This window comes from Pituophis catenifer, unplaced genomic scaffold, assembly GCF_029215685.1.
Source record: "Pituophis catenifer annectens isolate HBS135680 unplaced genomic scaffold, rPitCat1.0.hap2 SCAF_8, whole genome shotgun sequence".
Classification (NCBI taxonomy): domain Eukaryota; kingdom Metazoa; phylum Chordata; class Lepidosauria; order Squamata; family Colubridae; genus Pituophis; species Pituophis catenifer.
In genome coordinates, this window is record NW_027256888.1 from 16,461,306 (window position 1) to 16,593,851 (window position 132,546).

Here is a 132,546-nt window from a genome sequence, read left to right on the forward strand (position 1 = left end):
TGGGAGAGACCTTGTAAATGCAGTTTTATCTTATTCCTGTGCTCAGTTTTGCCATGGTGTGTGAGATGAAACTACCTTCCATAACTTCACCTTATTAGCAGAGTTTGCCTGTTCCTCACCCAGTTTTAAGCCTCCTACACAGCTGTTTCTGTTTCAGTTAATGACTGTGATTCAACCTACATATGAAATAGATGATCATCAGCACCTGCTTATATAATTGGTCAGTCATACACCTGACTCTAATCCTACAAAATCCCTGACTTTGTGCATGTGTAAGAATTGATGCCGTTTTGAAGGCAAAGCGTGCTCACAAAAAATATTGCTTTGATTTGGATTTCTCTTCTGTTCATTTACTTTTCATTTGGTCAACTGAAAAAAATAAACTGTTAACACTTTTATTTCTGAAAGCACTCTTAATTTACAGCATTTTTGCACAACATGAAGAATTTCCCAACTTCATTTATTCAATGAATAAATATTCAATAAATAGATATTCAATGCTCATATGACTATAGGTGTCTCACATAGTTAAAACATAAAAAGTATTACAAAAAATAACCAAAATAATAAAAAAAACAGTAAAACAGTAAAAGCTATTTAAAACGATAAGAACATCTTACTGCTATTTATAAGTAGTTAATACCACTTTATAATGCCTTGGTAAGGCCACACTTGGAATATTGCATTCAGTTTTGGTCGCCACGATGTAAAAAAGATGTTGAGACTCTAGAAAGAGTGCAGAGAAGAGCAACAAAGATGATTAGGGGACTGGAGGCTAAAACATATGAAGAACGGTTGCAGGAACTGGGTATCTCTAGTTTAATGACGAGAAGGACAAAGGGAGACATGATAGTAGTGTTCCAATATCTCAGGAGCTGCCAGAAAGAAGAGGGAGTGAAGCTATTCTTCAAAGCACCTGAGGGTAGAACAAGAAGCAATGGGTAGAAACTAATCAAGGAGAGAAGCAATTTAGAACTAAGGAGAAATTTCGTGACAGTTAGAACAATTAACAGTGGAACAACTTGCCTGCAGAAGTTGTGAATGCTCCAACACTGGAAATTTTTAAGAAGATGTTGGATAACCATTTGTCTGAAGTGGTGTAGGGTTTCCTGCCTGGGCAGGGGGTTGGACTAGAAGACCTCCAAGGTTCCTTCCAACTCTTCTATTCTATTCTATTCTATTCTATTCTATTCTATTCTATTCTATTCTATTCTATTCTATTCTATTCTATTCTATTCTATGTCACCTTGTTCTTCTTTTTAAAGTATCAAGAAGTGTACATTAACATACTTTTTAAAATAACTCAACATGCAATATGGCCTCAAAGCCTGTATGTAAGAAGAAGACCATAGACAACTGCTACTGTATATTATTATCAGATTCACTCCAAGATATCTTGAAGGAGGGTGATATAGCAGCTTCTGGAGGATTTATTTAACATCTCCAGATCGTTCCGTCTGCTGAATTTAGTGGCAAAAATACAGATTTTTAGTGGTACAAGTTTTTTTCTCTCTCCCCTCCAGTCTCTCTCTCTCTCTCTCTCCCTCACACCCACATGCATACAAGCGCACAATTTAAAGTAATGTGTCCAAAGGGTGCAGTAAATTGTGCTTCTGTCAGACTCAATACACCCATTTTTCTCTTAACTTCTCTCTACTGCACTGTACAGATCAAGGATTTTTGTCCCATTCATTCTAGGAATATAAACTGGCCAAGCTCCCTGTAGCCCTTCATAGCAAAAAAAAAATAAAATGAAATGAAAACATGGATCCACCCACAAAAACATTGCCTACTGCAGGACTCCAGCTCAGAACTAAAATAGACAAAACATATATTACTTGTTTCCCTATTCGGTTTTTTTATTGTACTTACTTAAATCTAAACACCTGATACTGCATTTGGAGCTAGAAATCTAATCCATTCGGTTAGCTGTTGCTTTTAGAAATGTTCACCTTTTTCATGAAGATGCCACATTTAAAACCTTTTGGCTTTTGATCAAATTGAAATTTTGCAAAGCCAATCATACGTCTTTTTCAGAATAACCATATCAGGATATATATTAGAAAAAGACATTTCATCAGTTCTTCTTTGTTGTTCATACTTTAAACACATTGATAAATATAAATAAACTCATAAACATCTTGTTTGCATCAACCAGAGAGGAGGTTTCACCATTTCGTGAAAGAAATTCTGAATTTCCGAACCTGCATGCTTACAAAATAGAGCTCCTTCAAACTTTTTAAAATAAGATAAAAGTTTCTAGAAGAAGAAATTCTGAATTAGCAGTTCTTTGGTTTGATTATATCCTAAAGAAATACTATATTTCTATGTTGAAAGCACCTAAGTGCTTCTGCGGTGAAAGGATTTGCCAGTGACATCAGCATTGCCCAGGGAACACCCAGTTGGAGACTCCTTTCATGTCCCCATGAAGTTGCCCAGCAAAGTGGTACCCATTTATCTACTTGCACTTGTCTGCTTTTTCCCCCAAGTATTTTAATTTTAATTTAATTTAATTTTACATGTGTACATTATTGCATGCGCAATGTGGCACCTGGGTATCATAGATTTTGGTGCAAATAAGAATAATAACATTAATCATATTTGTTACATTCATCAAACTTACATAATTCTAATGTTAATACACATATTTGTGTTAAGTTATAGTCTTTCCTTATTTAATTATTCAATGTCTCAATATATTATTCTAATGTCAATCACCATATTGTTTACACATACATGATAATTCCATTATTCAATTTTTAATCTTCCCTCTGATAAATGCTTTAATCTCATTATATAAAAATGTGTATATTAATAATCCCCCTTCTCTCTTATTTCTACCTCCATTCTAATTTTAATCATATCATCATGATATTTTAAACAAGACATTTCCTTTTTACCCATCATCTCTTATCCAAATTTACCCTTTGATTCTTATTTGCTTTCATTTTAATAAAAAACAATAATAATATTAATCATATTCATTACATTCATCAAGCTAATATAGCTCTAATGGTAATTCACATATTTATGTTAAATTTTATTTTTCCATTATTTAATTATTTGATATTTCAATATATTATTCCAATTCCAATCACAATATTATTTAAACATACATACTAATAACACCATTCAATCTCTAATTTTCCCACCTTATTATTGCTTTTATTTTATTATATAAAAGTATATATAATATTTCTCCCTTTTCTTATTTCTATCTCTATTCTAACTTTTAATCATGCCACCCTTATATTTAAAAAAAACATATCCTTTCTAACCATCATCTCTTGCCCACATTAATATTTTAATTCTTATTCACTTTTTGGCTTGTCTCTCATATTCCTCTCTTAGATTTCTGTCTGCATCCACATCCTGGCTATTCAATCTAAATATTTCTCCCATCTCTACCCTCTTCAACTGTCTAGCTTTCAGAGTATCTACCCATGCCTATATCTCCTTTTCAAAAATATCTTCCTGATTCTCCAAATCTCTTTTTAAAACTCTTAAAAGTATTTTCCCCTTGTTGTGTTTCATCAATTGTTGTTATTTTTATTGTTGTCTCCTTTTTATGTTCTTTTATTTGCTAGTTTGTCTGTTCTATTTTTTCCTCCATTCTTTCTGTTGGTTCCTCCCTTTCCTGGGCATCTTGATTTTTACTCATTGTCCCTTGTATTAAATTGTCCAACTTTTCCTCTATGCCATACATTATTTCCTTCATCTCTTTGTGGTTTCTTATTATAAGGTCCTTTATACTTTGATAAATTGACTCCATATCTTCCAAAGTTCCACTCATTTCCCCCTGATGGCACATCTCATCTTATTTTAATAGATCCCGGTCTTATCCAGTAGTCCAGGAACCATATATTCAAGTCTAAAATTGCTCTTCACAAAATACATTAATCCTTATGTCTCATAGTTAATCCTTCAGTTCTCTTTAAGTAGTCCAGGGAGTTATTCAAGATCTCTTTAAATCCTCTTTGTAAATTCAATCATGTATCATAACATTCAGGGGTCACTTTAATTTTTCCTTGTTCTCACATTTAAATCTCCAATAATCATAGAGTAGATGAATATAACTCAGTAAATATCCTCCAGATAGATAATGTTTATTCCATGTCCAAAATCTTGCCAGGCTTGTAAATATATGTTGCATCAGCAGGTGGTGCTCTCAGGTTAAATTTCAATGTTATTACGATCCAATTTAATTGTAATTCAATTTATAAAAGTAGGGTTAACTTTTTAAGTAAATAGTTCCAGCATTTTTAAAATGCCTTCCTGAACCAATGCCTTTCCAATTTAAAAATCCAATTTCCTGTATTTTTAAAGTTTTTTTGTTTTTCTTCCCTTGATCTTTTCTTTCCAATCTAGTATTTTTCTAAAAATATTTACTTGCTGCTTAAACAAGTAATTCTGAGCAAATAGTTCTCCTGGATTTTTCCTTTTGGAGTTAGGTTTTGAGTAAAAAGGAATCCTCTCACCCAGTTCCAGCCACTATTCACTAACTCTGCTCCGGCACTGGTCATAGTTGTTTCTCAGCTGTCCCTGCTTCATGGCAGCCATATTTAGGCTGCCTCTTCTCTTCATTGTGACTGAGAGGGAAAAGAAATCCCTGGGCCAGGCAGAAGAGATGCGGCTCTCCACAACCTCACAGGGCACCCCTCTATGCTTCACCACCCCTACAGGGCAGCTTTGGCTCCTTTCAGAGCTCACCAACAGGGAGAACTTGACACAGGAGTGATATGATCCACTCTCCATGACCGATCCCACGGCGATGTCAGCCAAAAGTCACACTTGTCTGTTTTTGAATGGCTGGGTCGGCAGGACCTAGAACATGTGACCAGAGCTTACCCCACCCTGTGGCAGCAATGGGTCTTGAAATGTGGCTGATGATCATCAGCCCAGCATCTTAACTTTGTGAGCCACCATGCTCCTGTTTCTAAAGGAATTAGGAATGGTAAGAAAGTATATAATACCAATTTATGCTCTATGTCCTGTTTTCAGGAGGAAGGAAAATTGTCTATTAAAACAGAAGAGGTCAATCTCACTGGAGTCCCTTATGACAGAAAAAGGACAGAAACCCCAAGTCAGGATCATTTCCTGATGGCATCATGAACAGGTATACAAAAATTTCAGTGCAGCAGCACAGGACTGAGTAGTTAATTCCTTGTTCTGGAAAGTTTTTCCAAATTTCCAGGCTAGCTCGCTGGAGGAATCCCATCAAAGTACTGGACTAGCAAATCTCAGATGGAAAAATCCATACAGCCAGTAAACAGCATTTGTACATTTCTTTCTTGATATTTAGTCATCGCTGAGATCTGATAGCCCTATCCAGGTAGACCTAATCCTGTTAGCTTTGACATCTAGGCATGGTTAGCCACTGTCTAAGGTCCCATGACAGTAAGCAAATTTAAAGAAAAGGCCACATGAAACAGTTGCAAAATATGACCTGGCTGACTTAATATTTGGGTGAAAAGAACATGTATTGCGCACAACAATTTTTGATAAGAGTCACAAGGGACAAGGGAGTGATGGGTGAGGCTTCTTTAGCATCTGGTAACTGAAATAAATTGGCCTGAGTTCGATTCTAAAGCAAAGATATGTTTTTATAATTCAACCTCCCAAAACACATTTATATTCAAAGGATTACAAATCTGCAGGAGAAAAAGAAATATTTTTGCTTTTATTCTGGTTCATAATTTTACATTAGTGGTTTTCTTGAATATATTGCTAACAGCACTCTTGGTTCTTTTTTCTCTTGTTTGCCCCAAAAACTTTTTGAAACAGAAGAAATATTTCTTAAACTGAAGTAGTCCAAGATAAGGAGCACGTAAATGAAGGAGCTGAATTCCAACATTTATCTTAGGTAAAATGAAATACCATGCATTTCTTCTTAAGAAGCTTTTATTGCCGATTGCCTGAACTAGTCTCTATAGTTTTCTTCTTCTTTTTTGGAAGTAGCTGAGAAAGAGTGATTGCCTTAAGGTCACCAAACTGGCTTCATGCTTAAGGCAGGACTAAAATTCATGACCTCTTGATTTCTAGCCTGATGCCTTAATCATCACAACCGAACTAACTCTCAACAAGCTACCAAAATTTGTAAAACTTATATTTATCAAAAGGACATAAAACTTGAATTTAAGATTATCCCAATCCTAGATTAACAATGTTCTCCACTTTTGGTATGGACCCAAAATAATCTTGGGTCCAAGTGATATTTTGAGTTGTCCTTTGATTCAAATTTCTGGGTAAGGCTTTTGATTCCGGACTTAAATATGTGACTCCCAGTTGACAATTTCACACAACTGCTGCCTTTAAGAGTTTGCCTAAAAATCAATCCTGACAGGTCTATAACTGCACATTTTCTATGAGAAGTGTGTGGTGGGGGGGAATTAACAAAGGAAAACTGAACTTTTCATCAAGTTTATGATAGTTTTCAGTCACAACTCTTCATCTAGTTCACAGTGGGAGGCACAGAGAAAAAATACAGTAGAGAAGGGATCAAAACAACTATATCTGATGAATGTGCTATAATTCAGTTTCATAATTAATTCAAAACCATAACAACTAATTCAAATCCATAACTATAAAAAGAGAGAAAAGATAAAGTTGGATCTTATTTGCAGTTTATCATTCCAGACATTTATAAATAAAAAATGTGTTCTATAAATTTATCATTGCTTGAGTTATGTAAGCAGAATTGTAAGGATTCTAGCTTAATCAGAAACAAGTGAGGTGCACTTCTCAATCATTCCAGCTTTACTTTTTTTTTTGCAAACAGAATTATATAAACATATCTTTCCTTCCGTGGCTTGTTTACCATGATATCTGAACCCAGATCCAACTGTCCACAGTTTTTGACAAAAGATCCAACTAGAATCTCTCATCCCTACTCTTTGTATATATTGTATTGTATAGATGGACCCAAGGCTGGAAGTTAATGTATACTAATATTGGGCCACATGGAAATAACTGCTTGCCAACTTTGGATAGAAGAATACTGTGAGAACTTAAAGTAAAGGTAAAGGTTCCCCTTGCATATATGTGCTAGTTATTCCTGACTCTAGGGGGCGGTGCTCATCTCCGTTTCAAAGCTGAAGAGCCAACGCTGTCTGAAGACATCTCCGTGGTCATGTGGCCAGCATGACTAAACACCAAAAGCACACGAAACGCTGTTACCTTCCCACCAAAGGTGGTCCTTATTTTCCTACTTGCATTTTTTATGTGCTTTCGAACTGCTAGGTTGGCAAAAGCTGGGAAAAAGTAATGGGAGCTCACCCCATTACGCGGCACTAGGGATTCGAACCGCTGAACTGCCAACCTTTCGATTGACAAGCTCGGTGTCTTAGCCACTGAGCCACCGCATCCCTGTCACGGTGAGAACTTAAACAACATTAAATGAGTTCAGAATAGTGTCTTATCCCAAAATGCCAAAGATTACTGATCTGTTGAGCAAATATCTTAAGTCCAGCTATAATTGACTCGATGAAGCTTCTCAGCTATCCTAAACAACCTCATGTTTAATTCATTCAAACATTCAAATTAATATTAAAAGGTAATTTCAAATCAAGGACCAAGCTTTGCTAAGGAAACCACAAGTGTCACAAGCAGACTTCAAGGAAGGAAACGGACTTTTCCTCTAGTGTTTTCCAAGCTAGAACAAATCCATAAAAAAGAAATGAATTAAATGCACTTGCCTACATTCTTATACTGTACAAACAAAGCTGAAATGTAAACCGATGACCTTGGAGATTTCCACGCAGAAGCCAGAGAAGAGGAAGGAATGAGAAGCTAAAATAAGCAGATGGGCTGATGAGGTGGAAATAATAACCATTGAAACAAATATGATAAAGATACTGAAACATTCAGTTGGAGACAAAATGTATTAGAACAACAATATCCAAACTATTAAGATAAACCAAACAACCATTAGGTATTCAAAATGAGATCACATGATACATTAAACCATAAAATACAAATTAACAAAACATATCTGCTGTATTTACCTAGCATGTTATTCCTAAATAAATATACTTTGTTATTCCAAAGGTGCTTTTTCAAAAGGCAACTGGGGTTTTGTTTTTCCTTGAAGATGTTTCGCTTCTCATCCAATAAGCTTCTTCAGTACTTTACTATATTTTAATGTAATGAAATGACCTGTTCCATACAATATGCTTATGCTTGAGTTCCACAACAGCCTGAAGTACAAATACCACATTAAAGTACTATATTTTAGCCCAATTGTGTGTTCAATGACCCCAGTTCCAGTGTGTTGATGGCAATGATAAACATTTATTTAACTTCAAATTAAATTAAATTTAAAGTTTTAAATCCATCTGTTCCAAACTAACACCTGCATAAGAAAAATAAATTTATTGAATTTCTGTGTATATTTGTCACTTCAGAAGAGTATATAACTATAGGAAACTCCACCAGTGTAAGGTGGAGTTTGAATGTGATTACTGCAACCATAAAAGGGATAATCTGTTCTTTGTCTGGATTCACTTAAAGATAACGATGCCCAGCCTGACCTTCCCCACATGCTCTGAGAGAGAGAAACAGATGCAGTGGGAAGGAAGGAAGTAATACATACATACATACATACATACATACATACATACATACATACATACAAGCAAACAACAAAGCTGAGTGGTGTTACAGTGACGAATGCAGCAAAGAGAACGCAAGTATTTTGTGTGGTATCTTTTGTGTGAGCAGAATGTTCCCCAATACAGTACAAGCCAATCAAGATAATTGTTAGTGTTGGCTCCAAAGTTGTAATCAGGATTGTAAGACAAGACACTACAAAGACTTTCACTAAACCAAGCACCAAGGTGGTGCTTCTTCTAGCCATGAATCTTGACCTAGCTCTACTTGCTTCAACTTACCGAGCACTGAATTACTTCACCACCATGAATTTTGCAGTAGGGTGACCATATTTCATGCTGGATATTACATATACTGAGTCATACAATATATATTACTCTTTGGTAAATATATGGTAAAAGCATATATCTGATGGAATCATTCAAATTCCAGATGAAGGATGTTCTGTTCCAAATCCATGGCGTTATTCTTTATGTCACTTCATCCCTTTAATCAATCTTCCCATGCCTAGCACTTAGAAACGCTATTCATGTTAATAGCTGGAACAGTGATCTTCCCAGCTGCTTAAATCCTAAAATCCCCTGGCAACTAGCCAAGCTTGCATTCAAAGAACTCCCAGAATTCTCTGCAGGGACTATCCAATCTGCAGTACCAGAGATATTATAACTAAACAGCTGGAACAAGTGCGAGGGAAGAAGCCTTGCAAGACTTGGAACATTCAACCCAGATGGTGACATCAAGTGACATTGGAACAATCCCAACCACATTGCTGACAGTACAGGGCTGCCCTCATGAGAAGTGAACAGAAAATAAATTAATGGAAGAAACAGGTCAATAGTATAAAACTTCGCAATAGAAATAGATTATAATGCAGGAAAGAATTGGAGCAGTTAATAAGAATGTAGAAAATAATAAAGGAATGTAGTAAGTGGCTACAACAAACAACTGACAGAAGATAAAGTCCTGAGAAAATCTTGGGATAAAAGGTAGAGACTTGGAGATAAGAACTCATATTCACTTTTATTTGTTTAGAATACCACTGTATATTTCCATACAATACCATTATTTTAATTTAAAAAAACCTATAAGGAAATAAATGGATGTCTTCTTTGAGTTTTTCACCATCCCTGAATTTATGATTATCCTGGACATTAAGAAAATGTTGGAAGACTATGAGCGGGATTTTTGTCTGAAAATGAGATCTCAGATCCCTGTTTCTTGAGAATAGAATACCATTTGTCTCTCATCTCTTAACTAATTTCACCTAGGCAAATACTAGATTCTGTTGTGGCAGGCTGTACAGATGTTTAATCTGCAAGTAATCCCAATTTCCAAGCATGCCAATATTAATGGCTCTATATGGATATTGCACAGTACTGGATTGTAAACTATCCTCATCTGGTTTATCTTCTCATTGCTGTCACCATGTTTTATGTGAAAATATGGCTAGGAATCAGTATGGCAGAAGGTAGGTTTTTTGCATTCAAAACGTCGAGGATAAAAACACTAGGAATAACTTTATATTACTCCCAAAGTGAGGCACAGGATGGAGATTTATCTCCTTCCTAAAGATTTCTGAGTAGCCAGAGTATTTGGCTGCTTGTGATGGGCTATCAGCAGGTCATCATGGAAACAGAGAAGGCATGTCTTGCCTTAGACATGCAGCTTTCTCTATGTGCAATCAGTACAACTATACTTGTTTTTGTTGTTTATAGGCACAAGTTGCTGACAATAAAATATTAGGCTGGGTCACAGAACAGGCAGTGCACTTAAGGCTTCCTTCAGTTTAAGAGGCAGTGTGCGTGTGTGTGTGTGTGTGTGTGTGTGTGCGTGTGTGTGTGTGTGCCATTTGTCTGTTTGTTTTGGAAAACTGGTGCTAGTTGCAATAGTTTACTAAAAGGTTCCATTGGCTGAAAAGCATTGCAGGGTAGGGTGCAAAAGTGCTGGAAGAAATATTAAGCATTCATCGTCCTGTTTGGTGCTTCTTTTTATGTTAATATTAAAAAAAAAATAAGAAGGATACCTTGTTGCCACCATGCAAGTATGGAGGAATGGGGGTCCATGAGCTGACTCTGTCCTAAGCATTCTCATTGCCTTTCACCCAATTCTTCCAATTCATCAGTCTTGAATGGGCAGATCTTCAAAATTCTTTTTTGTATGTATTCAAACAAAAGTAGAACCTGCATGCAACCACCAACCTTGTTGTATCAGAATAATCCCCATGATTTCAAGGAAATGTCTATTGAAATCTATTGCAGATGTCTCACTGAACATTGATAATCTAGAGATGTATAGAACTAGCTTCAGTAGTGAAATCCAAATTTTTTTACTACTAGTTCTGTGGGCGGGGCTTGGTGGGCATGGCAGGGGAAGGATCCTGCAAAATCTCCATTCCCACCCCACTCCAGGGGAAGGATATTGCAAAATCCCCATTCCCTCCCCACTCCTGGGGGAAGGATATTGCAAAATCTCCATTCCCACCCCACTCTGGGGCCAGCCAGAGGTGGTATTTGCTGGTTCTCCAAACTGCTCAAAATTTCCGCTACCGGTTCTCCAGAACCTGTCAGAACCTGCTGGATTTCACCCCGGCTAGCTTGCGTAGGTGCAGAACCAGAAGATGTGCCTGAAAACCTGATGAAGGCTACAATGACTAAGACTACAATCCATTGTAGTTATTAAGCATATTTCTTAATCGAAATTCTTCAGTTAAGTCTTCAGAAATGTGCGCATCTACATGGCAAAGTAAAATGCTGCAAAGTACACGTATTATAGCATAGTCATATTTTTTTTCTATTTTTTTGTAGAGGGGAAAAAAGGTTATGTGTGCAGCTGCCTCAAGTGTTGAAAGGGGCATTTCCTCTAACCAGTCTTGTAACACCGCCAAGGGACACTAACTCAGGAAGGAAGCCAGAACATTGTAGATAGAAGCTGAAACTGACTCGTTTATCATCCTGAAGATTGCAGTTTACACTCTTTTTCTGCTCTACTTTTAAGGGATCAACAGAGAAATACTTAGGAACCAAAAGTTGGACTATAACTCCACTATAAAATGCATGCTAGCAAAGAACATGGAAGGTTAGAATTCCTCAATTGTTGTGAGGGAGAAAAATAACCATTAGCCTCCTTACACTAGAATGATTTGTATGTAAATTGTTGGATTTTTCTTTCACAATATTAGTCACTGCGGAAGTTCTATATAAATTATCTTTGCAGGTGGATTATTATTTTAATATTCAGAATTGAGGATGTACAGGATGACTTTTCCCTCTGAGGTAAAAATAACGGGTTTTGGTTTTGTATGAAAACATAGGAACCAGTTTTCACTTCTCAGGATATTTGAACCATATTACCATATCAACTACATGTAATTTAGGTCAACCTTGTCCCTGCTGTGGTCACAATTTTGGAAAACAGACATTTCTAAGTTGATTAAAAGGAGTTTAATAGATTTCTCACTCTGATTCTGGAATAGTTATTGCCCTATTTGGCCAGGGTGAACAAGGATTTCTCCAGTTCTTAAAATTAATCAAATATCTGTGAAAGCTTCATACGTTTTAGTATACCATAATATAGTCCAGTTTTCCTAATCTGTAATCTCATTGTGGTGGATTTTCAATTTCCATTATTCTTAGCAAGCTTGTGCATTCTGGTAATTAGGCTTGTAGTAAAAGTGAAGAAAAAGATGAACTGGTTGATAGAGATTAGATAAAGTAAGAGGATATTTTCTCCTTTTATTAAATAGAGCCTTCCTCACCCAACGTCTTATATGATACGGACTCTATGTGTTTTTCACCCATTCCCCTCCCACTATTAACAACCAATGATGTAAAATAAAAGAAGAAAACCACTGAAAATGATAAAGTTATCCACTAGAATTGGAAGGAGCTCTGAGTAGTTTGCCCTTGAATAGAACCCTGCATTAACTCATAGAATCCAAGCTTTTTACCCTAACCCTAACCCTTCCCAAGGAGGAGGTCTAAAACAGAATAAACAAACAACCACAAGAGAATAGAGCAAAACAGAATTCACCTGATTTTTTTTTTTTAAAAAATAAAAGATACATGTAAAGTTAGGAACTATAATGCCCTGAAGCTGCAGCTTGAGGTTCAACTTTCCAGCACTATTCATGCTGCATCACACAGATCCCATCATACTGCAGGATGAAAAAATAAAGATACGCAGTAGCAACAATTCCAGTTTGATGACAAGTCAATAGGGAAATAGCTAAATCTGTATAAGTAAATAGAACATAGAATAAACAATAAAACAAGTAAATAGATGCAAAATCCATATACTACTGAAACTCTGTCTGTTTACACCCTCCAGTTAGCCCAAATACTTCATTATGCCTGAAGAACCTCAAATCCACTAAATTAAAAAATGTGAAATGTAAAACTCTGGGAATCATTATTCCTGTGGAATTAAAATTTCCATTCTGTTCAGACCAGGTTTTTCACAAAAGTTATGATGACTGCAGCATCCCTGCAGTCTTGCAATCATAGTTTCTGATGCTCCTTGCCAGCTTCTCACAAGTAAAATCAATGGGGAAGTTTCTCCTGCTCCCAGTTTATTATACCACAACAATTTTTGAATCCAGGTACTGTAGGACCGGACCAGGCTGAGCCTGAAGGTGGGGTCAAATGCATCAGCAGTCTCTACGCCACCAAAAGAGACTTAGGTCCAGGCCCCCTTGAAGTCCATTGACTTCTGCCACCAATTTGCTTTGACCATGGTCAGATTTAGGTTGTATAGGCTGCATGGAATAAAACAGTATTCTATCCTAGTTCTGGGTTCTTGACAGATATCTGACAGATATCTCAAATCTGCTAACTTAAATGATGTGTAAAAAAATCCATTACCCATTACACCTTGGAATTAATATTTCCACAATATTCAGAGCCATTTTATCCCCAAATCTCTGGTATTTGCAACATCCCCATGGTCATGGTCTGCCTAATAATGCCATCTGGAAACAGAGGGAGGATGTCATAGTCAAACATCAAATATCATCAGAAAGTGGAGGTGAGAACAAGAATTGGATGGGGAAATTTAATGTTAATTCTGGTTACATCAGATTCTACTACCTTGTCTCAAAGGATGAGCCAACAGGTCATAAATTGTCTGGAAATCTTTAAAAATACAGAGCTGTTGTGTGTATTATTTTGTGGAAGAAGAATTTGTTCCTCTATATCCATGATGGCAAACCTATGGCATGTGTGCCACAGGTGGCACCCGGAGCCATATCGGTGGGCACACGTGTTGCCCTAGTTCAGATCTTTGCCAGCAGATTTTCGGGCCTTCCAGGCCCACCAAAAGTCAGGAAACAGGCCATTTCCGGCCTCCAGAGGGCCTCCAGGAGTGTGGGGAAGGCCCATTTTTCGCTCTCCCCAGGCTCCAGAGCCTTCTCCACCTCCCCAGAGGCCCTCCAGAGGCTGGAAACACCCCATTTGCTGACTTCCAGTGGGACCAGAAAGCCTCTGGAGCCTGGGGAGAGTGAAAAAACCGGCCTTCCGGTCCCACTGGAAGTCAGCATATGGGCTGTTTCCAGCCTCTAGAGAGCCTCCAGGGGGTGGTGAAGGCCATTTTGATGGTGAAGGCCTGGCTCTCCCCAGGTTCCAAAGAAGACTCTGGAGCCTGGGGAGAGCAAAAAACGGGCCCACCGTGCAATTGTGTGCCAAAACTGGGGGGAGCACAGGGGGGTCACACACGCATGCATGGGTAGGCGGAGCACATTGAATTATGGGTGTGGGCACATGTGCACACAACACACACACACACCCATGCGCTCCCCCCGCTTTTGGCATGCGACGGCAAAAAGGTTTGCCATCACTGCTCTATATTAAGTTCTTAAGTTACAAAAAGCAAGCAGCACTCATCTGAAAATGTAAAGAAAAGAAACAAAAGTTCTTTTTAAATGAAACTGGGGATATTTGTAAGCAATTCTACTTTGGCTGAAGGCAATTTAAGCAGAAGATTGCTGGGTCTGATCCTGAAGCAGTTATTATTTTACAAAAGCTTGATCAATAAACACTTCTTCATATGTTGAAAAACTTTCATGCAGTTTCAGAATAATGTACTGTAGTTCAGCTGTCTCCAACCTGGCATCTCTAGATATGTTGTTGATTAGACAGCAATATGGTGTTAATATGTGAAATTGCTTGGATATGATGGTGATTTATAACACAGTTCCCTTATAATAAGTATTTCGCAGATATTGACTTGTTCTACTTCAAGTGAACACACAAATTCCTATTGTACTATGTAAACTAGTTTTGTGAACCAGGAGACAACCATACTCTTCCATATCATCTATCTTTATCTAATTGTTTATTTTAAATATTTCTGTCATCGTTGTTTCAATGTCCATGAAAGTTACAGTTAAGATTACAATATCATAGCCAGTTTTTAGATACAGGAGTACGTAATAAAGCTGTATAAACTCGTTCTTCCAGTTTAGCAAGACCTTCTTATAAATGAACATGTAATGTGAAAGTATTGATGTCTTCAATTTTGTAAAATAGGATATCCTATTTAGATTACTGATTTAGTAGTACTCAAGGAAGAGGTACTTCCATTTGCAATAACTCAGTTGAGTGTCCACTGGGAGTTTTAATATTTGTACATACAGCATTCATTGAAAGATGGACAGCTATTCACAATAGAATACCTTATGCCACCAGGCTTGAAATTTTGGGGTTAGACAACCTTGAACTACGCCGCCTATGGTCTGACCTAAGCATAGTACACAAAGTTGTCTGCTACAACGTCCTGCCTGTCAACAACTACTTCAACCGCAATAATACACGGGCAAACAATTGGTACAAACTCAAGGTAAACTGCTCCAAACTCGATTGCAGAAAATACGACTTCAGCAATAGAGTGATCAACGCCTGGAATGCTCTACCTGACTCCGTTGTTACTTCCTCAAACCCCCATAGCTTCAACCTTAAACTGTCAACCGTGGACCTCATCCCATTCCTAAGCAGTCTATAAAGGGGTGCATGTCTACCGTTCCTGTCCTACTGTCCCCATTTATTTGTATTCATTTCATGTGCTCATGTCCATGTTTATACTTACACCTGTTATCTCGTACATGTTTAACAAACTAAATGAAATAAAATAAAAACAGTAACTCTGCTTCCTAAACATGCGAAAGACCAACCACACACTAAAATAATTAAATGAACTTCAGTTTTCAAGACTGCATGTTTGATCTAAGAAGAGAAAAATTCAGAAATGAGCAATGGTTTCTAAAAGTTTTGTAACTGAATGGGCTAACTTAAAATTGGTCAATAAACTTTAGTGAAGTAGTATTAAAGATAACTTCATAACAGCTGGCAGGAGAGTCATTTAGGATTTAACAGGGCAAATTAAACCTCATACATATCTAATCCCTCAAGGACAATGGACAAATTCATGAATACTCCTTTCCATAGGCTTTAGAGAAAGACTGCAATTTCATTATGCTAGACCCTGAGATGTTCTAACTCAGGGCTGTCAAACTCCTGGCCCACGGGCCAGATGCGTCATGTGCTGGCCATGTCCACACCCAGTTTAGCAAAGGAGAAAAAAGTTCCGATATGTCATGTGACAGCACCATGACAACTTGAGTTTGACACCCCTGCTCTAACCATATGGCTATCAGGTGATTTTTGGGAATGAAGGCTGACTTGGATTTGTAATCATGTGCTATTGATAGATAGTTGGCTGTGTCATATTGTTTGTTCACAGTCCTCTGGCAGAAATGGATGGGTTTCATCTGGCTAGAATGTGGACTACGAATGTGATCATTTGGAATGGCAATATAGTAATGGAAATTAGTATGAGTCATGGTTGAGGCTTTAAAACTTGGTTCATTCTTATCATTCAGACCCAGATGACAAAATAGGAAAGCTATAGGGAAATGGAATAATGCTGAGAAATATCCTGGAAGGTTGTATTTGTTTACTTATTGTTTTAGGTGCTTGCATGGTATCCTGATATGATGGACTGACAATCAAATTGTCCGTTTTCCAAACACTTGCTGTCAAAGTTGCACATTTGTAGATTGCAGGGACAGAATATATGCAGATGGGTTTATTGTACACATAGTCGTGTACAAACCACAATCTATACTCAAGGAGAGATTCCCATGAGCCTAAGATATATATTTTTTGCATTATCTTCAGACTCATCTTCAACCTATCCCAGGTGTCTTGTAGACTGTCTTGTTGTGTCTATATACTTACATTGCTACTGCAATTTCATTAATGCTTTCTTGGCTGGAGGCTGGGGATAGTTTTGTTGGATTCATCAGAGAAGTATGGTTGAGGTACCAGGTTTTTGTTTTACTGTCCCTATTTTAGTTCCTTTGTTTTTACTGTTGTTGTGAGCCATCCAAAGTTGGGTTTCTTAATATAAGCAGCCATATAAATCTAATAAATAAATACCCTTTCTGCTTTCTGCTAATGTCTAGCACAGCACAGGCATCATTGGTTACCAGGTGGCACATATTCTGCCATGTCTAACAATTGGTTGTGGAAACTCACACCCTGATCACTATGCAGTTGGACCACAGTGATGAACTGCATGCCTTTGGAGATTATCTGAAAGGTGCAACTGGCCCAGAAAGTGGCAGCTAAACTGCTGGCAAGTCAAACCTGCCCTTGCAGTTTCCACCAGTGGTGAAATTCAGCTGGCTCTAACCGGATTGTGCGATTCAGTAGCGCCAGCAGCGGGAGGCTCTACCCACACGCCCGGACGTCATCAAGTCCCATTTTTGACCCTCTGCGCATGCACAGAAGGCAAGTCCTAGTCATTACCCATAAGAATGAAACTTCCCAACACTGATTATAGCTGGCACTTCATTGCCAGAATCAAATTTACCTATCTGGCAAGAACATTTTGTGGGAACCTACTGAAAGTCCCTCCTCCCATGAAATTCACATGGACTAGAGAAGATGAAAGGTTTTTTTCATCATAGATGTTCTGTCCCCATCCCACACGCGCACACACCAACAGACGTCCAAGAGTTAAAAACCAAACCAGCCGACAAAATCCTTTTCCTTATGATAACGGAACTTGGCAGCAACCTAGTGGCTGCCTGCCAAGAGTTTATTATTCACAAAGAGATAACTTCTCCCCGCTTCTGGTACATCGAAGTAAAATGTTCAATAATTACAGAGTAACTTAAGTCCAAATATAATCCAGCAAAGTCTATAGCAAAAGTCCGGCAATGCAGAATGGCGTGGAAGCTTTCAGCTTTGTTCATCACAAGGTTTGACTGGCCACCACGCTCCCTTTTATACCATGTGGGGTGTGGTCCAGTGACTCAGCCTAATCTCTGGCACGCCTTTTCTTCTGTTGTGCGTGCTTATCTCTGCGACGCTGTCGAGGATCCAGCCAAGACTCATTACTCTCATCACTGTCCACCTGTGGCTGCGTGGACGTGCTTGGCCCCGGCCCTATCTCTTGCCCTTCGGCGGACACTGAAGGCATTGCCAAAGAGGAGGGTCCTGGAGAGGGAGGCCTTGCCAACTCCTCTCCTTCACTCTCGGAGTCCTCTCCTGCCAATGACACAGGCTCAGGTAACGGAGCCACAACAATAGACCTCATGTTGTGGAATACCCACACAGCACCAACCCACTGGCATTTCATAAAGCATGCTAGTTAACCCCATCTTTTATCTCAAATCTTTTATCAATACAGAACCTATATAGTCCACTTAAGGCTACACTTGAACCTGGATAATAATTTCATTTCATTTCTTTAAAAATCAGGATGGGTGTTAATAACCATGTACTAATATCTTGCCCTAATAACTAATAACTGTAGATGGAAATTTGCACAGTATCTAACTAAGGCCCCCATTTATGAATTTGTGTGCTATTCATAAGTTCCTAAGGCTGGAGAATTGGCTTGTCCTCACTTACTGCAACTTAATAGAACCTGGCTCATTTTTTTCTTCAAGTAAGCATCATCTGCCAATGGCAAAATAGCCACAAATCACTCTCGGTAATTAGGTAAAATTCTGTTGACCTGAGTGCTGAGCTGCTTGTCAACTAATAGGTGCCTGACTAATATAGGACAAGAAGTAAAGTGGGAAGCATACAATGAAGTGATATTGTTTCTGGTGTTCTTTGCCATCCCTTACCTATCAGTTGGCTATCTCTGGGCACAGGCCTTTTTGAAAGAGTTTAAAGCCAGGTTCAGAAATAGCCCAACTGACAGATATGGAGAGGGGTGCACTGAGTGAAGCAGGAGAAATGATTGATAATGAGCAAACAGCATTTCCAACTAGTGCTCCAAGGGGAAGACAATTCTGACACAAGTAACCTAGTATTCCCGTTCTGAGATTATGGCTGTTAGAATGTGGACATCAATGGAGGACAGGCAGGTTAGTGCAAACTTGTACAGTTATGATTTTGACAATTATCACCCTGCCACTTAGTGCTTCCCAAACAGCAACAGAAGAGTAAACATAATACTGCCCTCTCCACAAAGACAATGTACTGTAAGTAATGATGGAGATTATTTTTATAAAGCTTTGGGAACTGCAATTGAATGAGCCTGATCCTGAGACCACTATCTGGTCACAAGGTCCATTGCATCATCTTGGGCAACCTACAGAAATAATTAAAGTAGTAAAAGGTAAAAGGTACTAAATAGATGATCATTGGGCATCTGCTTAGGACATGAGAAACCATCATGAAAGACATTAGTCGGGCGCCATGTAAAAAGAAACCTCTGCAGCATCTAGGTGTCCAGAGTACTCTGCAATCCAAGTTGAAATGGCCATGGAGGACTGTGCCAGTGACCAGAGAGGAGGGCCATGCTTGTGACAACTTGACGTCGTACAAACTACCGTATTTTTCAGAGTATAAGAAGTACCTTAGTTTTTAGGGAGGAAAATAAGAAAAATAAATTCTGCCTACCAGGTATTCATGTGGCTAGTCCTTAGCCTGGTCAGCTTCAGCACATTAGTTCACTCACTGGTTTTGAGTTGGGGGTGGTTGGGGCTGAAAAACAGCTTCAAAAGCACAGCTGATCGTCGGAGGGAGCTCCAGTGACTAAAGCAGGCAAAGTGCAGAAGGGGTAAGAGAAGGCAGCAGCTGTTCAGGGTAGCCATTTTGGGCACCACGAGTCACGTTTTCGGGTGGTGATTGGCATCAATGTGCTTTGGCGATCCCCACAGCCTTGAAGGGCTCTCAAACAGAGCGTTTGGAGCAGGAGTGAAATGCTATCAGTTCGGACCGATTCACCCGAACTGGTAATGATGGTGGCAGATGGTTTGGAGAACCGGTAGCGATGGCAGCGCGAGGCTCCACCCACCCACCCGGTCGTCATTACTTCCTGGTTTTAACCTATTTTTTACCCTCTGCACATGCACAGAAGGGTTTGCGCATGTGCAGAGGGACCGCGCGCACAGGTGCACTTCTGAACCGGTAGGGAAGGTAAGTAAGTAAATAGATTTCACCCCTGGTTTGGAGGCTGAAAACGTGGCGCACGGAGCCCAAAAACACAAGCCATTGTCGGTGGCAATCTCTGCAGCCAGGAAGAGGACATGCAGAGGCTGAAGGGAGGGGGCCAGCAGGTGGGAAGGGTTACATTTGGCATATAAGACGTGCCCAAATTTTCAGCCTCTTTTAGGGGACAAAAAAGTGTGTCTTATACTCCGAAAAATACGGTGATTTTTATTCTCCCACTGGCAACAGTTTCCTGTAACTCCCTCTACAGCCTAGCTGTAGCCTAGCGCAATACATTGTATTGTAATGCAATGACAACTTGCAGAATTCCTTGTCAGCAAAAGTCACCTGCACAGGTATCAAGCCTAAAACACATAAAAATTGCAGGTTCAGATAGGGAGGAATGCACATGCAAGATTGAAGGTCAATTATATCAAAAGTGCTGGCTGTCCTGTCCTAATAGGAAAGCTCCAAAGTTTATTACACATTTAATCCTTGGTGTACATAAAAACTAAAGAAAGTGTATTCTATTAACCTCTTCACATACAGTACTTATTGAGAATGCTGTGAATTCATACAGGTGAATGTATATTAAAAATGGTTTAAAACCATACTAGAAACCAATTGCCATACTATATACATGGAAGGATATTGCCCCTTAGTGGTCAGTGAGCAGAACAGAAAATCTACAGGAGGAGAAATGTTCTGTTACGTTAGTCTTTAAAAAGTCTTTAAAAAGTGCTGCCACATTCTTTCTGATTTATAAGTCAACCTAACACTCTGGTGAGAAAATCTAGGCATCTGAGATAAATGCCTGAGTACCTGAATATGTAAATAATACTTTTGCTTTGGGATAAGCCTGAAGCTTCCTTCCTGCAAATAACAGCTGAAGTAGTAAAACATCCCCAGATAATTTCCGTTATACAGAAAGTTAAGATAGTCCTTTTCTCTCTGACATCTCATTTTAGACCAGGGGTCTCCCACCTTAGCAACTTTAAGACTTGTGGACTTCAACTTCCAGAGTTCCTCAGCCAGCAAAGCTTTGCTGGCTGAGGAACTCTGGAAGTTGAAGTCCACAAGTCTTAAAAGTTGCCAAGGTGGGAGACCCCTGTTTTAGACAACTGTTTTTAAACATGGTTGGTCAAAGGGGTTGGTCAAAGGGTCGTGTTATGCTTAGATTATTTTCAATTATGGACTTAATGATTATTGCTAAGGGACTATCCTGCATGGGGATAGGTATTTCATTGTTTTCAGACTGTAAACCTGCCCTTGGAACCCGTTCACTTTCTCGCTAGTAGGATCTCTGCCCCAAAATTTCTGAAGATAATCCTGTCCAGAGAAGAAACCTACTTATTTAGGTGGGGAAAGAGCAATAAGAGACAAAAATCTTATGCCCAAAGCACTAAAAAGCATGAGGGAAGCTGAAGGGACTAAGTCACCATAGGACTGCCTCAATGTTTTCTTTCATCCTGTCTTTTCAATGATTCATTACGAATTAAATACACATTATAAACATTAGTTGAGTATAAATTAATTATTTATACTCAACTCCCCAAAGCCTGAAATTGAAATTGAACAGGAGGGTAAATGTTATGATTTTTTTTATATATATTGAAGAATGGTTACTAGACAATGGAGAATATCTTATAAACATACTGTGACCTGCTTTAAGATTATATATAAACAGTACATATAGAATAATCCTGTAGCCTAAATATTGGCACTTTCTACAAATGAAATGAAAGGTCACAAGCAGATTGATCTGAAATGTGTTGTCTTTTGTTGGCTGAAAGGGCAAAATTATCATTTTTCATTTCCAGGGGTAATACCACAGATATATATATATTTTTCTGTTAGTTTAAATAGGAAAAAAATAGGCCTATATCAGGTCCAGGCTTTTTTGACTGATTCTGAGGCAATTATATTTTTTTAAAAAAATATCTTTTTATTCCTTAGTTTTTTTGTATTGGTACAATTATATAAATAACATTATATAAGCTATAACATTATTCTAGCTTTGTTTAAAAAATAGATATGCCAACATTTCTTATATGGGGAAGAAAACTTGTTTTTCTTTTTTAAAATTTGTTCAAGGAGTTGACCTCATTATCTGTCCCAGTGATGGCCAACCTTTTTGCCATGGCATTCCAAAAGCGGGGGGAATGCGGGGGGGGGGGGTTGTGCGCGTGCGTGCCCACACCCATAATTTAATGCTCCCCTCCCCCAGACACATGCGCGCATGACCCCGCCCCCCCGCTCCTCACGCTTTTTGGCACGTGATGGCATGGTGGGCCCGGTAGGCCTGTTCTTCACCCTCCCCAGGCTCCAGAGGCTTTCTTGGAGCCTGGGGAAGGTGAAAATGGCCTCCCTCCCCCCCCCCAGAGGCCGGAAACAGCCTGTCTCCTGACTTCTGGTCGGCCCAGAAGGCCCAAAAATCAGCTGGCTGGAGCAGATGCGCACTGGAGCTGAGCTAGGGCAACGCTCGCGTGCCCATAGATATGGCTCCGCGTGCCACTTGTGGCACACATGACATAGGTTCACCATCATGGATCTATGCCATATTTGCCTTCATCTCAACTAGAGCTTTCAAGAATTGTTATTGTTATACTGCTTTAGCATGACTACCATATCCAAATTAAATGGATACTCTCCAGATAATCTCCAGATGACCTCATGCTATTAATTATATACTAGGGCTTGCAAAGCCTTTAAAAAAGAGATTTCACAATCCCAGGAGGAACACATATAAAACATATTGTTTTGAATAGTTAAAGCAACTGCATCATTCACAAAATTCATAAGACTATAATGGAATCTTCTCCTGGTTGGGCCTACCTTATCAAATCATCTGTATCAATATTCCTCATCATGTGCTAGCCCAAACAAGAATGGTTTCCCTTCAATTTCCCCCCTTTTCCTTCACTTTTCTCTAGACTTGGTTTTTAGGTCTACAACTACAGCATCTCACTACCAGCAATTTGTTTTCCTCATCTATTATGATAGGTTAGAGCACGGGTGTCCAATTTTTTTATCTTTCTTGGGCCACACTGAGTGAAGAGGAATTTTCTTGGGCTGCATATAAAATATATAATATAGTTAAAGGAGCCACAGTGGCACAATGGTTAGAATGCAGCACTGCAGGCAAATTGCCCACAACCTGGAGTTCGATCATGACAAGGATCGATTCACCTTTCCGTCTTTCCAAGGTTGGTAAAATGAGGACCCAGATTGTTGGGGGCAATAATCTGACATTTTAAAACATCCGGAGAGTGTTGTAAAAGCACTATGGGGTGATATATATGTTGAAGTACTATTGCTATTACTAATGTATGTAAATCACATAATGTTAAAAGTTTACAACCTTGTGGGGCTGCATTGCTGACTATCCAGGGCTGCACACAGCCTGTGGGCCATAGATTGGACACACTTGGGTAAGAGCAACTTCACATTTCAAGTCAAATAGAAATTAATGTAAACTAATGTATTAATGTAATTCATCTTCTCTATCTTTCATCTTTCCTTGTTATCTATTGGCCTACAGAGGATCCACAATAGCAATAACACTTATATACCGCTCCATAGTGCTTTACAGCACTCTCTGAGCAGTTTACAGAGTCAGCATATTGCCCCCAATAATCTGGGCGCTCACATTACTGACTTCAGAAGGATGGAAATGGGAGTCAACTTTGAGCCCATCAGGATCGAAATCCAGGTTGTGGGCAGAATTTGCCTGCAATGCTGCATTCTAACCATTGCACCAAAGGGCTGATTTTCAGCCTTGACAGTTCAAATAATACAGGATTCTACAGACCAGAGATAAAGGTTCTTTCCCCTTACACACGGATCTGTTCTTGTCCCCTTCTAAAACTAAATTAAAATGGAATAAACAGAGGTAATAGTTTAACACTGAGCAAACTGTCCTCAAAGGCTACAGTCCCAAAGCTTAGTAATGATAGGATCATTCAATTTTTTTATAATCATGCCCTAGATCCAGGTTATCATCTCAGTTCTCCAGGATAACTCTAGAATCTCAGGCCTGTCAAACCGGCTGGATGCATCACATGCCAAGCCCACCCTGGCTCCACAAAGGCAAAAAACGTTGTGATATGTCAAGATACATCACATGATGCGATCGAGTTTGACACCTGTGCTCTACATCAAGCTCACTAGGTGCTTTTCCATCTTTAAGGGAAGTTTTCTATCCTCAAATTGGAGTTCCCCAGACTCTTCTAAGAATGTTTATGTGTTTTTGTATGCTTCTATCTTGACTCTAAGGGACACTCAGTAGCTCAGTGGCTAAGACGCTGAGCTTGTCGATCGAAAGGTTGGCAGTTCAGTGGTTCAAATCCCTAGTGCCACGTAACAGGTCCCAGCTTCTGCCAACCTAGCAGTTCGAAAGCACGTAAAAAATGCAAGTAGAAAAATAGGGACCACCTTTGGTGGGAAGGTAACAGCGTTCCGTGTGCCTTTGGCGTTTAGTCATGCCGGCCACATGACCACGGAGACATCTTTGGACAGCGCTGGCTCTTCGACTTTGAAACAGAGATGAGCACTGCCCCCTAGAGTCAGGAACGACTGGCACATATGTGCGAGGGGAACCTTTACCTTTTTATCTTGACTCTGGGTTGTTTGTTTGTTTGTTTGTTGACAAATATACTGCCTATATCAGAAAACAAACCTCTTCTTTCCACATCCTTTCCCCTGCTTTAGCATAATTCTCAAACCTTCTCTTCCTCCTTTGCCTAAAGATCCCTTTCCTCCAGCCAGCCCTGCTCCCATTCTTGATGACTACAGCCAAATACTCAAAAGCCTGAGGCATTCAACCCCATTTAAAACTGCCAAGTCTTTCACTTCAACCAAGCAAGCCTGGTTTTCTTTTCTGTACACCTGAGAGGTGGAACTACCAGAGGCAGCTGCAGCTCCTCTGAGAGCCAGAGTGGAGCAGAATGCTGTTGAGAGAACAAAACAAAAAAACCCATCACATCAGGCAAATAAATTCTTCCACTTAGTATCATCATTGCCACAAAGTTAATTTGTAAAAAGTATTCTACCCGGCAGTCTAAGAGAGAGAGATCCAAAGGCATAAGAGAGAAGGCAAAACCATTGCATTTTGAAATTTCATTTGTGGTTAGATCTGAAGATTGCAGACAATGGATTTTCAAAACTATTGAGATTGATTGGAGCCTGGAAATGCACTGCTACAGCTTGTCAAACATCTGACCTTAATGGGGCCTCCCTTTCCCACAATGGCAACTATGAAGAACGAGGAGGCTTCAAATGTGGAAGTTCATGGATGTTGTGTTTTCTTGGGAGGAATTATATCTGAGTGTTTTTAAGAAGGTTCAATTATCCATTTCTATGATGTTCGTAGAAAAGTAGCTTATGTGTTATTTGTGTTGGAATTATCACAACAGCTTTATTAGGAAATTAAATACTATAGATTATAGATTAAAATCTTGGTAATTACTATTAAATATTGTTTTTAAATTGCTTTGTTAAAGCTATAACTTTATCCCAGCAATCATCAAATTCCTATTAAAATGAATGTGAATACTCCCACTCTACATTTGGCAAACTGAAGCAGAAAGATAACTTGTTGAAATCAGGGAGTGATCTCTTCATCCACTTAGTTGTATTAATTGGAAGAGTACAGATAATGTGTACTGCTATTGTGATTAATTCCAGAACTCTGAATTGCAAAACATTTGAGCCACAATCATATAACGGAAAGGCAAGAATCATGATCTTTTTCTTGGCAGTAGCTTGCTGAGTTGATATTCAATATGAAGGATACAGGTAAAAAGAATTCTAATATTCCTTTCTTGAGGACTGGTAACCTGAAATGACTTCCCTGTTTTGGCAAGAAAAGATCTTTTGAAAGGTTTTATTTGTAATAACCTTTAATTTCTGGTATTTAATTGCTTTATTCTTTGATAAATTATTTATAACCATGTTATAAATGTTATAACATGGTTATAAATGGGATGTTTGTAGAAATGGTTTCCTTTGGTTACATATTTCATTCAAATTACTCAGTTTTCGGTTATTGTTTAGAGTTTAGCTTATCCAGTCCCAGAGGCCTAAATGTTCTACACAGATATGACTAATGTATGCATTCCTGTAGCTTCAAGATATTTAATACTTCATTGTTTAAGAATGCCAAATGATGCGTAGGCCTCAAAGAGAAAATGATTCCTTCTGAGCATTTGACAAACCCCTGTTATTTTCATTCATGTAAAATGGATGTCATGTGAGGATGGCAAGAAAATATTGAGTACTGACCTTAAGCACTGTCCCAAGAGGGAAAAAAAAGAAGGGACACAAGACTTTTCGATAAAATATCTCAAGCCATCTGATAAATTGAAAGCAAAGGGTCTCAGGCATTCTTTTAATCTTTTGTTTTTCAGATTAAATAGACTTTTTAATCGTAAGATAATTTGTGCCTTTTAAAACCAAACACCGAATTCCTTATATCATAAAACTGTTTTACAGCCTTGCATATTTTAGCAATTCAATAAACCTTTTACAAATAATCCAGAAAGTCCAGCTGATGTCACACTTTGGTCATTTGCACTCTCCAGGGAACCTTTTACTACTAAGTTACATAAAATCCTAGAGACACTAAGAATCCACAGTATGCAAAGAAATAACTTTTCACTCTTTTCACCTTTCTCCTAGGGATGTTTCAGGTATGAAGCATAAACGGTAAAAGTGTATCTTCAAATTCAGCTGCTGCTCATTGGTATTATGTACGTAATTTAAAACAAGGACAGGAGTCATCTACCAATAGTATAAGTGTAGGAGGAGCCAGTTACAAGCAACACTGAAAAGCTACTAAAATATGTGATATTGAAACTAGGGCTGGGATTGGTTCAGAGCAGAGGAGAACACAAAACCACACTCTCTCTGGAGCATCTTAAAGCAGCTATGCCACAAAATCCCCAGATAAGACATAGCTACTTAAAATGATGCAGTAAATTTGAGCTTCCACACATCCTGAAACACTGTTGAGGAACCAAATCTAAAGTACTGCACAGGCCTTAAAAAAAACCCACCAGGGATTCATTTCTTTTGACAAAATGAGTTTTGCCATTTAGGCTGATCCTGCTATCCTCTGTGAGCTAGTTTACACTGAAAAGGAGGTTGTTCCCCTAAGTGCTTAGTGCCAATTTAAACTACCATGTTTCATCTGGAAATTTCTCTATTTCAGAGGAAGTACCCTTACAATCCAAACGATTGTTTTTTACCAGTGGCTGAAATCAAGATGTGTGACCAGGAAATAAATTCCACTGAACCTAGAGAAATTGTTTCTCATAGAAAACATGTTTACATTTTTGACTTTTAAGAGTATATCTTGAATTTCCAATCCATATTAAAGGAAGCAGCTGATGGATCAGTTATGAGGGGAATTTTCTGCTCTTCATACAAAGAATATGGAAACCATGTATACTTGATGCATACAGTTATTGAAAAACAGAATAACACAAATAATATATTGCAAGCACAAAAAACAAGTAATATACACTTACTATATGTTAACTGTTTATCCATCCAGAATTTTTAATCTGATTACCACATTACTTAGGAACATTAATAAACACAAGAGAAAAAAATGTGCTATTTTTTCTTAAGAACGATGGAAGCCATTTCCATGTGAGTAGTATATGTAATCCCCAAGTACTTGGATTCTTATTTTATATGGCTCTTCCACACAAAAAAAAACTTTGTTATGTACAACACTAAATTCTTATCATATATATTTTCAGTGCCATTATGAGTTATTTTTTTTTAAAAAAAAATCTAAATAGGTATACCTGAATGGACAAATATTTGTGGCAGTTGTTGCAAGTGACTACTAATTATTATAGCTTTTTAATGTACTTAACCTGCATATTTAGGATAGTAAAATGCTCAAATTCACAGTCACTTTAGAGAAAGGACATATTTTTGTGGGCATTTGTCCTTCAAGTTGAATATGTAGGACAGTGAAAATGACATAAAAGGTTCCAGCAATATACTTTTTATGGAGAATATGTTATTGGTATTAAAAAAAATTACACAGCCCACCCCACCCCAAAGTTACATATTATGAGCTACACAAAATCTAAAATATAGGGACTTTTCACAGTACATTGCACTAAATGAACACATAGTAGATTAAAAGATGTGAATTCAGAACTTCTGCTTAAAAATTTAAAGTTTCTGACATCATCTTCCACCATTCCATTAGCTCTTCCTTTTCCTCTTCTTTTCTTTCAGACAATGATTCCAAGTCAAAATCAACCTAGAAAGTGGAAGCAAACATGAATGCTAATATTCTTAATTTATAAGTGAAAAAAATGGATTTATTAACTAAAATTGTATATATACTAGATTTAAATCCATTTCCCCAGTAGAGACTTACAGCATTGTCTCAAATCACCCAGCCATCACTGAGAAGATGGATGGATAGATGGACAGACAAATACATTGATGATGATTCTAGAAAATCTGCCTTAGAATACATCAACTGAAATCAATGAGAATCATAACATAATTCTGACTTATTTCAATAACTCTGCATTAAGTCTACATCTCCCTGAATCCTGTTAATTGGAATCTTTACTTAGCTTGGTGTTTTTAATTATAGAAGGTTTTTAGTTCATTCCTATCTTAAAAGGTTGTTAGCTAAAAGCATTGGAAACCATTCTCTAAATTTTCTATTGTGCTAAAATAAATTCTAGATACAAAAAGAAAAGCTAAATTTATTTTAGCACAATAGAAAACTTAGAGAATGGTTTCCAATGCTTTTAGCTAACAACCTTTTAAGATAGGAATGAACTAAAAACCTTCTATAATTAAAAACACCAAGCTAAGTAAAGACCAAGTTCTTCTAGGTTTTAATTCAAACCATGTATATGGTGCTTAAAAGTTAGTGAACTCTTGATTTTTGGATATTTCTACATAAACATGACTTAAAAAATGAACTGTTCTCCCACCAAGTCCTAAAGCTATATAAAGTGAACACATTTAAACAAATGAGCATTGTTCATTTATTCATTAAGGCAAAACTACATATAAGTGCATGACAAAACTTTGTGAACCTTTGCTTAGATCCCGTGAAGTGACAGTACTGCCTTATACTGCACTGTTGGAATACTTGGAATACTGCATCCAGTTTTGGCCACCAAAATACAAAAAAGATGTTGAGATTGTAGAAAGAGTGCAGGAAAGAGGAAAGATGACAAGGAGCCTGGAGGCTAAACCACATAATGAACAATTGAAGGAATTAAGTATGTCTAGTCTAATGAAGAGAAGGTCTACGGGTAATATGATAGCAGTCTTCCACTACTTAAGAGGCTGTCATGGAGAAGGAGGAGTCAAGCATATAAAAGGATCAAGCACATGAGGCCAGGAGAAGAAATAATGGGTGGGAGATAATTAAAAGGAGATCAATCTAAGAACTGAGGAGAAATTTCCTGATGGGGGAATAATTAATCAGTGGAACAGCTTGCCTCCAGAAGTTGTGGTTGCTCCATTACTGGAGGTTTTCGAGAAGAGATTGGACAGCCATTTGTCTGGAATGACATAGGGTCTTCTGCTTGAACAGGGCATTGGACTAGAAGATCTCCAACCCTATTATTCTATGTATTAGTAATTAGTTGGCTCCCTCCCCTCTCAATAGAGAAATAATAGCCGCAACTCAACGTTTATGAAAATTGTTGATCAGTCCTGTGTGCTCACTTGGAGAAATTTCAGCCCATTTCTCCTTACAGACTCAGGGATGTTGATGGCTTCCTTGCATGAGATTTGGGTTCTTGAATAACATTTCTACAGTATTAAAGTCAATGTTATATCTAGTTTTAGGAATTGTGTGGAGAACAAATCATGTTTTAGGTCATGCCTATGCAGAAATATTTAAAATTCAAATGGGTTCACAAATTTATAAGTACCACTCTATCTGGCCTAGATTTGAAGGACTGAATTAGTTTTATATTGCTGTCTGTGGATATTATACGGATCTTTCTTTGTCTCTCTTTTGATTAGAATTTTTCTTCTTTTGTCATCTGCCTTACCGTAATCATTGTAATATAAAATCAAATTTTCTTTTATTCCCTGTAAAATGACTAGCCATTTTTTTCCTATGTTGTATTATATTTTGTTTGCTTGCCTTTCTCTCTATTCCTTTCTGACAGTTTTTTTTTATCTTTCAGATAAAGAAATACTGAAAATATTTCATAGAGTTCCAATGAGACTTGATGTACAAAACATTAAAAACATTGATAGGAATGGGCACTATAAGTTAAATGCAGAAATGGTACCACTTACCCTAATAGCAGGACTGAAGGGAACAGCCACTTTTTTAGTGATTGCTAGATAGCCAGGTGCTGAAGCTGTCACTTTATAATTTCCAGGTACCAACAGCCTCCAGTAATCACCATCCTTTGCTAAGGAAACAGAAAGATGCCACTATTTTTTGAAAACTTTTAGGAACATGCTTAAGTGGCACTGAAATATGTTTGATCTGGTTTGTTTTATAATTAGAATCTCAGGAGGCCTCTGGAGTCAGGTGCAAAATACAAGAGTGATTTTGGAAAGGGGAAGAAAAGGCCTTTTTACTGGAACCCCATATATTTTTGTTCTTCCTATCTTAAAGCATGAAAATATAAAAAACTTGCATTATTTTAAGACAGGGCTGTCAAACTTGCAGCCCGCGGGCCGGATGCATCATGCGCTAGCCACACCCACACCCAGTTTAGCGAAGGGGTAGAAAGTCACAATACATCACGTGATGCCGCCATGACGACGCAAGTTTGACACCCCTGTTTTAAGACATTCATGAGCATTAGTCATTTTGCTCATGAATGTCTTAATATAATGCAAGGATTTGTTTCTTTTTTCTGTAAATAGGACAACTGGATTAAGAATCAGGTGATAAGAGAAAGGACTGCAGTTTTGTCAATTTTAATATAGCAGATCTGATTGACTGAGAGGAAGCAACTTCATCTGAATTTATCCAGTTCTGAAATAAAATGTAAAAACTTCAGTTTCTTTTATATAGGAATTCAGCAGAGTTTTCTCCACCCATTGGCCAACATTTGATAGATATCATCTATTTTCATAAGAGGCCACTAATCCTGAACATTTTGTCCATTAAAAGTAGTTTTATGAAATTGTGGCCTTCCAGTTATAATTAAATGAAGGCATAAAGATTTGAATTTCTGAACTGAGATTCAGATTTCATCCTGAATGAAACAGGAAAATGGGCTCATTCTAGAAAAGTCTAACAATTCTATTTTCTAATTCCAGTGTTTATTTTAAATCTGGACACGCACACGTTAGAAGTGGAAACACTGCTTTCCTTTTTGGTGATGCCTATCCAAATGAAAAAGAACGTTTTGGCCATTAGAAGTTTTCCTCAGTGGCAAGAAAGGCTAAGATTGCTTTTGCAATTGTTCTTCTACTGATATATTCTTTGCTTTCCAAAATCATATGTAAGGATTGCAGGGCCATCCTACTCCCCCTCCCCCTAGAAAATATAAAAGGGTATTGCTGTATTCATCCATCTATCAGCATTCATCAAATATCTCAATGTGGTACCTATGAATACTTACCTGTTGTAATATCATGGTTTATCCCCTCTACAGAAACTGAGGCATTAGCAATTGGATTACCCTGAAGATTTCTAACAAATCCTTTTATTCCTCGATGTATCTTAAAAATAAAGCACAAAAAGTCTTGATATTTCTCTAAATAATATATTTACAAAATAAGAGAAGAAAGAACTTAGAACGATTCACAACTATTCACTTCCTATTAAAGTTAGTGGATTTAGTCTCTGATAAAATGTCTGTACTGGATCATTGTCAGTAGGAACATTTCAGATCATTGTCAGCATGAACATGTTGTGTTCAGAGCTTGTTGCTGGTTAAACTAAATACAGAGTCTCTTCAAACAATATTTTGAAAATTGTTGAATATTTATTTGACTTTTAAAATCTCTAATTATTGTTTCCAGAAAGGAGGCAGAGGCAAATCACTTCCGAAATCTTTGCTAGAAAAACTGCAAGGACTGCTTCAGGAGTCAACAGTGACTTGAAGGTAAACCTCCTCTTCCTTGTTTCACATTTTAGTCAAATTGATGAACTGGTTACCAGATTCAGAACAAACCACAAAAGTAACCTTAGCTTGTGATTTTTAAAACAAGGCCAAGTTTGAAGGGAGTTGATAAAACAGGAAACTATCTGTCAACTCGCATCCCTGGCCAGCTCTCGAGTTGCCATAGGCAAGGGGGTTGGGAAGCCGACGAAGCAGCATGGCAGCCAAAAACAGAAGTACATTCTAGACATATCTCTCTCAAGGCTGTCTCCTAGGGTTACCCACAGCGGCCAGAAGGGAGTGATCTCTACAGCCCGTGAAATTTCTCCCTTGGCAAATGTGATTGATGAATTATCCTAGGGGGAGGAGTGTGATTGGGGCGTAAATTACATGGGGTCAGAGTTGGCTTCATTTGGAACATGCCGACATGAAGCTCCTAATAAATAACTAGATTTCTTTTGGAGCTTTGCTCGAGGCTCATGATTTAATTAGGGCATTCATTGGAACCCTGACAGCATCATTAGAGACTTCCTCATTTAACTGCATTTTGTGCAAAGGGGATGTGTAGACGCATAAAAGGTTTTTTCCAGTTTAGAAAGTAAAATATAACTTTGTAACGATGGCCATCAACATGAATAAACCCCTTCTGTGGTTTAGTGGTTGGAGTGAGTTTTTAATCACTAGCTTCATAGGTCAAGCTTGGAACTCAACTGCTGAATGTCTGATCTCAGGAAATAGTCCTTCCTTATTCACAGAATTGAGAATTAGGTTCTCAAAGGGTCACTCTAATCTCATTTCAGAAATCAATATATTTGCTTAGTTCTGTTAAGGCTATTAACCCAATCAGCATAATTATATAATTTTTAACACTTGTAGAATAACAAAAAGGAGTTATTTTTAGACCCTTTATCAATATTTGCTGAAGTAGATATGTTGATTTTCTTTTCTGAAGTTGTGCATCTCTATGTGATTGTGTTTCTGCAGTTGTTCCATGTGCCTGAATGTGTACACTGGGAAGCATGTTATGGGCTACATATGACAATTCTGGATCATGCGACTAGGACCAGGCTTTTAGTTTTTCAGTCACCAGTTTCAAGTTGCTTCCAGCTGCCTGTTTTCTTTTTAACCATCTTCAGCATGACGCCTATTTTTCATCTCCACCATTCTTTGTCCTGCCATATTAAACCTCATTCAGTTTTCAGAAAGATATCATGCGGACAAACCAAAAATTGAAATAATAAAAATTAAACCCAAGCTGGCACAAAGAATCTTAATATAAATATAAAACTGTATGTAGATAGTTTGTCTACTGAAGAAATAAGTTTCCTGTGCAGACTGGTCCCTCATGAGCCTTCCAACTGTAAAACAATGAAGAAAGCAAGTACATTATAAGAAATGGATAGTGATTCTTGAGAGGTGGTTATTGGGTGCCATGAACTGAGAGAACATGTTCCCAGAAGGGTCATCTTTGGGTTACAGAATTCATCTGGTTACTAAGACAAATTTAGGCCAGATAGTTCTTAGAGCTAGATAAAATGAAATCATATGTGATTTATACATGTAGGTAACGTGTCATCAGAGTATAAGTAGAAAATCTTGGGCACACGAATATCTCTATATGTTCAGGGTTTCTCTTCTTAAGATTTCTGCTTGGCCACAAGTTAGGTGCTGTCAGGTGCAAAGGATCAGGATAATAATTCAAAGCTTTAATGCTTAAGCCTACATTTGGCGAACTTTGGCAGTTTTTCCAATTGCATCATGGTATCTCACAGTCAGCTGTCAATTTCAGAATTCTCCTAGGTTTGGGATTATATTTGGAATTATATGTAACAATTTTTTTTAATTTGAACTATTTTTCCAAAGTAGAAACTGAAGTCAGATACAAATAAAAAGTTCAAAATGAGGTCTGTGAATCCTGATTCCAACTTTTAATTTATTTCTCCTTCAAATCAATCCCAATTGTGTATAATTATAGCCATACAGGGAAATGGTAACACTTGCTTCTCTCCTACTATATATATTTCAAAAACGAATTCATTGAACTTAATGGGATCTAGCCTATGTGTAAACATGTATCATACTGAGCTGCTTGCTAGGCTTTCTAGCAGTTCTTTAAATCTCAACATGAGGGGTGCAATTGGAGTATTTATTCTTCAAATGCAACATTGTGTACCTGCCCTTTGCCACAGAGAGAAGGTTGGTTGGATGGATGGATGGATGGATGGTTGGGTGGATGGATGGATGGATGGATGGATGGATGGATGGATGGATGATGGATGGATGGTTGTTTGGTTGTTTGGTTGTTTGGTTGGTTGGTTTTACTACAAGGACAGGAAACCTGTAGTGCTCATCTCCAAGTCCTCTTTATTCAGACATCACCGTCCTGTCTGACCTTGACTTCTGAAAACTGATAGTGCTTTCTTTACATTTTGTCATGGCTCGGGATTCAGATGACTCTGAATCTGAAGAAACCCCTCCAGCTGAGCCAGCAGAATGTGAACCTCAGAAGACACTAAGCCATGAATCACTTGAGACTGATCAAACAGATGCATTATCAGAATAGTTGGAACAGATAAGATATAGCTTTCAAACCTTCAGATTCAGCAAGTAAAGATTCTCATTAAGGCTCCTTGGCAAGCAAGGGAGTGACTGTCTTAATTAGAGGACAGATGGCTGCAGACTGATATAAGTGGCAACCTTATTTCTCTATTGGAAGTCTGATTTCCTGTGCCTGGCATGTTGTTTTGATATATTCTGCTCATACAAGAAACTCTGACCTTTGGACTGAGTAAGGAACCAGGCTTGACTGTCTGAACCTCTCTTCTGCATGCACCTGTTTAAAGCAATACTACTTAGACAAGCTTTGTTTCCAGGAGACTCTGTTGATATTCATTTGCTTATCTGCTGTTTATCCATACCATCTTAAGCAGATTGCTATCAACACCTAGCAACTGCATATTTGTGCGTTTGAAACAGGACACATTTGAAGGAGTGAAGCTGTAGTTCAAATGATGAAGCAATGAGCCTTATGATCACCCAAAACTAAGTATAACACTTGATGGTCAACAAATGCCCTAACCTTGTTCTCCAGGAAAAAATTACCTGCTCAATGTAACTGATAAGTGAATTCTTGTTGTCCTCCCAATAGGTTTTCAGAGTTTCTTCTGGAGGGAATTTTTCACAGCTAAGCTCCACGGTGATTTCAAAGCAATTGCTGCTAAGATAGTTGAAGTCTTGCATACCTATGTAATTACATATACAAAAGTTGACATTTAATACGCAGTGGGTTCTAAAGCATATCAGATTAAAGTTAAGTGGAAATAATTAGTTGGGATCAGTTGGAATAAATAGATGTGTACTGTAGAAAATTCAAGACCGATATATATTATGGTACATATATACTGGTCTATTTACAAGACCTTCAGGGCAGGTAATACGTTCTTGGACCAAAGTCTGAAGCGTAATATGATGATTGATTTGCAATCACAGCTGTAATTATACCACATTTAATATTACATTTGGTCTATATATTTTGCTGATGTGTATATTTGGCTTCAAAAATCCTATTTAGGAGTCAAAGAATTTCTAGGTATAATTCAACTGTTTCTAGGTAAAATGAGTTAATAACAGATAATAACATCATGACCGATGAAGCCTTGAAAACCAAAGATTTTGAAATGGACTTTTTAAAAAATATTGCAATTTCAAGAAACACAGTATATCAGTGCTAATTATGAGATGGAGACTTACCCACGGTAAAGATATTGTTTAGTACATTTGACAACATAATAGTTGTTTATATATGTTCATCAGTCAAAATCAATCAAGAATATTCCAACGAATTTAAACAAAAAAAGAGGGTAGCATAACGAATCAATAAGAACAAAGTTTTCTTGATCCTTTTCTGAATGGCTGTTAATTCTTTACTGCATTAGAAGTATGTGCACAAAATAGCCTTTGTGTGTGGTTTCCAGATATGGTTTAGAATGCCAATCATAGTCTTTGAAGATTCCCTGATTATTAAGGAGTAAGTATATATATAAAGACAGCTGTTTATCACCATGCTAGAAATCAGGGAAGGAAAGAAAGTGGGCCCGAATGTATTCCCCACCTGCCAAGAATAATGATAATAAAGCAGGTATGTAAAATCTCTTGATTTCATCTGTAATATTTCTGAAATAATAAATCTTTATAATTTCTTTTTTCCTGGATATAAATTGTTCCAATGGATGGAAACAACAGTTGTAATTTATTTTTCTTCATGTACAGAACAAACTGACATGAGTTCTGATTTATTTCTTACATATTATATTGCTTACACCAGTTAACATGCCAAGAAGCATGGATTTATAGAATCGGGAACCATTTTATAACATTGGAACAATATGCTAAATGACGAGTGAAAAACACACTAAGATGATAGATTCATCCGTTCCATTTTTTTCTTATAAGTAAAATCCATGGAATTGTAAAAATTGCTGTATGTAATGGATTAGTTCATAAAAATTATGAAATGATAATTTGTTGCTTTATCATATGAAAAGGATTGCTTTCACAATAAATATTTTAAAACATTGAACAAGGAATTATTGTTATTATTCTGCCTTTTTAAACTGCCAAGAAAATGAGAAACTCACAATGCAAATCAAATTATTTATTTATTTAGTGCAAATCAAATTTGTATAAATATTGATATGTCTTTTGTCTATTAACTGATTTGATAAATGTACCACATTTTTATGTGCTAGGCTCTTTACTATGTACATGGAATGTGTACATTTTTAATGCTGGTTAGGGCCAAACATTATGTACTTAATTAAAATGAATTTTAATATGAATTAGAAAATTTCACAGTTTTAAAGTTTCCAGTTCATATTAAAATCTCTCATCAGATTGGCTACCTAATTCTTGCTGACTTTAATAGGATTTAATTAAATAGTCATCCTGGATAAACAAATTAATTCTTCAAGATGCTATTTCTATACTATCAGGAGTATACTCTCCTACGCGAGCTGCACTGGCTCCCGGTGGTCTTCCGGGTGCGATTCAAGGTGTTAGTTATCACCTTTAAAGCGCTCCATGGCTTAGGACCTGGGTACCTACGAGACCGTCTTTTGCCACCAATAGCCTCCCACCGACCAGTTCGTTCTCACAGGGAGGGACTACTCAGGGTACCGTCAGTCAAATTATGTCGACTGGTGACTCCCAGGGGGAGGGCCTTCTCTGTGGGGGCTCCAACCCTTTGGAATGAACTGCCCCCGGAGATACGGAATATCCCTGATCTCCGTGCTTTCCGCCGTGCCCTCAAGACCCTGATGTTCCAACAGGCAGGGCTAAACATACAAACATGCGAATGATTTTTTTAAATGTTATCTAATTCTGGGTTTTATTTAATTGACCAAACTAAGTAACAATTTTAATTAGCAATTATATGATGTTTGTATGTCTATATTTTTCTTGACTGTACACCGCCTTGAGTCCTACGGGAGAAAGGCGGTATAGAAATATAATAAATAAATAAATAAATAAATAAATAAATAAATAAATAAATAAATAAATAAATAAATAAATAAATAAATAAAGAGTCTTTTAGCTCTGTGTATAGAACACCAGAATAGAAATATTATTTATATTCAATGAAATACAAAATTTTCCAGTCTAGACAATTTATTCATCACAATGACAGTTTAATAAGCACAAATCAGTCTGTTTTCCTATGTCTTGTTAAGTAAAAGGATCAGTATATATAAACAGAATAGCTGCACCTGCTGAAATTTGTTCTTCTGTTTAACTATTTTAGGATGCAGACAACCAGCCTTTAATCATATGTAGCCACTCTTTCCAAGTTTATATTTTCCAATTTTCTGTATTTATATTTTATATATTTGCCACACTGCTCTCTTTTTCTATAATTTGCCTTAGCTTGCTTCCATATTTGCTCTACATTTATACTAACCTTATATTGTATCAGGAACGACCTCATCGCTTAGGCTACTTTAAGGGATGGAAGAAATAGCAATGCAGCCAACAGGTACACTGAAGTGGACAGTATAATCTTCTTTGACTCCTAGTGCACTTATCACTTGAGGGTCACTTGATTTTTAAAAAATATGCCATTCAGAAAACATTCAGCATACCAAACTGTGGAAACTATATTGGAACAAATAATGCTAACAGAATGTAAAGTTACCTCAGTAGTGCTATAATGATCCTTGTTAATTTTAACTGTTTCGATGGTTCTCATTTTGCAAGCTACCCAGAGTTAAAGCAACTCTGGGTATAGCTTACAAAATGAGAATCATGGAAACAATTAAAATGAGACGGGCTGCATATAAATTTAATAAATAAATAAGCAGAAACACAGAATATCAGTTTATTTAAGAATAACAAACATTGGTGACTAATAGGTCTCCCGTCAATGCTAGTCAACAATGTATATGTATGCTAAGGCCTCCACTTAGTTACTACCGTTAACTGTTGTGGTCTGCTGGCAGCCTGCAGAGCTGGCAGCTGAGTCGGACAGTGAGGAGGTTGGGGAGGAACATGGGCCAGTCCTGGAGTCTGGGGAAGGCTCAGACGCCTCCGGAATCTGACATCAGTGAGGCAGAAGAACAGTGTGAGCCTGTTTCTGGTGTGCGCATGTGCAGAGCTGCCAGAAGGCAAGAACAATTAAGGAAAAAAGGATGACTCGGGTGTAAGGCTTGGAGTTGATTGACCCCTCCCATAAGACATAAAAGAGGAGCAAATGGACGTGAGCCTTTGCAGGAAGCAATTAGTTCATATAGTCAATTCAAGCTCTGAGAAGTCCGTTTGACTCTGTGCTCCATTTGGCCTTGCAAAAACTAATTGACAATTAGGTCTCTGGCAGCGTTTCAAGGGAGATAAAGGTGGGTGCTTATCAACATTACCCTGAACGACTGTGTCAACTTGAGCAGACATCTGTCGGAATCTTTACAGACTGTTTGTGAATCATTACGGGCTGTGAATGACCATAATTCACAGATGTCTCAATAAAAGACCCTTTTTGGGGACTAAAATTGGGATTTATGATTTCTCAGGAAGTCTAGGTCAGAACACCTACCTGCACTGAGGCCTGGGGAAGTTCATTGTGAAGGACAACCTTTGTCTAGATGACTCTGCAACAGAGCAACCTCACCAACAGCCTGTAAATCCTTCTGGCAACAACTATATGAGTTCTACAATATTTGTGGAATTTAATACATTATCTGCTCTATAAACATGTGCACTAATAAGTCATATTTGACTTAGATTTTTACTTTCAGCTCTACTCTGACATACTGTAAGTATAAGATTAAAATGTTGTATTTCAGCAATACAAACCTCCTGGAACGCTATACCAAGCACCACCATTAGTTGTCCCATCAATGAAACTGCTGTCATCATCATTTTTGCGACATGGTGGCCGATTTGGGTTTGACATGGCTGGATTAAAAGATGAATAGCTTCGGGCTAAGCTTTGGAAAAGAGCATCATCTGGGCAGGTGCTGTATTCATGTGCACTTCCTGGGGAAACAGTAGTAAAATACATAATAAAAGATGGAAAGAATAACAGAGAATGTAGGCCAGCTTTAATTATCTGAATTTAGATCATTTAAAATTCAGGATTATCCATGACAAGAGCTTCATATGAAGACCATTGGTGTTTAATTAGAACAGACACATTGAGATACACATTCTTCTTAATAAGCTGTTTCAGCAACATGAAAAAAAAAACCTAAAACAAAATTAGATTAACATATAATTTGTGAAAATAGTACTAATCAAAGTAATAAGAATGGTATAATCTCGTCCTCATTATTATGTCCCTAAAATCTATTCCAAGTTCTTTTTCCTTCCTCTTCCATGAGCTCCTCCAGCTTTAAAAAGGGTAAAAAATGTTTTGTCAGTTTAGAAAACTACAACATACCATAAAGAAAAAGAAAGCCTGCATCTCTACTGATTAAATAGAATAAAAAAAAGTTTATTCTGGGAAGTCTGCAGTAACAGGCAAAAAGAGAGAAAATTAAAACTTACAAATAATACAAAAGATAAATTAATTAAAATAATGGACAGTAAAAATTTAATCTGTCCAGGGTGGGAATGTGGGTCTCAGCATGCTATTCAGAACTCAGCACAGCCATCAAGCTGACCAAGCTTGAGCCTAGGATTTACAATACATACCAGTCCGAGTCTCGTCATATGGGTAATTTGCCACAAGGTCCCCACCGTGAAGATTGGCGGACAGTACAAAGGGAATATCCATTATCCAGTGAATCACAGCTTTTGTTTCTGGTGCAAGCTATAGCAGAAATTTATAAAAATTATAGTTCATTAGAGTACTTCAATAAGCACTGCATATTTTTTGTAGAACAAAATTAAAACAGGTTCATCAGTTTCCAGACATATGCCCTGGGATACAAAATGGAATAAAATAGACTTGTTTCATATAGTATTCATTCAATGTGTACCTTTGGAAACAACAAAGGACACAAAGGAAACTACAGCCATCTATCTTCACAACCCCCATCTCAGACACACCAACAACAGTCAAGCCTCCTACAACTGACCCCATCCCATTGGGTTCACAACCCCTAGTGATCACAGAAAAGGAAGTGCAAGGCCTGTTTCACAGGCAAAAGCCAGGAAAAGCTCCAGATCCAGGCCCAGACAAGATAATTCCTTCTTACTTAAAAGTCTTTGCTGACCAATTGGCCCCGTATCTTCAATAAATCACTAGAGATGTGCTATGTTCAAACACTCTACTATCATCCCAGTGCCGAAGACGCCCACCATCAAGGAATTGAATGACTAGAGAACAGTTGCTTTAACATCTGTAGTCATGAAAAATTTTGAAAGGCTAGTGCTGTCCCACTTGAAAACCATCATGGATCCACTGTTAGACCCCTTGCAATTTGCATGTAGAGCAAATAGATCAACAGATGATGCTGTTAATATGGCTCTGCATAACATCCTACAACATCTTGAATCTCCAAAGACCTATGCAAGAGTCTTCTTTGTAGACTTCAGCATTCAATACCATCATTCCAGACACACTTCTAACTAAACTAAACCAGCTACAGGTATCTGAACACACTTGTAAGTGGATCATAAGCTTCCTAACTAACAGGAAGCAGCAGGTGAAGCAAAGCAGAATCACATCAGATACCTGTACAATTAGCACAGCCCCCCCCCCAAGGCTGTGTGCTCTCCCCACTTCTCTTCTCTTTGTATACCAATGACTACATCTCTAACGATCCATCTGTTAAACTACTGAAGTTCGCAGATGACACAACAGTGATCAGTCTCATTCGAGACAATGATGAATCCACATACAGACGGGAGGTTGAACAACTAGCCTCGTGGTGTGACCGGAACAATCTGGAACTGAACACACTCAAAACTGTAGAAATGGTGGTAGACTTTAGGAGAAACCCTTCCATACTTCCATCTCTCACAATACTAGACAACACAGTATCAAGAGTAGAGACCTTCAAATTTCTAGGTTCTACCATATCGCAAGATCTAAAATGGACAGCTAACATCAAAAACATCATCAAAAAAGCATAACAAAGAATGTTCTTTCTGCGCCAACTCAGAAAGCTCAAACTGCCCAAGGAGCTGCTGATTCAGTTCTACAGAGGAATTATTGAGTCTGTCATCTGCATCTCTATGACTGTCTGGTTTGGCTCTGCAACCCAACAAGACAGACACAGAGGATAATTAGAACTGCAAAAAAAACAATTACTACCAACCTGCCTTCCATTGAGGACCTGTATACTGCACGAGTCAAAAAGAGGACAGTGAAAATATTTATAGACCCCTCACATCCTGGACATAAACTGTTTCAACTCCTACCCTCAAAAAGATGCTATAGAGCACTGCACACCAGAACAACAAGAACAGTTTTTTCCCGAATGCCCTCACTCTGCTAAACAAATAATTCCCTCAACACTGTCAAACTATTTAGTAAGTCTGCACTACTATTAATCTTGTCATCGTTCCCACCACCCATCTCCTTCCACTTATGACTGAATGACTGTAATTTTGTTGCTTGTATCCTTACAATTTATATTGATATTGTTTCCTGGTTGTTTATTTGTACCCTATGACTATCATTAAGTGTTGTATCTTATGATTCTTGATGAATGTATCTTTTCTTTTATGTACACTGACAGCATATGCATCAAGACAAATTCCTTGTGTGTCCAATCACACTTGGCCAATAAAAAATTCTATTCTATTCTATTCTATTCTATTCTATTCTATTCTATTCTATTCTATTCTATTCTATTCTATTCTATTCTATTCTATTCTATTCTATTCTATTCTACTGTATAATGTTTCAACAGAGTATCTGAATGCAATACACAGATTAATTATTAGTGAATGCAAATATAGGTATTATTTAGTGCAATAGGCAATGATATAATCATACTCTCTCACACCCACATTCTGATAGTTATCAGAGACCAAGATTTCCAGTAAATCTTTAAGTGCTAGCAGAAAACCTGCTAAGGATAATTAGAACTGCAGAAAAAACAATTACTACCAACCTGCCTTCCATTGAGGACTTGTATACTGCACGAATCAAAAAGAGGACTGTGAAAATATTTACAGACTTCTCACATCCTGGACATAAACTGTTTCAACTCCTACCCTCAAAAGGACGCTATAGAGCACTGTACACCAGAACTAGACACAAGAACAGTTTTTTCCCAAACGCCATCACTCCGCTAAACAAATAATTCCCTCAACAGTCAAATAATTTACTAAGACTGTATTACTATTATTCTTCTCTTCCTTACTAGTATCTATCTCTTCCCACCTATTACTATAACCATGTTGCTTGTACCTTTCAATTTATATTGTTTTTATTTTATTCCTAGTACGATTTGATAGCTTATTAGTAACCTTGACTATCACTAAGTGTTGTATCTTTTTATTCTGGATGAATGTATTTTATTCTCCTTATGTACACTGACAGCATATGCACCAAAGACAAATTCCTTGTGTGTCCAATCACATTTGGCCAATAAAGAATTCTATTCTAATCTATTCTATTCTTTTCAGCCATTTCCTCTCTTACAAAAGGAGCCTTGGTAGTACAGTAGCCTAAAGCACCCTGTTATTAAGACCAGCTGCCTGCAATTACTGCAGGTTCGAATCTCGCCAGGCTCAAGGTTGACTCAGCCTTCCATCCTTTCTAAGGTAGGTGAAATGAGGACCCAGTTTGTGGGGGCAATAAGCTGACTTTGTATAAATATACAAAAGGATGAAGGCTATTGCTTAGCACATTGTAAGCCGCCCTGAGTCTCCGGAGAAGGGCGGCATATAAATCAAATTAAAAAAAATGCCTCACTCTCTGCTCTTGCTGGTGGCAGCTGGAGTCTGAACACATTTGAATAGCACCAAGATGTGAAATGGCAACACTGATCAATTCAGTTAGCTGTTTCATAGATCCCATTTTGTACTAAACAACAGAAGCAGCGAAAGCCAAAGGGCAGATGAGTCATATTCCAGCCTTTTCTGGTTGACTTCACAGGTGATGTCTTGCTCTACATGTGATCATTGTAAACTGAGGCAGAGACCTCTGTGGAACACGTCCTCTCTGTAAATGTGATTTATATGGCACGTATTTTATCAGATGGCACAAGGGTTATAATTATGGGAGGACTTAAGTGGTTTTATGTTGCTTAATATTGCTTTGTTCTGTAGCTCTTCCCACCTAGCTTTTCTTGTTTGATTATAAAGACTACTTATTGTAAGGTACTCTCATAATGTTTTTTCTTCTTCTTCTGTTCAATAGTGTCTGATTCTTGGAGACTGCCTGGACATGTTCCTGCAGTTTTCTTGACAATATTTATCAGAGGTGTTTGCCATTGCCACTTTCCTAGAGCTGAGGAAAAAATGAGTAGCCCAAGATCACCCAACTAGCTTTGTGTCCAAAGCGGGAGAAGAACTCACAGTCTCCTAGTTCCTAGCCTGATGCTTTAACCCATGAGTGTTAAACTTGATTGCGTCACATGATGTATTGTGATGTATCACAATGTTTTTTGACTTTGTGGAGCCGGCATGGGCGTGGCCTGTACGTAATCCTGCTACTTAGGATTGAACTCACAGCCTCCTGATCGTGAGGTGAGAGCCTCTAGGTACAATGAAAACAATCATTGTGGTGGTGGCGCAGCAGACTAAAGTGCTGTTAAATAGCACCAGCTGCCTGCAATTACTGCAAGTTCAAATCTCACCAGGCTCAAGGTTGACTCAGCCTTCCATCCTTTCGAGGTAGGTAAAATGAGGACCCGGATTGTGGGGGCAATAAGCTGACTTTGTATAAAAAAGAACACCGCTTAGTGGGGGCCGAAAGCCCTACTAAGCAGGTATATACAAAAGTATGAAGGCTATTGCTTAACGCATTGTAAGCCGCCCTGAGTCTCCGGAAAAGGGCGGCATATAAATCGAACCAATAAATAAACAATAAATAAATCAAACTAAAAACAACCAATTAATAAAAGCATGACAGAACCCCCACAAACACTATTAACCTCAGCTCTGAGAATAGAGCCAGGCCTTAAGAACTTCTAGAACCTCAGGGGAGTTGGTATCATATGCAGGGGTGGGTTGCTCCTGGTTCTGTCCGGTTCTTGAGAACCGGTAGTAAAAACGGAGGGAGGCTCCGCCCACCCACCCACCTGCCCTGACGTCACATTTGGTGATTTACGCATGCACAGAAGCATGCTCCTGTTGCGAACCGGTAGTAAAGGTAAGTAGAACCCACTCCTGGTCATATGTATCTCTGGGAGATGCTCTTCCAGAAGGTGAGGGCAGCAGTCCCACAAATATTTTGAATGAAATATTTTATACCTTTAGATTTTGGTCCACAGCTTTCTTCAGATTTTTCAACAAATGATTATTTGGACCTCCTTCTCTCTCGTTGACATAGACAATTCTATCCAGATCAGGGAAATTTCGATTTAGGTCTATTCCCTGTGCATTACTTCGACCAACAAACCAATCTTTGAGTTCCCCTGGCTAAAAAGAAGAAGAAAATATTATAAAACAACATGATCATTTCATTATGAACTGTCATGATGAATTTAGAGAAATGGCCCGCTTAGTTCAATCATGTGTGCTTAGGAGAAGTTCAAATGCATGGCATACTAGAAACATATGCCAGTTATTTTCAAACTTGGTTCTTACTCTGCAGTGGTGGGTTGCTCCCAGTTCACCCGTTTGGGTGAACCGGTAGTGATGGCGGTGGAAGGCTCTGCCGACCCCCCTAGACGTTATCAAAAACAATCTGCGCATGCGCAGAAGCGTCGTGTGCTCGCAAAGCAAGCGCCTGCACCCACGCGCTGCTGATAGCAAACCGGTAGCGTCGGATTTTGAAACCCACTACTGTCTTACTGATATACCAACTTTGAAGGCTGAACAATACAAACATATTCAATCCTCAGCTCTGACATACTTGGAGAAGACACACTGAAATAAATGGAATTTAAGTTAATAACGACTAACTGGCACCTCGCTAATTCCAGTGGCTCTACTGTATATGTATATATATATATATATGCCTTTACAGGGAGGATATGGGTGTGGCCTACTGATGACAGCTAACGAGCTAGAAATGGATCTATTTAGGTCTCCCACCTAGCAGTGAGAGCTTGCTAGGTGTTAGAAAAGAAAAAAGCCCAGAACCGAGTAGATGAGATTCTACTGAGCTGGAGCTACAAAAAAACCTTGGCTACGTAGGGAAAACCTGGCTAGAAGAAAAACACACATAAACCCTACGAAGAAGTAAGAAAATTGATACTGTGCCTTTACAGGGAGGATATGGGTGTGGCCTACTGATGACAGCTAACGAGCTAGAAATGGATCTATTTAGGTCTCCCACCTAGCAGTGAGAGCTTGCTAGGTGTTAGAAAAGAAAAAAGCCCAGAACCGAGTAGATGAGATTCTACTGAGCTGGAGCTACAAAAAAACCTTGGCTACGTAGGGAAAACCTGGCTAGAAGAAAAACACACATAAACCCTACGAAGAAGTAAGAAAATTGATACTGTGCCTTTACAGGGAGGATATGGGTGTGGCCTACTGATGACAGCTAACGAGCTAGAAATGGATCTATTTAGGTCTCCCACCTAGCAGTGAGAGCTTGCTAGGTGTTAGAAAAGAAAAAAGCCCAGAACCGAGTAGATGAGATTCTACTGAGCTGGAGCTACAAAAAAACCTTGGCTACGTAGGGAATACCTGGCTAGAAGAAAAACACACACACACACACACACACACACACACACACACACACACACACACACACATATATATATATATATATATATATATATATATATATATATATATATATATATGACGTGATGGCTCAGTGGTTAAGATGCTGAGCTTGTTGATTGAAAGGTCAGCAGTTCAGCAGTTCAAATCCCTAGTGCCGCATAACAGGGTGAGCTCCCATTACTTGTCCCAGTTTCTGCCAACATAGCAGTTCGAAAGCACATAAAAAATGCAAGTAGAAAAATAGGGACCACATTTGATGGGAAGGCAACAGCGTTCCGTACGCCTTTGGCGTTTAGTCATGCCAGCCACTGTGACGTCTTCGGACAACGCTGGCTCTTTGGCTTTGAAATGGAGATGAGCACCATCCCCTAGAGTCAGGAACGACTAGCACATATGTGCGAGGGGAACCTTTATCTTTACCTTTACTGTATATATGATCAAATGTAAATACCATCCTACATATTAACTATGTTTAAACATGGTAGGTAAGTTTAATGTTTTTACATTGTAAGCCACCCAGTGTCATTGGATACAAGATGGGTGGCAAATAAACTTCAAATAAATAATAAAATAAATAAGTTCAATAGGCCTACCTTCATATTTAAATGTTTGTGCTTCTAAATAGCATAATTTATTAACACTAACAGACCTACTGTGTGTGCACTGAAACCAACCTGAAAAAAATACATGAAGAAAACACAGCACAGGTTTTAAAATTTATAGCATCCATATACAATTATTGTTGTATTTATTTGGGTGCCTTCAAGCCACTCTTGACTTCTAGCACTGCCTAGCTAGTCCCTGCAATTTTCTTAGCGAGATTTCAGAAGTTATTTGCGTTGCCTTCTTTCTAGGGATGAGAGAGAGAGAGAGAGAGAGAGAGAGAGAGAGAGAGAGAGAGAGAGAGAGAGAGAGAGAGAGAGAGAGAGAGACTAGCCCAAGGTCACTCAGCTTTCTTTAGGCCTACAGTAGAAGCAGAACTCACAGTTTCCCAGTTTCTAGCCTGGTGGCTTAATTGCTACACTGGATTGACTGACCCTATAAAATTAAAGTACCTGAAATTTAGAAATAATGATTCAGCACAAGGCACATAAAACAGTTTATCAAATCAAACAACATTGAGCTCCAAAATAAAAACATCAGAGCAAATACAAAAATAACTATTTGGGGGCAACACCTATTTAAATGTGTACATTTATTCATAGCCACCAGGGGGAGCTCTGGTTCTGAACATTTCTAATCAACAGGGTAAATTATGTTTTAGTATATAAAATGAATGCTCAGATTCATTAATCTAAAGTGACTGTAGATTAATGTGGATTTCTAGCATAATGTATTTGGAACAGAAAGAGTTCTGGCTAGTATACAAGCATTCCACTGGCTACATTACATATAAGAATGCCAAGGATCACACAGGGAGGAGGGAAGATCAAAAGCTTAGTATGGGTTACATCAACTACAATCGTGTGATTACAATCATTACACATCTGGCCACAAATCTAGAAGCAGTCTTGACTTACAACCATTTGTTTAATGACTGTTCAATATTACAAAAACTGAATTAAAACCAGTCTTTCCACTTTTGATCATTGCACCAACTCTGGGTCACATGGTCAACATCTGGAACATTTAAAGGAAAGTTCCAATCCTTATTTGTGGTCATAAGTTGAAGGCCTATATCACGGGTGTCAAATTCACCATGTCACGTTGCCGTCACGTGACATTTTGCAACGTTTTAGCCAAACGCTGGATTTAAACTACTATCCATCCCAGCTAGCCTGACAAAGAGATATGGATGATGGGAACTTGGATTCTAACGATTTCTGAAAGACTATGATTTCTGCCTCTGATATACATTACATTTGCACTGCAGAAGCCACCAAAAGGTATTGCTGTGTAAGCGAACATGCCAAGTGCTGATGGTACTGTTACCCAGGTGGGATGAAGAGGGTAGGTTTCTGAGTGAAGGTTATTCTTTTTCTTTGAATTCATGCTGAAGGAATCCAGATCAGGACACCATCCCGAAGCCCTGCCCCAAAGGCTTCTTTATATTCTTAAAATGAAATTGCATGTCAGTCTTTTTAAAGTAGGTCATACTAACGCAAATATTTGCTTTTGAAGTTATGACTCACATACCTGTGATGCTGCCTTTTCAAAGCCATCTGGATTCAGAGAGGGCATGATGTGGATACGTGTACTGTGGATCAAATTAATGACCGTCTCATTCCCCTTCTGATATTCATTGCACAAGTATTGAGCCAAGAAGATAAGAAGTTCTCTTCCAACAGCTTCATTTCCGTGCATGTTGCCAACATATTTAAATTCTGGCTCTCCTGTAACATACAAGAAATGCAGGATCTCAAATGTGTAGAGATTTAAGAAATGCACAAAAGGCAAATGCATGTCAAATCACAAGCATTCTATAATTTCGTCTTTCAATAACTCAGAATCTAACTCATTTTCCCATTTATACTAGGAAGGGAAAAATTTAGGTTAACCTCTGTTGTGTAGTGGATGGAGTGGAGAGGCAGAGACCAATGTGTGACTTCAGCTCTTTATTAGGCAAGTTAAATCCCAGCAAAACCTGTCTGGCAGCTTGTCCTTTAGCTCAGGCACTAAAGAAGCAGAACACCCACAAGCCAGAGAAAGGAGTTTTCCAGTTTTGGTTTTATTCCTGGTAAAGAGCCTTGGTATACAGTGGTCTAAGGCACCCTATTATTAAGCTGGTTATTAAGACCAGCTGCCTGCAATTACTGCAGGTTCGAATCTCGCCAAGGCTCAAGGTTGACTCAGCCTTCCATCCTTTCTAAGGTAGGTAAATTGAGGACCCAGTTTGTGGGGGCAATAAGCTGACTTTGTATAAAATATACAAAAGAATGAAGGCTATTGCTTAATGCATTGTAAGCCGCCCTGAGTCTCCGGAGAAGGGCGGCATATAAATCAAATTTAAAAAAAAAAAAAAAAGCACCCCTCAGATTGAGCTGACGTCATTGGGGGTTGTAGGTACGGAACAACCTGTTCCTGGGAGGAACAAAATAACCTACATGTTCCAAAACCCAGTAAGGTTTGTTTGTCTTGGTTGCAATTAGCATCACTAGATCTCACTGACATGAAGAGCAGATGGATTCTGCAGCCACACTGAGAGGAAATGCTGCAAACTTTTCTGTACTTTCACAAATTGCCCCCAAATGCAGCAACAGAAGAAAATCATTAAAAATAATTTTAGCGACTTGGAAATCAGACAGCAAAAGATCTTCATAACTGTATCAATAAACCTAAGAATTTAACCACTTAGCATCTTATGAAATACCAGATTCTTTTCAAATAGTGAGATGCTCAGATCCTCAATTTGTGCTGGGCTGATTTAAGTCAAAGATGATTTTCATTCTATAATCTCCAAACGTTTTGCATGCAAATTTAAATTATTGTTCTCCAAAATCAAGGCCACTAGAGACCTTTCTAGAGACATGAATGTTGGCATAAATATTATCACTAAATTCTCAAGACTCATTAACATTTTATTTCAAAAATGATATGCCTCTTTGCTTGCAAGCACTGAAGAATCCTTCTAATGACTGTAAGGGGCCTTGATGGAATATTGTCTTTCTGTGAGAAGCTACTGGAGACAAAATGTCTCCAAAAATGTGACAAAGGGATGGACTTAAGAATAGAAGTCTTTGGTTTGGGAGAAAGCTATTAGGCTTCTTGGCTGTTCAGGATGTCCTTTCTGATGTAGGCTGGTTTATTCTAGAATAAGCAACCTTTTGGGACAGAAAGAACTCTTAACAGTTTAGCTATTTGCTTATTCACAAAATGACTGCTACGATGTATCTGGCCAGTCATAAAATGCCCAATTCCTAGAGGATACTTTGCTGAGGTTACTGCCTACTATTCATCTATCTTCCATCTACTTCCCCTCCCTTTTTTTCCCCCTGGGCAAGGCGTATATGATACAAACACCCATAATTCTTTTTCTAGGGATGTTTAATGAGAAAAGATAATACTCATCCTTGGAATTAAATTTGCTTTTTAATTCCAGGTACGTAATAAATGTTTATTAAAGTGCAAAAGCAGTATGGCATACAATACAACCTTCAGTATGACACATCTGAAGGTTTAATGATGTTTGCTTTATGCTATATTCCTGATCTACTCTGACACCAGCATGATTGAACTGAATCCCTGTGTTATCTATTGTTAGTACAAACATGTACAAATTCTTATCATTTGAAGAATCATAGAAATGTACGCTAATAAAGAGGAAGTTAGGTATTCTGACAACAGATTAATTGCCTGTTTGTAAGATCATATATTAAGAAGGTAACATTACATTTTAATGATTTCTGCAGACTCTAGGGAGCCAATCATTCCATTCCTGTCAAGCATCCATCAATTCAGTACAGCTAAGCTGGATGTGTTCATTTCATTCCTTATTCAGAGATATGAATAAATGGAAAATTACAAATCTAACTAGAAGCACACAGAGGCTGACACTGCAACTGCTCCCAAGAGGAAACCAACATTTTCTTGTAAATATTCTACTGAACTGATGGAATCTTATTACCATTTAAAGCTTCCCAATTCAATGTACTGTAGAGATAGTGAAAAGGTTACTTGGTATTGACACAGTGGAAACAGCATTAAAAATCAAGAAAGTCCTGAAAATGGTGAATTCAAGAAAACAGCCAAAAAGCTCATAGGTTACGGTATTTCTCAACTATTATTCAAGTCTCAAAACTAAATCCAGAAAAAAAAAATTTACAGGGATGTGTAATTCTCAATAACTCGGAGAACCATTTATTATAGCTGTATTAATTTAAGAAGACTAAATTAACACAATGATTAATAATGAAAGAATTTTTGGTATATTTTAACTCTTCATTTTTTTTTCAATTAATTAATTTCTGTTTAAACAGTTTGATGTCTTTGCATCTCATTTTATGTCTTATTTTCATATCTTTGTCTCTTGCTGTTTAATTCTTGTATTCTCTCACTATATAATTTACAAATTCTTACCTTATGGAAAGGACACCCCTACATTTCCATGAGTCTTCCTCCCAAAACACTATTTCTACATTTTCCAATCTTATTTACATATGACTCAGGTTTTTGGCCTCAATAGAATAGTTAATCTTTAAAATCTGCAGTATTAAAGTATGTATTTGAATCCATGTTTTTAGCTTTTTACATGCCCACTAAGCATGATAAAATGTCCCTTCGTATGTTCACATTTTCACCATATATTTGAAGTCCCTGTATACATTCCAGTTCAGTGTTGGCGAACCTTTTTAGCACCAAGTGCCAAAAAAGGAAGTGCACACACGTGTGCATGCCAGGAACCAGAAGAGCAGTTTTCAGCATGCGCATGCGCGCTGACCACCTGGTCTTCTGGTTTCTGGCATGCATGCGCGCGCGAAGACCAGCTGTCCAGGGCACATGCATCAGCTCCGCCTGGCTTTCGCCTCCCTGGCTGCCCCCCCCCGGACCCTGTTGGGAAGGTGGGACATCCCCACCGACGACCCAGTTCTGCAGCCCTGACAGGGAGAGAGTTGGGCAGGGAATGCTGCCTCCCTCCGCTGGAAAGCCGGAGCCCCTTCCCAGCCTTGGAGATAAGGGGCATTGGCGTTCCTGGGGCTCGGGTTGGGTGGCCAGCAAGCAGGAGAGCTTTGCCCTAACTCTGAGCGAGATGAAGAACCCCCCCCAGCCCGCCACCAAGAACAAGCCAGCGCAGCTCCCCCCTCCCCTTCCTGCTTCCCAACCAGCATGCCTGTTACCCCTTGTTGGCATTCATTTTTGAGATTTATCTTGCCTTTCCTTGCCATAAAATATTTATCATTCCCCCTGCTTTCTTTAAAAAAAACTAGACTTAAGAATTATGTCATTTTTTAGCAAAAAAATTAATACCAGACGCATTGTATTTAGATAAACTGAAAGAGAATTGCCCAATGAAATTAAATAGTAACAGAGAGAGGATTATAATAGAAGAGAAAGTGGAAACAATTAGTGAATGGTTGAAATTTATAGAAAATGAAATGAGGAAAGAGGAAATTTATGGAAAATTAAACATTAATTGGTTTGAAAGAATTCAAATGAATAAATGGAATAGGAAATGCAAAGAAAGGAACAATGAGAGTAGAAAGGAAACAGAATTTGAAAATTTGACATCTCGAATAATAAAAGATGAAATTGGGCCAAAGGGATTAGTTAGTAAAATTTATAAAATTATTAACTTTGATAATAATTCACAAAGGGTAATGAAAGAGAATTGGGTAAAAGAACTGGGTATTGAAATTTCTGATCAAAATTGGAATATGAATTGGGTTAGCAGAATAATGAGGACATTATCAATAAGGATTAAAGAACATAATTACAAAGTTATTTGGAAGTGGTATTTGACCCCAATAACTTTTTCAAATGGATAATAAAGTGGATAAAATGTGTTGGAGATGTAAAGTGGAACTCGGGACATATGTTCATATGTGGTGTAAATGTAATGGGGTTGAACTTTTTTGGTCTAGGATAGAAAATGAAATATTTGAAATAATTAAGAAGAGGGTCAAATTGAAATTGGAAACTATATTATTGTTAATATTGAATGAAACAACATTAACAACTGGAGAAAGAGAATTGGTGAGGATTTTGGTTATAATGGGGAGAATTATAATTGGTAGATATTGGAAATTAAATGTTGACTTAAAATTAGAAGAATGGTACAATGAAAGATGGAAATTTGCATTAAATGATAAATTGACTTGTGATATTAAAATTAGAAGTGGTATATATAAAGAAAATGTTTTTTGGAACACTTGGCAACCATTTGTGGACTTTGCACTTGGGAGATTGCATGAATCGGCACCAGTACCTTATCAAAGAGATTTCTGGAAGAATTGAAGACTTCAAGTTCCTAAAACTTCCTTTCCATTTGTATAGCACGTTGGGGGAAAAAAAATTTTCTTTCCTTACTATTGATTTTTTGTATTTATTTTTTTTCCTTTTTGTTATTTTTTAACAATAAAAATATAATAAATTTTTTTAAAAAAAAATTATGTCTCTTTTTTCCCTATTCTGAAGCATTTCAGAGAGACCAGAAACCTAAACCCATTCTCTTCTCCTTTTATTAAGTACAAGGCTGGTGATACTTTGTTGTGTTCTTCACATCAGTTGTATTATGGTGTCAATACTTAGCATTTACACACTTTTATAGGACTGTGATATTGTTCTGAACATGGGTGTTATAATGCTTCAGGCTTCCAATTACACAACTCAAAATAGTACTTGTTAAGTAGAGCTAAATACCTATGTAGCAGAAGAAGAAGAAGAAATGTATTTCTAATAATCTCTCCTTTAACTCTGGACTTAGTCCCAAGTACTCAGCCCAAGAACAACTTTAATGGGAACTAAGGGATAGAAAATAAAATCATTGTCATTCTCACCAAGTGCTTTCAGTGTACACCCATCCTACAGCTCTTGACTCAAAAAGGGGTTGGATCTAGGGTCCAAAAGATGCCAATATTAAATAGGCAGGTTTGCACTTGATGGAGTGGGGATGTATATTATCAACCCCACTTGTTTCCTACAATTAGTACATTTCCAAGGATTCGGGAAAAAATTAAAAACTGCAGCCTTCCAGAATGCAGATTAGCTAGGAGAGAAACTAGCCAAAGCCATACCGTGCAGTGGTGGGTTGCCGCCGGTTCACACCGGTTCTATAGAACCGGTAGTAAAACCAGCGGGAGGCTCTGTCCACTGATCCTGACGTCATCAAAACGCTTCTGCGCATGCGCAGAAGCAAGGCGCATGTGATCCTGTTGTGAACTGGTAGTAAAGATAAGTAGAACCCACCCCTGATACCGTGCATATTCATCATCGCTTTGCTCATGCCCATATGCGGCCCCGCTGCAAACTGGTAGTAAAGGTAAGTAGAACCCACCCCTGATACCATGCATATTCAGCATCGCACATGGAAACAAAAGATGTTTGAAAGGAAAAGAAATGTATTCAAAGTTTGGCTTGATAAGCTCCATTCACTACCATAGAAATAGACCTTCCCTCACTCCACCCAGCAATCAAAACTTCTAGGTTCTCTGGCCCATTGCCCTTAAAATTCTGCACGATCACAACATTCCACTGATAATAACATATTCCTTAAGTCCCACCTTCTCCTCTTCGTTACCTCTGCTATTCTTTTGTTCAATCCATAGTGTGCCCCAGTGGGAAGGACCTGTTTTGTTTTATGTGCTAGAGAGAAAAAGTTGGATTCCATGGAGAACAAATACAGCATGAGATGGATTCTGAATGTTGCGAATAAATGTTTATTTCTCCACCTATTTATGAGAGTTAAATAAACAAAGATGCTGTGGCATCTATGTACAGACTGTACATTCTTCCTTTGTGTTCCTTGAAGCAGCTAAATGGAGATCCGATGTGAGAAGAAGTCTTTGCGTGTTGAGAAGCAACTCTATTCAGTTTTGCTACATTAGCTTCAGGACAAAGAGTTCTGGACAAATGGCATTAATTCCTTTACTTTTCTCTCAGGTCTCTATGTCTAGTTATCATCACCCCTGTCTCTTTGTTATATATGCATTCACATTTTCCCAGTCACTAACTCTTTGCTTTACCTACGGAAAAGGACTGCTGTGAGGAGAAATGGGATGAAGAATCACTGCCAAGTTCCCATATTATTCTAAGCATAGTTAATCTTCCTCCCTCCCCTGATCCAACAGGTCTCCACCCTTTAGGCTTCATGGGAACACTTAAGACCTGGTTCTTCCCTCAGGCATGGAGAAAAAGTAAATCAGAGCAGAATGAGAAAGTACTAAGTTGTATGTCTGTGGAGAATCTCACAGAAAGTTAGAATATTTTGGACATGTGATGTGACACCCAGAAAAATACGGCATCCTTCACTTAATCCTTCAGGGAAAGATTGAAGGCAAACGAGGTCCAGGCAGAAGAAGAACATCATGGCTACATGGTTATCACCTTTAAAGCGCTCCATGGCATAGGGCCTAGCTATCTTCGAAACCGCCTGCTGCCACTGACGACCTCCCATCGACCCGTGCGCTCCCACAGAGAGGGCCTCCTTGGGGTGCCATCAGCCAAACAGTGTAGGCTGGTGACCCCCAGGGGGAGGGCCTTCTCTGTGGGGGCACCTACCCTCTGGAATCAGTTGCCCCCAGAGATAAGGAGAATCCAAGACCTCAGTGCCTTCCGCCGTGCCCTTAAAACCCATTTTTTCCAACAAGCCGGGCTGGCTTAAGAAGAAATTTTTAATTGTTTTAATTGGTAATGACTTTTAATTCGGCCAAATTTATATATCTTTTAATTGTTCTTAATATTTGTATTGTATGTTTTTAGTTCTGGCTGTACACCGCCCTGAGTCCTCAGGGAGAAGGGCGGTATAGAAATTGGAAATAAATAAATAAATAAAAAAAAAAAAAAACCTAAGGGATTGGTTTGGGCAAAACTCAAAAGCACTTTTTCGTGCGGCTGTTGATAAAAATAGAATCGCCAACATGATCGCCAACATCCAATGATGGATATGGCACAAGAAGAAGGAGATTCTCAGTCATCCAGGTCATGACTGGATGAGGAGCGAAACTTCTCCTTCTTCAAGGAAAAAACGTCCAGTTGCCTTTTGAAGGAAGAAGCGGGGGGGAAGCACTTTTGAAACTACTAAGTTGCATCTGTGAAGTCTCATGTGTGGCACCATATTTTTCTGGTTTAGGTTTTATTGTTTCTATTGTGGTATACATTGTTTTATTTTGGGATGGTAAGCCACTTACTTTAAGATGGGTAGCTGTACAAATGTACAAAATAAACTAATTAAAAAAATTACAATGCTGGATTCATACAATATGCTAAAACATAGAACACAGAATAATAAGAGTTGGAAGGGACTTCAGAAGTTTTCTATTCCAATCCCCTGCTCGAGCAGGAGACCTTATATCCTTGTATCCGTGATGGCGAACCTATGGCACGCATGCCACAGCTGGCATGCAGAGCCCTCTTTGCGTGCACGTGACCCATCACCCAGCTCAGCTCCACCATGCATGCGCGCATGCCTCCTGCCAGCCAGCTGATTTTCGGGATGTGCGGAGGCTGAGAATCATGCATACATGCGCGGGGGCAGAGCACAGGGGGTGCTGTGTGCCCCCCATGGCCCATTTTTGGGCCCAGGAGGCTGCAGGGTGGCCGACTAGGACCAAAACGGGGGATGGGGAGTCACGTGTGGATGCGCGGAGGATACGGGGAGCGTGAGGATCATATGCACATGCATAGGGCGGGGGGAGCTTGGGGGGGGTCATGCACACATGTGCAGGGGGGGCACGCATTGCATTATGGGTGCCAACACACATATGCACTGTCGCGTGCGTAGGGGCATGTTTTTGGCACACGACGAGAAAAAGGTTAGCCAAAAGTGCCCTCTATCATTTCAGACAAACGGTTGTCCAGTCTCTTTTTGAAAGCCTTCATTGATGGAACACTCACAACTTCTGAAGGCAAGCTATTCCATTGGTTTATTTAAAACAAAACCATCCTTATAGCTTTGTACATTATGAAAGCTAAACCACTACCATGACTTCCTTGGAAAGATAGAAATGCAATAAACAAATAAATCTAGCGCCGATGTGAATACTCTAAATGGTTCTGGGTCAGAGTTATTCTGAAGATGTGGCCAATGGGTAGTATGTTCAACTAGGCTTCAACACAACTGGCATACAATCTAGAGTGGGTGAAATCATGTAATCAAACTTGTTTTGTTGGATGAAGTCTGACATAAACTTCAATATTTATGAAAATGGAAAGTGGTGATGGTAGCAGGGCTCCCTTTATGTACAGAATTAATGGATCAGTAAGGAAAATAAAACGTTTAACATACTTGTCTTTATATCTTTGAACTGATATAGCATGTTTTCTGCAAATAATACCATCCAGAAGAATGATATCACATGACTCGGTAAATCAGAGGTGTCAAACTTGATTTCATTTAGGGATGCATCAGGGTTGTGTTTGACCTCGGGGGGCTGGAGTGGGCGTGGCCAGGGTGGGCATGGGGAACTTGATGTTACTTGTGCCAGGGACGCCTGTGGTGGCCCAAGCGCTCTGCCAGCGAAAACGGGCTTCCAAGTTCTATTTTCAGTTGCAACAGCCTCCTGCAACCCTCTGCCAGTGAAAACGGAGCTTGTGAAGGCTGCGTGTGGCCCTCCCTAGCTCCATTATCTCTAGCAGAGGCAACACGGGCCGGTCCTTTGCTATTTCCAGGGCGGCCCCATGGGCCAGATCTAACCCCCCACGGGCCAGATCTGGCCCGCAGGTCTTAGTTTGAGACCCCTGCTCTAGACTACAGCACTGGCACTTGTGCATCTAAATACTAACCACTCTGAGCTTGCTTAGTTCCTCAATCAGTTAGAGTCAACTAGGTGGAGTCATCTACTGCAACTGTTTTAAGAAAAACAATAGAAAAATAAAGACTTTTGAAGAAGCATCTTCTGTTGGTCTAAAAATATTCAATGTATTGTATCGATAACTTATTATTTTGATAAATAATTTTAAAAATTCCCTGGAAATTATGTGGTAAAATATTGCAATTGCAATAAAAAAAACAGCTGATGTAGAAAAAAAGAGTTAATTCTGGTTTATCAAATACTTTATATGGAGTCATTGTCTTAAAATGATTGTTTCCTGTCATTTGGTCAAATAATGTGACAGAAGATTGTGAAAAATGTCTAATACCAGTTTTTTAAAAACTTTCTCATCATTTCTATAAAAGAATGAATTAATAGTATTTTTTATGTACCACTTGGAAAGTGCTTTTAAAAAAATCTATAATATTGCTTTGGTTTAGTTTCCTTTATTTTTGTTACTGTTTCTAATGTCACTTATATTTTTTATTCTATGTATTCTAGCTGGGTTTTATTCTCAGATTCGCTTATGCTTAACATTTCTAAACATCAAGATATACAGTCAGGCCCACTGAGAAAAATGAGACTTAAATTAAATTTGGGTTCTTAGTGTTCTACAAACTTGGTGTTTTTTCTGCAGATGTTTCATTAAAAGGCAGTTTAGTTATTAAATTTGGAGACTGCATGACTCCAGATCATATCTGACGAGATTAGACTTAATAATGGGGTACCTCCCCACAAAAATACAGCAATAAAAATAAGGTGTGGTCACACCTCAGAAAAGCAACTAAGACTCCATAGCCACCTTATCCCAAGGCTAGAAAACATAATCAGTGTATAGAATAAAGTAAGTATGCAAAAAAGATTTTAATAAAGAAGCCACACTGAGTTGAAGGAAGCTGAATTATGAGTTAATATATAATGAATTATATTCCTTATATTCTTGTGGCTTTTGTTTGTTTGGTTTTTCTGGCATTTTTGCTAATGTTCATCAAATGGGCACTTTTCTTGAAACATATTATTTCCCTAAAAAGACTAAATTGTTTTGATTGATTGTGCTTAGAAACTTTTAAAGTTATTGAAGAAAAAAAATTGTAAATGAATTTGTTCATATGAAGACAGGAGATATATCTAGACCGCATGACTTTTGCATGCTTTGCTAATATTCACAATTCATTTATTATTATTATTATTATTATTATTATTATTATTATTATTATTATTATTATTATTATTTAATCTTTGGTGAGATTCACAGCCTTTGAGGCTGGTTAATAGCTCAGCAGCTCGAGTCCTAACCAAGGACCTAGGAACTGTTAAGGTATCATCGGACGATGTAAGCTGTTCCGAGTAAGGTGGTTTTTTTGTAGAGTCAAAATGGGCTACCAATTACAATCGGGACAACACACGATTTCTTTTTCCACAGTCGCTCAATTTGCAAGTCTCGATACTTTGTGATTTTTTCTTGCTGCTTATCTTCAATCCGTGCATCACCAGGTATTGCAATGTCAATGAACCATACTTTTTTCTTTTCAACTATTTTTATGTCAGGTGTGTGGTGGACCAAGTTCCTGTCAGTCTGAATCCTAAAGTCCCACAAGATCTTGAGTTTCTCATTCATTTATTATTATTATTATTATTATTATTATTATTATTATTATTATTTAATCTTTAGTGAGGTTCACAGCCTTTGAGGCTGGTTAATAGCTCAGCAGCTCGAGTCCTAACCAAGGACCTAGGAACTGTTAAGGTATCGTCGGAGGATGTAAGCTGTTCCAAGTAAGGTGGGTTTTTGTAGAGTCAAAATGTTCAAGTCCGGCAAATTTAGAATTTCTAAATAGTGGGGTAGCCCTTTGGGTATTGCTCCAAGGGCTCCAATTACAATCGAGACAACACACGATTTCTTTTTCCACAGTCGCTCAACTTCAATTTGCAAGTCCCAGTACTTTGTGATTTTTTCTTGCTGCTTATCTTCAATCCGTGCATCACCAGGTATTGCAATGTCAATGAACCATACTTTTTTTCTTTTCAACTATTGTTATGTCAGGTGTATTGTGGACCAAGTGCCTGTCAGTCTGAATCCTAAAATCCCACAAGATCTTGAGTTTCTCATTCTCTAAAACTTTCTCAACCTGATGTTCCCAGTGGTTTTTGCTGTACTCAAATCCAAACTTCTGGCACAATTTCCAGTGAATGATCTTAGCAACACGGTCATGGCGTTGAAGGTAGTCAGTTTGTGAAATTTTGCTGCATCCACTGATCAGGTGGTCGACTGTCTCATCTTTCTTATTGCAGAGAAATTATTATTATTATTATTATTATTATTATTATTATTATTATTATTATTATTATTATTATTATTTAATCTTTAGTGAGATTCATAGCCTTTGAGGCTGGTTAATAGCTCAGCAGCTTGAGTCCTAACCAAGGACCTAGGAACTGTTAAGGTATCGTCGGAGGATGTAAGCTGTTCCGAGTAAGGTGGTTTTTTTAGAGTCAAAATGTTCAAGTCCGGCAAATTTAGAATTTCTAAATAGCGGGGTAGCCCTTTGGGTATTGCTCCAAAGGCTCCAATTACAATCGGGACAACACACGATTTCTTTTTCCACAGTCGCTCAACTTCAATTTGCAAATCCCGGTACTTATTATTATTATTATTATTATTATTATTATTATTATTATTATTATTATTATTATTATTATTATTATTTCTGGATTCTGTACAAATCTTTCCTGAGTGCCTTTCAGGAGAGAACAGAATTAAAATGATAGAATAAGTCTAGAATGAGTCAAAAGGCAAATTGGTTCTTTTCAGGAACCTTCACTTTGTAAGTATCAGTTCTAATCATTAGTACAAATCTTTGACTTTGCATTTTGTAATTTTATAAAATGGGGAAAAGAGAGAGTAGAAATTCCACAGAATATCACCTGTTACACGTCTAATATATAAGAAAAATGATGTTCCTTTAATGCATATGTTGGTTGCTCTTACCATGCCAAGGGTACTATGATTTACTGTTGAGTCTGATGAACAGCTAAGTAGGGTGAGGAGAGGTGGAAGACAACCAAACGTTTTCCAATATGTCATTTTGCTTAACGTTTGAACTCCCCCCATCATTTTGTAAGGACAGCTCATAATCTAGCTGTTGCTGTAAACATTGTTCCCAAGCAACTTGCTTTTATCTGGATATTATCATGAAAACATACAGTATTTCTCCAGAGAATTCAGTTCTTACATTCCTAAGAGGCTTTTTCTGACCATATTTCATTTCAGTTGCTAGACTGCCAGATAAAAAGGCTGCTATTGTTTGGACCTGATTAAGACATACAAGTGTTGGCAACAGGGAGGAGATATGTGGAAGGAAGAAAACACTCTTCTTTCCCCTCCCTCCCCCCTTCTATGTGGATCCCTGAATTAGCATGATTTTTCAAGGAAAAAACATGCAGGCTTACACTGCAGGAAAATCCAATATGTTGATAGCTGTAGAGGGAAAGATGCAAAGGTTCTGTTTAAGAAATGGCAGAACCAGTTTATATGATTTGCAGCAGAGGTGTGAAACTCAAGGCCCGGGGGCTGGATCTGGCCTACGGGGCCACCCTGGAAACAGTGAAGGACCGGCCCACAGTGCCTCTGCCAGCGAAAACGGGTGGCCCTCCCAAGCTCTGTTTTCACTGGCAGAGGTTGCAGGAGGCCGTCGCAGCTAGTTAGATAGATTCCATCTATCCGCAGGCTTCTGCAGTGGGTTAGAAGAGGCTATGGTGACTTGTGTATCATGATGCAAATGATGCAATTGATTTACTTGTGTTATACATAGTGATGTAAGGACAAAGTTTTCTCCTTTGTGCACAGATGTGTCATAATTCCATGCATAATTTTGAGAACACAACAGATGTTTCTGCAGTTATTAATTAAGCCACCAAAGAACATTCCTTCATTTTTTTCCTCCAAATTTCAATTAATCTACCGCAATATTTAGATCCACAATCCACAGTTATCTTCTGTTATTATCTTGGGAACAGTGAATGGTTCCAATAACAGCCATAATAACCGGAGTGGTATGGCATTTTCTAACATCCTCCCGCTAATAAATGTGAGTACTTGAGGAGTGAGATAACTGAATTAAGTTAAACATAGAACAGAAAATGTAAACAAAGGTACTACTATACAATTGAGCAAATATTGGAAGGAAAAAATCCAGACCCTTTCCCGTTACTGGCTGCAGTTCATAAAGAACTTTTGGCAGAGGACCTAAATTCTGTGTCTGTTGTCCTTGCTACTCTAAAGACCTGGATCCAATCTGACAGGGACTTTGTAAAACAACAAAGCTGCAGGCTGTATTATGGTTTGCCATGGGTCTTTGTAAGAGGCGAAAGGAATACTGCTTCACGCAGCATACAAGTAATACGTCAAATTAATTTCCCCACGTTTGTGGAAAATACCACTACGGGGTGGCCTGCTAGGGGTTCGGGAGAGCCTCTAACTATGATTCTGTGCAGTTCAGAGAACCCCCAAATCCCACTCCTGCTGGTCCTGCCCACCCCGCCCCACCCTACCAGGAGTCCCCACACGGCCTGTTTTTGATGCAGGACATCCACAGAGGCTTGGGGAGGGCGAAAAACGGGCCTATCGAAAATTTGGGAAGGCCAGAAAGGGGGCCGTTTCCAGCCTCCAGAGGGCCTCCGGAGCCTGGGGAGGCTGTTTTCGCCATCCCGAACGGCTCGAGGAAAGCCTCTGGAGCCCGGGGAGGGTAAAAATGCACCCCCACCGTGGTGCAGGAAGCCAACTAGGCCATGCCCACCATGTCCACGCCCATCCAGCAACCGGGCAGAGAACTCCTTGATAAAATGTTTGAAGCCCACCCCTGTACCACTACCTTAGATACCTTTCACAGATGTTGGATAAATGAAAGGGACAAGTCTATAAAGAGCTATTAGTGTTAGGACTCAATATGACCTCTTGGTTGGCAGCAGCTTGCTATTTCCATGGAAATAGTGACTAGAGACAGTTTATCTCCCCCTTTCCTGCTTATAAGATTTTAAGGATATCTGGTTGGCCACTGTGAAAAACACAATCCTTGACAAAATTGGTCTTGGCCTGATCTAGCAGAGCAATCTTATGTCATGCACTGCTTCATTTATAATTTAAATTCAAATTTAATGTTCTCTTCTTCTACTAAAATAAAGAACAATACAAAAAGGTCCCAGCATAAACGAGGGACACACTCTTTGCCATATAGAACAAAAGAATTGATCATAAAATGAATAAGTTAAAGATGGAACATCAACATTTCCCATTTTGAAAACAAATGTCTCACATCTAAGAAAGATAGTATCTGAAGACATACGACCCAAAAGCTAGTTTGTATTCAAAAGCAATAAAAGCAATGGCCATGACACTATTATCTATAGCAGGGGTCTCCAAACATGACTTTGAGACTTGTGGACTTCAAATCCCAGAATTCCCCAGCCAACGTTCTAAATATGGAGACCCCTGAGTTACAATATATGCTTGTATGTGCCTGGGCATTGATGGTGGGTAGTATGCTTGCATAGGTGATTGTGCCTTTTTCTCCATTATCACATCTGCATGTATACACATATGGAAGTAGCATATGCTGAAAGAAACATACACTATGGAGTTTATTTTCTAGAATAAATTGGTGGAAGTTTATTGTAAATTGAACAAGGAGTTGAACAACTATGAATGACTTCCAGTAATGAGACATAAACAAGACTCGCCTATACATCAGGTTTTATTCCAACGTAAATGTGATTCAATTGGAATAAAACCTACATACATGCAGTTTAAAAAGCTATTTTAACCAAATGAATCAGTTGCCTAGAAAGCTTTTTAAACTGCATGTAAGCAGGTTTTATTCCAACTGAATCACATTTATTTTGGAATAAAAGCTGTTTATACAAGCTAGGCTTGTTTATGTCCCATTACTGGAAGTTTATCATAGTTGTTCAACTTCTGGATGATGGAAATATGCTTGATTTTGCCTCATCTTAAGTACCTCTATGTAGTCAAAAGTGCTTTGTAGCAACCGCAACTAGAATAGAATAGAATAGAATAGAATAGAATAGAATAGAATAGAATAGAATAGAATAGAATAGAATAGAATAGAATAGAATAACAGAGTTGGAAGGGACCTTGGAGGTCTTCTAGTCCAACCCCTGCCCAGGCAGGAAACCCTACACCACTTCAGACAAATAGTTATCCAACATCTTCCTAAAAACTTCCAGTGTTGGAGCATTCACAACTTCTGGAGGCAAGTTGTTCCACTGATTAATTGTTCTAACTGTCAGGAAATCTCTCCTTAGTTCTAGGTTGCTTCTCTCCTGGATTAGTTTCCACCCATTGCTTCTTGTCCTACCCTCAGCTGCTTTGAAGAATAGCTTCACTCCCTCTTGTTTATGGCAGCCCCTGAGATATTGGAACACTGCTATCAGGTCTCTCCTATTCCTTCTTTTCATTAAACTAGACATCATATTTGTTGGTTGGTAGCAGTTTGTAATAAAGGGTGAAACTCCAGTAATCAATGATTTGCCTAACAAAGCAACCAATATTAAACAAACTTGCAGGTATCCAGCACATTCTTAGCAGCATAAATCAGTTAATAGACAGCTGGTTAGAAATTAAAATTACAATAAACAGAAGCAATCAGTCTACACACTTTAGGCCAGATCCTAAAAGCTGGAATGCAGTAGAATTGTTCTTAGGACAATATTCCATGTAATATGTTTCTTCTGGCCCCAACAGGAGTTTACAAGCAACAGCACCAAGGATTTCCTGAAATCTCCAGGTAATTTTGCAAAGCTGCAATGCTTAAAGTGTTATTGCAGGAAACAGTCCTGTTGAAGACCATGCTTAGATGAAGAGATGTTGGGCTACTGCAATAAAAAAGGCCACTGTGTTTTGGTTTGTTTCCTTGTTTTTCTGCCTCTCACATAGAAGCCACATTTTTTATTCTTCTTTTCTTTAACACATCCATGTCCTTTGAGATAAAACTTCAGGGCTCATTCCTTTATGTTAGTTAGAATTTATTGTGACTGAAATGGTATAGAACCATGATGGCGAAACTATGGCATGCATGCCAGAGGCAGCATGCAGTGCCCTCTCTGATGGCACGCGAGCTGTCGTCCCAGTTCAGTTCCACTGCACATGCGTGTGCCTCCCACCGGCCAGCTGGTCTTCGGGTCTCTGCCATGCATGCATGGGGGCATAGTGCATGCAGGGGGGCTGTGTGAGCAAGTGCAGGGTGCATGCGCAGGGGCCGCACGAGTATGCACAGGGTGGGGTATGTATGGGGGCACATGCGCATGTGCGGGGCCCGCTCACACATTGCATTTTGGAGGTTTAGGTGCACGCAAGTGCATTCAGGCACCCACACACATACTTTGGGCACTCGGTCCGGAAAAGGTTCCCCATCACTGGTATAGAAGTTTCCTAATCAATCAGTTTCCTAATGTTCACAATCTAATATTTGGGAGAAAAGCACTGCTACGTTCAGGTACAATGTAATAAACAAAATAAAATGGCAACTTCACTTATAGTTTCAAAAAGTACGTTTTCCACCAAAGACGTATTGCAAATGTATAAAGCTGGGTTGTTTTAATCACAAAGGAGAGTCTCTGTTTTATTGCTATTAGTATCCTACTTTCTCAATATCCAGTTTTTGAAATAAGAAGTAGATAAAAGATATAAAAACTGAGCAGGAAAACAAATTACAAGATTGGTTTTGCTAAGTTTTTGTTGTAGATGTGTATGTAGAATAATGTTTTAAAAACTTTTTTCTCGTTTAGAAATAGGCTTAGAATTGATCATATTGTGGCATAGTTTTTGAAAAGGCAACATTACACACAATTCTTTGAAATTGTTGGCATAAATCTTTTATCGTGTAAGATGACTTTTTTTTTTGAAAGAATTTTTTTTATTTTAAAACAAAACATAAAACATAAATCCATCATCCATACAATTGCAGTGTGTCGGTCGGTTACAAGTCTTTTGTGCTTCCTCACCATATTCATTACTTACTAGTTATCTGATTTCTCATATTACCAATCTAATAAGTATCTTTGTAGTATAATCCTCATTAATCTCTTTTCATAAAAATTATTTTCAAATATTTATATTATAACATTCATTTCTTCATCCTCAATCAGCAATAGTCATACCACTTTGTATTGTATTTTCTATATTTCTACCATTCTTATGTTCTAATAGTCTCATCCCTATTTCATTTCCATGAAGATGACTATTGGTATACAGTGGTGCCTCGGTATTCATTGTTAATTGGTTGCGGGAGGCATGATGACTACCAAAAACTATGAGTACCAAACAAATTTTTCCCATAAGGAATAACGTAGCGAATCACAAGGCAGCCAACACCGACAAGTTCTAGTTTGTATGTTGTGTACCAAACAAACGATGAGCAAGCAGTTGAGTACCAAGGTATCACTGTAATAAGATATAAATGTTTCCTCTGGAATTTTGTAATTCAGATAAATTTCAAAGAGGGGGTACACTTAAAAGTACAGTAGAAATAGCTCTGCAATATCCCAATTATAGATAAATGGTTCAGTGACAATCAGATCAGGAAACCTGAACAGAAAATGGCTATTTCCTCATTTTTTAAAAAAGACATGGGAAGCTAGTTTAAGAAAAACAAATCTGAAATCTCTTTCAGCCCCTAAAACTAATGTCATAGTTGGGATCTTGATCTCTTTTAAAATGTTTTAATCTTAAAACATCAAAGTAGCTTTCTTGGAAAATATCTTCTTCTAGGGTATTTTTCAGTCTTCTCAGTCTACCCTACAACCTTGAGGTTTCCTGATGTTCTCCCATCTATTCATTAATTATGTTTACTTAGCATTTATGGGCTGTCAAAATGACTATGTGCTGTCACCTATAGACTGTTCCCAATTATACTTACCATATTTTTCAGAGTATGAGATGCTACGGAGTATAAGGTGCACATTAGATTTTGGGGAGGAAAACAAGAAAAAAAAATCTGTCTCTGCCTACCAGCAACCATCGATATTCATCTGGCTAGCGTCCTCTCAGCAAATAGCAAACAGCCTGGTCAGCTTCAGCATGTTATCGCAGCCTGATTCAGCACAAGTAGCTGATTGGAAATTGGACTGGCCTTCTGAAATACCGTCAATCAGCTGTTCCAGGCTGCGGGGATCGCCACAGCCCATCGTCGCCTCTGTGTGTCACATTTTTTGCCTCCCCGCATTGTGTTTTTGGCCTCCGCATGCTTTGTTTTTGGCCTCCGCACGTCACATTTTTGGCCGGTTCCAAATGGCAGGGTGTTGTGATCCCTGCCACCTGGAACCGGCTGAAAACGCGACACTAAAAGGCCAAAAACAGCCAAAGGGTGGGGGGCAGCGGGTGGGCGGGGTTTCAGCAACATTCGATGTATAAGACACACAGACATTTCCATCCACTTTTAGGGGGGGAAGTGCATCTTGTACTCCGAAAAATACAGTAATTGGTTTTTTTTTAGAATTACAATTTAAAGATTATAATATATCATCTGTAAAGTGGCACCATGCATTCTTTGGCCTATGAATGGAAACCTCAAAACGAAACTTGTTTTTTTCTGCATCTGAATTATTGGTATTACCTGTATGCAAATCAATTATGTACCAAATTAACTAAATGGCATAAATTAACTAATTATAGTTAAATAATTAGTTTACTGAAACCTCAGGATGAATTAAAAATCCTCTTTAATGCTAGATACAGTGTTCTTTATATATAATTTATTTATTTAGCTCTTTGTTATCAGGCGAAACAGAAGTTTCAGACCAGAGCTGCTTCCAGTCTTATTAGAAATATGAAAATATCTAGGATTATAAATAGGGTAGTTTTTCTTTACATTAGTATTTTGTTGTGGTGGTGACTGTTTCTAAACATATGCTCTAATAGACAGGAATATGTGTCCTCATAGAACTTTATGCCACCTGATAATACCTAAGATTTACTGAGCTTTTCTAATTGCATACTAGTTTAATAGAATGTTAAATTCATCATGTTCCGCCCCAATCACTACTCAATGTGTGGTTGACAAGTAATGGGAAGACACAGTCTTTCTCAGCCCAATCAATCTCCCAACATGGTTTTGCGGGGGTAGGAGGATGAAATGAAGAGAGAACCCAATCTAAGCCACTTTAAGCTCCTCTGGGCTTACTGTAAGTAAAACCTATATGGTTTATAGATACTATTTATAGGTACATAAACTGTTTGGTCTTATAGGGATGGCTCTAGTTTTCTAGAAGCCAGCATTCCTAGAATTGTTATGTGTTGTCCTCTTCCATATGTGCATTTTTTGACACTGCCTTCCTTTTAAACCTTTTGATGCGAAATTATCTTTTTCTGTCCTTGCTTATAAGTCTTGACAAGTACCGTGCAGAATTTCTTGAGGCTTCTCTTAAAAACAAAATATTCAATAGGTTAAAATGATGAGGATTGATTGAAATGATAGGAATTTGTCTCTTTCCAAGGGATATTTTCTAGTATTAAGACAATGGTGTCAGTATTAAGACAAAAAAAGCAAAGCATGGAATATGGCAGAAGACCAATCTCATTTATTCTACAGGCTATGCTTCCCCTAAGCTACATATTACATGGCTAAATCTGGCACCAAAAGCAAAGGCTCATTTAATATTTCCTGAATGGTAACTACAATAGCTCTTTGGGAATATGGCTTAGCTCTTTGTTTACAGAAGATCCCTAAGCTCTGTTCTCCAGGCAACACACTTTAAGCCCAAGTGGTTTCACAAAACAGAGACATATTAAGAAAAACCACCTCCCAAATCTGTAGGATTTTTTTATACGTACATATATCACCTTGTCAAAAAAAATTATTGTATCTTTTAATTCCTAGTGTTTATATTTTTTATCACCCATTTAATACTTGTCTCCTGGAAATAAGCAGCAGGCTATAAGTACAGAATGATATAATAATATTGTAATTAATATACAATAGTGACCAAAGATGAATATGGCTATCACTACTTTAGAAATATCAAGTCAACTATTTGTCATGTTGCAAAATAATTTACCTGGCACTAAAAGTGAAGCTTTAAGTTGATGGTCCTGAAATCTTTGGGTTAATAAACTAGATAAAAAGTTTCAAGGTTTCCAATTTCACTAGGAAATTGTCCTATTAACGCATAAATGACTTTACCCTACAGAAAGTACTTGAACAACAAAGGAAAAAATCTGTAGCATAAAACATAGTAAAAAAAAAAAAAAGTAAAAAGAGGAGGAGGCATTCCTATTATACTACATAATTAAGAACTGAATTTAAGTTGGCTTAGATTCAGTTCAATGGTTGAATTCTCTGTTGTTTTACACTCAGAGTAACCTCATGAAAATCACCTAATGTAAGTTTTTTTTTTGGTCATAGTATTTGGCTTTAAAAGTACATTTCTTTCCATAATCTGATGGGATCTGGTTTTGCTTAGAATGGGCTTTTGCTGGAACTATTTCCCTCATTCTACATTCTTTAGAATAATGAAATACTACAGCATAAATTGTAACAGAGAAAATGCACAATGGAAATTGAAAAGATATAAGTGTAAATCAGAACTAAAGAATAATAGAGTCCATACAGATAAAAGGATAACCCATCCAGTGGTGAAATCCAATTTTTTTACTACTGGTTCTGTGAACGTAGCTTGGTGGGCATAGTGTAGCTTGGTGGGCGTGGCAGGGGAAGGATACTGCAAAATCCCCATTCCGTCCCCACTCCTGGGGGGAAGGATATTGCAAAATCTCCATTCCCACCCCACTCTGGGACCAGCCAGAGGTGGTGTTTGCCAGTTCTTCAAACTACTCAAAATTTCTGCTACCAGTTCTCCGAACTGCTCAAAATTTTTGTTACCGGTTCTCCAGAACCTGTCAGAACCTGCTGGATTTCACCCCTTAACCCATCCCATATTAAAATGCAAAGGCATCCAGCAAAATAATCTTCTGAATGCTCAGTGAAACAGTTCATCTCTGAATACATTTTCAAACAAAGGGTACTCTAGAGTAGGGGTCTCCAACCTTGGCAACTTTAAGCCTGGCGGACTTCAACTCCCAGCAAAGCTGGCTGTGGAATTCTGGGAGTTGAAGTCTGCCAGGCTTAAAGTTGCCAAGGTTGGAGACCCCTAGAATGCACATATGCAAGAGAAAAATATTATAGCAGCCATCTTGGTTCATGAAGGGCAAATACTCAGTAGTACAATTATACCTTAATCATCTTCAATTTTTAAAAAAACCGACCAGATGACTGCAAGGAATATAAATCCTTCCATTCTCCATCATTCAGTCAGAACTGGAAAAGCTTCTTGGTTGAGAAGCAAAACATCTTCAAGGAAAAACAAGAAGGTCCAGCCAACGGCCTTTTGAAAAAGCACCTTTGGGAACAATCATGATCTGGATGAATGAGAATCTCAACTTTTTTGGGGGGTCTGGAGGAACCCTTGAAATAATTTGCAGGTCTCAGGGAACTCCTTGTAACCTCTTGGAGAGCCCTAGAATGTTCCAGAATCCAGTTGAGAAAGAATGGTTTAATGTATCATACCCTTCTTTTAAAAAAATGATTAATTAGGTCAACATAATTGATAATAAACAGAAGCAAGCTGCTCGGTTCTCTTCAGAACAGAGCTGTACCTTTAAATAATGCCTATGCCAGATGGTCTTGGCATATAAAAGCAGCAGGAGGACAGCATTCTAATGTTAGTCAAACAAGCAAGTTGTGCTAGCTGCAGGAAAACAGAAGCCACTTCAGCCTGCTAATTCTGTAACCATAGCAACTTCTATGTCAAACAGTTCTCCGGGTTTTCAATTTGTCATCTCCAATTTGGGATGAGGACAGAATAGATGGATTCAAGAGATCGGAACTGTCCATGAAAGCCACATGTGCTCATTTCTCTCTGAAAAATATCCGCCGATTCTATTCAAGGTGTATTGTTTGTTACATTTAGTCAATAAAAGGAAAAGGTAATAGTACTAAAATCTGTACCATGTCAATGTTGCATCATCAAAGCGTTCTGGCCACTTCTTGCAGCTTTTTGGAAGTAATCCAGTGGTGGGTTTCTACCGGTTCGCCCCGGTTCAGGCAAACTGGTAACGGCGGTGGTGGGAGACTCTGCCCACCCGCCCAAATGTCATCATGGATACTCTGTGCATGCGCAGAAGCGCTGTGCACGCTCACAGTTCCGAACCAGTAGCGAAGGTAAGTGAAACACACTACTAAAGTAATCGTAAGTTATTTATTCACAGCCCAAGATCGTACAAGTTAAGCCTTCAAGCTCAGACTCAACCCCTCCAAGACCGAGTGGCTGTGGCTTCCGGCGTCCCGGTATAGTCAGCTGGTACCATCACTGACAATAGGGGATGAGATCTTGCTCCCCACAGAGAGGGCCCGCAACTTGGGTGTCCTCCTGGATTCACGGTTATCTTTAGAAGATCATTTGACGGCCGTGGCCAGGGGTGCCTTTTATCAGGTTCGCCTGATCCGCCAGTTGCGTCCCTTTCTGGATCGGGACGCCTTGCGCACGGTCACTCATGCCCTAGTTACCTCCCGTATGGACTACTGTAATGCTCTCTACATGGGGCTCCCCTTGAAAAGCACCCGGAGGCTCCAACTGGTCCAGAACGTAGCCGCGCGGGTGATTATGGGCGCAGCTCATTACGCCCATGTAACACCTCTCCTACGCGAGCTGCACTGGCTCCCGGTGGTCTTCCGGGTGCGATTCAAGGTGTTAGTTATCACCTTTAAAGCGCTCCATGGCTTAGGACCTGGGTACCTACGAGACCGTCTTTTGCCACCAATAGCCTCCCACCGACCAGTTCGTTCTCACAGGGAGGGACTACTCAGGGTACCGTCAGTCAAATTATGTCGACTGGCGACTCCCAGGGGGAGGGCCTTCTCTGTGGGGGCTCCAACCCTTTGGAATGAACTGCCCCCGGAGATACGGAATATCCCTGATCTCCGTGCTTTCCGCTGTGCCCTCAAGACCCTGATGTTCCAACAGGCAGGGCTAAACATACAAACATGCAAATGATTTTTTAAATGTTATCTAATTCTGGGTTTTATTTAATTGACCAAACTAAGTAACAATTTTAATTAGCAATTTTATGATGTTTGTGTGTCTATATTTTTCTTGACTGTACACCGCCTTGAGTCCTACGGGAGAAAGGCGGTATAGAAATATAATAAATAAATAGGAACATACTAGAATTGTGAATGCTTTAAAAACGATTGAAAGAAGTGCTCTGAAACCTGTAAGAAACAGCATCTCTTCAAAGCAGCCGGGTGAAAAAAGATGTGATGTCTTAATTGAGTCACTTTGACAAGGCCTCCTAAAATACTTGAAAGTTGCCATCATGCAGTGAAACCTGAACATACATATAGATTTTCTGTTCCATTTTCAAGCACGCAGCCAAAATTAAAGTTGATTTTTTTAAACCGAATGGGCCAGAATTTTTTTATCCAAGTATGGAATTGTTTAATTTTATGTTAGTTTAATGAAAAGGGATAGTTTTAACCCTGTTGGGGAAACTGTCAATGACAGGTTGTTTTCACAGTCCAAGAAATGTTACTTTGTTCCCAGACTGAATCTAATATTTTGAAACCAAATATGTTCTTTCTGAGGCCATCCTATTACATACATCCTCTGCCCCTTAGGACTCTATTCAGTTTTATAAATTTAGACTGACTATGAATTTTGCCAGTAGTGTAACTTTCTTTTTTCTTCTATTCTTCTCTCTTTTGAAATAAGCTCCTTTTATTTCCAGACAGCTGACAGTGTTGTTTATTTTAAATCACTTATTAAAATTTCTGCATGCAGGGCTACAATTTTTATAATTTCCAAAGGATATATATATAAAATGATATATAATGATAATGATAACAAGCAATCCTTGTTAAAGAGGAACGCATACTGTATAGAAAGGACTTTTCCCCCTCCTTTCTAGATATTTTTGCAACCATATTGCTGTACCAGGAATAAGAGCCATTATATCGTGTGACATTCACAAACAAAAATCAGGACAAAACCCTAACCCTAACCTTATGTAGAATGCATTGGAGTGGTGTGCTCTATTATTTAAGACTTGTATACTAAAACAGCAGAATACTAAAACACAAAGATTACTAGCTTCTGTGGTTTAATCTTTCTTCTAATGTCTCTTGCTTTTCTTATCTGACTCAGGTAGCATGCCGTTCTTCTTTCTTCATAAACTTGTTCCTTTATTGAATAGCCCACTCCAGAATTCCATTCTTCCATTGCCAAATATCACTTTAGGCCAGGCACAAAAAATCAGGACACATGGCATCCAAGTAAACTGATGCAGAAACATGCTGCTGCACTGGAATTTACCCAACTAACAGTTAGCACTATCTTGGCGCTAGATAAGGATCAAAGAAATTCAAGAGGAGTTGGATTTATTCTGTTTGCGGCTACGTAAAGACTCTATCAGGGGTGAAATCCAAAGTTTTTCCCTACCAGTTCTGTGGGCGTGGTTTGGTGGGCGTGGCAGGCAAAGGATATTGCAAAATCTCCATTCCCACCCCACTCCATGGGAAGGATACTTCAAAATTGCTTAACACATTGTAAGCCGCCCTGAGTCTCCGGAGAAAGGGTGGCATATAAATCAAATTTTTTTAAAAAATCTCCCTTCCCTCCCCACTCTGGGGCCAGCCAGAGGTGGTATTTGCCGGTTCTCCGAACTACTCAAAATTTCCACTACCGGTTCTCCAGAACCCGTTAGAACCTGCTGGATTTCACCCCTGACTCTAGGTTGATTCTTCTTTGACTCCAACCTCAGGTTCTGCCACCCCTTCTCCTACACTGCATGCATGTGTCAATCTTTTTTTTTTAAATGAACCCCTCAAAGTTCAAGCTAGTTTTAAAGTGAAATTCACAGAAGGGGCATTTATATGGCATAGAAGCTTTGACACTTTTAGTAGAAAAAAATTAATCTTCCCCAAGCCTCCAAATTCATCAATAGGATAGAATATTTTAGAAACAGCATTCAAGCTCAGTGAAATGGAATCGATGAAAGATAAGAGCCAGGGCAGTATCAATTTGCAATTACTAAGCTTTCAGGATTGTTAAGCACATAAATCAGTTGGCTGTAAAATCTAGCTTCCTGAAATAAATCCAAGAATGGAATACATTTGTATTATATATAACTTGAAAAGCTGACTCAGTCTATTACCACTCAATGTTATCAGTGTCTTGCAAAGTCCTCATTTATTGAACAGCTTAAACATATAGCTTTATGACAGGATGTCATTATTGTGATAACAAGATGTTACAAATGCTTAGCTAGAACAAACAGAAAACATCTACAGTTAACCAAACTAACTAAATCATCTCTAGAGAAATCAAGTTCCCCAAACTGACCTTAACCTCCTTTAGATTAAGTTAAGTAAGTAGTACATAAAATGTAAGAAGGGATTATTCCAGGCAGCAGTATATATAGCTCAATATTCTCTGGTCAGTGACAGCAATATCTATTTATTTGTGCAATTACATGCTGCCATTCCAAAGTGGGGGGGGAAAGGTAAATTTTATAATATAAAACTAAAAAGTAACATTAAAGCTATATGCTAAAATCTTTAAATCTTTAGTTTTTACTAAAATTTCAACCTTTCAACACAAATTTTTTTTCCCAAATCTATCAGAAATCAAACCAAATAAATTCTAAAGCTTAAGTTCCACGATAAACACCACTTTTTAAACTTTGTATATTAGGCAATGGCTGGAATTTTCATGTGCCACAATTCAGCTGCTGGCCTGAAGCTTTGCTATTGTTGTAAACACTATAAAACATGGATTACATATGTAGGATAGAAATGGATTATATTGTAAAGTTTTTAATTTTTTTTAATGATTTTGATGCAGAGGTTCCCTGAAACCTTAAAATCATTTCAAGAACTCCTCTGGGATAAAAAGGTTGAGAAAGGCTGCTGTGAAATATGCTGAATTATTCTGGAATATAATATTTTTCTTAAAACCGTAACATGCGTATCCTCATTCATGCATGAATTGCTTCAGGCATCAGAAGTTGTGTCAAAAGTATTGTGCCTGGCAATTTCTTAATTTGTTGATTCTTAATTTCTTCTGTAGCAACATAGTAATAGTTTAGAAGTAGTCTGTGACTTATAACCATTCATTTACTGATGGTTCAAAGGCACAGGAGGGTGAAAAAAGGGATGACCTGTTTTCACACAACCACTGTAGCATCTCCACAGTCACATGATCAAAATTCAAGCTCTTGGCAACTGGCATGTATTTGTGACAGTTTCACTGTCCCAGAGTCACGTAATCACCATTTATAATCTTCCCAACATTTTGACAAGCAGCCAATGGGGGAAGCCAGATTGGCACAACGACCACATGATCCATTTAACCGTTGTAGTGATTTGCTTCACAACATTGGCAAAAAAGTTGTAAAATGAGGCATGACTCGCTTAACACGTGCCTTACTTAGCAACGGAACTTTAGGCTGAATTATGGACATAAGTCGTGGACTACCAGCATTGTGTTATGTGAAGAGAAGGCAATTATCCATGGATCTAATGCTTGGGAACTCCCATCATATAAATCCAAGATGTTTGGTAGGATTGTGACAACTAAATGTAAGTCCCAATCTCCCATTTTTCTCACATTACCCAAATAATTTTAAGAAATTATGAAAGGAATCTTTATCTTTTAAATAAGATGGGGAGAGGCAAGGGGAACAACTTCATTATTTATCTAATCTCCTACATAGATCTTTATCCCAATATCCTCATATATTCAATATACATCATGACCATACTTTATTCCAATCACCCACCTAGACGTCTTCAGTATCCAAATATGGATCTTCTAGAACAGTGGTGGTGAACCTTTTACTCACCAAGTGCCAAACAGATACGCGCTTTGTGTGCGCGCATGCCATCTGCGCTAATGCGTGGCTCCTCCCCATGCACTGCGTGCACAACCACACCATCTGCGCATGCGCATGGCTTTTGTGTGTGCCCCCATGCACTGCATGCACAACCACACCATCTGCACATGTGTGCAACTTTCATGCGGCTCCCCCATGCACTGCATGCGCAATTGCACCATCTGCACGTGTGTGGTTTTTGCACACACAATGCATGCTATCTGCGGATGCATGCGCTGCATACAAGTAAATAATAAATAAATAAATAAATAATTTTATTTCTATACCGCCCTTCTCCCGAAGGACTCAGGGCGGTGTACAGCCTATTTAAAAACACAAAAAACACGACAACAATTTAAAATTTAAAATCATTAAATAATTAGGCTCCAATTAAAATCCCAGAAATTTAAAATACCCCAATTTAAAACGTTATGTTAATAGCCCTGCCTGGCGGAACAACAGGGTCTTCAGAGCGCAGCGAAACACCCGGAGGTCGGAAATCTTTCGTATTTCGGGGGGCAGTTCATTCCACAGGGCTGGGGCTCCCACAGAGAAGGCCCTCCCCCTGGGTGTCGCCAGCCGACATAACTTGGCTGATGGCACCCGGAGGAGGCCCTCTCTGTGGGAGCGGACTGGTCGGTGGGAGGCTATTGGTGGCAGAAGTCGGTCTCGAAGTACTCTTGCATGCTTGTGCAAATGCGCGTGCATGTGCAGAAGAGCTCCAAAGACCAACTGGGTCCCCCTGAATTGCGCATAGGCACACAGGAGGCCTGAACACTAGCTGGGGGCACGCACACATGCGCACCTGCAGGTGAGTTGGGTGACAGCTCGCGTGCCTGGAAAGATGGCTTTGCGTGCCACCTCGGGCACATGTGCCATAGGTTCATCATCACAGTCCTAGAAGAATGGTGCCTTACTTTTAACTACCTTTAATTCTGGGCAAGCTATAGTGACAAATTAAACCAGCTTTAAGAACTATAAAAACATTTAAAAGGTAAAAAAAAAAGGTTACGTTCTACTATCATCTAAAAACTAGCTGGCTCAAAAATGCACATTCTTGAAAATCACAATGAATCAGGGATTTCTGAAGAAAAGAAATTGAAACCTGACAGCATGATTATATATATTATTTAGTAACTTAAATTCAATTGGATTTATTCCCAAGAAAATAAGTATTGGACCTTTCTAATAGTCAAAATTGGTGAGAGGTATGCTTTGTACAGTAGTTTGAGAGACCGAGATTGCAGTTCTGCATCTTATTCAAAGTTACGTTGACTGAATTGTATTAATGTCATTATACTATATCCATTATAATCATTTTCTGCAAAGCATTTGGCAGCGCCAAAAGATGAGCTAATTCATCTCTTACAATCTTTATTTACAATTCTGGACCCGCTGTAAATTTAAACCGAGCAAATATTTAGGATCATGGTAAAACAATGAGGAATCAATTTTCAGTTTTCCCTCGGGGCATGCAAACCTTCTCTGTTCTAATTCTGGAGTTCCAGAATTAGGAGCTCCAGTCCTATTCAATTTATCAGAAGCTCTCATGCCCTTAATGAATCTAATCCAGCTGCAATATTGATTCTCAGTTTCATGTGCTACTTTTAGAAAATACCAATTATTTAACAAGAATAAAAAGAGATTGCAAGAAATGCCCTATTTGCATTATATCACTCCTACTACATATTTAGATGTTTATACATGATAAAATAGGAAATACTAATGCTCTGATGGTCATTTTGAAAAATCCTTTCTTAGTGAGCACCTAGAAGCCAAGAGGAACATATGTGGCAAATTTCAAGTTTGTAGGCTTTACGGTTCTGGAGATTTTGTGATGATGTGAGAGTGATTATTTCGCTTTTATATATATAGATTAGTGGGAAATAAGCTCCATTGAAGTTAATTGCCATATTAGAACAGGGTTACATAGGACAGTGTTATTCACTTTAAACAAATATAATAACAGTCGGAATTTAAGCATTTACCAGCTCAGAAAGGTAGTCTACCTTTCTTTCCTTCTCCTTCATAAAAATGCTCCATAGCTAAAAGTAGAGGTAGCCAGTAGTCATTTTAAAACTAACACAAGGCATAATGCATTTTATATCAAGAGGACCAAAATAGTATATATTAATCACATCAGGATGCCAACAGATTCTAAGCAATCAACACTTAGAAATCTAATAAGGTTGAAGGAGAAGTGGAAATATTTTAGACTTATTTGTAAAATAGATTTGACTTAGCGGGCTTGCTTATTTCTTCCCTTTGTTTTGTAGATGTATTTTTACTGAATTGACTTTATGTTCTCATGTTTTGCTTGAACTTATATTTTGCAATTGTTAGCGTTCATATTAAGCACTATTTGCTATCCTATGACCAAATCTAAGCTAGACTGACCTAAACAAAAAGTCATTCCTGAAATTAACTACTGTCAACACCATATGGATAATGTACTATGTGTCATTTTAGACGATGTTTTACATGAACCTGCTGACTTATGAAGGATCCAAATGATGTCCTGTATTCATAATCTGCCATCTTTGCTTAACATTTCCACTATCTGGTTTGCAGCCTCATTCCAACTGAGTCAAGACTGCAACTCCCAGAATTTCCCTTTGGCCATTTTGAGTGAGAATCTTAGAAGTTGCAGGCCAAGTCAAATAGACTCCTCCAGGTTGGGGAAGGGCATGAGCGCTACCTCTATGAAAGGCATTCCACCTTTAATATTTTGTTTTCCTTCTGAAAAGGAAAAAAACAAACAAACAAACCCAGAGAAACGCAAGGCTACCTATCCATTCCATTCATTAGATTTGGTAAATGAAAGGCAGCACTATTCTAAATTAAACCCTCATCTTAAACCCCTCCATGTTCTGTCAGCAAGACATACGCAGGTAATCCTTGACTTACAACAGTTCATTTAGTGATTGTTTAAAGTTATAACAGCATGGGGGGAAAAAAGTGGCTTATGGTTGTTTTTCACACTTACGACCGTTGTAGCATCCTGATCAAAATTCAGACCCTTGGCAACTGATTCATATTTATGACGGTCGCAGTGTCCCAGGGTCATGTGATCCCCTTCTGCAACAAACAAAAGTCCATGGGAAAACCAGATTCACTTAAGCCAGGGGTGGGCAAATATGGCCCCTTTATGACCTGTGAACTTCAGGTCCCAGAATTCTTGAGCCAGCTTGGCTGTCTCAGGAATTCTGGGAGTTGAAATCCACAGGTTGTAAAAGGGCCACACCTGACTTAAGCCAACCGTATTACTCTCTCCCCATAGCTGCAGTGATTCACTTAACAACAGGGGGGCAAGCAAGGTCGCTAAATGGAGTAAAACTCACTTAACAAACCTTTTGCTCAACCACAGAAAAAGATTGGGCTGCATTGAGGTCGTAAGTCGAGGACTACCTGTATGTTGTCAAGAGCACCAAAAATATAGAATAGAATAGAATTTTTTATTGGTCAAGTGTGATTGGACACACAAGGAATTTGTCTTTGGTACATACGCTCTCGGTGTACATAAAAGAAAAGATACGTTCATCAAGAATCATAAGGTACAACACTTAACGATAGTCATAGGGTACAAATAAGCAAGCAGGAAACAATATCAATATAACATTATATAACAAACGCATTGTAAGCCGCCTTGAGTCTCCGGAGAAGGGCGGCATATAAATCAAAATAAATAAATAAATAAATAAATAAATAAATAAATAAATAAATAAATAAATAAATAAATAAATAAATAAATAAATAAATAAATAAATAGTAATATATTCTTGCAGCCAACGTTAGGATGATGACGGCAGCGGCGGGCATCATGAGACAGCTGAACGGGTTCTTCCTACTGAAGTTCCCAGCGCCCAAAACAGATCCTGAAATTGATTCAGGGATATTGTAAAAAAAAAAAAAAACCTGCCCCCGGAGAAAGGATCCCAGGAGAAGAGAGAAGGGAAGAAATCCCGCTCTCCCCCTTTCACACTCCTCTTGGCTCAGGCGCCGCCGCCGGTTCGCCCCTTTCACAATCCCTCTTTCCCTCTCAACCGGCAGCCGCGGGGATTACAGCATCAGTTCCTCGCTGCCGCCCAGGTGGTACCTTGCTTAGCCGGGCGGTTCGGTCCCAGATGCCCCTCCCGCCTTACCAGCTTCGTGCTCGCCAGGGTTGTCCGAGATCTCGATGACCAGCAACTCCCTGCCTTCGAAGCTCCGGCCCACGGTGTAGATCCGACTGATGGACGGGCACTGCAGCCACACCGACACCAGCGCTTCCCGCAGCTCCGGGTAGCGGTGATACTCGAAGGAGATGCCGTCCTCTTGGCTCAGGCGCCGCCGCCGGTTCGCCCCTCCGCCCAGAGCCGCCGGCGCTTCAGCTTCGTCCGGTTCGGTCTCCTGTAGGCAGAGGCTGCCCGGCAAGGCGCAGAGCGCCAACGCCAGCGCCCAAAGCCGACCTCGCCCGGCCATGGCTCGACTGCAGGGCAGGGAGAGGGGGAAAAAAAAGGAGGACGGCGCCTTCCTTCTGCCGGGATCAACCAGCCGCCTCTCCTCTCCGGCGTCCCCCGTTAGCCACGCCAAGCTCAACTCGGGCTCGCCGTCCTCGCTAAGCTAAACCTGCTCCATTCAGGAAAAAAAGGGGAGGCAGAGTCCGATGCGCTAAGCCCTGCAGCCCGTACGACTCGCTCCGCAGCTGAAGGGGAGACGCAGGATGTACCACTATTCCACGTAGGGGGAGGCTGGGTGACGTCCTGCCACGCTGGTGTTGAGCGAAGGAGCCGCGTGGAAGCCCTGAGAGCGTCACTCGCCGGGAGGTTGCTCTTCGGGCTTGAACGAGGCCCACCCGCTATACCGGTGTTTCTTAACCTTGGTAGCTTGAAGATGGGTGGACTTCAACTCCCAGAATCCCCCAGCCAGCAGCGCTGGCTGGGGGATTCTGGGAGTTGAAGTCCACCCATCTTCAAGCTTCCAAGGTTGTGAAACACTGCGCTATATGGTGTCATATCTTTCTGGTGCCAATGATGGTGGCGGCGTAAAAAAGATATTATATAGGAATGGAGGCTTGGTGAACGTTTGGAGGACATCAGGAAGCCGGCCGGGCAGATCTCTTTAATCCAAATGCCTTGCAAATTGGATAGCGGGATAGGGATAGGGCATCTTATGCACGCCCAGGATGGCTCTTGTCTTGCCCAAAACCATGCCCTAACTCAGTGTTTCTCAACCTTGGTAGCTTGAAGATGGGTGGACTTCAACTCCCAGAATCCCCCAGCCAGCAGCGTTGGCTGGGGGATTCTGGGAGTTGAAGTCCACCCATCTTCAAGCTACCAAGGTTGAGAAACACTGCCCTAACTAGAGTGATGTATCTTAGGATGCCACATACCTCAGTTATTTCCACCTACACAAAGGGCCTATGTGGTAGGCTTTGTTTTTGACATGGGAAGACAATTGTTCGATAAAATATTCAAAACCATTTCCATCTTGTTGAGTCTGTCGACTGTCTGGTTTGGTTCTGCAACCCAACAAGACAGACAGAGATTTCAGAGGGTAATTAGAACTGCAGAAAAAAACAATTGCTACCAACCTGCCTTTCACTGAGGACCTGTATACTGCACGGATTCAAAAAGAGGGCTGTGAAAATATTTACAGACCCCTCGCATCCTGGACATAAACTGTTTCAACTCCTACCCTCAAAACGACGCTATAGAGCACTGCACACCAGAACAACTAGACACAAGAACAATTTTTCCCCGAAAACCATCACTCTGCTAAACAAATAATTCCCTCAACACTGTCAAACTATATACTAAGTCTGCATTACTATTAATCTTCCCATCGTTCCTATCACCCATCTCCTCCCACTTATGACTGCATGACTGTAACTTTGCTGCTTGTATCCTTACGATTTATATTGATTGTTTCCTAGTATGATTTGATTGATTATTTGTATCCTATGACTATCATTAAGTGTTGTACCTTATGATTCTTGACGAATGTATCTTTTCTTTTTATGTACACTGAGAGAATATGGACCAAAGACAAATTCCTTGTGTGTCCAATCACACTTGGCCAATAAAGAATTCTATTCTATTAAAAAGTACGCCCTGCTAGCAAAAAGTAGGCATTGTGAAGATAGAAGAGCTGAATCCTTCTCTCCTGGTACATGCCTTTGATTCCATTCCAGACCATTTTACTAGGTTTTAAAAAATGAATTCATTTAATGAACTCAAGAAGAATTCATCACAGAATCAATGAAAAAAAGGTTAAATTTTCATCTCCTTCCAACTCTTTTTGATATTAGAATCTGATCTTTTCAGGTTTTGCATTATACATGATAGTAAATACAGGTTCAGGCAAAAGCTCTTCCCTCCTTAGTTTTACTCAGAGTCATAGAATTACAGTTCTACATAAAGGCCTCTAGTGGTTTAGAGTTAACTAGACATCACAACAGGACAGATGCTGCTGTTCAAAAGCTTTGGTTGTGTTTGTACAGAGACCAGTAACAGAAATGGAAACTAATAAGGCCATGTTTAGTCTATTTCCAACATAATGACTAGTACTGGAACAGTTACACAAAATCTATTTCATTAATACACATTTGAAATATTAATTCATTTATTAATATTGTTAATTGTTTTTTATTTTAGTATACTATATTAATCTAACCACTTTAATTTATAATAGCAAAGTGGTAGGCAATTTTTTAGTAGCCCAGTACTAATTATAACATTTTAGAATGGCCCATATCATAAATAGGGACAGGGCCTTTTCAGGGATTGAAGTTTGGAAATTTTGGTGTTTTGTTTTAACTGTGATATTTCTCTTTCAGGGTTTATGCTACAGTTCTCATGCCTTTCCAATCTTAAAATGTTGAAAAAGTAATGCTGATTATTAATGTTGACTAGTTAACAAATGCATTTGTATCAGGGGTGGGTTCTAAAAATTTTTACTATCGGTTCTGTGGGCGTGGCTTATTTTGTGGGTGTGGCTTGTGGGGGTAATGTGACTGGGTGGGCATGGCCAACTTTTTTTTTTTTTTACTTTTACTTTTAAAAACATTTTTTTCTACAATCTTTAGAGGTTGCAGAAAAAAATGCTTTTAGAAACCTGACGATCAGGCAAATCAGCTGGGATCACCAGAGGCTTTTAAAGGCCTTTTTTTTCCTACAACCTCTTCGGTTGAAGAGGCTGTAGAAAAAATGCTTTTAAAAGCCTCTGAAATCCCAGCTGAGCCGCGCGATCATCAGAGGCTTTTTTTTTTAACTTTTAAAAGCATTTTTTCAGCCAAAGAGGTTGTAGAAAAAATGCTTTTAAAAGTTAAAAAAGAAAAGCCTCTGATGAGCGGCAACCGGGCCGGAGACCGGTTCGGGGGCGTGGCTAGCCAATGTTATTACCAGTTCTCGAAACTACTAAAAAATTTTACTACCAGTTCACTGATTTCTATCCTTTAGAAGAATTTTTTTTTTTACTACCCACCACTGATTTGTATCCTTTAGAAGAAAATTCTGGGCTGCTACTGAGCCAGAATGACACTGGACATGCTGCTTGGAAAGGAAGAAATTCTATGATTATTTGGGAGCATGAATGACAGCACTCAAAGGTAGATTAACAATTTGGTCATATTTATAGGTAGAGTGGTTCTTTGAAGCGATATGTCAGAAGTGGAATTCAAATTCTTTTTACCACGGTTCTGTGGGCATGGCTTGGTGGGCATGGCAGGGGAAGGATACTGCAAAAACTCCATTCCCACCCCACTCCAGGGGAAGGATATTGCAAAATCCCCATTCCCTCCTCACTCCTGGGGGAAGGATACTGCAAAATCTCCATTCCCACCCTACTCTGGGGCCAGCCAGGGGTGGTATTTGCTGGTTCTCCGAACTACTCAAAATTTCCACTACCGGTTCTCCAGAACCTGTCAGAACCTGCTGAATAGCACCCCTTGGGTGTGTGATTCTGTTCTTTGAAGTATTTATTCTGTCCGATGTGCAGGTCCAGTGGAGAGATGTTCTAATATATCTTTTCCTAAATGTGTAGATCTTCTTGATTTGTGCCTACGTGTTAAGGCATGCTACATCCGTGTGTTAGGAACATTCTGTATTGTAGAAGATTTTCCTCCTCTGCTACGGTATTATTTGCGTAGTATAATTAGTTTAGTCTAATTACACTTATTTATTTATTTTATTTTATCAGATTTCTATACCGCCCTTCTCCTTTCGGACTCAGGGCGGTGAACAGCCAAAGTAAAACATTTGCACACAAAAGTTAAAATAGATTTAAAATAATTAAATAAGTTTGGACCATAATTTAAAACATTTCAATTTAAAACCAATTTCAAATTTTAAAAACCCACCATAAAATCAGGACAGCCTGGCTAACTGAAAGAAATAGGTTTTAAGGGCCCGACAAAAAGTCCGGAGGTCTGGGATCACTCGTATCTCTGGGGGTAGATTGTTCCAGAGGGTAGGTGCCACCACAGAGAAGGCTCTCCCCCTGGGGGTCGCCAGCCGACATTGTCTGGCCGACGGCACCCTGAGGAGGCCCTCTCTGTGGGAGTGAACTGGCCGGTGGGAGGCAATTGGTGGCAGAAGACGGTCCCGTAAGTACCCCAGCCCTAAGCTATGGAGTGCTTTAAAGGTGATCACCAACACCTTGAAGCGCACCCGGAAGTCCACCGGAAGCCAATGCAGCTCACGCAGGAGAGGAGTCAGTGGAAAGAGCAGTTTAGTGATCTTGGCAACATCGCATTGACTTGTTAATGGGGCTGCCACAAAGAAGAGGGGATCTACTTATTTTCCAAAGCACCAGAAGACGAGACAAGAAATAAATGGATGGAAACTAATCAAGAAGGGAAGCAGCTTAGAATTAAGGAGAAACTTCCTAGCAATGAGAACAATTAGCCAGTGGAACCACTTGACTTCAGAAGTTGTGGGTTCTTAATCACTGGAGGTTTTTAAGAAGAAACTGGACAGCCACTTCTCTAAAATGGTATAGGGTCTCCTGCTTGAGTTGGTTGGTCTAGATGAAGATCTTGAAGGTTCTTCAGCTCTATTCTGATTGATTGATTGATTTGGTGCTGAGCTGCAGATATCTGCTCTCCATGCATTTTGTGTGAATTTTGCTACTCTTGTACATAAACATAGCAGATCGTTTAGCATATTGTGTGACTCCAGCCAATTATTTATTAAATACACAGTAAACAAACAGTACTTTAGTATGACATGTGAAGTCTTTCATAAAAACTCTGGAGCACAATTATATCTTGAAAGTTGACGCTGCTAAAAATAGCTCTTACAATATCTAACAATATTATGGACTAAATTAGCACTGGTAGTCCGCAACTTGCAGCATCCCAGGGTTACATGATTGCCATTTGCGACTTTTCCAGTCTAATGTCAACAAGCAAAGTCAATGGGGGGAGCTGGATTTGCCTAATGACTGCATGATGAGCACAGTGATTCACTTAACAACCATGGCAAAAACAGTGGTGGGTTGCTACCGGTTTGGCCTGGATCAGGCGAACCAGTAGTGGCGGTGGCGGGAGGCTCTGCCCACCCGCCCAGATGTCTCTGCACATGCGCAGAAGCATTGCGCGAGTGCACGCCCACGAGCGAACTGGTAGCGAATGAAATTGAAACCCACTACTGGGCAAAAAGGTCATAAAATTGAGCATGACTTACTTAACAAATGCCTCATTTAGTAATGGAAGTTTCAACCCCAATTGTGATCCTAAGTCAAGGGCTAACTGTAGTGCTTATTCCAGGTGAATGTTGACTAACACAGCAACATTTTATATGGAAAAATAGTTGGACTTGAAATGGAATAACTAAATTTGCCACAAGTAAAGGTACTGCTTCATACAAGCAGCTTCTGTTTGTTATTTAGTTCACAATGTTTATAAACTGCACCTTATTTATATAACCTTCTGCATTGCAAAAATATAAAGCTAATAAAATGATGAGGAAATATACAAGTAGAATTTTGTTTCAAGCAGCTGCCTTTACAAGTGATTTACAGCCCAATCTATGCACATCTACATGAAAATGAGGACCCAGTTTGTGGGGGCAATAAGCTGACTTTGTATAAATATACAAAAAGGATGAAGGCTATTGCTGAGCACATTGTAAGCCGCCCTGAGTCTTCGGAGAAGGGCGGCATATAAATAAATAAATAAATAAAAAAAATCCTTGTATACACCCAACTAAGCATAATGTGAAATTCTTTTTGCTTCTACTAGAGAATTGAATTCATGGATTATAAACAAAGAAATTATTAACTTGTGATGAATGATGCTCCATTAAACTCTAAGGGCTGGAATTTAGATGATAAGGCTATGTGCCTTCCGCCGTGCCCTTAAAACTTTCTTTTTTCAGCAAGCTGGGCTGGCTTAACATATTTTTTAACATATTTTTAAATATTTTTAATTGGTTTGTTATCTTAAATTGGGGCCAAATTAATATATATCCTTTTAATTGTTTTTAATGTTTGTATTGTATGTTTTTATCTGGCTGTACACCGCCTTGAGTCCCTCGGGAGAAGGTGAGGTATATAAATTCGAAATAAAATAAAAAATAAAAAAAATAAAATAATGAATGTACTGTCACTAGGAAATATAAAGTTATATAACTATATATAAATATTTGTATAATATGAATAACATTGGTGATTGTATCTTGTGCATTTAAATTTTTACTCTGAAGATCCTCTCCACTCTACATAAAGGTCAGTACTTCCCAGAGTGGAACTATAGAAATATTTCTAAGAAACCACCAGTTCTTTATTTATTTATTTATTATTTATTAATCAAATTTTTATACCGCCCTACTCCCGAAGGACTCAGGGCGGTGAACAGCCAAGATAAAATACAGATAATCCAAATATTAAAAAAATCCCTTAAAATTATTAAATATTTCGGCTGAAACACAGATTAAAACACCCAATGTTTTTGTTACTAAAAATATTCCAAAATATCTTCATTTTGCTAATAGAAAGGATTGATTTTCTTTTGACCAATTTGTATGTCAGCCACTTGAATTATTGGTGATATTAAAAGATTTTCAAATATGTGAACACAAGCGTAATGTCTCTGCTGCTGCTTTAATTTCCTCACATTTCTTTAGGAAAAAACATGATAGATTATTTAGGAAGACGTGTTGCATTAAATATGCATTCAAGAATGAGCATAATCAAAGTAGCCATACATTATTTTCAGCAGTTTGTATTCCAAGTGCTTTTTTCTCTAAGAGCAGTTATAGCCATTTTCTTGCACTTTCATGAATTGTGTTCTGCATTATTTATGTGGGGATGGCATTTGCATAGTATACTAAAATTAATTTTAATATTGTTCAATATTAATAAAATATATACTTGGAAACAAAGCTTTCAAAAAATAGCATATAAACTATAATATTTCTTCCCCATTCCTTAATTCTTGATAAACAGTGAATTTGTTTAAGCCAAAAATATAAACGGATCCCAAATTTGTCAAAACTATTAAAAACCCGAAGAACAAAATAACTACAGCTCTCTGAAAATAGTTTGTACATTACATTAAGGAATTTACTTTTAAAAAGAGAATTTAATGGGACTCATGCTTATGGTTTTCCAAAATGTTATCATTCTGAGTTTAGATTAAAAGAAAGTTACCACTTGCTACTCCCAAACAATTTGGATTTGTAAATTCTGTTGCAGATCACTCAGATATATACTTAACGTCCATATTATGGTAGTTTCTGGCTAATTCAGGTTAGGAATGTCCAATTTGCACAATACATTTCTTCAGTAGCTTCCCCAGTGACACACAGAATCATTCCACAGTGATTCAGTGGCATATTCCAAATATTGGCGACACAACATCTTACCAATCTTACATAGGAAACAATACAGAATAGGATGAATGATTAAAAAGTAACAAATCCTCAGCTAAAAACATTTTTTCTTGAGTTTTAAACTATATTCTAAAGTTTTCCCTTCCTGAATTTTTAAAGTACATGATTTACTTAATTATATTCATTATTATTGGTCTATGAAATATATCCAAACTCTGACGACTAACAATCAAAGGGTTGTTTTTGTTTTGGTGCAATAGCCAGCAAAAATACTGCCTAACGAATGCTGGTCATCTTTATCTGTAGTTTAAATCAATCCTTGATGATCAATCAATTCATCATCCTCCAAAATTCTAAGGAGAAATCATTGCTCAAGGAGACCTACGGTAAACAGACCGTGATTCAATCAAGCAAAACACTATGATCCTTTTAGATTTTCCCTGCCTTTTAAAATTCATTATAAACAACACATGGTTTACAGAGAACCATTTTTCATTAAAAGAACACACTATCTTCCAGGCTCTAAAGAACATACGCTCCATTTTATATCTGGGAAGCATTGCTTGCATACTACTTACCGTATTTTTCGGAGTATAAGACGCATCTTTTTACTCCCCAAAAGGGGGTGAAAATTTAGGTGCGTCTTATACACCGAATGTAGCCCTGCCCACCCACTGGCCCCCACCCTTTGGCTTGTGCCTCGCAGCAGTTACCTTCTTGCAAGCAAACAGCAAGAAAAAACAGCCCCTTTCAGCTTCAGCGTAGGTTAATTAGCACAAGTTGATTAGATCGGCCTCCCGACTCTCAGCTGATTTGCTCTCAGCTGTTTTGCGCAAAACGTGCTGGAGCAGATTTTTTTCCCCCTAGCTATGCTGAAAAAATGAAACTGAAAGTAAAGCAGGTTCTTTGCTGCAACATGACAAAATGAGGCAGAGAGAGATTTCTTTTTCTTTTTTCTCACCAAAAAAGGTAGGTGCAAACAATGGGAAATTTAGGGCAAAAGAGGAGAGTTCAAGATTTTAAAACACAAAAGAAAAAAAACTCTATTTAACTAGGGAATTGTAATAATTGAGATACTATTAATTGTATATTGTGTTGAAAGCAGAAATGGTTAAGTTGTGGTTTGGAGGAATATATGGGGAAAATTATTTGGTTTATTATTATTGGTAAACATAATTAATTGATTTGTAAGAAATTGGATTGCATGGAAATAATTGGAATATTCATGTTCATATTGATTAATATACAAAAAAGGTAGTTATAACTAATTGATTTATATAAAAATGTTGAATTTGTATTAAACAATTGTAATATTAAATAATTAACCAATGTGAGGATGGAAATAAAAATAGATGACAATGGGAAGGGGTATAATATAGAATAGAAGGGAAAAATTGAATTTGATTAAGATTAGAGATGAGAATGAAGGGTAATATTGGTTTTTTTAAAAAAAAATAGATGAGGAATAAATATGGCAAACAGGAAATATAGAAATTGTAAATTTAATTGAAATGACTAAACACTGTTTAAATTTGTGAACCGGCCAAATACTCTGTTCAAAGAAAATACATTGTATGTTTGTATGTGTGTTTGCCTAAAAAATTAAAAAAAAACTTTTAAAAAAACAACAACCCAAAAAGGTAGGTGTGTCTTATACTCCGGTGCGTCTTATACTCCGAAAAATACGGTAGTCATATTTTTGAAGCATGCAGAGCTGAACAAATAATTACAGCCAAGTAGTTTCCTCAGATGACTGACATTTATTCCATTAGATAGTAGCAATTAGTGGTTCAATACATCTGAACCAGTAATGAAGCAGATGATTACACACCCATTCTAATTGCAGATTCAAAATCATTCCAAATGTTAGCTTTTAAGAGCCCTTGTGCTTTAATTCCCACCACAGAGTGGAAATCTGAAAAAAATAGGTGAGAGGTATTGTATCATTTTCCATTTATATGAGTTGGGAATATGTAGCTGACTAGGGATGGACCAACTGTTGCCAAAACCATCACTTTTTTTTTCCAAAGCCCAAATTCTTGTACTCAGCCATTTTTAGACAGATAGACATGAAGTAAAAACGAACAAGTTACTACACACAAAAACAAAAGGAAACAAAGCCTACCACAAATGACTGTCTTGTATCTTTAGATGTAGGTGTCTGAATATATACTTCTGCCAGCACTTCTGTCATGGAAATTCTCCTTACAGTTAATTTGTAAGTAGATTTTGTAATTTTTGTAAATTTGTAATTTTCTAGCTCAAGTACTGAATATAGCTAGAGGAGTATATACTGATACATTCTTTTTCTGTTATTATTTCCATCATTGCAAACTTTTAGTTGATAGCAGAATATAATGGTTGCTTCACTAGGCTGTTTTTGGAGTTCAACCAATTTTGTTGTCTACATGATGTACAATGACAATAAAGGCTATACTATAAACCATATTTTTCGGAATACAAGAAGCACCTTTTTCCCCCATAAAAGAGAATGAAAGAGAGGCATCTCGGAAGACCAAGAGGAACAGACAAGTTCCTCAAAGGTCAGAGGAAATTCTCTCTGACTCTGCAGCGGGGGGGGGGGGGGGCGGCCATTACGACCGCCAGTAAACTGGAGCAACCGGATTAAGCGATGTGCAGGAGTGGAGAATTGAACGGAATATTGCTGCCGGGTGAGTGATATTTAACTCATAGGCAGAAAGGGAGGAAAAAAGGGATTTTTAAAACAATTGTAAATGTCCTGGCGTCAAAATAGCAGCTAATAGGCGTGGGAAAGGACAGAAGAAGAAGAGTAAGATGGAAGTTACAAAGTAACAGAACCCAACTAAAAATTTGTTTGTTTTGGATTTAAAATACTTGGAGAACTTTAAAAAAAAAATTAGAAAAACCAAGAACCCGAAAAGATTTTTTTTCAATTTGGAAACCTTAAAGGGAGTGGGGGGAAAAAAAACAAAGAAAAACCTTTAATAGACTGGTTAATGACTCTAAATTGAAACTTAATTGGAATGTAACACAGAATTTGGACTATATAAATCTCGACTGAATTTTAAATTGATTTGGTGTATATAAAGGTGAAAAAGAAGAAAGGAAAAAAAAGTCAAATAAATAAAAACTGTTAAAATGGACTGCAACCAAAATGGATGCCTTTTAAGCTTGCCAATTGTAAATGTGGATTGTAAAGAGCCATCTTCAGGAGGGGAAAATATCATTATAATACTGAACTTTTTAGAAAAAGCAAAATGGTGCAGGAACTGAAGGAAATGATGATAACGATGTACCTATCATTGAAAATGGAAATAAGAGAAATGACTACAATGTTGCATGGGAAATTGAAACTTGATGACCAAAAAATTGACTTAGGATACATTCAAGCTGACAAAGAAACAACTAACAAGAAACAAGGAAAAGAGACTGAAAATAAAGAAGACAAAGACAAGGAGATTGATTATGGAAAATTAAATGATTATTACATTGGGTTTAACAATGGAAAAAATGGAAAAAGGGGAAAGAAAAGAGAAAAGAGGATGGAATAGAAAGAATATAAAAAACTTAAATGATTACACTGGGATTATCAATAAGAAAATAAGAAAAAGGGAAAAGGGATGGAAAATAATGGGAAAGATACAGCAAAATAGAAGAGTTTATGATCTTAAAAACAAAATGATTACATTGGGATTAGGGAAAAGAGAGATCAGGATTTTAAAATACAAAAAAGAAGAAGGGGAAAGAAAAAGAAAAAGAAAGTAAAATATAAAGATAGAAAGGGAGAAAGAAATGGAAGGAGAATAGGGGGTAAAGAAAATGAATACTAGGGAAAAGATGAAATTGTATTTTCAATGAAGTGATTTTAAAACAATATGGGTGTATGAATAATTGGAATATTTTTAATTAATGAAAGGGATTGTAATAAATAAAATATCCTTAATTATATATGTGATATTTAAATAAGAACAGAAAGCTGAAATAATATTGTATTATGAATTAATTAGATATATTTAACTGGTCTTTATAAAAATAATATAAAAATGTTATAAAAATGTTATAAAAATGTTGAAGTCTATCAGTTGGGACAGTTGATAAAAAATTATTTGAGATTGAAACTAAATTTAATTGGGAATTGTATTATGTTATAAATTTAAGAAAATAATTGGGAATTGTGTTATGCTATATGAATGTAAATGTAGAGGTATTGGAGTAAGATTGATACGTAATTGATTTTTTATTGAATAGGTTTAATTGTTGAAATGTATTATTTGGAATAGTTCATAAAAGAATCATTGGTGATTGGAATAAGAGAATGTAAGGTAATAATTGGGGATTATATTATGCTATATGAATTTAAATTTAGGGGTTCAAATTTTAAGGAGGGAACAGAAAAAATGAACTATATTAGGATAAGAAGTTAAGATGAAGGGTAATATTAGTTTCTTAGAATTAGAGAGAACAAATGATATGAGAAAATTTATATATAAAATTGTGTTAAAGATGAACAAAAATTTGTATAAATCTAAAACCGAGCCAATATTCTGTTCAGAAAAGATGCATTCTATGTCTGTTTGTGTGTTTAAAAAATAAAAAAAAACTTTATTAAAAAAAAACATTCAGACACTTGGCAACTGACTCACATTTATGATGGTTGCAGTGTACTGGAGTCATGTGATCACTTTTTGCAACCTTCTGACAAGCAAAGTACATGGGGAAGATTCACTTAGAAGATTTAATAACACGGTTATTAAATAACTGCGGTGATTCACTTAACAACTGTGGCCAGAAAGGTTGTAAAATGGGGCAAAAGTCACTTAACTGTCTTGCTTAGCAACAGAAATTTTGGACTCAATTGTGGATGTAAGTCCAGGTTTACCTGTATAGGGTTGCTGTTAGTATACAGTAGAAAACAAAAAGAAGTACCGTATTTTTCGGAGTATAAGACACACCTTTTTACCCCTAAAAAGGGGGTCAAAATTTAGGTGCGACTAATACTGTACACCGAATGTAGCCCTGCCCACCCACTGGTCCCCACCCTTTGGCCTGTGCCTCGCAGCAGTTACCTCCTTGCAAGCAAACAGCAAGAAAAAACAGCTCCTTTCAGCTTCAGCATAGACTAATTAGCACAAGTTGATTAGATCGGCCTCCCGACTCTCAGCTGATTTGCTCTCAGCTGTTTTGGGCAGGGCTCTGCTGCTTGCTGCAAAGAGCTAAACTGCTGGAGAAATTTTTTTTTTCCTTGTGCTAATCAAGCTATGCTGAAAACGAAACTGAAAGTAAAGCAGGCTGTTTGCTGTTTGCTGGAGCAACACAAAATTAGGCAGAGGCAGAGGGAGATTTCTTTTTTCTTCTTTTTCCTCACCAAAAAAGGTAGGTACAAACAATGGGAAATTTAGGGCAAAAGAGGAGAGTTCAATATTTTAAACACAAAAGAAAAAAAGGAAAAAGAAAAAGGCAAAAATAAAAATGGAAAGGGAGAAAAAGAAATGAAAGAGAAAAATGTTATACATATTTAGAATTGAAATATGAATAGTAGTAAGAAATAAATGGGAAATCATGATTGTAAAAATGAAATGAATACTAATTGGAATATTTGTCTTTGTATTTTTGAAATCTAGACAATGATAAGTTTTTATTTTTTTATTTTTTTTTTAGAAATATGAATAAGTATAAACTGTAACAATTGAAATACCTTTAATGGTATATGGTGGTGAAAGTAAAAAAGGATTAAATTGTAGCTTGGATAACAGCTAGAACATTTTTAAATTTAATTAGGGAAATTGTAATGATTGAAATATTTTTAATTATATATTGTGATGAAAGTAGAAATGATTAAGTTGTGATTTGGAGGATTATATGGGCAAAACTATGTGAGTTATTGGGAGAGTTTAAGATGTGAAAATGAGTAACATAAGAGGGGAAATTATTTGGTTTATTACTATTGTTAAATATAATTAATTGATTTGTAAGAAATTGGATTGCATGGAAATAATTGGAATATTCATGTTCATATTGATCAATATACAAAAAAGATAGTTATATAACTATTGATTTATATTAAAATGTTGAATTTGTATTAAACAACTGTAATATTACATAATTAACCAATGTGAGGATGGATATAAAAATAGATGACAATGGGAAGGGGTATAATATAGAATAGAAGGGAATAATTGAATTTGATTAAGATTAGAGATGAGGATGAAGGGTAATATTGGTTTAAAAAAAATAGATGGCAAATATGGCAAAAAGGAAATATAGAAATTGTAAATTTAATTGAAATGACTAAACACAGTTTAAATTTGTGAACCAGCCAAATACTCTGTTCAAAGAAAATACATTGTATGTTTGTATGTGTGTTTGTCTAAAAAATTAAAAAAAACTTTTTTAAAAAAAAAAACCAAAAAAGGTAGGTGCGTCTTATACTCCGAAAAATACGGTATCTTAGTTGGACTAACCTTCTGTTTCAATGTAAAAATACAAATCTATCATCCAGAGCAATATTACACAACATCAAATAATCAGAAATGTTAGGGACAAGATAGAATTTGTTAGGGCAGAATACACAAATCTGCAAGCATATCCATCTATTTCACCTTTGAAAATTAACCCCAGCACTATTAATTTTTAACCAGCTATCAGAAACTGATCTGTGACTGATCTTTTCCACATTTTAAATCTGCAGTCTTTAACAACTAAAGAAAAGGCTACGCACATACGCAGTTAAAATCTACACCATGAACAGCATTCTCAATATTCGTATGAGCTTATTCTATGAAGGCAGAATATTGCTATTCATTTGAAATTCAAGCCTGACAATTTCCAACAGCTATTAATATTCTGCCTGCATCCTAAGTGCAGCTTTAGAAAGGAGGCCAAAATTACTCTTAATGATTTAGTATGTACCAGAATATCCAAGCAAGCTAATCCTATTCCCAAGGCAAGCCACACACTAAACAGAAAGTGAAGGAAACTAAATTTTATTTTACTGAATTTATCTGAGTTGAAATTCATTGTTTCTTTCAATATTGGGAATGTATCCTTATTACTGTGAATTTCACACTCGCCCACTCAACTTGAGTTTGTACATAGAATAGAATAGAATAGAATAGAATAGAATAGAATAGAATAGAATAGAATAGAATAGAATAGAATAGAATAGAATAGAATAACAGAGTTGGAAGGGACCTTGGAGGTCTTCTAGTCCAACCCCCTGCCCAGGCAGGAAACCCTACACCACTTCAGACAAATGGTTATCCAACATCTTCTTAAAATTTTCCAGTGTTGGAGCATCCACAACTTCTGGAGGCAAGTTGTTCCACTGATTAATTGTTCTAACTGTCAGGAAATTTCTCCTTAGTTCTAAATTGCTTCTCTCCTTGATTAGTTTCCACCCATTGCTTCTTGTTCTACCCTCAGGTGCTTTGAAGAATAGCTCGACTCCCTCTTCTTGTGGCAACCCCTGAGATATTGGAACACTGCTATCATGTCTCCTCTAGTCCTTCTCTTCATTAAACTAGACATACCCAGTTCCTGCAACTGTTCTTCATATGTTTTAGCCTCCAGTCCCTAATCATATTTGTTGCTCTTCTCTGCACTCCTTCTAGAGTCTCAACATCTTTTTTACATTGTGGCGACCAAAACTGAATGCAATATTCCAAGTGTGGCCTTACCAAGGCATTATAAAGTGATATTAACACTTCACGTGATCTTGATTCTATCCCTCTGTTTATGCAGCCAAGAACTGTGTTGGCTTTTTTGGCAGCTGCTGCACACTGCTGGCTCATATCTAAATGGTTGTCCACTAGGACTCCAAGATCCCTCTCACAGTTACTACTATTGAGCAAGGTACCACATATACGGTACCTGTGCATTTTATTTTTCTTGCCTAAATGTAGAAGCTTGCTTTTTTCCCTGTTGAATTTCATTTTGTTAGATAGCGCCCAATGTTCAAGTCTGTCAAGATCCTTCTATATCTTGAGCCTATCTTCTGGAGTGTTGGCTATTCCTGCCAGCTTGGTGTCATCTGCAAATTTGATGAGTTCCCCATCTATCCCCTCATCCAAGTCATTGATGAAGATATTGAAGAGCACTGTGCCTAAAACAGAGCCCTGGGGTACTCCACTGTATACTTCCTTCCATGTTCCATTGGGGATGCAGTTCCATTGAGGACTACATGTTGAGTGCAGTTGGTCAGCCAGTTATGAATCCATCTGGTGGTGATGCTGTCTAACCCACATTTTTCTACTTTATCTAGTAGTAGGTTATGGTCTACTTTATCAAATGCTTTACTAAAGACCAAGTAAATTATATCAACAGCATTCCTCTGACCCACTAATTTTGTCACTTTGTCAAAGAAAGTCTTAAAGTCTAAGACTCTAGTTTGACTTTGTTCTACTACTTGTGTTTGCATAATGTTGAATTCCAATTTTGCATGATCACTTGCCCCCAAGGTTCCTGTAGTTTCAACACCTTCTATCGTTTCGTCTCTGTTAGTGAGAATTAAGTCCAATATGGCTGATCCCCTTGTTCCCTTCTCTACTTTTTGGGAAACAAAGTTGTCTGCTAGGTTTGTTAGGAACCTGTTAGATCTTCCACTTGGTGCAAAGTTTGTCTCCCAGTTGATGTCAGGGTAGTTAAAATCCCCATTACTATTGTGATGTGCTTCCTACATACCTTAGTTAGCTGACTAGCAAAAAGTTCATCTACTTCCTCTGTTTGGTTGGGTAGCCTATAGTATAGACCTATGGCAATGTCATTTCCCCGCCCTCTTTAATATTGACCCAAATGCATTCAAGATAATTTTCATTATTGTTGTGCTCTATTTCTGTAGAGATGTAGTTATTTCTTATATATAGTGCAACTTCACCTCCTCTTTTATTTGGTCTATTTCTTTTAAATAATTTATATCCCTCTAGCTGTATGTTCCATTTGTGGATTTCATCCCACCAAGTTTCTATAATGGCAACATCATCATATCTGCCCTCATTTACTTGAATTTCTAATTCACCCTGTTTATTCCTCATACTCTGTGCATTGGTGTATAGACATTAGAGTCCACTTTGATTGAGCCTATGTTTACTGTCTACATGACCTGTGTTGTACACTTGGATTAAAATGTGAAGTTAAATAACTAACTTGTTATTTAACTTGGCCCTGAATCCTTCGAAGACTCAAGGTTCACTATGACTATGTCTAACATTGCATTGCAACATTGATGATAGAAGCCATGATTGGTAAAATTTCATTTCATTTTAAGGGTGCCAAATTCCAAATGGCTCTGGGAGCTTACATTTTAAACAGTGAAGAATTACCGTATTTTTCGGTGTATAAGACACACTTTTTCCTCCCCCAAAAGTGGGTGGAAATGTCTATGCATCTTGTACAGCAAATGTTGCGAAGCCCTGCCAACCTGCCGGGCCCCCTCCCCAATTTAAGGAGGTAAATTGTCTCTCAGCAATTTACCTCCTTATAGCAAACAGCCTGGTCAGCTTCAGCAGAGCCTGATTTAGCACAAGCAGTTGACTGGCGGTTGGATCAGCCTCCGAGAATACCGCCTATCAGTTGTTCCAGACTGCAGGGATCGCCACTGCCTGTCACTGCCCATCACTGCTGCCGCCTATCACTGCCTCCACATGCCCCATTTTCGGCCTCCATACATCCTGTTTTTGGCCCTTTCCAGGCAACGGGGATAGGCAGCAGCAGTTTCCAGGAGGCCGATCCAACCACCAATCAGCCGCTGCTACGTTAGTGACACAGTTGTTATATGAATCTGGCTTCCCTATTAACTTTCCTTGGCAGATGAGCACAAAAGTTGATCATGTGACCCCTTGGACACTGCAACTGTCATAGATACGAGTCAGTTGCCAATCATCTGAATTTTGATCACATGACCATGGAGATGCTGCCAGTCATGTGAAAATTGCTCGCAAGTCACTTTGTTCAGTGCCATTGTAACTTTGAATGGTCACTAAATGAACTATTGTTAAGTCGAGGACTACTTGTAATGGCACAGAGGATTCATCTCAGTGGAGTAAATTGGGCTACTTCTCCTATCTATTTGACTAAATTGAAACATAATTTTAAAAAATACTAGTATATAGATTAAAGAAAACAAACCCTAAAAGGTATGGTGGGATGAGAAGGAAGAGATAAGGAGGCTTGCAGTGGCATCCTATCATCTGGGTGGGGGGGGGGGGGAAACGGGACATCTGTAAAGTAAACGACTCCTGCAAGGAAATGCAGTTACCCAGCCAATCCTTTTGTATTAAAAATATTCAGATTTAATTTCTTTTTACTTTATTTGTTTAAATAAAATGCTTTTCCCAGCAGCTTTTTCCATATGCATAATCTTTTAAACTATAAATCACTTTTATTACATTTCAAGTAAAAAAAAAAATAGAATAAGCATTGTTTTTGAGGGGACATCAGAAGTGGAAAATGCTGGCACAAAAACACTCTTCAGTGCCCGAAAACCATAAAGCTATACCCCACCCAATTTCTGCAGCAGATGTCTTTAAGAAAAAAAGTTTATGGCTTTCTAAAAGATAGAATCCCGGTTAAGCAGGTTATACAATTTAGTGTTTTCCATAGTAAGTCAGAAAGGCCAAGAAGTATTCAATATAATCTAAGGGGACTTCCGGTGGCCCCGCCGACGTTGCTGGACACTCTCTTTTGGAGCGCCAGCCCTGTGATCTTGTAAAGCCGCCCTGACAGCGCAAATCAGCTGTCCAGCAGCTGGAAAACCTTTCCCCTGGGAGAAGAGGGAAATGAGAGTAATCAGACGGGGGTAGAGCTCCCCGAAAGCCCCTGAATTAGTTTTGGGGGCTTGGAAGGTGAGAGCTCCCCAGGAAGTCCGGTGAAACTCCGAGATCCAGGGCGCTTCTGCTTTAAGCAGAAGAAAACGTCGCGACCACTTCTGCAATCTTTACTGAGATTTAAGTTGATTATCTATGCAGATGGAGCGAAGACAGGAGAGCAGACAATCGCAACTAACAAACCCTCAATTCCACGCTTAAATTGCCACCTTTTGAAGTTGATTAAAGGAGTGAAGAAAATGGCGCTTGTGCTTTAAAATAGAGTGTGAAAGTGAAAGTTAACTCTCATTAAAGCTGTTAACACCCAGCATTGATCAAGGTGGTTGAACAAAAAAAAAATGGCTGGCTTTTTTGAAAGTGATGGAGGCTCATTATTACAAACATCAGTAAATGCACAAATACTGATTGAGGATCTCTTTAAAGAAAGTTTAGAATCATTTACCTCCGTGTTAGTGGAAAGAATGGAAGGACTCTTTAAGAAGGATTTTACTCAAGTTCGAAACAAAGATACAAGTGAAGATACTTTATTGGTATTTCAGTTGCCAAATAATAGTGAGTTGCTGAATGAAGAGGTGGAAGAAATAATCCAGTTTAATGTGCCTTTTGAAAATGGAATGGATGTTTTTCAAATTAAGAAGGAAAGGCTGAGAGGTTCGAAGGAGCGTAACCAGGAAATATTGAGAGAGATTTCTCCAGAGGCTTTGATACAGTCAACTGGAAAATTGTCAGGAGGCGTTGGGATTTCTAATATAAGGAGGAGGATTTGAAGTGGAATTTTACAACTTTTTTACAAAAATGGACTCCCAATCACAGTTAAAGAGGTGGGTTTACTGAAAGGAATTACTTTGCGAAGAGAACAAGATTATAAAGTACAGGAACTTCAGTTGAAAATTCAAGAACTTATAAAAATAAAAGAAGGCGGAGGAATAAGACTGAAGAAGGTTCGCAAAAAAGTCAGGAAAAAATGGAGATGGAAAAATTACAATCCTTTGGCCTGGGGAGGATAGTAATGATGAAAATGAATAACTATACCTGTATTCAGGGATATGATTTGTTTTGAAAAGTTATGTTATAGTGAAAATGAATGATTTACTTACAGTCAGGTCCAGAAATATTGGGACATCGACACAATTCTAACATCTTTGGCTCTATACACCACCACAATGGAGTTGGAATGAAACAAACGCAATGTGCGTTAACTGCAGACTGTCAGCTTTAATTTGAGGGTATGTACATCCAACTCAGGTGAATGGTGTAGGATTTACAGCAGTTTGTATATGTGCCTCCCACTTGTTAAGGGACCAAAAGTAATGGGACAATTGGCTTCTCAGCTGTTCCATGGCCAGGTGTGTGATATTCCCTCATTACCCCAATTACAATGTGCAGATAAAAGGCCCAGAGTTCATTTCAAGTGTGCTATTTGCATTTGGAATCTGTTGCTGTCAACTCTCAAGATGAGATCCAAAGAGCTGTCACTATCAGTGAAGCAAGCCATCATTAGGCTGAAGAAACAAAACAAACCCATCAGAGAGATAGCAAGAACATTAGGCATGGCCAAAACAACTGTTTGAAACATTCTCAAAAAGAAGGAATGCACCGGTGAGCTCAGCAACACCAAAAGACCTGGGAGACCATGGAAAACAAGTGTGGTGGATGACTGAAGAATTCTTTCCCTGGTGAAGAAAACACCCTTCAGAACAGTTGGCCAGATCAAGAACACTCTCCAGGAGGTAGGTGTATGTGTGTTAAAGTCAACAATCAAGAGAAGACTTCACCAGAATGAATACAGAGGGTTCACCACAAGATGTAAACCATTGGTGAGCTTCAAAAACAGGAAGGCCAGATTATAGTTTGCCAAACAACATCTAACAAAGCCTTCACAGTTCTGGAACAAGATCCTATGGACAGATGAGACCAAGATCAACTTGTACCAGAGTGATGGGAAGAGAAGAGTATGGAGAAGGAAAGGAATTGCTCATGATCCTAAGCATACCACCTCATCAGTGAAGCATGGTGGTGGTAGTGTCATGGCGTGGGCATGTATGGCTGCCAATGGAACTGGTTCTCTTGTATTTATTGATGATGTGACTGCTGACAAAAGCAGCAGGATGAATTCTGAAGTGTTTTGGGCAATATTATCTGCTCACATTCAGCCAAATGTTGCAGAACTCATTGGACGGCACTTCACAGTGCAGATGGACAATGACCCAAAGCATACTGCAAAAGCAACCAAAGAGTTTTTGAAGGGACAGAAGTGGAATGTTATGCAATGGCCAAGTTAATCACCTGACCTGAATCCCATTGAGCATGCATTTCACTTGCTGAAGACAAAACTGAAGGGAAAATGCCCCAAGAACAAGCAGGAACTGAAGACAGTTGCAGTAGAGGCCTGGCAGAGCATCACCAGGGATGAAACCCACTGTCTGGTGATGTCTATGCGTTCCAGACTTCAGGCTGTGATTGACTGCAAAGGATTTGCAACCAAGTATTAAGAAGGGAAAGTTTGATTTATGATTATTATTCTGTCCCATTACTTTTGGTCCCTTAACAAGTGGGAGGCACATATGCAAATTGCTGTAAGTCCTACACCGTTCACCTGAGTTGGATGTACATACCCTCAAATTAAAGCTGACAGTCTGCAGTTAACGCACATTGTATTTGTTTCATTCCAACTCCATTGTGGTGGTGTATAGAGCCAAAGATGTTAGAATTGTGTCGATGTTCCAATATTTCTGGACCTGACTGTATATTTAGGGACATGATTTGTCTTGAAAAGTTATATTAAGTAATGTTATGTTTGAATTGTTATGGGCCATTGACCAAACTTTCACTTTTGTCTTGAAGTATATTAACACTAAAGTTATATTTCAAGGAATGCTTTGTTGAAGAATTTATATAAGCTTATGGGTAAAAAAAAAAAAAAAGAAAAATATTGGGGATGTAAAAGTTATGGAAAGTGCAGATCATTTAATATAAGTTTATGGGTTAGAAGAAGGATATTACTTACACTTTTATACTTTGTTTTAAATTACATTAATACTATATTAAAGAATGTTTTGTTGAAGAATAAATATAAACTTGTGGGTTATAAGGAAAATATAAGTGGTGCTATCAAATAGTTAAGATATAATTTGATTATAAGTAGTGGATTTGTAGAGAATAAGATGAATAAATTTATGCAAAGCTATTAAGTAAGGAATGTTTCCAGGAAGAATTAATATAAGTTTATGGGGTAAAAAGTAAAAATAAAGTTTTTACAATATTCGAGATTGGTTAAAATATTTTGCTAATGTGTTAATATATGTAAGGGTTGGAGATGTGATGGTTAATTGTAATTGGGCTCTGATTGTGTAATGCTGGAAGAAAGAAGACTTTTTTATTATTGAAAAACGGACAAGAACGAAGTTGGATTGATTATTTTCAAGTAATAACTGGTTTAAATAGTTATACTCAGATATGAACAAGGGGAGTTAAAGTGCAAAAGGGAGATAAATCTATAGATAGTTGGCTTACGTTATATATATATATATATATATATATATATATATATATATATATATATATATATGTTTGTTAAATGCTATATCCTGTATTTGCTCTGGGAAGTCCGGGGGGGGGGGAAGGGGAGGGTTCGGGCAGGAGAGGGGAGGAGGGAAAGGAAAATATGTGTAAAATTTTTAAAAACTTTTTAATATGTTAATGATAGGAACTTCCTTTAATATATATATTAACAAAAACATAGCACTTATTGTTTGATAGGAACAAACCAAAAGGAACGAGGAAATAATAGCCTGAACCCCAATATTATTTTATTTGCTGTACAGAAAACATGATGAAGAAATCAACCACAGCTATTTTAATACAAATTAGCTTAATAATCAAATCAGCAATTTACAGTTATGTGTAATCAGGATGGATTTGATTTAAATTGAGTCGATTTAAATCATGATTTAAATCATGATTTAAATCACTAGTAAAAAGACTTGATTTAAATCAACTCAATTTAAATCATAAATCATAATTTTTAAAGAGCGACTGTCATCTCTGCTACTCCTGCTGTTGACTCACCGATAGTCCCAGTGTTGCAGAATATACAGCCTTGTGCTACATAACTAAGCTCCATTTCATGTTGAATAAACTAAATTATTTATGTATCTTAAATAGAAAACTATCTTACGATAGATTTTTACCCCAAAAGTTTTTTATTAAAATAAATTCAATAAAAATAAAAAAATCTGATTTAAATAAAAAAATCTGATTTAAATAAAAAAAATCCAATTTAAATTTAAAAAATCCGATTTTTTTGATTTTTTTAAAAAAATCATTGATTTTTATCCACCCTGTGTGTAATACAGATTACAATAACATTCATTAAAAACCAAGAAAAAATATTCTTTGTAGTAAATTAAGATGGTTTCTTAAATCTACCTAATTGGGAAAGAGGATTCCCACAAAAGTTTTAATTGGTGAACTCAATGTAGTTGTTCTTTCTAAACTTTAGGATTCCCATTAATGCAAAAAACCTCCCTTATTTTAATTTTAACATACATCTTTTTTTTTTTACATAATTTCAATCATTTGGTCATATTTAACATATTGTATTTGTTTGACATATCTATAGGATAGAAAAAGCACAATCATTTGGAAAATGCATCAGTGAATGTTTTTCCTGCTGCAAACATAAGCTTGGTTTGTTTGTTAAAAGCTGCATTTTGCTTTGAATTGCAATACTTATTACGTTTTCTAGTTTTAAGCAAAAATACGAGGCCATGTCCCTCTTTGGTGCTCCAAAGAGTGTTGCAAATGGGAAATTTATTCCAGCTTCTTTTCCACTGTGTCTTTCTGTTTCTTCTTTTTCTCTTGGTAAGAACTGTACTGCGAATCAGTTCCGAAGAGTTTATCCCACCATGTGAAGATTGAAGAGTAATTTCCAATGAAGTTCATATGATGGAAGTCATGAAAGCGAGAGCCAGCATAAAAGGGCAGGAAATGTAAAGGATTCAGAGGAATATCATAGCCACTGAAAGGAAAAATAATGGAATGCACAGACTGTTAGATTTACAACATGCAGAAAAAAACTTCTCAACCCTGGGAAGAGATAAGTAACATACTAAGACAAGTTTCTATATGGTGATTATTCCATAAACATACACAACCTAGTCAAGCATGAGTTTTTCATATTTTTCATTTTCTCCCATAGTATCTGCCAGCCAATCCGATCTGGCAGGATCGGTGCACTTTGAGTTCCATTGATTCAACGATCACATCTATAAACATCCCAGAAGAATGCCTTTCTCTGTACCAACAACTGCCCTCTGGAATGTGGTTCCTCACAAGATTTGAATGGCCCAGCCAACTGATGTTTTGAAGGGCCCTTAAAATCTTTGTCCAGGCCTTTGGTGAGTGTAACTCAAGCCCCTTTTTCTTTGTTCCCATCCATGTATGTTAACTCTGCTATCTTTGCTGGGGTTTTTTTTTAATTTGTTTTAAATGTTTTTTAAAATTTGTAAACTGCCTGGATTTGCTGAGAGTCAGTGGCATATATCAAGGATCTGGGAAAGGCAGATGTTGTTTGATGGTATTAAAGATATCATCACAGAGGGTAAGATGTTCTAAAGTTGCTTTTTGCAATTAGTTGGTTTGGTCATGCCAAACGATGGTGCTCTAGATGTTTTGGATTGCGCCCAAGGGGCTTATTACTATTGGTACTATATTTGCTTTCTTTTGCCACAGTCCTTTGAGTCTGATATCTCCAGGTACTGTCACATCCACAGTTTGGATGTTAAGTTTGGGGAATTAAATGGCAGGTGCCCACCTGTTTGAATTCTAGAGCAGAGGTGTCAAACCTGCAGCCCACTGGCCGCATATGGCAGTGGTAGATTTCAAATTTTTTTACTACCGGTTCTGTGGGTGTGGCTTTGTGGATGTGGCTTGGTGGATGTGGCAGGGGAAGGATACTGTAAAATCTCCATTTCCTCCTGATCAGCTGGGACTTGGGAGGCAGAGAATAGATGGGGGCGGGGCCAGTCAGAATTTTTACTACCGGTTCTCCAGAACTGGTCAGAACCGGCTGACACCCACCTCTGGCATACCGCCTGCGCAGGCCATGCCCACCCCGGCTCTTCAAGCACAAAAACAATCTTGAGATGTCACAATACAGACTGCCATGTGATCAGTTTTGACACCCCTGTTCTAGAGCAATTTAGCTTTTTCTATTTTGTGGTCCCACCAGTTCTTGCCTGCAAGCAAATAGTATTTCTTGCAGATCTTCAAATTCACCATTGTTACTATTTTGTCATGCCATTTCTTGTGATCAGTTTGTGCAATCTTTCTGCAGCAAACTAGGTGATCCACTGCATTTGCTGGCTGTTGGTGTCTTCTTAATTCCTGCTTTCTATGCACTGAGGACCCAGATTGTTGGGGGCAATATGCTGACTCTGTAAACTGCTTAGAGAAGGCTGTAAAGCACTCTGAAGCGGTATATAAGTCTAAGTGCTATTTCTATTGTTCTTAAGGTTAGGCCAGAATTAGTTTCCCTCTGTCTCTTTCTTCAACTTTCCTGCTCTTAGGCATTGCCAGGTCTCTCCAATACTTAGTAAGCTTTCATGGTATACTAGCTTCGATGCATCTTCTTCACTGTCCAGATATATTTACAATGCCCTTTTTTCTTTTTCAACTGTCTTCCAACGTTCTACATCTACATCTACATTTTCCTTGGTAAGTAGAGTCTGTCAACATTGCTGTTTGGATGAAGGGCATGATTCATTGTCATTATTTTTCTGGTCCTCCAATCTAGGACTTTTAGTTCTGCTTGACTCTGGTAAGCTATTCCAGCTGTGTATCTAATAAGCAGAATCACCTGATCTGTCCCCGTACCCACACACACACAAACACAGCCAGTCGAGGGTTAAGGAAACACTTTGGAACGCACCCAGGTCTTATCTCCCACTTGGCAGCGATAGACACACCGTCTGCCAAGTGACTTTATTTTCAAAGTAAAACAGAAAGATAAATACTCAAGAGTCCAAATGTCCGACACTTTAAATCTTTCTCTCAGCAGCTCCAGACGAGGCTTTAGTGACTATCCAAGGTTTGCTTTGTTCGTCACAAAGATCCTTGCCCACCACCCTCTATTATATAGTCTCTGGGGTGTGGTCCAGTGACTCAGTTCTAATCCCTAGCACGCCTCCTAAGCTGCTGCAAACGTTTATCACGCCTTCGGAGGCGTGCGTCCAGGAATGATGTTTCCTCATCACTCTGATCCAAATCAGCTGTCTCCTCTCCCTCGGCCGGCACTTGAGACAATGCCAGAGGGGAGGGGCCTGAAGAGGGAGGCCTGGCTGACTCCTCTTCCTCATGCTCGGAGCTTTCTTCCTCTGATGGGACAGGCTCAGAGGGCGGGGCCACAACATCACCTAGGTCAGTGATGGTGAATCTTTTCAGCACCGAGTGCCCAAACCAGAAGGCGTGTGCATGTGCATGCAGTGGAGCGCCGGAAACCTGAAGACCAGCTGGCCAGTGCGCATGCCCACAGAGAGGACTCTGAGTGCCAGAGGTTCACCATCACTGACCTAGGTACTAACTGCCTTGATGGTATTTCCTCTACTGAGTTGGGACTTTAAAACTGTCTTCACTCTCATGATATATTCATTTCTAACCTTTTTCTTGACATCAAAGTGCTTGATGTTGTCAGCTTGAAGGATGCCCAGGTATTTGTAGTGATCGTTTTCATCCAGACTCTTGATGGTATTTGCATAGAGCATCTTGATTCCTTCAGTTTTCACTATTTTTCCCCTGTTGATGGTGAGGCTGGCACATTTATCCAATTCAACACAGTATATATGTTTTGTTTTCTTTTCTTTTCGTAGGTCTTTATGTGTATTTCTCTTTAGCCAGGTTCTTCCTACGTAAACCAAGATTTTTCTGCAGCCCTAGTTCAGTGAAATCCCAATCCACTAGTTTCTAGGCTTTTTTTCTCCAGCAGCCAACAAGCTCCCTGCTGCCCATTGGGAGACTAATTGGGAGACATTGGGAGATTTTACTGAACTAGGGCTGCAGAAAAATCTTGGTTTACATAGGAAGAACCTGGCTAAAGAGAAATACACATAAAGACCTACGAAAAGAAAAGAAAACAAATTTAGAGAGAGGATACATGGGATGAAGGTGTGGTTAACAGATGAGGGGTTATAAGCCTGAAATAGATCTATCTTAGTCTCCTTAGTCTCCCAATGGGCAGCAGGGAGCTTGCTGGCTGCTGGAGAAAAAAAGCCTAGAAACTAGTGGATTGGGATTTCACTGAACTAGGGCTGCAGAAAAATCTTGGTTTGCGTAGGAAGAACCTGGCTAAAGAGAAGAAGCAATTCTATTTCAGATGGTGTTTTTCTACGCAGCTTCAGTTCATCTATGTGAAGTAGATAGGATAGCCAAGCAGATGTTTTTGATGTTTGATAGCCATTACTTGATTAATAATAATAATAATAATAATAATAATAATAATAATAATAATAATAATAATAATAATAATAATAATAATAATAATTTTATTTCTATACCGCCCTTCTCCCGAAGGACTCAGGGCGGTGTACAGCCAATTTAAAAACACAAGGCAACAATGATTAAAAATTAAAATAATTAAATAGATTTGGCCTGGTTTAAAATCCCGAAAATTTAAAATACCCCAATTTAAAATTATTATGTTGATAGCCCGGCCTGGCGGAACAACAGGGTCTTCGGTGCGCAGCAAAACACCCAGAGGTCGGAGAGCTTACGTATTTCCGGGGGCAGTTCATTCCACAGGGCTGGGGCTCCCACAGAGAAGGCCCTCCCCCTGGGTGTCACCAGCCGACATAACTTGGCTGATGGCACCCTGAGGAGACCCTCTCTGTGGGAGCGAACTGGCCGGTGGGAGGCTATTGGTGGCAGAAGTCAGTCTCGAAGGTACCCGGGTCCTGTGCCATGGAGCGCTTTAAAGGTGATGACCATCATCTTGAATCGACCCCGGAAGACCACTGGGAGGCAGTGCAGCTCGCGCAGGAGGGGTGTCACGCGGGCACGAGTTGTGCCCATAACCACCCGCGCGGCCACATTCTGGACCAGTTGGAGCCTCCGAGTGCTCTTCAAGGGGAGCCCCATGTAGAGAGCATTACAATAATCCAGCCGGGAGGTGACAAGGGTGTGAGTGACCATGCGCAAGGCGTCCCGGTTCAGAAAGGGCTGCAACTGGCGAATCAGGCGAACCTGATAAAAGGCCCCCCTGGCCACGGCCGTTATATGCTCTTCTAAAGACAGCTGTGCATCCAGGAGGACACCCAGATTGCGAGCCCTCTCTGTGGGGGGCAAAGAGTCACCCCCAATAGTCAGCGATGGCACCTGCTGACTATATTGGGACGCCGGCAGCCACAGCCACTCGGACTTGGACGGGTTGAGTCTGAGCCTGTTCCTCCCCATCCAGACCCGCACGGCCTCCAGGCAGCGAGACATCACATCAAGGGCATCGTTGGGGTGGTCTGGGGTGGAGATGTACAGCTGAGTATCATCAGCGTACAGATGACACTTCACCCCAAAACCACAGATGATCTCACCCAATGGCTTCACATAAATGTTGAACAGAAGGGGCGAGAGGACCGACCCTTGTGGCACTCCCCATGCGAGACGCCTCGAGGTCGACCTCTGCCCCCCTGCCAACACAAACTGCGAGCGGTCAGAGAGGAAGGAGGAGAACCACCGCAGAACGGTGCCCCCTATTCAGTACTGTTGGCAATGACAAGCAGTAGTGGTAATAGTGAATCTCCTTGAATTCTCTTTTGATATTAACATCTCCCAGTCTATCACCACTGACCAGCAACTATGTCTTCCATTGTACACAAAAACCTCTAATGTTTGTACTGACTCCTGTTATTTCTAGGCACCTGATTTTTCTTGTCCTTTTCTGTTTTTATTACAAGTTCTTTCATTTCAGCTTATGTTTTATTCTAATCCACTTTCTTTATCCAGGCTCCATTCTTGTATTTCTTTATATTAAAAAAATGCATCTTTCATACTACTTTCTCTTATGATCTATCATTTGTTGTTTATAACTTATGATTTATGATCTATGACATCACTTTGTCATTTGTATGTACAACGAGAGTTTACGCACTGGATACAAATTCCTTGTATGTTCAATCACACTTGACCGATAAAGAATTCTATTCTATTCCATTCCATGTTATCCCATAGCTGCACCCAGAACTACACTGTTTCTTTATCAGGTATTGATCGGTTCACTGCAGTCATGCCATTGATGGATTGTACAAACGTTTCTGATTTGACTGAAATTGGAGATTCTGCCTATAGTGTGCAATTTGAGCTTCATATTTGCTGATCTTCTTGGCTATAGCCGTTATTTGATACTTTATTATTTCCAGTGCTTCTTTAACCTTCCTTGTTTCTAGATGATATCTCTTGATCAGATTTTTTAGTTTTCTTATTCTTCAGGTTTATTTTTCTTTCATCTGTTCAATATTCTATTTAACTAGTGAAAACCTTTTTGCCCAAACAATATCTGAAGAATTTAGAAGCTTGTCATGGAGAAGTTATTGACAACTTTTTCAAATAGTTGTTTAAATAATTCTAAAATTTCTGAATCTGAACACAAAGAATCATAAATAAGTAACAGAAGATTACCTGTGAACATCAATGGTCTGTATCAAACGACAAACCATCCATGCCCATAGCAAAATTAGGTGATTACAGAAGACAATTATTCCAATGAAGAATTCAGTTCCAAGGATTAGAGTTTCTAAAGGATGTGTATATGCAGCTTGCATCCCAAATGGTGCCTGAAGAAAAGTATACAGAAAAGGTTTGTCCACCTGTATCCATACTGAAGAAAAAATTCATATATATGCTTCAATATGACTGTTTCAGATTATCTTCCTTCACCTGCTAACCTTGAACTCACACAGTTTCAGGAAATGTAAGACTGAATAAATAGAATACATTTCTAAATGTAATAATATTTGCTACTGCTAACTCCAGACAGCACCTTAAAACAGTAGGTGCTGTATAACTGTGGATACTGTATGATTTAAAGACACACAGATAGGATTCAATAGATCAGGAAACTTGTGTATTCAGTGAAGTTTTCCTCAACGTTTAAAAAAGATCATGCTAAAGAGGTTGCTTGATACTAATTTTCATATTATTTTAGAGACAGAAATTAAGTTATTCAAGTAAAACTGACAAATGTACAAATGTTCTGCAAAAAATATTGTTGGTTTACTGCAATGTTTAAAACTCTTAACCTCTTGTAAACCTTTCTGGCCTCATACGATAGGAAGAACTTTAAGTAAAGATTCTATAGACAAATAATAAACCCCAGGTTTCGCCTCCCTATTTCTAAAAATAATAACTAACACATGTCCATTGCATGAAATTTTAAGGTTGCAATCATATACCGAAACAAGTTCCGGTGAGTTGCATGGAGTATTCTTATTGGTAAGCGCATATACAATTTAACCATGTAAACCAAAAACTTAAGAAATTACATACAAGAAATTCATGATGTACTTTGTGGATATATTTATAAATTCTCTCATGATGAAGTAGTCGATGCAAGAAATAATGCCAGGTATCTTCAATCACAGCACATCCAAAACACCGAGCAAGTATCACAAACCTTTAAAAGAAAAATTAGCTTTTGAGATATATATTTGTGCAATCTATCCAATGAACAATGCTAGAAATCTGACATATAATACTCAGAAATTTTAATAAAACATTTTTTTCCTCTTGGAGCAACAAGCACAGCAAAATAAATTGCTTTTTGAGAAAGACAGGAAACAGTAGTTACATATGATGTAGTTTATATTATATTTAAAATAAAATAGCACTTAGGCATCAATTTTCATCTTGAATAAAGATATCCAGGTATTATCTATTATATTTGTATTTGTTTTGTAGAATGAATAAGTGATAAAATTTGAAGAATGTATAGAGATTAACAGACAATTAGAAATAACAAACACTGCCTCCCCCTAGCACCCCTAGGTGTGTGTGTGTGTGTGTATATTCCAGCATAACTCTGGAATGCCTCAAGTAATTTCAACCAAATTTGGTCCCAGATGACTTACCCTCTGGAAATAAATACTGGGAGAGGGGGCGGCACCTCGGGGAGCAGGGTGTCTGTGTGTGTGTGTGTGTGTGTGTGTGTGTGTGTGTGTGTGTGTGTGTGTGTTCCACCATAATTCTGGAACACATGGGCCGTTAAGGAGACCGAGTGCGGTGTCCTAGAGTGGCAATTGTGATGTCAGTTCCTTCACAGCTTCCTCTAGAAAGCCAGCCTTGACATTTGCCCTCCAGTGGACCAATGGGGAAGTGCATGATTGATTTGGGGCAAAGTGCCAGGATAATAGACAGGGTAGGAAAGAGGAGCACATGGGAGGGGGAAGGGAGAGGGCAAGGATGATGGGCATGGGAGTAGGGGGAAGAAAGGCACTTCTCTCATATAATGTAAGAATGTAAGAACCAGGCTTTTGTTTGTTTTACCACACATCTGTTGCATTTATTCCCAGTCATAATGAAAACTTTTGGAAAGCTGACTGAAAGCAAAATTCTTTATTTAGATGGATGGTGAACTTAGATTTAGCACAGAAGGTATTGCTCGTTTGATTTTAAGGCTTATATTTTTTTTAAAAGAAGAATTAACAACAGCTCTTTATTCATGTTTATATTGTGCTTACTGTAGAAGCTTTCAGTTTTAAAAAGCATAATGTCCATCTGTATTAATTGTGTTGACAGTCTGTGCTTATTTTCAATTGTCTTAAAAGCATTTTCAATCCGTCAGAAGCCTCTGACAACCTTCCTTCCTTCCTTCCCCCCATCTGCCCCTTTCATCTAGGACACAGCATTCTCTAGTTTTTAATAAATTTGAAATTACTGAAACCAAAGATTCAAAAACATTTTTCGTCAAACTTCTAGAAATTTCTCCCAAATCCAGCCCTTTATCAGCATATCAGTATTTTTAATGTGTGGAAATATGACAAATAATCAAATATTACTTACCATCTTGGCATCCTTTCCCAGTCATAAGGAATATTGAAATATTCTGTGAAATAATAGGTACCACATATGAGAGGCAGCTGAATAAAAAACTGATTGAACATAAGATTTTTAAAACATTTCCATTGTCCTGTCCATGTTTCTGGTTTATCCTATAAGAGCGGCAAATAAACAAAAATAATTAAATAGTGAATATAGCAAACTGATTACTTTTCCTACAGGCTCTCTTTCCAACTACAATAATGCTAACATAAAACATATCACAACATATTCTGGACTTTTGTATTTTTGTTGCAATGTCTCCTACAGTACATGTAAAGGCTTGAGGTTATACAATTTTGTCCTTGCTCTCTACCCCATATGCCTGTTATTCCAATTACTGAGATAGGAAAATTACTGTCCATTCATAGTGATTCTCTTAGTTAAGAATACAATCTTAGGCAAGTTTACTTACAAACATAAGCGTCATTATGTTCAGTGGTATTTTCTCCATAAGTATGGATAGGACTGCAGCAAAGTAAGATGCTTAACTTGAGTTCAAATATTACACTGCAAAATGTGCATTCTTGAAATGAGGTGATTTGAATATGAACCATCTGATTTTTTAAGAATTAGAGAACTGTTCTCTGATTATTTTTAATTTTGATTTTATTTGTCCTGCACTGAGATTAATAATTTCAGGCGAGATTTCTTCTGATGCACTTTAGTCAATACAAATATTAGTGAGGATTCAATAAATAATTCACACATTATATAAGTTATAAATCAACTACTATCTGGAATGAGCTCCCCCCAGAGATACGGAGGATCCCTGATCTACGCACTTTCCGCCGTGCTCTCAAGACCTTTTTATTCCATCAGGCTGGCCTGGCCTAATTTTTCCCTTTTTTCCTTTTAAAAACACAAATTTTAAATTGTTTTTAATTCATTGGGGTGTTTTAAATCTGTCTTCGGCCAAATTGTTTAATTCGGTTTTATTCTGTTTTTAAATTTTGTATTTATGTGTTTGTATCTTGTGGCTGTTCACCGCCCTGAGTCCTTCGGGAGTAGGGCGGTATATAAATCAAATAAACTAAACTAAACTGCTTTAAGTTATAAATCTAGTTAAAGCTCTGCTTTAAATAAAGTTTTCTGTAGGCAAGAGTTATGTATATGGCTGCTAGTTAAAGGACGGCCCATAATTTCATGATATTTCATGAATTTCATAAAGACTTTAGTCTTCTCCCATCAAATAATTTGAAGACACATTAACAAACAGGTTTTTCAAGTGATTAGCTCCAAGCCTGACAGAAAAGCTCTTTGTTCTCATGATTTTTTTTGAAGTTATATTTTCACAATTTGTTGAGGGTAATTACTGAAGCTTAGCATTTATTGCATCTCAGCATATCTTTGAATAGATCTTTGTAGTTAAGAGTAGCCAAATAATACCCCAGTAGATAAATTTAATTTATTGTAATCATCAGAGTTTCAAGTCCTTTTTATTCATTTCTTTCAATACTACCAGATAGAACTGAGATTTGATACCAATTTTTTGCAAAAGAGGCAATAGACACAAATTTCATATTACGACACCACACAATAAGGACAAAGAAGTATCAGATCATTTTAACCTCCCAGAACACTCAACAGCCACAAAGGCTTTTAACGCACTATAAATGTAATTATATGTAATTTTAAATTGTAATTTATTTTATATGTAGTTTGCATCTGTGTAACAATCTTTCCTCTCCCTTCACTCTCCCTCATTACAATTCAAATCCTAAATGTAGTCACTCTGGGCATTTAAAGAAATGAACTTCGAACGGGAGAGAAGCTGACGTCGTGACAAGATGGACGGAGGATTCCTGGGGCTCCAGGATCGCCGCTGAGAGCCCCGCCACCAGACGGTCCTAATTAGTTTAGTTTAGTTTAGTTTGAATTTGTATACCGCCCTTCTCCCTGAGGACTCAGGGCTGTGAACAGCCAAATAAAAACATCAAATACAAATATTAAAATACAGTTAAAAATATATATATAAATTTGGCCCCATTAATTAAAATGATAAACAAAACAATTAAAAACACTTAAAAAGAATTAGGCCAGCCCGGCTTGTTGGAAAAAGAAAGTTTTAAGGGCACGGCAGAAAGCACTGAGGTCATGGATTCTCCTTATCTCTGGGGGCAACTAATTCCAGAGGGTGGGTGCCCCCACAGAGAAGGCCCTTCCCCTGGGGGTCACCTGCCTACATTGTCTGGCTGATGGCACCCTGAGGAGGCCCTCTCTGTGGGAGCGCACGGGTCGATGGGAGGTCGTCGGTGGCAGCAGGCGGTCTCGAAGATAACTAGGCCCTATGCCATGGAGCGCTTTAAAGGTGATAACCAACACCTTGAAGCGCGCCCGGAAGACCACCGGGAGCCAGTGCAGTTCACACAGGAGCGGTGTTACATGGGAGCGCCACGCTGCTCCCGTCACTACCCACGCTGCTGCGTTCTGGACCAGTTGGAGCCTCCAGGTGCTCTTCAAGGGGAGCCCCATGTAGAGAGCGTTGCAGTAATCAAGGCGAGAGGTTACGAGGGCATGAGTGACTGTGCACAGGGAATCCCGATCAAGAAAGGGCCGCAACTGGCGGATCAGGCGAACCTGACAAAAGGTCCCCCTGGTTACAGCTGTCAGACATTCCTCCAAGGACAGCTGCGTATCCAGGAGGACTCCCAGATTGCGAGCCCTCTCTGTGGGGGCCAAAGACTCGCCCCCAATAGTCAGTGATGGACCTCACAGTCTTGTTTTGACTGTGATAGTGGAGGGCACATCCTGATGATCCCAGGGTCACCGCAAAGTCCCTGGTTGATCCAGGAGAAGCCCTTTTTATAGTGGCGGGATGACAGCCATTGTAGCTGCTGAAGTTGGGACAGCTCCGGAAGAAGATTAGAAGGACAGTGAGTCAATGAGGTGAGAGACTTTCAATTTAAATCAATATAAAAGAACATCCTGAAACTGAAGTGAAAACTAAATTGGAGATAAAAAGAAATTAAGCAGCGAAATTAAGGTGGACTTTTTTTTAATTTGTTTTTGACTGGAACTGGATTGAAAGGGATTAATAGAACTGAGAATTTTTGTTTTACGTTTTTAAGCCTCTGTGCTTTTATTATAATTCTCTATTTAATCTTTTCTTCTTTTTTGAGGATTATTTCTTTTTCAATTTTATTGATTAGGCCACTTGTATTTTTTTTTAAAAAAAAAATTGGATTACAATTGTGGGAAAGGAAGGGGAGTGTATAATATTGCCATCTAGTGGATTGGAAATTTTGTTTCTTATTTTTTCTGCTCAAGCTGCAAGTTGCAACAATTGCGCTACATTTTGTTACAACTCAAGGACTCTGAACTTTCTTGAAGATAAGATAGTTGGAAGCACATTTGTGGAAATTTGAATTATCTGTATTGTTTATTCAGGTGTTCTTCGGGGAACTATCAGAAGTAAGAGTCTGAGACTGAATGAGAGAGATTTGTTAGTGTTTGGGAGGGAGAGCAGCAGAAAAACTGAAATCTATCTTTTTTTTCTCTCCCTTCATTTTTTCCTTGCTAAGTCATAACTCTCTGTATTCTTCCCCTGTTTAAACATTTTTAATGGATTTATTAAACTTTTTTTCCCCTCTTATAAATAACTGAATTGGATTAAGGTACACAAGTGCCTGAAGATTGTTTTTTCTTTTATTTGTTGGCTTTTTATCTTCCAGTTTTGTTTTCTTTCTTTTCTGTCTGGCCTTCCTTTCTGATGTTTTTCATTTTTTTTTTTTTTGATATTTGGAATAATATACACCTCCTTTAAATTGGATTATGGTATAGAAGAACCTGAAGAATTGTTAATTTTTTCTCTTTTTTTTTCTTTTTCTTTTCTTTTTGGCTTTCCTTTTTTTTGGCTATTTGTGACTACTTGATAGAATGAGTAGAAAGGTAACGGCAGTAGGCTCCTCCTCAACCATGCCTTCCTCATCACCATCTGGAAGACAGCGATCCATTCAGACGATGCTTCAACAGGAGAAGGAGAAAGAGAAAGAGACAACACTATAGATGATTCTCCAGGTAATCCAGAAGATTGAACAACAATTAAAGACAGATGAAAAGGTGGAGAGTATACAGCAAATGATGTTGAAATATGAAGATAGACTTGAGAAAAATGAGGAGCAAAGAGAAGAAAAAATTAAAGATATAGATACTAAATTGGAAGAAGTTGAACATGACAGGAGTGGATTATTTGGATGGGAGATGGATAGATCAGAATTCTATCTCAGATTTCAATTCAATTCAATTCATGTAGAGGAAGAAAAAGGAGAGAATTTGGCAGAAGTAATGATAGGAATCTTAGCAGAAGCACTAGAAGTCACCAAGGAGAAGATGATGGATGGCATAGATAAGATATATCAAGTTTATACAAGGTATGCAATGCACAACAAATTACCACGAGAAGTACACATAAGGTTTACCAAGAAATCGATCAAAACACAAATACTGCAGATTGCTAGAGAAAAAACACTGAAGTACAAGGAGAAAGAAATTGTGGTTCTAAAGCAAATACCAAGAAAAGTGAGGAAAATGAGAGAATACCAATTCTTGACTAAAATACTACTTCAAAAAGGTGTGAACTACAGATGGCTGATACCAGAAGGATTAGTGCTAATGTGGCAATAGCAAGGATACAGAATAGATGCAATAGATAAAGTTAAAGTACTTTATGCAGAATTCTTCAAAGAGAAGGAAGTGGAATTGAAAAAGACAGAATTACCAATAGAACTCCAAGAGGAGGACTTAGCAATGATTGAAAAAGCAGAAGGAGTAGTAGGGGGGACTATAGAATACAAAGAACAACGTGAACCGAGAACTACTAGAGCAATAAATCCTTTTTACAAAGTATGAACATGGAAGAGAAAAAATTGATTTCGATAAACATAAATGGACTTAATTCAATGGTTAAAAGAAGAAAGGTATTTCACAAATAGGAGAAATTAAAATTTGATATAATCTGCTTGCAAGAAGAACATATTAAAAAGCAATATGAACAGTTATTGGTGCAGTCAAAATTAGGGAAAATTTTTACATCATTGCCACAATGTAAAAAAAGAGGAGTTGTCTTATATATTAGAAATACAATACTAGCAGAGCAAATATACGCAGATGATGAAGGAAGAATGTTGATGGAAATAATAGATAATAATATGAAAATACTTTTAACAGCACTATACGCTCCAAATAACAATCAAGGTGACTTCTATAGAAAATTGCATATGAAAATAATTGAATTGGAATATGATAATATCTGCATTATAGGAGATTTTAATGGTATAGTGGATGAGAAATGGATTATAAATTGTATAAAACAATAAACCATAGCAGAAAGATACTACTAAAATCTTTTTTTAAGATGACTGAGGAAATGAATTTAAAAGATGCATGGAGAGACAGAAACGCAAAAAATAGACAATATACTTTCTATTCTGACAGACACTCATCTTGGTCTAGATTAGATATGATATGGACAACAATGGAATTGACTCTGAATATAGAACAAATTGAGATAGAAGCAAATACGTGGGCACATCATAACCCAGTGACAGTGAAATGGAAAGGACAAAGGAGAAGATCCAGATGGACTTTAAATAACACTGTATTAAAAGAAAAGGATTTTGTCCAGAAAATAGAGAGAGAATTGGCTTCTTTTCAAGGAGAATAGGAAAGAGGACACATTGATGCAAAAACTTTGGGATACAATGAAAGCTTATGCCAGAGGTCTGATAATGGACTATACAAGGAAAAGAAATATTAAGAAAAGACAAACTTATAAAATACTAGAAGATGATTACAAGAGATTTGAAAAAGAACTCCAGAAATCTCCACATAAAAAAGATGTTAAAATGAAAATGGACACAATAAAACATAAAATGGAGTTATTGGAGAAAGAAGATCTAGCCCAAAAAATTAGAAGTACTAAACAGAATTATTTTGAGAATGCTAACAAGCCAGGCAGAGGGTTAGCATATAAATTGAAAAAAGAGAGAGAATCAAGAAAAATAATACAACTAATGGACGACCAAGAACAAAGCAAATTTGGGAACAAGGAGAAGAAAAAAAATATTCAGGACTATTATAGACAACTGTATGAGCAGGAAAGTATAGAGGAGGGAAATGTTATACAATACCTCCAAAATGCAAATTTACCTCAGACCCCTAAAGAAGAGCATATGACGGGCGTGGCCAGGGGGGCTTTTTATCAGGTTCGCCTGATACGCCAGTTGCGCCCCTTTCTGGATCGGGACTCCTTGTGCACAGTCACTCATGCCTTGGTTACGTCACGCCTGGACTACTGTAACGCTCTCTACATGGGGCTCCCCCTGAGGAGCACCCGGAGGCTCCAGCTGGTGCAGAATGCGGCCGCGCGGGTGATTATGAGAGCGACGTGGCGCTCCCACGTAACACCTCTCCTGCACGAGCTGCATTGGCTCCCGGTGGTCTTCCGGGTGCGCTTTAAGGTGTTGGTTCTCATCTTTAAAGCGCTCCATGGCTTAGGGCCAGGGTATTTGCGAGACCGCCTGCTGCTACCGATAACCTCCCACCGGCCAATACGCTCTCACAGACAGGGCCTCCTCGGGGTGCCGTCGGTCAGGCAATGTCGCCTGGCGGCCCCCAGGGGGCGAGCCTTCTCTGTGGGGGCACCCGCCCTGTGGAATGAGCTGCCTCCTGGAATACGATTGATCCCGGACCTCCGGACCTTCCGTAAAGCCCTGAAGACGTTTTTATTTCATCAAGCTGGCCTAGCCTAAATGGTTTTTTAATTGGGATTTTAAATTTTATGTATTTGGGGTTTTAAATTTGGGTAGCCAATGATTTAATTCTTTTAATTATCTTAACTTTTGCATTTGTATGTTTTTTAATTTTGGCTGTTCACCGCCCTGAGTCCCTTCTGGGAGAAGGGCGGTATACAAATTAAATTAATAATAATAATAATAAAGATATCAAGGAGATGCTAGAGAGAAATATAACGATGATGGAACTAACTGAAACAATTAAAAAACAAAAGAATGGGAAGGTACCAGGGCCAGATGGACTGCCAGCGGAATATTATAAGACATTGCAGGAATCCTTGAGTCTCCCACTTTTAGAAGTGATGACAAAGAAGGATATACCCAAGTCATGGTCAGAGGCATATACATATTACATTGGTTCCTAAGGAAGACACTGACCCACAATAAATCAAAAACTATAGACCCATATCCCTGCTAAATTCAGATTATAAAATTGTTGCTTCAATACTGGCAGAAAGACTTAAAAGATATCTAAACAACTTTATACATTCAGATCAAAATGGGTTTCTGCCAAAGAGACAAGTTAATATGAGAATAATTCTGGACACTTTTGAATATTATGAGGTCCATCCTGAAAAGCAAATGGCTCTGATATTTTTAGATGCACAAAAAGCTTTTGACAATGTGAATTGGCGATTTATGTTGCTTCAAATGGAACAGATGGGCTTTGGCAAAAAATTTATTCAAGCAATAGAAGCTATATATCATAAACAAACTGCAAAAGTAATGATAGATGGAGAATTGACATATTCTACTGAGATAAAAAAAAGGTACCAGACAAGGTTGTCCACTGTCCCCTCTCTTGTTTGTATTAACATTAGAAGTGCTAAATAGAAATATTAGAGAAGAAAAAGATATAAAAGGAATGAAAATTCAAAAGGAAGAATATACATTGCAAGCGTTTGCAGATGACCTGGTTTTTATTCTTGAAGATCCATTAATATAAATAACTACACTGATAGATAAAATAGGAGAGTTTGGGAAAGTAGCAGGTTTGAAAATTAATAAAGATAAAACGAAGATTTTGACTAAAAATATGTTGGTAAAACAAAAAGAATTGGCGGAAATATCAAAGATGCAGGTCAAAAATAAAGTTAAATATTTGGGGATATATTTGACAGCAAGATGTAGCACACTTAAGGAGAATAACTACAACAAACTCAACAGTTTGGGACAGACTTGGCGAAATGAGAAAATTTACAACTATCATTGATTGGGAGGATATTGACTATTAAGCTGAATATTTTGAATAATATTCAAAATAATAATAATCATATGAATAATAAATGAGGATAATGATCCAAAGATATATACCAGGTTGATAACATGAGAAATTAGATAATTTGTAAAATATGAATATGGGGATTAAGCACAAGGGATTTGTAACCGATCGACACACCGTTTGCAATTATTATGAAAGATGGATTTTTTATGTTTTGTTTGTTTAAAAAAAAAAAAAAAGAAATGAACTTCAATGACATTTGAAATTTAATGACACAAAAACAGCTATCGGAAAGTTTCTGATATTTCACTAACAAAGTTAGTGTGTTAACAAAGGTTAACCCAGCTCTTGCCCTCAATGTTTACAATGAGAGCACATAGTTCAGTCAAGTGGAATTGAAATCTTATCAAGAAACTGGCACAGGAACAGATACTTTTTCTAACCAAATGCAAACAACATATCATTCCTAAAGGAATGAAATAACCTCTACAGTCTGAATAACAGAACAGAATAACAGAGTTGGAAGGGACTTTGGAGGTCTTCTGGCCCAAGCCCCTGCTCAAGCTGGAGACCCTATACCACTTCAGACAAATGGTTGTCCAATCTCTTCTTAAAAACTTCCAGTGTTGGAGCATTTGACACCAGAACTCAAACAAGGGGAAAAAATAATTTAAACTTTTTGGACATTTTATGGCATATCTCAAAGTGCGAGTTTTGGAAAAACAGGACTTTAACTCCAGCACTGAATGAGAGGTTGCTGAACTTGCATGTTATTTATTTATTTTTATCCCCCCTTTTTACAAGTGGCTCAAGACAGAAAGCATACCTAAAATTCCTTCCTCCTATTCTCTCCACAACCCTGGCAGATGGTTGGGTTGAGAGAGAATGACAGTCCCAAAGTCACTCAGATGGATGGATGGACAGACATATCTCCCAAAAGTTTTAGCAATCTCAGAACATCTCAACAAACATAATGTTTTTAACATAATACAAATTCTAACTGATATAATAGTAATCTATTTTACACTGCATTTTCCTAACCAGTACGCTCCCATAGAGAGGGGCTCCTCCGGGTGCCGTCGGCCAAACAATGTCGGCTGTCGGCCCCTAGGGGGAGAGCCTTCTCTGTGGGGGCACCTACAATTTGGAACGAGCTCCCCCCGGAGATACGTAGGATCCCGGATCTGCGCACCTTCCGCCGCGCGCTTAAGACTTTTCTATTTTATCAAGCTGGCCTGGCCTAAATCTTCCCCCTTTTTAAATGTGGAAATTTTAAATTTTTAAATTTTAAATTCATCTTATTTATAGGGGTATGGGTAAGGCGTTTTAAATTGGGGAGCCATTTTAGATTTAATTCTGTTTTAAACGTATTTTAATTGTTTATATTGTATGTTTTTAATTTTGGCTGTTCACCGCCCCGAGTCCTTTGGGAGAGGGGGCGGTATAAAAATCTAATAAATAAATAAATAAATAAATAAATAAATAAATAAATAAATAAACCAATGGTCTTGCCCTCGTTACTCCCATCGCACCCCAATTTAAATCCTACATTAGTATGATAAAGTGAGTTGCATATCGTAAACATTTATACATTTTAATAGCAAAATAAAGCTAAATAAAGTGCTACCAAACTCCTGCTAATGTTTTAGCACTTTAGATTAACAATGTGTTCTCTTTCTTTAAAAATTCCATCTTACCTGCTGTATTTTATATTTTTGCATATAAGGTATAAACTGAAGTACAAATCCAGGTAAGCATATTAAAAAATAGAAAACTTCAAGAGCAAGAAATGAACCCCAAGTTGCAATCTGGAATTTAGTGTAGTTGTCCAGCATAGAGGTCCAAGCATTTTTAAGTGGCTGTTGTAGTGGATTCTCAGGCAGCAAAGAGTCAATGTATTCTATAGCAAGGTAGGCGGAATGCAGTATCTCAGAACTATTGTTATTCGCCATCGTTCAGTTCTGGCACATCACACTGACAGTTTCTTAACAAAGTTTCTATGAATCTGTAAAATGTCAAATTGAGAGAACTCGATAAATGGTAAGACTTAAACAGCAGCGCAATATTAATATTAATATATTCTATATTACAGCACACATTATAAAGGCAGGTTTGCAATTTCTAGAACTTAAATTTGCAGTTAGGTACATTTTGAGAGCATTTCATCTAGAGTCCATGTAAAAATTCCACAAAAAATGAGATTCAAAATTGTCCCCATTCTGAGCATATGGATATGATTTACATTTTGACTATGGTCTCATATCAGGTGTCTGTAAAAACACACATGTAGAACCCAAAAGGTTTTAGATGAGTAATTGTAATGGATTTCTAGATACAGATGGATGTAATTTGATGATGGCTTCACATGAATCCATGATAAAAGTAGTTAGCTGCCTCAGAAATCTGAGTTTATCCAGGTTTATTTTAATTTAGGTATTTTTTTTAATTTTCAAAAAACCTTTATTAAAATTTAAAATATTAAAATACAAATACAAATACATCTGTAACTAAAATACATCCATGATATTTGTACAATTCAACGTCGTTCTAACAGTATACAAATCTTAACTCTAAATTGTGTTTACATATATTTGATCAAGAAGGAATATCTGTGAATATTATGGAGTTAAGATTTGTGTAATTTAATATAATCACCAGTAAAGGCATTTTGCATGAGAGAGATAATATGGCACAGCTGATTTATTCTACCTGTTGCTTTCCAGAAGTATTGTGATGCAGTTCTAATTGCTAACTGCTACAACTAAAAAGAACATCGTGTTGGGGCAATGTTTGTCTAGAATATTTGATATGAAACCATTTTAAGCCATTCATTAACCCTGATCTGCACTGGACTTTTGTGAAAACATCATGGGTGGGGGGGACAGATACATTGCCTTGAGTGCCTTGGAGAAAAGTCCAGGACCAAGTTATTTTTATTCAGATGTTTCCTTCTTTTGCAACCATTATGAGTAAATGTATCATCTGTTGGAGAAGTACCTTTCAATGATCCCCTCATCTGCAAGAAACAAATCTCCCTCCCTAATTCAGAAATCTGCTTTGTTTCTGACGGAGATGCATTAGAAATTACTTAAAACGATCACGCATCGCAGCTAAGCGATATCCACCCCTCCCTCCCCCGCAAACACACACACACTAATAAAAGGGGAAAGAAGCGAAACACACACAAATAAACATGCGGAGGGGATCTGTCATTCTTTGGGGATGTTTAATAGGCTAACATACTGAAAGGCAATGAGTTCACTTCGGGAAAGTGCCTCTTCCTGCATTTCCACCCTCCGCATGATGAGACCGGTTCATTGCGCTGCAGAAAGGCCGGAAAGGCACAGGTCCACACAACCACACAGTCACACTCGAGCGATGGCTCCGGTTCGCTTACCTGGCGCAGCTCTCTCCGCAAAGCTCCGGTGGAGGGAAGGGGAAAAAAGGCAAATTCGTCCTCAGCGCCAGCTCTTCAGAAAGAAGCTCCCCGGGAATAGCTGTGAAGGCTTGCGCTGCTCCGATTGGCTAAAGCGCGAGATGTCGTCACGATCAGGCGTGCGCTCGCTCGACAATGAAGATAGGCGGGACACTGTAGCACGGGGGGTTACCACGGAAACCGCAAGAGTTTCCTGGCTCTGTTGTGTTTTGTTTAAATTTATATAAATTTAAATTTATTAATTTATATAAATTTAATAAATAAATAAATAAATAAATGAAGACGATGTTTGATAGAACCCGGTTAAGGAATGCAGGCTTTCAAGCCAAACCTGTCAAGCAGGCTTTCATTGACATAGATGCAGTAAAAATGAATAGCTTAAGCTACCTGGGCAAAAAAAAAAATGATTTTTTTTAAATTATTAAAGTTTTTTTAAAAAACAAACAAAAACAGATATATACATCTTCTTTTCAACATGTTCGCATCAGTGATCCATATTTATACATTTTCTCTTTCTTAATATATCCTTTATACATATATTTCTAGTATATCATATATATATACCCTTATAATATATTCTATCATTCTAGTTATTTTATTTACATTTGACATAAACATGTACCTAATTTCCTTTCCACAATTTTTATATCTTCCCATTTATTTCTATATTTCTCCAAAACATTTTGATTTTCTATACAAAGAACCCGAGGCTCCATTATTGTTCTTCCTACTCCCAATCTGGGCTGCAAAACTGGCACTAAAGACACACAATTCTCTCGAGTTTTGCAGCCCAGATGTGGCCAATCAGTTATGAGTCTTACTGGCCAAGTTCTAACCTTTTTCCTACTTGAGGTGTGTTTTATATTGTGTAAGGATCGCCTCTCCTTCCAACTTAAGAAAGTACGAACTCTTGAAACGTAGTTGTTCAAAAGGATTCTTTTATTAAGCAGAAGTGAAAACCATCCAGCTAAAGCACAATCTGAATGCCTTTAGGCAAAGCAGTAGGATTAAAGTGGTAGAGACCCCTCCCTTCAGGTCAGAATGCAGATTTCAGCCAATACACAAGTGTGAAGATGTTTTCTTTACTATTTCCTTTGAGAACCTGAACAAACATGCATTCCCACCACTTCCCTTTAAAGTGAGACAACCCACATGGCTATCATATAAATTCCTGCAGGTAAAAGGAATCTCAGGCTTGCTTGGCGCCAGGATATAGTTTGTAAAATATCTGATGACACAGGCCATGCTAGTAAATCGAATCCATGTCCCCCCTTCCTTCACTTGAATGGCAGTATCACTTTTAGGGATCTGACATGCTACCCTCCTTAGAAAACAAAAGGGTCCACCTGTAAAAAACAAAACAAATACACACAAGATTTCAAGATTTCATGATAGTATATCAACAAAGTTTGTTAGGGTATTGGGAGTGAAATTTTCTCAGTAAGATTGGAGCCCTAACGTGGTGTTTGGCAACCCATTCATTGTGTGCTGATGGTAAATGTTTCCAAGCAACTAAGTATTGGACTTTCCCTCTGTGGATCCTAGAATCAAGGATTTCCTTGATTTCAAAGTGTTGTTCACCTTCAATCATGATGGGAACAGGTGGTGTAGATGCAGGTGGTCTGAGGGATGAGATTACTTCTCGTTTGAGTAAACTGATATGGAATACTGGGTGGATCTGCCTGAGTGTCTTTGGAAGAAGTAGTTCAACTGCTACTGGATTGATGATTCTAGTGATGGGGAAAGGTCCAATGAACTTTGGCCCTAGTTTCTTTGATGGTTGTAATGATTTCAAGAATTTTGTAGATAAGTATACTCTGTCTCCGATATGAAAAGGTTTGGGTTCCATCCTTTTCTTGTCAGCTTGAATCTTAAAAGCTTCTCTAGCTTCCTGTAAGGCTAATCTAACCACTGGCCACGTGTTTTGCAAATTGTCCATCCACTCCTTAAGTGAGGGGATGGTGGGTTCTTCTGTGGGTAGTTCAGGCATGGGGCTGAAATCCTGGCCTGTTGCTACTCTAAAAGGGGTAAAACCAGTGCTTGAATGGACAGCATTATTAAACGCAACTTCAGCAAAAGGCAAAAGTTCGGTCCAGTTATCCTGTTGAAAATTAATGAAACATCTTAAATATTGTTCTAGTACCGAGTTCAAAATTTCAGAATTGCCATTAGTACACGGATGAAAAGACGTGCTCAACCCCTGGCCAGTACCAAGTAAGCCCAAAAACGCCCTCCAAAAGTTGGAGGTGAATTGAGCCCCTCTGTCGGAGATGATCCTTTGTGGAGCACCATGAAGTCGATAAATGTGTATTAGGAATAATTTGGCTAAACTTTTAGCAGTTGGGATCTTTTGGCAGGGTATAAAATGTGCCTGTTTTGAAAATAGGTCTGTCACAACCCAAATAACAGTATTTTCCTCACTGTTTGGCAATTCCACAATGAAATCCATAGCAATCTCTCTCCAAGGCACTGAAGGTTCAGCTACCTTCTGCAATAGACCTGGGGATTTCCCCTGGCGTCTTTTTGCTGCTGCACAAATGGGGCAGCTAGCTACATAGCTTTCTATGTCCTTTTTTAGTGATGGCCACCAAAATTGTCTTTTAATCAGGTGTAAAGTTTTCACAAACCCAAAATGTCCAGCTAATTTGGAGTCATGGCACTGTACCATTAAGCATAGTCTTTGGCTTGCAGGGACATACAACTTCCCCCCCCCCACCCAAGCCAAGTCTTCTTTCATCAGACAGCTGGATTTGTTGTTCAAAAACCATTCATCAGTGGCCAATGCTTGTTTAAAATTTTGGGTGGTGTCATTGTCTGTCACTGTTTCTTGTTTTTCCTGGGATCTGGTGACTACTTTAGCGGCTAGTTGACTGTTTTGTACTATAGGTTTGATTACGTCTGACCTTGCACGAATGTATTGCGGTTTTCTGGATAGCGCATCTGCCAGGAAGTTTTTCCCCCCCAGGAGGTATTTTAGAGTAAAATCAAACCGTTTAAAGTACTGAGCCCATCGTACTTGTTTTGGGGAGAGTTTCCTTGGGGTCTTTAGGGCTTCTAGATTTTTATGATCAGTCCAGACTTCAAAAGGGGTCTTACTGCCTTCTAGGAAGTGCCGCCAGGTTAACAATGCCCAACGAACTGCATACGCCTCTTTCTCCCAAATAGCCCACCTTTGCTCAGTCTCATTCAACTTTTTGGATGTGTAAGCGCAGGGCTGTAGTTGGTCTTGCTCATTCTTCTGAAGCAGGACCGCTCCTATTGCCACATCGCTGGCATCTGCTTGTATGACAAATGGTTTCTCCGTGTCCGGGTGTTGTAGAATTGGTTCTGCTGAGAACAGCCGTTTAAGTTTTTCAAATGCTGCCTGGCATTCCATAGTCCAGTTCAATGGTTGCTTTGGTTTAGGGTTGTCCTCCCCCTTTGTTTTTAAGAGCTTGGTGATGGGGAGGGCAATCTGAGCGAATGCAGGGATAAACTGGCGGTAAAAGTTGGCAAACCCCAGGAAGCTCTGTAACTGTTTACGTGTGTGTGGAGGGTCCCAATCAAGTACAGCCTGCACTTTTAGAGGATCCATCTCAACCCCCTGGTGTGAAATGCGGTATCCCAAATAGTCAATCTTCTCTTGATGGAATTCACATTTGGAAAGTTTGGCATAAAGTTTGGCAGCGCAGAGTTTGTTTAAAACTGCCCTGACTAGTTTTACATGTTCTGCTTTGGTCTCGGTATAGATTAAAATGTCGTCCAAATAGACCAGAACCCCCTTATATAAATGCTGATGCAGCACTTCATTTATTAACTGCATAAACACTGCAGGAGCTCCTTGTAACCCAAAGGGGAGCACCTTGAATTGGTAGTAGCCGAGGGGGGTGTTAAATGCCGTTTTCCACTCATCCCCTTCCTTAATTCTGACACGGTAGTAGGCCTCCCTTAAGTCCAGCTTTGAAAAATTTTTCCCTTTAGCGAGGTGTGCTAACATATCTTTCATAAGGGGGAGAGGATACACATTCTGCACACTGATAGTATTAATGTTCCGGTAGTCAACGCATAAGCATTTTGAACCATCTTTTTTCTCTCTAAACAACACTGGGGCTGCAATTTTTGGTCAGGCTGGCTCGATGAAACCCCTTGCTAGGTTTTTCTCAATGAATGTTCTCAGCTCTTCCAACTCCCTCGGTGACATGCTGTACATCTTGGGTTTAGGGAGTTTCGCGCCGGGTAAGATTTCTATTGCACAGTCAGTGGCGCGGTGGGGGGGGAGCTCATCTGAGGCTTTTTCGCTAAAAACCTCAGCTAAATCCTTGTATTCTATGGGTATGCCCTCAGTTGGTGTGGCGTGACCAGGCATGGCCATTTCTCGATTCTCTGCCCCCTCAAGTCCTTTATGTGGATACTCAGCGAAAGTCACCTTCCGCTGAAATTTTATGATGCCTTGTTTCCAATTGATTTGTGGGTTCCATCTTTTTAGCCACGCAAGGCCCAGAACCAACGGCCATTCCATGCCAGGTGCCACTATAAAGGTAAGCCTTTCCTCGTGGCTTCCAATGCCTATATGTAGAGGCATGGTGGCCAGAGAAGCTGGCTCCCCTCCTGCTATTGACCCATCTAGTTGGCAGAAAGCAATGGGGGTTTTCAGCTTTCTTACGTTAATCCCTAACTTCCCTACTAAGGTTGGGCTGATCAAACAACGGGTGCACCCCGAATCCACTAGGGTGGGGATACTTATCTCCCTGTTCTGGTTTGGGATAAATAGTCTTAAGGGGAGGGTAAGCGGTTTAATTGGTTTGCTTACCAGTGGCTCATCATCTGGATCGCTTCCAAACGAGTGTGATTCCTCCTGTTCAGATGCCAGGGTTTCTTCCCCAAAGAGGGGAGGGGATGGGACTTCTACGGCCTCCCTGCTCCTCAGGGCAGTCTCCTTCCCACGCCGACCCAGTTTTCCAGGACCCTCCCCCGGTGGGTGGTTCTGGGCGGGTGTTTGCGAACGACACTCTGCAGCTCGGTGCCCTTCTTTTCCACACTTGAAACAGGCTGAAGATCTCGGGGAGAATGCGGTTTGTGGTTTGTGGGGCTCTTGCTTCCATTAGGGTGAGGATTTCTTCCATGCTCGCCCCGCTCGATACTGGTTTCTGGCCATATCGATCTCAGCTTCTTCGGCGGTGACATACCATTCATGTAGGTCATTCGGTGCCCCTCGGGCCACGCAGGCATTGTATAGATCATCACTCAGTCCGTCCTTAAAACAGCTCACCAAAATATCTTCCAGCCAGTGCACACGACACGCGAGGTCCCGGAATTCTTCAGTATACTCTGCTACTGGCCGTCGCCCCTGCCTCACCACCTTAATGCGGTCACGTGCTTTGCGATCTGCCAGTGGGTCCTCGAACCGACATCGCAGGGCCATCATGAAATGGTCGAAATTCCGCAGTTCTGGTGCGTTGGCATTATGTAGGGTCACCATCCATCTGGCTGCGGCACCCTCTAGGGCTAGGGTCACAACTCGCACTCGGGAGCCTTGGGTTTGGAAATCACGCCCATACTCTTGCATGTAGGTGAGCACATGTGCCACAAAGAATCCTAATTGTTGCGGATTCCCATCAAACTTCACCCCAAGAGGGGGAGTTTCTCTTTCCAGCTGAGGAGCCCGGGGTTGATTGGGAATGGGCGCCGGTGTGCGTGCTGCCTGGGGGGGAGGGTTTGCTGGGTCTTCTCCCATAGATGCTGCACCATCTGCTCGATAGGCGGCCTCCAGGAGGGGGGTGCCTCCCCTGGCATCACCCATGACTGCTGCCCTTTCAGTGCTCTTTGGTTGTTGTCCTGGCTTCCTTCGGATGTTAAGATTTTCCAAAGTCTCCATCACCAATTGGGTTATATGCCTCTTCAGATAGTCCTCCCTCAGGGGTGCTTCGGTCAACCCCCCCTGGTCAGTAAGGGCTTCTAGTTCCAGTTTCCACCCCGGTTTTCGGTTGCCACGGTTGAGGGTGACTCCTCTGGTTCTCTCATCCCAGCCATCTTTCTTCCCAATGCCAATTGACCAGCGGGGCTTTTCAGGATTCTCCAGGGTTACATCATCCTCTCCGATGGGTTGCACGAGACAGGCATCCGACTGGGTGGCGGTTACTGTCTCTCCCCAGCAATCGGTTTCTCCCAGCTCTCTGCTTTGTTCAGACATGGTTTGCAAGGTCCCCTCAGTAGAGCAAAGATTGCTTCTCTGGGTTGACCATTTTGCAGATTGTGCTTTCTGTAAGGATCGCCTCTCCTTCCAACTTAAGAAAGTACGAACTCTTGAAACGTAGTTGTTCAAAAGGATTCTTTTATTAAGCAGAAGTGACAGCCATCCAGCTAAAGCACAATCTGAATGCCCTTAGGCAAAGCAGTAGGATTAAAGTGGTAGAGACCCCTCCCTTTAGGTCAGAATGCAGATTTCAGCCAATACACAAGTGTGAAGATGTTTTCTTTACTATTTCCTTTGAGAACCTGAACAAACATGCATTCCCACCACTTCTCTTTAAAGTGAGACAACCCACATGGCTATCATATAAATTCCTGCAGGTAAAAGGAATCTCAGGCTTGCTTGGCACCAGGATATAGTTTGTAAAATATCTGATGACACAGGCCATGCTAGTAAATCGAATCCACGTCCCCCCTTCCTTCACTTGAATGGCAGTATCACTTTTAGGGATCTGACATATTGATTGTTTCCTGGTATGATTTGATTGCTTATTTGTACCCTATGACCAGTGGTGGGAGTCAGCCAGTTCGCACCATTTTGGGAGAGCCGGTTGTTAACTTTCTGAGCAGTTTGGCAAACTGGTTGTTGGAAGAAATCATTAGGGCAGAGAACCAGTTGTTAAATTACTTGAATCCCATCACTGCCTATGACCATCATTAAGTATTGTACCTTATGATTCTTGACGAATTTATCTTGTCTTTTTATGTACACTGAGAGCATATGCACCAAAGACAAATTCCTTGGGTGTCCAAACACACTTGGCCAATAAAGAATTGTATTATAGTATTGTATTGTATTGTATTGTATTGTATTGTATTGTATTGTGTTGTATTGTATTGTATTGTATTCAACTAACTAGTTCTTCTTGTATTATATTTTAAAGGATAGTTTTATGGTGTACAAAACCTCATCGCCTACCTGTTTTACCATCTGTTTTGATTGACTGTAGTTAATGGACACTTCTCAGAATGTAAACCTGAAAGTTTCTACCATTTTAAAAGCAAGCAGATATTCATTTAATTGAAGAATGCTTCTTCCCCAACATTCATTAACTAACTTCTCAGTAATTTTTTCAATCTTAAGGAGTACAGCGCTTCAGTGTAGTTCAAAGCTTCTGTAAGGTCCCAGAAGTTTCCCCGAACCATTGAGATGCCAAAGAGAATGAGACTCGAGACGAGGCTTACAAAAAGAAGCAGATTTTATTTATGGTCAAAACAAAATACTGGGTGAAACTATATCCAGAACATACAGATACAATCAGCGGTGGGTTGCTCCCATTCAGTCCGGTTCTTGCAAACCGGTAGTAATGGCAATGGGAGGCTCTGCCCAGATGTCATCATGAATGATCTGCACATGCTCAGAAGCTTTGTGTGTGCACTCCCACTACAAACCGGTAGCGGAGGTAAGTAGAACCCACCCCTGGATATAATGCATGTAAGGAATAGCCACACCTTGGGGCAGGTATGGCGTCCTTTTATACCTTCAGAGGCATTAGCTTAATACCCAATTCTGGCCCCTTGGCCCATGCCTTCCTTTGGCAGTGCAGCAAGGAACAGGGGGGTTGAGTGCTTAGCAACAGAGGGGTTGGGTCAGGGGGGAAATCCCATTGGTTTGGACTTGTTTGGGCGAACCAGTACTGATGATTTGCATTGGTTCGCTAAACCGGTAGCAATCATCCCTGGTGGCCCCGCCGCTGCCCGCCCGCCCACTCAACAGGAGCGCCGGGCAGGGGTGGAAGGCGGCCTTTTCTGCAGCATCCCCCTCCCCTCTTTCAATCGCCCTCCAAGGGGGCTCTGCCTTTGCAGAAATGGGGCTGGCGGTTTGTACGGAGGATTGGCGGGGGGATGCACCACCCTCCGGGATGGAGAGCAGGGCAAGAAAAGGCTCCAAAGTTCACTCGGGCAGTCAAGCCATATGGCGGAGGAAAACTCAAAGTGTTGGGGGCTTCAGAAGGGCAGAATGTGCTTCAGAATGTGCAGCTCCTGGCTCTAACAGTGAGTGATGTCAAGTTGGCCACGTCCACCAGTCACATGGCCACCAAACCACGCCCACAGAACCGATAGCAAAAAATTTTAGATTTTACCACTGGTCTGGGTACTTAGAAATCCGCTTCCTGAAATATCCACCAGGCGCAGAATTGTACAGAAAAACAAGATAACAAGATAACAGAAGTTAGATCACTGGTAGGTGTAAATGGCCGAGGCAATTCCAATTCTTAGCAAAGCAATTCTTACAGAAGCAAAATAGCAAGTTATTATTATGTCCCAGTAATTCTACCTATTCTACTATTATGTCTCTACATTCCTCCCTTTTTTATTTTGAACAGGATATGTCCTGTCAATGGTGAACTAGAGGTGTATGGGGACAGTCTGGAGGACCATGATATTTGCCGGTTTATCGGGAGAGGTGGAAGACACTATGCGTTGGATTAAAAGGATGAAACAGAGGAGGAGGAGGAGACCTCCAAAGGTTAACAACACTAGAAATCCAATCCTTTTCCAATAAGAGAAGGGACTGCCAAACCAGGTGAAGTCAACTGCCCCAGTCCAAGTGTGTACTGGGATGTGTGCGACCTTCTCCACTTTGGCAGAGCTTTTCCCTGATCATAAATTTTGTAAACAAAATTTGTGAGATTAAATTTTCCACACACACCTACTACAGTACTTTTGCTAACAAATAGTGTAAAGCAAACATATTCTGAGATATCGCTGTTTTAAACAGTGTGCTGTTTAGCTATTAAATTTAAGCACTGCCTATAACCTTATAATTCTAAACAGCATATAAATGGGAGTTCTACAACCATACATACCATCTTCTGCCCAGGTGGCTGGTCCATATACCTGAATTATTCTTTCTGAATTAGGCCATACATGATCCTTCCATTCTCAACATTCTCTTAGATCTGTGGGCCTACTTTCTCATAAACAGGTACACCTAGTCTTTTACCTTGTTGTATGGACAGTAGAAAAAACTAGGTTTCACAGTTCCTAATATACATGCTTCATACCATCGCCTAGGCAATTGCGCATAGGCAAACTTTCCACATATCCAATATAAGCCATCTGGAGCATGCCAATTAAGAGTTACTACATTCGTCCATCACCCACCCTTTCTAGTTATATTTTCAAATGGTTATTAGGTTGTGTCTAGTTAATTCCAGACTGAAAGGTGACAATAAGCGAAGAAAACATCTTTGCTTGTAGTATGTTTCACATATATCATTGCATGATATTCTCCTTCTATTAGTCCTATGCATAAGAAAATTATTCCCAAATATTGAACCATTGCATTAAATCAATATATTTTATATTGTCAGGGATTATGATAACACTATCTCCTAGGACTACTGTGTTCAAGTCAGGTTGATCTGATTCAATGCCCCAATCCTCCGGTGTAAGATATATATAGGA

General features: G+C 38.6%; 2 protein-coding genes across 3 annotated transcripts; both read right to left on the bottom strand.

The window, feature by feature from the left end:
* Positions 1 to 26,434: 26,434 nt before the first annotated feature.
* Positions 26,435 to 80,311, bottom strand: CPE (carboxypeptidase E). Its single transcript, XM_070948104.1, has 9 exons — positions 79,903 to 80,311; positions 48,551 to 48,747; positions 44,990 to 45,157; positions 40,310 to 40,427; positions 39,470 to 39,652; positions 35,231 to 35,370; positions 31,646 to 31,745; positions 30,360 to 30,478; positions 26,435 to 28,335 (listed from the first exon to the last, which is right to left on the bottom strand). The coding sequence occupies exons 1-9, from the start codon at positions 80,219 to 80,221 to the stop codon at positions 28,237 to 28,239; spliced, it is 1,443 nt and encodes a 480-aa protein (XP_070804205.1). The 5' UTR covers positions 80,222 to 80,311; the 3' UTR covers positions 26,435 to 28,236.
* A 21,859-nt stretch (positions 80,312 to 102,170) lies between these two features.
* LOC139320234 (methylsterol monooxygenase 1-like) lies at positions 102,171 to 122,956 on the bottom strand. Of its 2 annotated transcripts, XM_070948463.1 has the most exons (6): positions 122,869 to 122,956; positions 121,169 to 121,476; positions 111,420 to 111,568; positions 109,908 to 110,034; positions 109,041 to 109,195; positions 102,171 to 103,395 (listed from the first exon to the last, which is right to left on the bottom strand). In XM_070948463.1, exons 2-6 carry the CDS (start codon positions 121,421 to 121,423, stop codon positions 103,188 to 103,190), a joined length of 894 nt encoding a protein of 297 aa, XP_070804564.1. In that variant the 5' UTR covers positions 121,424 to 121,476; positions 122,869 to 122,956; the 3' UTR covers positions 102,171 to 103,187. The 2 variants fall into 2 exon arrangements, with proteins under 2 accessions (XP_070804564.1, XP_070804565.1); XM_070948464.1 differs by lacking the exon at positions 122,869 to 122,956 and having other exon boundaries at positions 111,420 to 111,462; positions 121,169 to 121,197.
* Between the last annotated feature and the right edge of the window lie 9,590 nt (positions 122,957 to 132,546).

Excerpts from the sequence above, each read along its gene's own strand:
- LOC139320234 (XM_070948463.1), bottom strand. The coding sequence starts at position 121,423 with ATGGCGAATAACAATAGTTCTGAGATACTGCATTCCGCCTACCTTGCT. Across the intron at positions 109,196-109,907 it reads AAGTACATCATGAATTTCTT|GCACCATTTGGGATGCAAGC; the intron begins GTATGTAATTTC and ends ACTTTTCTTCAG. Across the intron at positions 103,396-109,040 it reads CAGACCATTGATGTTCACAG|TGGCTATGATATTCCTCTGA; the intron begins GTAATCTTCTGT and ends TTTTCCTTTCAG.
- CPE (XM_070948104.1), bottom strand. The coding sequence starts at position 80,221 with ATGGCCGGGCGAGGTCGGCTTTGGGCGCTGGCGTTGGCGCTCTGCGCC. Across the intron at positions 48,748-79,902 it reads CCCTGGCGAGCACGAAGCTG|GAGAGCCAGAATTTAAATAT; the intron begins GTAAGGCGGGAG and ends TGTATGTTACAG. Across the intron at positions 40,428-44,989 it reads CTGTGGACCAAAATCTAAAG|CTTGCACCAGAAACAAAAGC; the intron begins GTATAAAATATT and ends TTTCTGCTATAG.